Source organism: Artibeus jamaicensis, unplaced genomic scaffold, assembly GCF_021234435.1.
Source record: "Artibeus jamaicensis isolate MK-2021 breed Jamaican fruit bat unplaced genomic scaffold, CSHL_Jam_final contig_1832, whole genome shotgun sequence".
Classification (NCBI taxonomy): Eukaryota; Metazoa; Chordata; class Mammalia; order Chiroptera; family Phyllostomidae; genus Artibeus; species Artibeus jamaicensis.
Genome location: NW_026521362.1, coordinates 5468775 through 5612953, shown reverse-complemented (window position 1 = coordinate 5612953; position 144179 = coordinate 5468775). Strand labels below are relative to the sequence as shown.

Here is a 144179-nt window from a genome sequence, read left to right as displayed (position 1 = left end):
CACAATACAGAAAGAGCCCACGTGGCCTCTACCCAGTTCCCCTCAGTGGTAACATCTTGCAAAACTGTAGCTCAATATCACGGCCAGGACACTGACATGGGCACAGGTCCTTCACCACCAAGGTCCCTCATGTGGCCCACCTCCCTCTGCCTCCCCCAACTCCATCCCGCACCCCTGGCAACCACTGATCTCTTCCCCATTGTTATAATTCTGTCATTAAAGAATACTTTATAAATGAAATCATACATTATGTGAACTTTGAGATTAGCTTTATTCACTCAGCATAAATCCCTTGAGATTCGTGTATCAATAACTCATTCTTTTTCATTCTTATCTGTATTCCAAGGTGTCCTTTTTCAGATTTACGGATTTCAAAGTTTTCTCACAGCTTTTAGCTTGTCTTTTCAACCTGTTAACCAAATTTTTCACATAGCAAAGTTTTGTTTAATTTGTTTTTCATTCTGGTAAGGCCCAGTTTGTTCGGTTTTCCTTTATAAGCCGTGGCTTGGGGTCCAGTCTAAGCCCTACTCCATGAAGTCTTTGTCTGGTCCTAGTGCCAGACTTGCCCTTTTCTTTTCTAAAAGGATTGCTTTTACATCTCACCTTTAAGTACATTATTCATTTTGAGTTATTTTTAAATAAGACGTAAGGTTTAAGTCTTGTTTCATTTTTTTGTTTTATGAATGTCCAATTGTTCTGGCACCAGTTGTTGAAAGTCTATTTCTATTTTTCCTCCATTGAATTACTGTTTCGCATTTGTCAAAAAAAGTGCTCGGACATATTTTTGTGAGGCCAGTTCTGGCCTTTTAAATGCTGTTCTGTTGACCTGTGCGTCTTTTGCTCTGACAGCATCACATCGGCTTGATCGCTAGAGCTGCATGGTAGGCCTTCGTGTTGGGCAGAGGAATTCTTCCCGCTTCGTTTGTCTTTGTTGAGATTGGTTTAGCTGTTTCAGGACCTGTGCCTTTCCATATATATTCCAGAATATAATTGCCAAATACCCTAACCGTTAAATTAATTAACAGTATATAATTTAAAAGAGCTCTGTAGAAAAGGTTATTTTAGTGATTTCTTTGTCTTTTTAAATTACTCTGAGATATTTGGTACATATGAGAGTGATGCATGTGGCTGGCACTGGCTGATTCCTTGCCACTGAAATTTAAAAAGTTGAGTAAGCCGTTAGGCTTTTATATTGCTTAAAGTTGTGTTTAACCAGATTATGTAATACTATGTAGGTTTTTCAAAAATGAAGGCAATCTTTATGTATAAAATGAAAAGATTTCTAAGACATGTTGAAGAAATGAAAATGCATGTCATGGAGTAACATGTAAAGTCATAAATATGTAAAAATACAGATCTAGAAATACATGTAGAGATATGCAGGCATAAACAGGAAGAACAGAGACATCTAATTGCCGAGAGAGGTTATGTACAGGGAGGGAATGGGACTGGGGTGGATGAGGGGTGAGGATGATGAGAGGACAGGCGTTTCAGATTTCACTTTATATATTTTTATGGTTTGAAATTATTTTCACAATAAGCAGGTTTTGTGCATTTCTTTAGTACTTATAATATTTTAAGATACGCTATTCTGCATGTGCATTAGATGAGATTGCCACCAACATCAGGTGACTCCTGCCGCAAGTCAGACCAAACCTATCTGATGAAACTGAGTGTATAGGAGTGATCTGATAGTGACAGCAAAAATCTATTTAATTTCCCACCTAATTTATCAGACTCTTAGATTTGTGGTTTTCAGGGATGGCTTCCAAATATCACTATAAAATCCCCTTGGCATTTTAGACAAAGGCAGATCTGGCGCTAATTAGTGAGTCATTCCCTTTGGCTCCTGATAAAACAAGAGTGGGATTGAAGGGGCAACGAAGTGAGCGCTGACCTCATCCCAGACTGCACACAACCGAAGTAAAAAAGTCCGCCTTTGTTTTCCTAAGTGGGAGATACCGGTAAGCAATTCCTAATGGGGCAAGTATTTGAAATGTGATTTCTGATGACCTGTTGAATTTGTGTCCATCTATCCAAGCCTCCCCACCTCCTGTGGCACTTACAAATTGCCTTCCTATGGTTGTCATGCTGATCAGTGAAGGCTCCTGTTTACAAGCAACTAAAACATCGCTGGCTAACTTAAGCAGAAGAGAAATTTGTCAGAAGGTCACGAGAGCTGCCTGAATTGATGAGAGGCCAGATGGCAAGGCTTAAGAAAGCAGAGGAATCTCAGGGAGGACTGTATGACCAGGCTGAGCAACAGAAACCCCAGCAACAATCACTCAACAGGACAACAAGGCCTCTGACACCGTCTTAAATCTGGCTTCCATCTGTTCCCACAGCCGTGCACGATGAAGTACAGGACGGACTGTGCAACAGGAGGATCCCACGTCGTCTGTCCCTTGAATCTGCCAAGGCCAAAGTGGCTTCTATCTCACACTGAAAATATATGTGTTAGGAGATTTCTCGAATCCTATCAATGAGAGTACTGAAAAAAGATCATCATTTACATGGTGGCCATGTCCTAGGACCAAATTTTGCAGCCCAATTATGAACTTATTGTTGACTTGTTCAAGTGGTATTTCAACAGTGATGCCAGAGCACAGTTCTTGGGTCATTCTTGCTTTTTCACATGATCACTCTGTTTTATGTAAGAATAATATATCTTGCCAGCCTCACCAATTATAAAGCATTGTTTTTTCATTAGAAACCAATAAACAATTAAATATTGGAGAAAAGAATGCTTTAAAGTAGATAGAAAGCAAAAAATGGTCTGTTATGGATCTCTTTTTTTGTCCACGAGAAGTTATAATCAGCTTTAAAGAGGTGAGGGTGATGGATGTAACAAATGCATTAATGTTCTGTGCCACCTGAAGTCACAGTAAAACGGTACTAAATGGATATACAGTAGTCTCCTCTTATCCACGGTTTCACTTTCTGTGGTTTCAGTTACCCGTGGTAAGTGATAGTGTGAAAATATTAAATGGAAAATTCCAGAAGTGAACAATTTATGTTTTAAATCATGTGCTGTTCTGAGTAGCATGACGAAATCTCATGCTGTGCTACTCAGTCCTCTCTGAGACACGAGTCATCCCTTTGTCCACCACACCCTTGCGTGGGCCCTACCTGCCCGTTGATTACTCAGTAGCCATCTCAGTTATCAGACTGAGTGGGGTGGAAGCACAGTGTCTGTGTTCCAGTGAGCCTTCCTTCATTTAATAATGGCCCCAAAGCCACCCACATACCTTCTGTTAGAACATGTTATTATAATTGTTCTATCTTATTATTTGTTATTGTTGTTAATCACTTATAGTGCATAATTTATAAATTAAATGTTTTCACAGTTATGTATGTATAGAAAAAATATATAGTATATATAGGATTCAGTACTATCCATGGTTCTGGCTCTTGGAATATAACCCCCACAGGTAAGGGGGGGACTGCTGTATTTTAAAAGATCTTTATCTAACATGAAGATTTTGGAAGCTAGAAAGCAGATGGGAGAGTGGCAACTACGGTAGCAGGACAAGAAAACTAAATCTTACTCTGCTGGTGAGGGAATCTGAAAAGTAACTGCTACAATGTAGAGAAAAGGGAAAAGGCTCAGGAATCAACAGTGCCAGAGACTTGTAGCAGTGAGGAAATGTGAGGATTGGTTGAGAGTGTGTTGAGGAACCACTGTAACTCCTAGATCCATGCTGCAACTGTGGTCAGCTTAGCCACTGGTCTTCTTCTCCTTCTATGGAAGACTGAAGAATTTTCTCCTTTAGAGGAGTAAAATAGAGGATCTCTGGACAGGACAAAATCACTTATGGTAGAGAGTAGAAGTGGGTATCACAAACAATGGGATTAATTGGATATTCTCATAATGAATGATGAGGACCTGGCCTTGGTCCCCTACACAACTCCCATTCAGCAGCCCAGCTGTACCTTACAAGGGCCAAGAGCAGCCTGAGAGCTCAGAGCTCATGACACTAGCACTGAGGGTCTCCCAACAGAGCCACCCAATGAGGTCCCCCTGAAATGAAGGCCACAACAGGACTCACCCAAGCACTCAGGACTTCCATTCATTTTACTACTACTAATTTTTAAATATGAGGAAATGCTCAAGGGTCACCAGAAATTGGGAAAGCGTTTAACATGAAAAACAGTGATGAAAACCAATGAGCAAAAGGAACTTGGTGTAAACTGGCTAAGCAGGGAGAAGAAAACTTCAAAATCAAGTATAACTAATATCCTCATACAGTCAAAAAAAGATCTATCCATATAATATAAATATCTACTTCTAAATGGTTTATTCCAGGAGAATAAAAGTGATCTCGGAAACAAAAAAAGAAAAGTGATGGAAGAAATGAAGAAACTCAGCAGAAGTGTCGGAAGGTAGTGTTAGGTATCTCAGTAAACAAAAAAGACACAGAAGGGAAAAGGACAAGTGACAAGAACAGAAAAACTAGAGATCAGGACAAGAAGCTGTAATATCTAGTGCACAGTAATATGAATGCTAGAAAGAGACAACTTGTGAAACACAGAGAAGAAAATCAAAAGCAAAATAATCAAGAAAAATTCCCAATACTCTGGGGACATAAACTTGCAGATTCTAAGAACACACTGTGCTACATAACGGTGGGAAAAGTGTTTCAAAAAAAGCAGCTCGGTGAAGTTTCCCAACACCAGGGACAACAAGAAGATTTAACAGGATTCTGGGGGTGGGGAGACACAAACTCAGGAATCAAAATATCACACGACTTTTCAACAGCAACACTGGAAACTTGAAGCAATGAAGCAATGTCATTAACATTCTAAGGACAATTATAACTGAGAATTCTATAAATTACTAACCCAGCTTATCAGCCAGAATCCTGGCAGGAAAAAGATGGTGCACTCTGGGCAGCAATGGAGTAATGGAAGTGGTTTAATAAAGGAACTGGTTGTAAAGGTTTAGGTGGAGCACCACTGAGGCACAAAGGAAGAAATGAGTCACCAGCACCCAGAAGGCAGCTGAATGCAGAGTGCCCCAAGACAAGACCTGTGTTCTTCAGTAGAGCTGGTGAAAAGGAGGTCAGCAAACATTTCTTCCAACTCCCCTCCTCCTGCCCCCTTCCCATCTCCTGCCCACAGTTTCCAATGGCCAGACACTTTGAAGGCCAGATCACCAGCGATATTGTCTACAAACCTCTGCCTCCCAGGAAACCGAGTAAAGTGGCAACTGGTAGAGTAAGTTATAGACTAAATTTGTTAAAATGTATAAAGCCTTTAGAAAAATGGGACTTCTGGCCAAGATGGAGGCGTAGGTGGAAACACTGTGCCTCCTCACATGACCAAGTTTAAAGACAACAAAGTTTTAGTAACAAAAATGCGACCAAAATACAGAAAATTGAACTATACGGAAGTCCGACAACAATGAACCATTCAGCCAGACCGGTAAGAGGGGCGGAGCCACTGGCAGAGTGGGGTCGGGCAGAAAAGATCCATCCTGCCAACCCAGGTGCGCAGGCAGCCATGAGTGGATCCCAGGTGTGAAGTAGCAACAGGCGAACCCAGTGAGGGTGCAAGGAGGCAGGCTGACCAAGGTCACACATTCGCACGGGCGAAGGAGCGAACAGTGAGACAGACTGTGTAGGCCCCAGTGGCTTGCGGGAAGCAGCAGAGGGGACAGCTATTGCTGCTTTTTGACCCCACCCCCACATACAGCATCACAACCCAGCCACTGAGTTGCCCCACCCTGGTGAACACCTAGGGCTCTGCCCCTCAGACGTAACAGGCACGAACAGACCAAAACATTATGGCTCAAGAAAAACTCAAAGCCCCAGAGCCAATAATTTTAAGCAACCAAGAGATAGCCAACCTATCAGATGCACAGTTCAAAACACTGGTGATCAGGATGCTCACAGAACTGGTTGACTTTAGGCACAAATTAGAGGAACATATGAAGGCTAAACTAATTGAAATGAAGGGAAATGCACAGGAAACCAATAGTAACGGAAAGGAAACTGGGACTCAAATCAAGGGAGTAGACCAGAAGGAGGAAAAAAATGACCAAACAGAAAAGTATGAAGAAACAAGAATTCCAAAAAATGAGGAGAGGCTTAGGAACCTCCAGGACATCTTTAAACATTCCAACATTCGAATTATAGGGGTACCAGAAGGGCAAGAGAAAGAGCTACAAGTGGAAAACTTATTTGAACAAATAATAAAGGAGAACTTCCCCAATCTGGCAAAGGAAATAGACTTTCAGGAAATCCAGGAAGCTCAAAGAGTCCCAAAGAAGTTGGACCCAAGAAGGAACATACCAAGGCACATCACCATTACATTAGCCAAGATTAAAATGAAGGAGAGAATCCTAGAAGCAGCAAGAGATAAGGGGACAGTCACCTACAAAGGAGTTCTCATCAGACTGTCAGCTGATTTCTCAAAAGAGACCTTCCAGGCAAGAAGAGGCTGGAAAGAAGTAATCCAAGTCATGAAATCCAAAGACCTACAACCAAGATTGATCTATCCAGCAAAGTTTTCATTTAGAATGGAAGGACAGATAAAGTACTTCTCAGATAAGATCAAATTCAAGGAGTTCATCATCACCAAGCCCTTATTATATGAAATGTTAAAGGGACTTATCTAAGAAAAAGAAGATAAAAAAGATGAACAGTGAAGGGACAGCAAACTCACAGTTATTAACAACTGCACCTAAAACAAAAGCAAACTAAGAGGACAGCTAGATCAGGAGCAGCACCATAGAAATGAAGATCACATGGAGGGTTAGCAACAGTGGAGTGGGAGGAGGAGAAGGGGGGAGAAGGTACAAAGAATAAGTAGCATAGACTGTAGGTAGAAAATAGACAGGCGGCAGGGCAAGAATAGTATGGGAAATATAGAATCTAAAGAACTTGAGACACGTGGTCATAAACTAAAGGGGGGGAATGGTGAGGGAGGGGGTCTGCAGGGTGGAGGGGAATGAAGGGGGGAATAGGACAACTGTGATGGAATAATAAAATGTATTTTAAAAAAAGAAAAATGCCCATCACCTTTTAAACATTCAAAATATCTCAGCTATTCTTATTGTTAATTTTATCATCATTATTGTCATTAAGAGAGAACTATAAAAATTCACATGAAATTAAACACTGACAAACTTTCTAATCATTTTCTAAATCCTTTTCTTTTTCCTTTAATAACGTTCTTCAACACAAATGTATAAAATGTATTATAAAATTCTATTAATGTAAAAAACAACTTTCCACTAACTCCCAGGGAATTTTTTAATTTTCTCCAGATTTAATAGTGACACATCATTTGGAAGAAGTTTTTATTGGACTTACTGGTAGTGATGTGTAATTCAGAAGTACTGTGACTGGGTGGAGAAATGATTTTCCAAGAAAATGTTATGGCCTTAAGAGTATCTTCCCCTGAAGTAACTTAATCGTATTACCATTCTGTAAAACTTTGCAAAATGAACACCATTATGTCCAGAACTGCTGAGTAGGATGAGCTAAGAGGATGGGGTGGATGGGGCACATATCATAACATAAGAGAACTGAATCAATCTCAATATATGATTAGTTCAAAACACAAATAGCTATTACTATACAAAACATACAGTTCAATATTTTCTCCCAAAAGTAATCGGTGAGACATAAGCTTAAATAATAATGAGATGCTAATTTTGGTGGACCAAATTAGCAAAAATTTCTAGTTATGCTGTCCAGTGTTTGTTGGAGCAGAGAAAAATGGTGCTCATGCTAAAGGTGGAATGTACATTAGCACAGTCCTTTCAGAGGGCAAGCTGGTATCACAATCATGTCCATCACAGTCTAATGCAGGAGACAGATGCGGTAAAAGGTATCATCCTATGCATAGCGGAGATGTGTTCCATGTGTTATGGGAACACAGAGGCAGAAATAATTCAAGTGATTAATTGCTCGAGAGAAGCAAAGATGACTTCACAACTGATTGCATTTGGATAGATTTTGGAGAAGTGATAAAAATTCACCTAGCATAGAGGAGAATTTCAGGAGTAGCCACACTCCTCACCAATTACACAATCACTACGCAAAAGTACAGAGGCACGGCAAGGTCGGGCATTTCATCAACAGTGAAACTTTTGATGTGGCTAGAGAGGTGGGAGATAGGCTGTCCCACCTGTGGGCTGAGTTTCCTTTTTTCTTCTTTTCCTGATTTACAGTGATATTCTGTCTCCTCCCTCAAGAATCTCCCTTCCATCTCCCCATGTCCTGTCATTTGGGAAATCCCCAATAAGGAGGGTTTGTGCCACTAGTCAGAGTAGTGTCCTTCAGGACACCCCTGCCCCTCATATCCTGCTCTGTACATTCTCTCTGACACAGTGGGATGGACAGAAAACAAGAAGGGAAAGAAAAAAAAGGAAAATCCACTTGGAGAATCCTAAATGCATTACTATCTCAGGAATGCCTTCCTTCTTCTCCTTATTTTCTCAAGCAACCTGTGGGGTGTGTGTGTGTTTGTGTGTGTGTGTATGTGTGTGTGTGTGTGAGAGAGAGAGAGAGATGGGGAGAAGGAGGAGGGAGGGATGAAGAAGGAATTGAAAGTTTTTCAGTTGCCAATTGGTTTACAACCCTGCTGCCACCTCCACCCTGCTATTTTGGCAAAGGGGAAAAAGATAAGGAGAATTTCTAGCTATGGGTTTGCGTTCTTGTCTCCTGATATAAAAGAATTTAGACCTGGGATGCTGATAAAAGCCAAGGCAGATTTACTGAACGAAGCCCTGCAGAGGGTGAGAACAGTGACATAGGGCCCCAGGTTCTGTGTGCCAAGTGTGGGGCTTAGGGATTTTTATTACTTGGAAACAAAGATGTTCCTGGGGTTAACCAATCAGGGAACAGGCTTCTCCTTTTTTGGAACACTGATGTCTGGGTATATGTCAGTAAAGCGAAGCATTGTGGGATTGTGCAGCACTTATTACGAGATTCAGGAAGGAACTTTCCCAACCTGGTATTGAGTTTGTCTCTGGAATTTGTGGCTTGGATTTAGATCTGAAAAGCAAACTTAAAAGACGTCAGGATAGTTCCTGGACCATTGCTTTACAGCTATACCTATGGATAAGCGCCATAGTTCTGGCAGGGCTTGACTCAATGAGCAATTTGTTCTGGGAGGGCTTGACTCGATGGAGCAATTTGGGGAATCAAATTGCTCCATCAGCACTCACTATGTGGCTGTTGTATAATTATATCCGGTACAGGAAGGACTTAGCTCACTTTTTAGCTCACTTAAGTCTCACAAACCTTCTGTAATGCATGTGCAGGATGGAGCATAAGCAGGCTTATAGTTGTTCATATGGAAAATAATACAATAATCACTAAATAATAGTATAAGAATAAACTCTGTGTTCTGCGTACTCACACCTATAAACCTACTTTTGCCCTACCTACCTTTTATAGACAAATAAACTGAAGTTCAATGAGATTAAAATAACAGGTTCACACCCTGGCTGGTGTGGCTCCATGGGCTGAGCGCCAGCCTGTGAATCCGAAGGTCACCAGTTTGATTCAGGGTCCAGGAAGATGCCCGGTGGAGGGCCAGCAGGTCCTGAGTTGGGAGCACACGAGAGGCAACAGATCAATGTTTCTCTCACACATCGTGTTTCTATCCTTCTCTTACTCCCTCCCTTCCCCTCTTTCTGAAAATAAATAAAATCTTTTTTTAAAAAATGACAGCTTCAGGATCACAAAGCTAATTCATCTGACAAAAGATCTGTTCAAAAATTATCACTGTTATGATTGGTACACCTCTCAAGTGGAAAGTGTTATTTTTTCAAGCCACATCTATGAATTCAATGGAATAACTGCAACGTTTGTGGCAGGGCTTTTCCAAAACAGTGTTGTTTTCAAAGAATAAGTTTGTTCGTTCACTCAACAAATCTTATGTGTCATGATGTGTCCTGACTGCACTTTTGATTCAGAAAATACTGTTATCATAAGAATGAACTCTTTCTAAGAGTCTGAGAGAAATTCTTTCTACCTGGGAGGATAAAGGAAGATTTCAGGAGGGATAAGGAGCAAAATTTTACATAGTAAATAGATTTTTTCTGGTGAAAGGAATGGAAACATAGATGTATGCCGTATGCTTGGAGACAGCAAATAGCAATACCCCGGGGGGGGGTGGTTGGGGAGGCAAAAGTCACTTGAAAAGTAATGTGCAGGCCTCCGGTTCTGAAGTGGGCCCAATGGCAGGAAAAAATGAAACATGGAAATATGTCATTGTGAGACCTGAAATCCTTTTTGTGTTCCTAAGGTAGATTCTTGAGGGGTGACAATCCTAACCTTCATTTCCTCTTCCCCAGGCCAAAAAAAGATAAAGGGCCCACAGTTCTGGGGCCTCGGGATTGGAGTGATTCCACATTCTTACAGGAAGCAGAGATTACCAAACCTTAGAAGTGTTTCCACGATAACTACGAGAAACAGTAGAAAGCTCTGAGCTTGGCAACGTTGTGTCCTTGACCTTGGGCAAAGGTAACCTTAGATGATTTGCACAATGACTTGGGCAAGTGTGAGTTATCATTCTTGTCAATTCTTAAAGCCTGACTGGCTTTAGTGGTTCAACTTAACATAAGGTGGGGAAGGGTGGAGGGAAAAGGCAGAAAACTGTATCTGAGCAATAAAAAAAAAATTTAAAAAAAAGAAGTTTCAGGGCTAGAGATACAAATGATGGATAAACATAGGAGACTATCTTTAGCCTCGCTGTTGTAGATCTATCTAAATGCATATGAAAACTATGGGCCTATAAAGTGAGGACTCAACATTTCTCATAGTTTTCATATTTCTATCCTTTTTTTTAGGCCTTGACATAAACTCCTCTTTTAACTCCCCAGCTCTTAGTCTTCAGGTGCACGCATTCTGCTATTCAGCCCATTTACTCAGTTTTTGTTTTACTAATTATATTTTTCATTGCCATTACTGTTCATTATTCTCTTTCATAATATTCTGCTCTTGTTTCATGGTTATTAGGTGAGTTTGGTACTTTCCTTTCATGGTTGTGATTTTTCCTTTAATGTTGACAATATCTGGTTTTCATTTCATCTGTGTCATCTGTGTCTTTGAGATCCCATGGGTTTGTTTTTGGTTTTTTTTTTTTTAGAATTCCTTTTTTAAAAAGATTTTATTGATTCATTTTTAGAGAGAGGGGAAGAGAAGGAGAGATAGGAAGAAAAATGTCAATGCGTAGTTGCCTCCCCGTACTGGGGACCTGGCCCACAACCCAGGCGTGTGCCCTGACTGGGAATTGAACTGGCAACCCTTTGGTTTGTAGCCCAGTCCACTGAGCTATACCAGACATGGCAAGGTCCCATGTTTTCCTGCCTGAGAATTATGTTTCTGTTCCAGAGTCTGCAGTTGTTGGGAAGGGGTAGAATCAGATGCCTAATCTGATGTTGCAGTAGCTTATCCTTTCCCCTTCCCTTCTGAGGGTAAACGATCTCTCAAGGTATCGTCCCGCCTCTGGCCAAGTGCTCACCTCACTACTCTACCTTGGGGGGGAACAAATCCTGTTGTCTTCCTCCTACTGGGACAGGGCTGACCCCGTAGACCATTTCAGAAGTTTCCCCAGTCACGGGAATGATTGCTGGGGGCACCTTTTTTAACCCCTACACCTGGTGTTGTGTACTCAGAGCAACCTTGAACTTAACCCACCTTCAATAAAACTACTTTCTCTGTATATTCTCCTCTTCCTGACTAACCATGTCTGTTTCCCTTTGGAATTTTTCAGAATTTCTGCTTGATGATAGCATTTTTTCTAGTTCTTAGTCATTTTATGGATGTATTCTTTTTGAACTTTTTCTCAAATGTTAGTTCTGGTGTTGGGAACTGCCCTGCCTGGTTTCAGGAATTGTGGCTGCCTTCCATGGCTAAGACTGAGTGACCAACCTCCGGAATGCAAGACACTGAGGAGACAAAGCTTGTCTCTGGCAGCAAGTGCTGCTTCTGCTTCTTCCCCTGCCCCCAAAGCATGGTCGATGTCCAAGACTCCTCACACAGAGAGGGCAGCCTAAGCCAGATACAATCACTTGGGAGGCCATCATGGAAGGACTTTGGGGGGAGGTGACAAAGAGGGAGCTATAGACCCTCGTCCCCCAGCTATTCTGACATAGCCGGAGTCCCCGTTTCCGTCTGGGAGAAACGCTTCCTGGCTCTAATCCACTTAAGCTTAAAAACATATGATGGGAAAGGCGGTGCAGCCCTGTGCTGGCTAAAGCAGGTTCTGGGTGATCAAGCATAAGAAAGAATATGTAAAATCCTGTGAAACCTGCTTTGTTTAGAATGCTTTTATGTAAATGATAAGGGTCCAAGCAAGATGTTGATTCCTGAAAATTTTACCGCTCTTTAGCTATCTGACCCTGACTGAGAATAAGCCCTCATAGTTCTTTGAATGCTATCTATTGTTTGATCCTTGCCTGTATTGTGCAAATGAACCAAATAAAAGCCCATTGAGGAAGGGGCTCTTGGCCCTTCTCCTTTGAGGGATTGGCCACCTTTCCTCCACAAGCAAGTCATGTCTTGGCAGCATTACTTTCATCCGTGGCAGATGGGGGGGGGACTTTGTGGGAAAAGTTGCCCCCACACTCTGGAATTTCTATATAGGAGAGATTTAAGGACTAAGAAGGGGACTTTTCAATCCAATGGTATGCACTGGATGCTATTGAAGTGTAGGTAAATAAATAATTACTTAAAATATATATATATGTTTTTGCTTGATTGCATTTATTTATATTTATTTATTTATCCTCCCAACAGGGATGGCAAGGTACACCAATATACGGTAATATGCACACACCCACATACTTTTCCATTGGAGTAACAATTATCTTCCTTTAAAACATTGTAGTCCTTTGCCCAGGCCAGGTGGCTCAGTTGGTTAGAACATTGTCCCATACTCCAACTGATCGCAGGTTTGATCCCCAGTTAGGGCACATACCTAGACTGCAGATTTGATCCCCAGTAGGAGCATACATAGGAAGCAATCAATCAATGTTTATATTTCATATCAATGTCTCTCTCTCTCTGCTTCTCTGTCAAATCTCTCAAATAAATGTATAAAACTAATCCAAAGAGTCACAGGAGTTCATGAACAAGAAAGGACATTTGAAGGGTCTGGAAGGTTGAATTAATTAAGGAAAGAAACCTGTTGTAGATAGTTTCTTGACCCCTAAGAGGTGCCCGCTAACTTCCAGGATAAAATTAAACTCCTTAAGTCTTCAAAGACTTGACTGTGCTTCTGCTGTGCCCCGTTCCCCAGCTCTGCTGAAGAGCGTGCTGTCCTTCAGAGGAGTCAGCTGTTTAGTCTCCCAACCTCACCTCCCAAACACACCTCCCAAAGTGTGTTTCCCTTTGCTGGGAACTTTTTGGCCTGGCAAGTTTATGTCATCCAAATATTCACACTGTTTAAAGATAATTCTTTGTTTAAAGAATCCAATTGCTGGTGCATTTACTGAGATTAGCTACCACGTTTCATCCCCTTATACGCAGCATTATCTTCCTTCTCAAGGATGCCACGGCATGACTTATGCGCCAGCCTCCCCTCAGTCCCAAGGCCATCAACATCTCAGAGCCGAGCTGTGCAGGGATGGGGCATTAGATAGGGGTCAAGGCTTTCAGAACACACCCCACCTCCCCAGTCCAGGAGATAACATGTTGACTTTATTAATGATATGGGAACAAGATTCAACTGACTCTGGCCTTAGTCCAGACTCTTACCAATTTAACCTCGACGAGCTAAGACAGTTTATTTCTCTGGGCCTCTGCGTCTACACGGAGGGTGTGTCCTCTACATGAGGGTGTTAGAAAGAGGCTCACCAAGCTCTCTCCCAAGTTTCAAATTAGATAGCAGATCAAATAGTTTGTTTTTATTTTTTAGATTAATTTAATTACTCAGTAACTTCATTGTCATTTAAATACTCAAATAATACTGATTAAAAGATGTTCCTCTTGAACCTTGGAATTCTCCCTCCTAATCCTTTACACTGCCACAAGCCATTATTTATTTAATTATTCCTTTGTTGATCAACATCATGGTTGCTGCTAATTTGTATTATTATATACAGTGTTAAAGTGAATGTCCCAGTAACAATTTGTATATTTTCTAATGTATCTCTGCTTTAACTTAGAGCAAAAGTCTGTGTTCTGGGCTTTGTCCCCCAAATACAAATCAGCTAAGGAGAATTAAGGTCTCCAGCATATACAGATAAAAGTCCCTTGACATGGGAAGTAGAGAATAGTAACAAAGCATTTTCGGTTGATGCCAAAGGAAATCTAACAGCTGCAACCAGGAACTAAATGAACATCAGCTGTGGGCAGCGTTCCCTTGGAAAAAGATGTCAGGGCTGCCATGTAGGGTGCTGACTCCTTCAAGGTTTGGGCCAAGGCTGAGCAAAAAAAAGGGCTTAGAGTGGAGAGTAAGTCCTTAAGAGAACCCCAGAACCTCACAGCAAGGTGAGCCCCTTGGTTTGCTGAGTTACTAGAGCCATAAAGACTGCACACAGCAGGGCATCTCCTCTGTTTGCTCCTTATATATTACTGTGGGCCTTGTAATCACTAATCAGAGCAAGAAGGAAATTGGAAGTTTCACTTCTGCCAGTAGGAAAGTCGCTAAGGTCAGTGACCACCCTGACCTGAGGAACTGGCACTAATGAGAGAGAAGCTCTGGACAAGGGGAGGGCAGCACTGCAGAACAAAAATAGCTAAATAAATAAACAAACAAATAAATAAATCAGAAAACCAATCTTACCTGAAGTTTCAAACGGGCCAAAGAAAATTGGTAAACTGACTTCGAATGCAACAGGAACTCTACAGACCGAGCACTACTAAACGTCAGCATGACGCTAAGGGCTTCTGGAGTCAACGTCTCCTGTGGTCCTCACGAGTACTCTAAATGGGGTGTTTTTACGTATCCCCACTGGACATACGAAAACACGGACACTCAGAGAGGTACATTCTATCTCCCTCTCTCCACCCTTGCACCCTTCCATCCCTTCCTGCCCACCTGCTTCCACAAATATTTGTTCAGAGTCTGTGACGTAGCAGGTACTCTTCCTGGCACCGTGGATACAGAGGTAAACCAGGAGATAAGCCCCTGGTTTCGTCATCCTATGTTCTAGTAGGTGACAAATAATAAAACAAGTGAGTAAAAATACAAATAAACACACAAATAAGAAAGAATATTAGATTGCAATAAATTTAATGTGGAGATTCAAAATACGGTGAAGGAACTCCAATGCAGTGATGGAAATGCTCTACATCTTGGTTATGGTGGTTCCACAATCGCATGTAAATTATATCTCAAAAAATTTGATCTTTAAAAAATAGAATTCTACAATTAAAACTGATGGGAAGCTACTTTAGAGTGGGCAACAAAAGGTTCGTTGAGAGGGTGATAAATGAAGTTGAGATATAAGGACCAGAAAAAAATGAAGAGAAAGCTTATTCCAGAGAAAGGAAACAGTAATTGCAAAATCCTTACGATGGGAATGAGCTCGGTGGATAAAGTTGGAGATGTTGACAGGATCCAGAGAATGGTGGGTTTTACAGTCAAGATCAAAAGGTTGATACTATTTTTAGTGCCACAGGGAAACTTGGATTTTCAGCAGAGGACTCTGGCTTTTTTAAAAAAAGATTTTATTTATTTATCTTTAGAGGGGAGAGGAAGGAGTGAGGGAGAGAAATATCAATGTATGGTTGCATTCCCTGCTGGGAACTGGCCTGCAACCCAGGCATGTGCCCTGACTGGGAATCAAACCTCGATCCTTTAGTTCACAGGCCTGCACTCCATCCACTGAGCTACACCTGCCAGGGCAGGACTGTGGCTTTTGACTTACACTTTTAGAAGATCATTCAGGCTGCTATGCAAAGAATGAGTTGTAGGAAGCAAGAATAGAAGATGGGAAACAGGGGACTGCTATAACAGTCCAAACAAGAGACTGTGGTGTCATGAACAGGGGCGGAAGGATAAAGGTAGAAAGAGGCGGATGCTCTGCTGTCCCCCCTTATTCACAGGGCGTAAGTTCCCAGACGGCCGGTGGATGCCTAAGACCAAAGAGTACCAAATCCTATAGATACCGTGCTTTTTCCTACATACACATACATATAATAGTTTAATTTATAAATTATACACAGTGAGAGATTAACAATAATAACTAATAATAAGATAGAACAATTATGACAGTATGCTATAATAACAGTTAAGTGAATGTGGTCTCTCTCTGATAACTGATCTGGTAACCAAGACGGCTGGGAGTGACTAAGGGGAGGGCAGCACATTCGGCCCAGCTGCGCTGGACAAAGGGATGGTTCGCAGCCACAGCAGGATGGAGCAGGGCAGCGCGAGGCTTCAGCACATTACTCAGAATGGCATGCAACTTAAAACTTATGCATTATTTATTTCTAATTTTCCACTTAATATTTTCGGACAACAGTGACTGCAGGTAACTGAAACCTCAGAAAGTGAAACCGAGAATGGGAGGAGTCCTGTAATGCAATACGGTGGTATTAGGGTAACAAGTAAATCCCATTCTCGGTGGCTTAACGGAGTAGGATTTTATTTTGAGATTCCACGTGGTCTGCTTCTCCCTACCTGGTTACATGGAGAATGAATGAGATACCATCTACCTCTTGACTATATTCTCCTTTAAGGCCACAAAAGTCTTCCTCCTTCAGTCATCAGAGGGCAAAGAGATGGCCGCATGTGGGAGATTTCTAGGAACCTTGTCTGCAACTGTTAACCCACACTCTATTAACTAGGCACATACTATTTGCACCTAACTGCAAAGGAGGCAGAGAAAAGTAGTCTATGACTGTGTGCAGGTAGAAAGGGAACTTGGTTTGGTAATTATTAACAATCTCTGCCACCATTTTGTTTTGGAGGCAGAGCTCACAGAAGATGGAAATGGATTGGATGAAATCGCTGAGAGGAAGAGAGGATTCAAGAATGGAATGAAGCCTTGGGCCTGACCAGGTGGCTCAGTTGGCTACAGCATCATCCCCATGTGCCAAGGCTGCAGGTTTGATCTCCAGTCAGGGCACACACAAGAAACAACCCATGAATACATAAATAGGTGGAACGACAAAACTGATGTTTCTCTCACTCTCCTCCCTCTTCCTCTCGCTCCTTAAAAATCATTTAAAAAAAAAAAAGAATGAAGCTTTGGACTTTTCTCACTAGTGATGCTTGGTAGCAGTGGGGAAAGAGGATCTAGGAAACATGCTTGATTCCTCTCCTCCCTGTAGCTCCATCTGTTGTACTGAAAGAAGGGATGATGACTGGAAGGAGCGACAATGAATCTGAAGACTTAATCGGAGGTACAGGAAACAGCCTGACTGGAATGAATGCATATGGGGAAGTACAAATAAACAAACCAAGAAGGCAGCTCATAGACCACTTGAGGAGCTCTGTGTTGTAGGAGGTGGGATCGAGGAGAGAGGGGATATTAAGTATCAATCATTGTTTCCTTCTCTTTTTTTTCTCATCACCTCCTTTTCCTCTTTCTCCTCCTAGTAGTAACTTTCATATCTGAATGTCCCTAGACTCCCAACTTTCTGAAGTTGTCCTTTGCTTTAATGTCTGTATAAACTCACTTCTTCCTATAAATCAGAACAGATTAAATTTTGCTGACGGCCACCAACAACCCTGAAATATCAGTGACTTAAAACAATAAAGAGTTGTATTTTGTTCACGCTTCATGACATTAGAGATCAGGCAGAGATTCGGGTGATCAGGCAGCCACCATCTCAAACGTTACCCTCTATGCCAGGGAGAGAGAGTTCTGGAGCACCAGCAATCAAATGCTCATCTCAGAGATGACATGTCTAATTCCTGCTCACAATTTTTGGGCCGGAAATAACGACATGACCCCACCAAACCACACAGGACTTGGAAGTACAATCCTAATGAGCTGCCAGAAGGTGGAGAACCAGAAATGCGTAGTGGGCATTACGATGACTCTCATACCATATACCTACGGAAAGTTCAATTTCAGATCTCTTTCTGACCTATGTTTTCTCATTAACTTGAAAGCACATTATTCTATTTAGTGTTGTATTCACTTTGTTATGATGTAATATAGTTAAATGCTTCACTTTTCCATACACTCGCCATTGTTTTATATAGGCTCTCTCCTGTTTACTGGCCCTGGAAGGGCTTGCAGCCATGCTACTTCAAGATTCTTTGGTATTTATTGAATGAATGCGTGGGATGCCACCCATTTCATTTCTTTAACGTTATCCTATGCTACGCATTAGAATTTCTTTCCAATTGCATTAAATCATACCGAAAGAGAATGAGCTTTATTTTTTATTTTGCCTTTATTCCCATCCTAGTTCCTTTGGAGATCTTAAGGTGAGTGGGGCATTCCTGTATTGTAATTTCACGATCTTATTGACAGTGTTCTTGAAGATGTCCTCTACTGACATATTTTGTAATTCACAGAGCTCCACCCTTCTTTTTCCTTCTTCTCTTGCATTTTCTTTCCCTTTTCAACATTGCAAAATATAATCAATAAATGATATCATTTGTTTTAATTTTCCTACTATTTACCGAAGAACTGCAGTCTCCTGCAGTGTCTTGCTATTCAAATCCAGTTTTTTTTTCTTTTTAAAAACTCTTTTCTGCATACATTTCCCAGCAGAGACTGAGTGGTAAGTCAGAAGGAAAAGGACAAAACCTATATAATCTCACTCATATGTGGAATAGAAGATGAAAAGTAACAAAAGAACTAACAAAGGAGAACAAAACAAACTCACAGACACAGAGGACAGAATAGTGATTACCAGAGGGGGTGGATGGGGGACACTGGGTGAAGGAGGCCAAATACATGGTGTTTGGAAACTAGATGGAAAGGAGACTTTTGGAGGTAAACACACAATGGAACATATAGACATTAAATTATATCCGTAATTATATATGAAATAATTATATGTGTTGTGAACATGAAATTTGTTATAAACCAATATAACCTCAATAAAAACTAAATAATTTAATTTTTAGAAAAGGATTTAAAAGGCCTTATCTTCTTGCCTTCTGATGTTTGAAATTCTACTTTAGAGTCTCATTTTTTTAAGTGTTTGTGTGATAGTGATGTCAACAAACCACTGTGCCAATTTAGGAGATCTTAATCTTGTTCAGTATAGTCTCAACCCAAACCAGAATCGGACTTTCCCGGACCATGTCTGTAGGCATCTAGTAGATGCCTCACGGGCATCGGGCTTCTGGACATTGGAACACTGTGGGAAAGCAACCAAAAGGGGAGCTGCCTCTGCAAAAAGCAAACAAACAAGAAAACAGTCTTGCTGGGTTCTCAGCCAGTCACTGGCATGTGCAAAAGGAGCCAATGTACACCCTGCCCAATTCTAACTACAGCGGGGGTGGGGCGGGGAAGGCAAGTTGAGGGCGTGGTGGCATTTAACCATGAAGGCGGAGCATTTCACTGGTAATTTTCTAAACCCTTGACAGGAATTTTTATCCAGTGAATTTTCTCTCTGCTCCTCAGACACATCCTAGGTCACAGCACGTGTACTGGGAGTTGGGTGAGGGTGCCCACTTATCTTCGGCAACTTCCAGGGTAGGTTTGTAGGTAACACTCCTGCTTCACCCTCTTACTCTCCCCGGTTTGACACCTACACCCACTGCGTCTTTTCCACATAAAAATCTCATTCTCTTTTCTTCCCCAATAGAATTAAACACCCCCTTGTGGACAAAAAAGGGGACATGTGCTAAACCTGATAAATTCAGGGGAGGCCAGCATGCAGACCCTGCAAACTCAGAGACTGAAAATAACCACATAGGGTGGTTTGAACATAAAAAAAAAAAAAGTGGGTCATGAAAGGTATTCATGTCCTAGGCCTGTAGCTTCCTGGACAAAGGTCAATCTTTACCTGAAGTGAGCCTTTCTTGTTGTCTTTTTTCATAGAGGATAACATATCTTTGAATTGTCAGAGTAATCTCCTATTCCGGACCCCTCAAGGCACATATCCCAGAGCACGAGACCACAGAACACTTCGCTGTTACGTTGTTTACCATCTCTACGTGCTGTGAATGGTATTAACTATCCAGTACCTACTAGTGTAAAAGAATTATGTGTCTCTTTGTTTTACTTTTTATTTAATCACAGAGATTTCCCAGCTTTGCTTTCTCATGCCCCCTTAATCTATCACAGATGAATTCCTGTATCCTCCTTATGTTTCCACCTTTGATTCCAAAGTATAAAATAAGCTGCAAAACTGCCATTTTCTGGAACATTTTCTCAATTCATTGGGTTATTGCTTCTTGGCAAAATTGTGGTCAGTTTAGTTCAAATAAACTCATGAAAATTCTCTACAGGTTTGGACGTTTCTTAAGCCAACCGTCAAAGCCAGAGCCCACATCATTATGCAGTTTTTGTACTTGCTGGATGAGAGGAAGGACAGGGTTTCCAAACTTTGTAAGGAGAAATCCTCTTCTTCTGCACAGAGAGCTGGGAAAGGGGAAGAGAAATTCTCCACCCGGGACTGGGTTAATCCAGCAAAACAACCGTTAAATTCCATGTTAAAACAAGATGAACATTCACACCCTGCTGTACCTGGAGCTTCATTAAAATGCAAACAAATAAAGGATGTGTATCTGTTGTTAGTTATTTGACCTAAGTAAAGATTAATTTCTAACCCTTCCCTGAAAGTAATTTTTGATAAACAAGAACCAGGGATATTGGGTACTTTGAAGAGATACAAAAAGGGCATGGCTAGTGGCTGTAACCAGGCGAATAGGGAAGGCTGTGAGGGTTTTGCTGTATCCCTGTGCAAGGAAAGTTATATTTACCTCCTAAGCCACAAACTTAAAATACTCATGTAATTCTACTTTCCAAAGCAGTATCACATTTTATTCCTTCCAACTATCCATTCGTCCTTTCTTGATGACCACACTTAAACTTTCTAACCATATCAGTGAACTGGAATACAATTTTCTCATCTTTTATTTGCCGTGGGCCCCAAATAAAGATTTTGAAACCTCATAACCATATCCATGCCTCAGGGAGCATCCAATAAATTCTGTACCCTTAGCCTATATCCCACAACTGCTTTTCTGAGGAGAGATGAGACCAAGACAAGTCTTCGATATTCAATGCAGTGAGATCTAAGAGATTCAGGGCTAACTTCAGACCAGAGCATGTCCAGAAATTTGCTTTTTTCAAAGAATTCCAGTCACTGAAACAACTATGAAGGTGTTCAATATGAGAGAAACAAACATAATGGAAGCAAATGGGAAATAGTTCGGTGGCAAGAGTAGAGACACCAAGTAGCAAAGAACAACTTACAAGAAAAAGAAGCAAAAGCTGCCAAAAACTGGCTGTCGGTCAACAGGAAATACCACTAGCATCAGAACACTGGGGTTATCGCCAGACCTGTTACCAAAAAACCCTTCAGATAAGGAGAACAAAGTTTGGGATATTTAAGGCGTGTGACTTTACTACGATAATTATCACCTGCTCTTTTGATCATCTTCAAAGTTACAGTGTTGGGCAAGGTAGCATCATATTTTTATTAAGTATGACTATCTACCTACCCACATTTCCCCTGCAAATTTCAAGGATTTTTGCCTTGGGGAAATTTGTGTTAGAATGCTGCCAGAATGTCTTAAGGCTCTAAAACTGCACTACATTTCTGGGAGCTGATGTATTTACCTGCTAACCACAATAAACCAAGGATGCAACAGACCCTACACCAGGAGAAAAGCAGACAGAGGGTAAAGAAATTCTACATCCCTGGAGATGGTTTAGGATGTGCCAAATTGTGCACACTTTTTGTTTTAAATCACTGCTGACTCTGCATCAAGTTATACAAACTTCCCAATAGAAAAGTGTCTGTGACGGACAGCATTAATGAACCCCTTCTCATGTAAGTGAATTTTAGAATGTAGATGATCACTATATCCTCAGTTGCAGTTGCCAATGCAAATGAGTCTGAGGATTTGCTTCAGACACTGAGTTAATTGTGAAACTCTGCAGCGGGAAATGCCATTGGAGAATAGTTGCTGACCTCACAGTTGAAAAAACCATTTAAAAGATGTGGAAACCAGATGTTTCAGTCGCATTGCAGCCTCTGCTCTGAGAATTTATGCTGAGGAGCCCCTAACAGGCTATTACTTCTCTACGACCAAGATATGATCTTCTTAATTTACGTCTTTCTCTTGCTGTGGGAAGAGGCTCACGGATGGGGATACAAGAACGGGATATTTCACAACTCCATATGGCTCGGTAAGAAACTTCACTCATTGAGCTTCTTGTTGGAAATGTCACTTCTTTGAATTGATGGAGAAGTGAATCAAAGCCACAGTTTTTTCTGTTCTGTTGAAGCCTGATGTTTGCAAAGAAAATGCTTAGGAAAGAAAATGGTATATCTGGGAAAGATATACCATTTTTAAATAGTGTTCCTGCCTTCTAAAATTAAAAAAATGGCTTTTTATAAAGTAAATTGTTTGGGAAAAATAGAGGTTAATATTATATTCCATATGAAAATATATTTTAAATTTTTCAGAGCAGATGTGGTGGCATAGTGGGGCATGTTTCTTTAACAACAACAAATGCATTTGCAGTCAGATTTTATAGCAGGTAATAGTACCAGGACCATAACAGGTAAAATGGGATATACAATAACTTTATAATCATTCCTCCAGGTATTCTGACCTGCAGGACATAGCTTGCTTTTTTCAAACAACTTTTGACTAGTTTGATGAAGCCAGCTTATAATACAGAAAAAAAAAGTTAAAGCTTGTATTTCTGAATGCTTTCTTACCACTTTGATTCCTTTTTTTGAACTATCCATGTACATTTTTTTACCCCTTTTGGTAGACAAGAAAAGTTGCTTCTGTTGTTGGTCTTGTTAACTATAAGTGAGGAATGATGCGGGCCTAACTGTGAATATAAACAATAGACCAAAAAAGCCAAATCCTCAAAACCCAAAATACCCTGTATAGTATTCTGAACAATACTTTCATTTTCATGATACAAATTAATGGTGCTTTATGTCCATTACTGTATTTGATAGTGAAAATATTTTGAATTCTCGGGAAGAAAATTGAGGGATTCTTGTATAAAATAAGAAAATAAAGCGAAAGCAAAATTAACCTACATCTTGGTTTTGTGCTTGCTAAGCAGCACACAGTTATAGAATATTTCAGCCTGTTTCTCTCTGGTAATAATAACCACAGTCATGTGGATTTCATTAAAAAGCTTGATTTGCAATGCACAGCCTTGCCCCCTCTTTTTGCAGCTTGAGCCAGTGAGCTAGTCTCATGCAGAACAGTGAGATCCATTTGGCCAAGATGGGGTCTGAGATTTACTAGAGGAATGAACAAGTCTCTGTTTATTGTCACTGCACGCAATCATACTTGGAAATATGCACATATTTTTAGACATGAGAAAGATTGTCATGAAGCTAGTAACAATGAAACCCACATGGATGAACTGTGAAATGCTGTAAAACTTTCTGATGATCAAGTAATTTGGAGCTATTGTTGGTTTTCTTAAGAAGCAATTTTGTGTTTTACAAAAATATAAACCTGAATTATAGAAGTTCGGTCCTGGAGGTAGAGAGAGCAAGCCCGAATGTTTGTTAATAGTGTGCTGCAAATTTGAGGTTTGGGGTAATTGCACTTGCTTCAATCTGGGACAAATTATTGACCAGTCAACCTGGCACAAATTATTTACAGTTGGTTAGGTCAATATAGTATTAAAAACTATTTAAGGAGGAAAGGGAGTTGGCAAGAATCAGATAGCAACTATCAAGAAAAAGGCACTTTAAACCCTTGGTCTTGGTTCCACCCTGGTAAGATGAGAAAGCTGAAATAGAGGACCCCTAAGGTCGATTTTTAACTCTGGTATTGTAAATTGAACCATCATAAACAGGGACCATCTGTGCTTGCATTGCCCACAAGTGTCCAAGTTGCTTGGGCACAGGACTTGATCCATGGCACCTGGCAAAGTACCTCACAGAATATGCTCAAAACAACCAGATTGGAAACTAGTGAAAGTGCAGTGAAGTGAGGCTTTACCATAAAAAGGGGGTAATGACCTTGTGTTCTCTGATTTAGAAGTATCAGACTGATTAAGTTCTTCAGTAATGGGCCTTTACCATATAATATATAAAAGGATCCCCTGCAGTCCAGAAAAACAGGGAAAATGCCAAACAGTATCCCCTGTTCAACTGTGGCAATGTCTACTTCAGCCTGGGGAGGAGCAAGGAACAGTATTTCTAACAGAGCCCCCTCCATGTCACTGCCTGCCAGGATATATGTGTTCTCATTGAAAGTGGTCTTGATGGTAGCTGAATGAATGCACAGGACAGGCTGCAGGGACTGAACCATTGTGGCAGTCTATTTGGAACGGTTAGAGCTGTCCTATGATTACTGTCCTGGGAATCCTTCCACATTGTTTCCATGGTGAAATGCGCTCCCAACTCAAAACAATCAATTTAAATAGTGATCTACTGGGAGACAACTCACGTATGATTTAGCACCACTGAAAATATGTTGGGAACAAATATGAACTACAAGAAAACAAAACAGATAAAGAACTTAGGAACCAGTAGTTAGGTGTGCCCAGGTTTTTCTCTGCTGTGTTTGAATCTAGGGTTGTTTTTTTTAACTCTTTTGTTTATTGATTTGAGAGAGAGAGAAAAGAAGAGAAAGAGAGAAAAACAGCCATTTGTTGTTCCACTTACTGATGCATTCATTTGTTCATTCTTGTGTGTGCCCTGACTGGGGATTGAACCTGCAGCCTCGGCATATTGGGGACAATGCTCCAACAAACTGAGCTTACCTGGCCAGGGCAATTTTCTTTTTCCTAATGTAATATTTGTTTGCTTTAGATTCCTTCAAACTTTCCCTCAGTTTTTTATTTGTGTACTAAATTCTCAATTATATTGTTAGTCATTTCCCTCAAATGGATATGTGGGTTTATTTTTCTCCATAATTGTGAGCCTACAAATGGGTCAATTTTCATGGTTTCCTTTGCCTTCACCTCCCTTTTTCTTCTATGAGTTACCTTTCCAAGTTCTATGTGATTTAAAGCCAAAAAAAGTAAAAAACTTTTTCACCTTTGGTAGTGTAGAAATACAATGTGCTAAAACTCTTTCATGCTGTCCGTTCAGAAATATAACTTAGCCTTGAATTTCTGTCTATGCTACCAGATTTCCCGAAAATTCCCCCTCATCCATAATTTTCCCCAAAGCTTTCTAACAATGAAAAATGTAGTTACCCAAGGCAGCTGAACTAGGGAACCCTTTGGCAGGAACAATAGCTGATGTAATCTTCCAGCTGAGGTCACAAAATTTCCCTTGTTCCACAAGAATTATAGTAGTGCACTTATGACATTTTGTGAATTCACAGAACAAGCAGCAGGCGTGTACCACAGAGAAGCTCGGTCTGGCAAGTACAAGCTCAACTACACAGAAGCAAAGAAGGTGTGTGAATATGAAGGTGGCCGTCTCGCCACTTACAAGCAGCTAGAGGCAGCCAGAAAAATTGGTAAATGATTTGACAATGACTTTCTTTGTCGCCCTCGAGGGTGGGTGGGTGGGGGAATATTCCACCTTTCCTATAACCCTTCAGTTAAATCTTCTCTATTCTACCCTGCTAACTGTTCTCTAAGCCCCCTATGCCATCTCTGCTCTCGGCTTTTCCCATCTTCTCTGCCTAGCACTAGCTAGTGGAAAGTTCCTAGTACTAGCAACTTATTTGGGGACACAACCCATTGTGAGATAATAAATGAAAATTATAAGAAAACATGAAGACATTAACTCAATATCATTTAAATTCCTCATAAATTTAAAGCCATTACTATTCATCTTTAATACTGTTCCATCTCTTATTGACTTCTGAGTATGGGTTTCTCAGCAGTTGGATGAAGTTACTACATTGAATCTTACAAGGAAATTTACTTGGCAGGATAAAACATTGAATTTAGTGGCTTTTTCCTAAATTTTTAATGTTTTCTTTTTAACATTACATAGGAGAATGCATTTGTATTTCAGGATTAAAAACTATGAGGAAAAGGAGGATAAGCAAGTTATGAGATGGCAGGAGAAAGGAACTAGGAAAATGATGTCAGGAGACCTGTTGAAAACCCAATTATCAACAAGTGCTTTTTGTTTCTTTATTTTAAAAAATGGCCTGCTACCATCTCACTTGGGCTTTCAGGAGTTTGCAAAGGGCCACTCACATTTGGAACTCTTCTCCATTGAAGAAATGCCTTTGCTGATAGGAAAACAGCTGGCAAATGTTATGCTATTATTATACATTACCCAAGGTGAAAATACAGATGTTCTCTAAAATGCCCCAAAGTCTCCCCAGGTAACTGTTCATTCTGGTCCCACAGGACTGAGTGACACAGTAACTGGTATGATGGATACAGAGCCCTTATTAGCTGCCCTGGACTTGAAGTGGCAAATATTTGAACAGCCTCCAGAGGACTGAGACCTTGTTTGAAATTTATGAGTGCTTTTATCCCTCTTCAAATTTTTAAAAATATTAGCAATATTTTAATTGGTCCTAAAATAGAAATTAATTAAACTATCATCTGAAAAGTTTTTTCATGGTTGATAGTAATTTCAGAAATTACCTCATTGCACTAGATAGGTCATTGGTGAAAAGAAGGCAGAAGCCAGCTCTGAACGTGCATTGTTTTCATATTCATGGCATTATGATTTCTAGTTCATTTGCATCTTATTTTTCAAGATGTAATTTTTCTAGTTAAAGTCAGATGTTATATTTTAATAGGTGTTCCAATTTCCCCCCTTTTGCATGAAACTGTAACAACTGGAAGGGGCCATCATTGTAAAGATGAGCTTCTCTCAGCTTAGTTTACCAGTTAAGTATAAAACCCATTCATTCTCTTGCAGGATTTCATGTCTGTGCTGCTGGGTGGATGGCCAAGGGCAGAGTTGGATACCCCATTGTGAAACCAGGGCCCAACTGTGGATTTGGAAAAACTGGTATTATTGATTACGGAATCCGTCTCAATAGGAGTGAAAAATGGGATGCTTATTGCTACAACCCACATGGTTTGTTAAAAATAATAAATTTTATATTTTGCAAAAAGTTACATTACTGAGAGGTTGTTAAGACAAAATAACTTTTTTCCAGACACAAATCAATTTAGTGATGATGATTACTAATAACTACTACACATTGATTATGCTGTGTTAGACACCGACTTATGTTCCTTAATCTACTGTCACTCAGTGTTCACCACCCTGCATGGAAGTATTATTATACCCATTTAAAAATTTTTTAATGTTTATTGATTTGAGAGAGAGAGAGAAATACCAGTAGGTTGCCTCCCATCTCCATCCCCATCAAGATCAAACCTGTACACTAGGTGCCCATATTTTGGTGTGTATAATGTGCTGTGTATAATGTGCTCAAACTTTCAGGGGGAAAAAATCTCTCATTTGAACCTTTAATTAAATTATTTATTTATTTATATATAGATACTTGTTTTGTGTATTATAAATAAATTTTAACATTTATTTTTGAACACATTATGGTTCAAATATAAGAAATTTTATGTGCCAGTAACAAATTTATGGTATTTACACAACAGAGGAGGCCAAGAACTCTTCATCACTGTCAACATCAGAAGTATCGTCTTCTTCAATTTCTACATTACATTATAAATATAAGTAAAAGAATTAAAAACATTTATATAGATACAGAATTAGTACCACCCATGCATAATGTGCATCCTTATTTTTTCTCAAAAATTTGGGCAAAAATGTGCATATTATAGACAGCAAAATACAGTATATGCCCTGACTAGAAGTTGGACCTTCAACCTTTTGGTGTACAAGATAATGCTCCAACCAACTGAGCCACACTGGCAAGAGCTATACCGTTTTAGAAATCAGGAAAAGGATTTAAGAGCTTAAGTAATTGCCCTGGCTGAGTGCTCAGTTGGTTGGAATGTGGCCCCATACACCAAAAGGTTGCAGGATCGATCCTGGTTGGGGCACATATGGGAAGCAACCGATTGATGTTTCTCTCTCAAATCAGTGTTTTTCTCTTTGTCTCTCTCCTTCTCTGACTCTTTTCTCTCTCTCTAAAATCAATAAAAACTTATCCCCAGGTAAGGATTAAAATATAAATGAATAGTCCTGCCTGGTGTGGCACAGTGGGTTGAGCACTGCCTGAAAACAGAAAGGCCATTGGTTCCATTCCTAGTCAGGGCATGTGCCTGGTTGCAGGCCACAGTTCCCAGGTGGAAGTGGGCAAGAAGCAACCAATTGATTTTTTTTTCCTCTGGCACATTGATGTTTCTCTCCCTCTCTTTATTCCTTTCTTCCCTTCTCTCTAAAATACATACATAAATACATACATACATACATACATAAAATCTTATCAATCAATAAATAAATAGCTTAAGTAACTTATCCAAACTTAGGCTAGGTCCTCAGGGATCTAGTCAACTTTGTGAATCTATTATTTTCAAAATAAAAATATGAGGCAAAGACTACACGTAACATAAAATATCCAACAGAATAGATATAGCTAAACAGACAACCAAAATAGTTCAATATTTGAATGTTTATCCTAACCTAATAGTATACGACAAAGAAAAGATTTCACAGGACAGAGTGAGTCACTCCAAAAGCTGGCACTGTACAGATTTAAGTACGTATATAAACTATGCATTGTATACATTTTAATAATGTAATAAGAATAGCTTACATCTTCTATAACTTTCTTAAGTTATCGTCCCTATTTTATCCTCAGAGTAATCCTGTGGGAAGTGATAGGGGAGATGTGATTGTGCTTATTATCCCGGTGAAGAAACTGAGATGTGGGCGGTCACAGAGCACCCGTACTAGACCCCCGATCTGTGTCACTCCCCAACCTTTCTAAAACCCTCTTCTATCATGGACATAAGCTTCCTTAACATCTATGGCAGTAAAGATGCTATACTTTTCTTCAATAGTTACTTTAAAGAAGAATATTCTTGGCAGAAGCCTGAAATTGATAAAATGAAAAATATCGACTGCTACCAGAGTCAGCACTCCCCAGATTACTTTTGACTGTCCAGGTTTTATTTTATTTTTCAAGACACTAGACTCTTACTTGATATGGTATTAAAATTAATCAGGGACCACCCACAGCTTTCCCTCTGGGTCATACTACAAGTCATTTGTTCTGGCTGAGGTTGTTCTTATAACAGATTATGTGACCCAATATAAATCCATAAAATAAAATTTTTTAAAAAATGAGCCCTGGCTGTGTAGTTCAGTTGGTTAGAGCATTGATCTGTTATGCCAGGGTTATGGGTTCCATCCCCGGTCAGGGCACAAACAGGAATCAGCTGATGAATGCATAGATAAGTGGAACAACAAACTGACATCTGTCTTTCTCCATCTCAAATTTATAATTTTTTTTTTATTTTAAGAAAAATGACTTTAAAAAACAAACATAAATATATTGACCAAATTCTCAAATAAGACTAGGTGTTTATTTACATGAAAACCCATAAAAAGAGTACAAAAAGATTATAAATTACTCCTTGTAACTGGATTAGAGTGACCTTCAAGGTCTCTTGTAATCTTGAAATTCTATAATGATTTTCCAAACAGAATTTATTAGACTCTTTATTCTAAATATTCCAGTCCCTGAAGACACAGGGATGACACCACAGGACAAAAAATCCCTGCCGTCTTGACTGGGCTGTTGGTAGCATGAATATACATATTTGTCAAAGCATATGGATGTGTACTCATGAGATTTGTGCATTTTATGCTTAAATGGTAAAAAGAAGCAGAAAATGTAACCAGGAGCACAGTTAAATTACTTTTTTTATTGCTGCTTTATTTTATTTTTTTTTTTAAGATTTTGTTTATTTATCTTTAGAGGGGAAGGGAAGGAGAGAGGGAGAGAATATCAATGTTTGGTTGCCTCTTGTGGGTCCCCTGCTGGGAACTGGCCTGAAACTCAACCCAGGCATGTGCCCTGACTGGGAACCGAACCACGATCCTCTGGTTCACAGACCCGTGCTCAATCCACTGAGCTACACCAGCCAGGGCCTGCTGCTTTATTTTTTTTAAATTCACAAATGTCTGCTTATTTTAGAGTATTGAGCAATTATTGATGAAAAATTCATTTATTCTTTAGATGCAAGAATACACTATATAGTACAAGTGATGTATTTAAGCTATTTACTATTTCATAAAAAGTAATAAATAGATGAATACTATGATGCGAATATCATTTTAAAGTAGGAATAATTTTTTCTAATGCTTTCTTATCTTTTTTTCCCATTTCAGCAAAAGAATGTGGTGGTACCTTTACAGATCCAAAGAGAATTTTTAAATCTCCAGGCTTCCCAAATGAGTATGATGATAACCAGATCTGCTACTGGCATATTAGACTCCAGTATGGTCAGCGTATTCACCTGAGTTTCTTGAACTTTGACCTTGAAGATGACCCAGGTTGCCTGGCTGACTATTTTGAAATATATGACAGTTACGACGATATCCATGGCTTTGTGGGAAGGTATGTGTTGTTTCCCCATACATGAAGCTAAAGGAACATTCGAGACTGTGTTTAATGTTTCTTTAATTTCCCCTAACTGTCCCTACAATATTAATCTTCCAGTGTTTCTACACTCCTGCAACACCATATGCTTTTTAAACAGAGATTTTTCATAGCATGTTAAATCACCGTCAGCTGCTACTTATTTTTTAAAATAGTGATAGCCACCTTTTGATTATTGTTAAACTGTAACAATTAGTTTTATAGTCTATTTAGAAAGACCTCAGGATTAACTAACAACAGGAAAAAGAATGATGTGAGATGGGAAATTCATTGAAATTTTAAGTGTTCTAATTTCTTTCAACCTCTAAAAATAATGATAAATTCAGTAATTGGTACCTTTTTCTGGGTACAAAGCATTGTGCTAAGTATTATGGGTATAAAGCAAATAAGCAAATTATAGTTTCTTCTTTCACACAATTTAGCTAAACCTACAATAGGAATCTTCTTAAAAATAGCTTTCTTTGCCATAAAAAGCAACTGCTCTTTTCCTCAATATTTCTCCCTTGGTTTTCAACATGTGTGGTGAGACACAATATTTTTGTGTTTTTCCCCCCAAATTTAATATAGTTTAAATTTTGAAAGCCTCACAAAATATTGCAATTTAAAGAGTGAGCAATTAGGTGTTTTCTATATTCAGAAAACACCTATTTAATAATGTCCTTAGACTATCAGTTATCAATTATCCATTATCCATGACAGTTATTTAATAAAAGAATATGATATTGGGGACAATTAAAAATGACAGACTCAAGAATTTTTATGTAGACTTTGAAATGTGTAATTAAATACAAAGAAAACAAAGGCATTTCTTGCATAAATGAACAACTTTTTGGAGAGAAGTGTTTTTTGCTTTGTTTTGTTTTGTTCTTTGGCTGAGACTACTGCTATACAAAAAAAATACAAATAGTTTTTAAAGTAGTTTCAAAAAGACATGAAGTGGGTTGAAGGAATTAAGGACAAAATATTTTTTGAAAGAATGTACCTCCTTCCTTGGATTTAGGATGATGCTTTTATTCTAAACCTAGTTTCACAAATCAGTTATAGCCCTAGATTTAAAAAACAAGACCTTTACCATTTTTAAAGAATTTCAATAGGTTATAAATTTATATTGTGGAATTTACCTGTATAATAGACTTTCCACCCCTCTGAAATAAATTACACTTTTGGAAACTGACAGAGCCCTCAGCTTTTATATAATGTGCAAGGGAGTCCCTTTCAAGGTACAATTTTTATTAAAATCAAATTCTCTTACATCTATAAGTTCCAATGTAATTTTTCTATGTTTGAATCTGTATACTTTAGAATTTCAAAATATAATTATCACCAACTATATACTCATTGTCTTTCTACTGTGAAGAAAACTGTATGGGATTAATCAGAAACAAATTGTTAATTTTCCTGAAAGATTCCAATGGTCTGCTGCACAAATAGTTTTGTAGGTACAGAGAGTGGAAATGCCACAGATCCTTTCTTAGGAATCTCATTACTTCATTGAGAAGATTACTTCAAATAATGTTTTACCCTCTTCCTCCTTACAAAGTCAAATAAAAAACAATAAAATATTAGTAAAATGAGCCATTAGTTAGGGGAAATAAAGCACTTTAGTTATTGATAAGAGCTACTTGCAATAGCTATATAAGATTCATTCATGTGACCTCTCTTTTTTAAAAAATTCCTTTTCAGATACTGTGGGAATGAGCTTCCAGAAGACATCATTAGTACAGGTAATGGCTCTAAATTAAGGAACCCAAAACTATGATTTCTTTTCTCAGTGTCATTGAAAGTGAAAGACTCAGTAGTCATTACTATTTACTTTTTCAAGTTGAGAGAACTGTGGACAGATGTAGCTTGCTAGCTTGTGAAATTCGAAGTATTTTTTTTAAAGAAAGATTTATGCCAACTTCTTACACTGAAAATGTGTAGACTCTTGCTATCTGCAGAAAATTGCAGTCTGAGACAGTCTTGAATCTGCAAATTCATGAATACTGCTGTGGATTGTAATTTCCATAAAATATAATAAAAGGCCAAAATTTTTCATTGTTAACGAAGTAATTTATAAAGTACTTAAAAATACCTTCTGTTGCCCTGGCTGGGTGGCTAAGTTGGTTGGAGCATCATCCCATAGGCCAAAAGGTTGTGGTTTGACCTCTTGCCAGGGCACTCTTACATCCCTGGACTGGGGATGGTTGTGGACTCCATCCCCGGTCCCAGCAAATATGGGAGGCAACCAAATGATGTTTCTCACATGGATGTGTTTCTTTCTCTCTCTTTCCCTTCCCCTCTCTCTAAAATCAATAAACATGTCCTCAAGTGAGGACTGAAAAAAAGACCTTCTGCCACTGAAACAAATTTTACAACTTATTTATTACATTTTTAAATCTTAGTATAGCATTTCCTACAGAGAGTTGTAAAGAGCACAGTACCGTAAAAAGTTTTTAAACGGGTGCTACATGAGAAAAGGGCTCTAAAGTCAAATAAATTTGGGTAACATAGGGTTCAATAATGTTAAAAAGGTCTCTTTGTTGGAAGACAGCAGAGACCTTTTAATATGTTTATTATGCATAGTGCATCTCAAAAGGCTACCTATGGTAGGCAATGATTTCCAAATTGTTTCCCTCCTGCAAATTATTTTGTATGCCTTTGTTCCATGTAATGTAACCTCAAGAAATGTCCTTGCAGTAGCACAAACTTATCTCATTAAGCAATACCACTGCTATTAACCCAAACTATTTTCTGGCTAAGAACATTTATTTTCTTAGATGTCATTTTTCTTTTAATTTTCATCAACAGCATTAGTATTTGGCATTTTAGATGCTATATTTTTTCTTCAAACCATCAAATTATCACAATGCTTACGCAATTAAAAGCAACAGTCCTCAAGCTCAGATGCTACTAGCTACATTACTCACACACCCTAGCCTTGCCCACAATTCTCATTTACTCATCATTATCAGAAAAGATGGAACTACTTGTTCAATTTTTGGATGAATGATGCTTAAAACTTATTAATTCATTACTCTGTTACAATCTCCCAAGGAAAAACAAACTTTTAAAACCTTTTGTTCATCTGTTATTCTTGTCGTAAGGACATAGTTTGTTAACTGAATGTTAAAAGAAGACATCTTATGAGCTGTAGGAAGTAGATGGGGGATGAGAACCTTATTTTTAAAAAGAGAGGGAGGGAGAGTCAAAAAGGAGGCCCTGAAAGGACATCTTTGTCAGCCAAACTGAAGGAGACTAACACCTTTGTTCTTTTGCATCCTCTTCCTCCCCAGGAAATGTCATGACCTTAAAGTTTCTAAGTGATGCTTCCGTGACGGCAGGAGGTTTCCAAATCAAATACGTGGCAGTGGATCCTCCATCAAAATCCAGTCAAGGAAAAAATACAAGTACTATTGCTACTGGAAATAAAAACTTTTTACCTGGAAGATTTAGTCATTTATAAAACAAAAAAAAGGACATTTAGTATTTATGTTTGAATCTTTTGGAACCCCTTGGATCTCATTTTTATATTTTTATTATTGTTATTAGCATTTATTTATTACATTTCTAAATGTAAATGCAATACCTAATAATTTTGAGAAAATTGGAAAGTGTAACAGTGTGCAGATGATGTGTTGTAAAAAAATACAGAAAACTTTAAAGGAATAAAATCTCTCATAATCCCACTACATTGAAAATAACAGGTATTAACATTTACATATTTTTTCTTTTGGTCATTTTTTTATTTGTGGTATCTGTATATACGCATTTGTATTTGAAATTTTGGAATTCTGCTCTATATTTTATATCTTTTTAAACCTCGAAATACATAGCTTAAGCATTTCCCCATATAACTGAGTATTGTGTAAAATCATGATTTTGAACAGCTATAAAATATTCCATGGTATGAGTGTTCCTTACTTTATTTTAGCCTCTCTCTGTTATGGGGTTTTTAGATTGTTTTTCATAAATATTGCTTTAATAAACATTCTTGAACATATGCATTTGTACAGCTCTCTGATTATTTGTGGTAGGGTGCTAAAAGTAGCCTTACTGAGTCACAGATGAATTAAAATAGAATTTTCTTTTTTGGTGAGCAAAATAACATAACATTGTGGTTTGAATTTGCAATGGTTGATTTATATATTATTTGTCCAGTTTCATTTCTTTTGTGTTATTCTTTTTTACTTTTTTAGTATATTGTATTCATTATGTTATTACAGTTGTCCCACTTTATCAAGGAAGTTGCCCCCTTCCACCCAGTACTTCCCTCCAGCAATCCCCCCTTAGTTCATATCCATGGGTTATAATCCCATGGGTCCATATCCTTTGGCTTCTCCATTTCCTGTACTGTTCTTAACATCCCCCTGTCTATTTTGTACCCGCCAATTATGTTAATTATTCCTTGTACCTTTTCTCCCATTCTCCCACTTCCCCATCCCCACTGATAATCCTCTAAATAATCTCTATACCTATGACTCTGTTCCCTTTCTGGTTGTTGGGTTTCTTTGTTTTAGATTGAATTATTGATAGCTGTGAATTTGTTGCCTTTTTAATGTTCATAGTTTTGATCTTCTTTTTCTTAAATAAGTCCCTTTTACATTTCATATAATAGTGGCCTGGTGATGATGAACTCCTTTAGCTTTACTTTGTCTGGGAAGCACTTTATCTGTCCTATTCTAAATGATAGCTTCGCTGGATAGAGTAATCTTGGGTGTAGTGCCTTGCTTTTCATGACTTTGAACACTTCTTGCCAGTTCCTTCTTGCCTGCATAGTTTCTTTTGAGAAATCAGTTAATGGTCTGTTTTAAAAATATATTTTACTGATTATGCTATTACACTCGTCCCATTTTTTTCTCCCTTTTGTTCCCCTCCACCCTGTACCCCTCTCCCAACAGCATTCTACCTGCCCTTAGTTTATGTCCATGAGTCTTACATATGAGTTCAATTTCCCCCCTCCCCCATCTATTTTGTGCCTACCAATTATGCTTCTTATTTTTTGTACCTTTTCCCCCATTCTCTCCACTCTCCCTCCCCACTGACCACCTTCCATGTAGTCTCCATTTCTGTGATTCTGTTCCTGTTCTAGTTGTTTGCATAGTTTGTTCTTTTTTTTTTTTTTAGGTTCAGTTGATAGTTTGTAGTTTGCCATCATTTTACTCTTCATAGTTTTGATCATCTTTTTCTTAGATAAGTACCTTGACATTTCATATAATAAGAGCTTGGTGATGATGAACTCCTTTAACTTGACCTAATCTGGGAAGCACTTTATCTGTCCTTCCATTGTAAATGATAGCTCTGCTGGATAGAGTAATCTTGGACACAGGTCCTTGCCTTTCATGACTTGGAATAGTTCTTTTCAGCTCCTTCTTACCTGCAAGGCTTCTTTTGAGAAATTAGCTGAGAGTCTTATGGGAAGTCCTTTGTAGATAATTGTCTCCTTTCTTCTTGCTGCTTTTAAGATTCTCTCCTTGCCTTTAATCTTGCATAATGTAATTATGATATGCCTTGATGTGTACTTCCTTGGGTCCAACTTCTTTGGGACTTTCTGAGTTTCCTGGACTTCCTGGACTTTCTGGAAGTGTATTTCATTTGACAGACTGGGGAAGTTCTCCTTCATCATTTTTTCAGATAAGTTTTCCATTTCTTGCTCTTCCTCTTCTCCTTCTGGCACTATGATTCAGATGTTGGAACATTTAAGGTTGTCCTGGAGGTTCCTAAGCCTCTCCTCATTTTTTTGCATTCTTGTTTCTTCATTCTGTTCTGGCTGAAAATTTATTTCTTCCTTCTGCTCCAAATCATTGATCTGAGTCCTGGTTTCCCTCCCTTCACTGTTGGTTTCCTGTGTATTTTTTTTATTTCACTTTGCATAGCCTTAACTTCTTCCTCTGTTTTGTGACCATACTCAGCCACCTCTGTGAGCATCCTAATTACCAGTATTTGGAACTGTGTGTCTTTTGGTTGGCTATCCCTTCATTACTGAGTTCTATTTTTGGAGCTGTGATCTGTTCTTTCATTAGGGCCATACTTTTTGTCTGGACACACCCCTTACATTGCAAGAGGCATAGCCTTAGGTATTTGCCAGCATGGGCCAACCCAGGTCAATGAGTTGTGGCGCTATATGTGGGGAAGAATCCAAGAGGGAACAACGCTGTTTGTTCAGCTCTTGCCCCACTTTCAGTTACTTCCCTCATTATCTGCAAGCAAATTGGGCCCTTCTGATGCTGATCCTTGCATGAGTGGGTTTGTGTATATCTAGGACCCTGTGGGTCTCTCAAACAAACTATCCTGTGAAGTTGGGAGTTCCTTGTGCAGCTGCAACCCCCACAGGTTTTAACAGTCAGAAGTTTTGACACTATATTTCACCATGCTGGAACCCTGGGTTGCATGGTCTGTCTCATTCTCCAGTTGTTTCTCCCAATTTATCCACACACAGATGTGGGACCAACCACTCTGCCAGCCACCTTATTGCCCCATGTCTTCTCTGCCTGGGCTGCATACCTCAACCTCTCCTACCTGTCTGAATGGTATAGGAGTTCCATACAGATCAATTTTCTGACAGTTCAGGGTGGTATTTGTTTTGAGATTTAGTTATAATTCCTTTTTGTGGTTGTGCAAGGAGGCAAAGTGTGTCTACTTTTGTTTCCTTCTTGACGGGACTCTTTTGTGAATTATTATTCTGTCTTTTACCCATTTTTTAACCTGTGTCATAATTTCTCTTACTGATTTATAAGAAATTATTATATATTATGATATAATTTCATGTCTGTCATACAAGTTGCAGTTTAATTTTGTTTCAAATTTGATTATCCTATGAGGTTTTTAATGTACTAAGATTAATTTTATTTGCTGTCATACCTATTGCTGCGATCCTTTGTATTTATATTTATGATAAATATTCCCATTACAAATTGTTGAATGAAAGCCAAAAGGGTCAAGACGCTTTGCTAGAAAACAAAGACAAACACTAATTCAAGAATCAGAGTTTGCAAACTGGAAACACAGCTAAGCAAAACCTATATGTTTTCTTTTTTTTAATTTTAATTTTAATTTTTAAAAAATTTTATTTAGTCATTTTTCAAGTACAGTTTTTTGTCTATTTCTCCCATCCCAGCCCCCTCCCTGCCCCGTCCTCCCATTTCCACCCCCCTTAGTTCTCGTCCCTGTGTCCTTCATATTTGTTCCTCCAAATCCCTCCCCTTTTTTCCCCTTAAATTCCCTTCCCTCTCCCCTCTGGTCACTGTCCCCTGTTCTCTATTTCAGTGTCTTTGTTTTTATTCTGCTTGCTTGTTTGTCTTGTTGTTTAGCTTCCTGTTAAAGGTGAGATCATATGGTATTGTCTTTCAACCCCTGGCCTATTTCACTCAGCATAATGCTTTCCAGTTCCATCCATGTTGTTGCAAAGGGTAGTAGCTCCTTCTTTCTCTCTGCTGAAGGAGAAAGAAAAGCTGAGGGTTGGTTCTTATGGAAAAAAAGAATACATTCTTGAGAAGAATCAGTCCTGCATTCTTAGTGTCAGGATTTGTCCAAGATAGTGTGAATGAAAAAGTGGCCAAATACTAAACCTGACAAGCTCAGGGGAGGTCTGCATGGCAGGCCCTACAAACTCAGAATCCAAAAGCAATCACAAAAGATGGTTTGAATATAAAAATTCTTTTCTTTTTAAAATATTTTATTTATTTATTTTTAGAGAGAGGGGTAAGGGAGGGAGAAAGAGAGAGAAACATCAATGTGTGGTTGCCTCTCTTGTGGCCCCCACTAAGGACATGGCCCACAACCCAGGCACATGCCCTGACTGGGAATCAAACTGGCGACCCTTTGATTCGCAGCCCATGCTCAATCCACTGAGCTACACCAGCCAGGGCTGAACATAAAAATTCTTAAATAAAAGCAAGTTATGTCCCTTGCCAGTGTGGCTCAGTTTGTTGGAGCCTCATCCCATATAACAAAAGGTTAAGGGTTTGATTCCTAGTCAGGGCACATATGTAGAATGTGGGTTCACGCTCTGGTTGGGGCACATATAGGAAGCAACCAATTAACATTTCTCTGTCTCCCTTTTTCTCTCTTTAAAGTCAATAAACATATTTTTTAACTTTAAGACATTTAATTCATGATGGGTAATCACATCATGTGACTAGGCATGTAACTTCCTTGACAAAGGTCAATCTTTACCTCAAGTGAGACTGTCCGTTGTCTTATTGCATTTAAGATAACATACCCTAGGAATGTCAGAGTAATCCCGTTTTTTTCAGGCGCCTCAGGGTAAACCTACTGCACCACAGCAGGAGACTACAGAACCCCTCATTATTATCTTGTTCTCTACGTACCATCTCCATGTGCTGTCCTAAACCCACCAATGTAAAAGAAGTATGTATCTCTTGATTTTGCTCTTTAACCTCAGGGATTTCTCCTGCCCCTTAATCTACCAGCAATGGATTTCATGTAACTCTGCTTATGTTTCCTCCTTTGATTCTAATGGATAAAATAAGCTGCAGCCCTGACTAGTGTGGCTCAGCTGGTTGGGCATCATTTCCTAAGCAGCAGGTTCGATCCCTGGTTGGGTGTATATGAAAAGCAACAGACTGATGTTTTTCTCCCACATTGACATTCCTCTCCCTCTCTCCCTCCCTTCCTCTCTCTTTAAAAATAAAATAAATAAAAATCTTAAAAATAAATAAATATATTTCAAAACTGACATTCTCCAGAACATTTTCTCAATTCATTGAGATTTGCTTCCTAGCAATTGTCAGTTTGGTTCAAAAACCTTGTAAAAATTTTCTAAAGGCCTGGCTGTTTCTTGCATTGACAATGATAATCTTCATATGTCCAGTAGTCTGTACAATGAAACAATTTCTTCTTGAGGTCACTCAGATGGTCATCTGAGAGTTTGATGTATATCCAGGCATTCAGGTACTGACACATGACTGGAAAGTTCATAAATTAAGTCCCCAGCATATGTAAGGCAAAAATAGAATTGTATCCTCATGCCTCAGCCTACTTTATTATAATAATTTAGCATCTTGACCATAGTGCCTCCATTTTATAACTTCCCTCTATTCCTCAAAGTTTAGATTCATTCATTTATATTTTATTCCTGTTACTTTATGGCTTTGTTTTTTTAGAAAGAAATAGTCATAGTTGTTACTCTGTATATGGGAGATAATAGTCACTATCCACTTCAATTTAACAAAAAAATTTTTTCTAGCAACTGTTCTGGACACTTGAGGAATACCCAAGATGCAAATGAACAAAAAACCCTAGGCTTGGAGAGCTTATGTTCTGGTAGGGGTGAGAGATTCAATATTTAACAAATATGATAAATCAGTACACTACATGTTAGAAATGGAGTATTGCTTACTAAGTTACTAATGGAATTAGTATATATATTTTTAAAGGCTGAGAACTAAACCCTGGAAGAGGAAGATCAGCAGAGAAAACTGAGAAGCAGAAGGTGAATTAGGAGGAAAATCCTTTGGGGTTCTGGAAGCAAAGTGGAAAATATATCAAGTTGAGAGAATAATCAACTGTGTTAAATACCGCCAGTAGATCTACAAATGAGTATTGAGAATGCCCATTGGATTTAGCAACATGACGACTATTGGTGACTTTGATGAGTGATTTCAGTGGGGGGAGGCAAAAGACCAGTTGGAGTTTATTGAGGACTGCTCTAGAGGAGAGAATTGGAGACAGTGAGTTTGGCTATCAAGGAAGTGGTAGCTGACAGATGAACCAGGTTGAAAGGCTTTCTTGATGGGAATAAACTTAGAGAAGGGAAAGATGCTGGGGTTATTTCCTTGAGTCAATGTAGTACTCAGGGAGTAGATGGCACACTCAAAGTGACAGAATGAAGATATTATTACAGAGATATGGGTTGACTTATGGGACACTTTCAAGAGATGGTGCCTCACTGAGTGTTGACCAGAAATGGAGGTCCCCTGAGGAGGAAAAGCAGGGGCCATTATCTGAATCCAGAGAAGAATCTTCAGTACTAGGAAAGGGTTGTAAACAGAAGTTGGAACAGAACTTATACCAATCCAAGGCTGTGGAAGGGTTTCTGGGTGAATTCCCCAACTCCTCCCTCCTGCCACCTTTCTATGCCCTGATGCTCCCTCCCCTTGCCTGAGTCCAAGCAGAAGAAATCAGAATACAAGGAAACCTGGTTGATGCTGTCCACAGAAGTCAGCTCCAGGGCCCAGAGCAAGGAGGAGAAGGGAGAATGAAGATCTTGGGGAGCAAAAGGAGGACACCTTGCACAGTGGGTGAGAGAAGGCAGGATCTAGTGCACAAGTAGAGAGACTGGCTTTAGATAGGAGCACACACAGTCCCTTTACAGAAGGGGCTTTTAATGTTTTGTGTGTGTGTGCCATGAACTCTTTAATAATGAAACCTATGGACAATTCTTCGTATAATGTTTTTAAATGCATAAAATACACTGGGGTACCAAAAAAACTAATTCCATTGAAACAATAATCAAATCATTTAAAAATTGAATCTGTAGTATCCTAACACATGTGCATCTTTATTAATGCTAAAAATAATATCTAGTAGTGGGCCTAATAACTACCATAATTTCAAAGTAGGGATATGTGCATACAATATTGTGAGATATCTGAAAAAAAACTGTTTTACAATATAAATATATGTATTTATGAAGTCTACTGGTGACAAAAGCATAGGTATTGTTAATGCTATTGTGGTTCACTGTGGTTTGCTACCTACATCATAACTGAAGGAACTGCTAGATTTAAGAGTAAATGGAAGTAAAGATGCATTTTTACATGCAAGATCATGAATGTCAGGGTTCAGTCCACAGACCCATCAGGAGGAAGACAGAGTATAAGGACAAAGAAGCTGATCTGTGGAGAGTTACAAGGGAATCTGCAGAGCCTTCTTCTGCATACTTTGCATTTCTCAGTGAAGAAAGAGTCAACTCATGAACCAAGGGGGAGGATGAAGAAGTAGATGTAAAAAGTTTAACAAGACAGAAGGCAAGAAATAGTCTTCTAGGAAAGTAGGAAAACAAACAGACAAGGAAAATATCATGCCAATCAGCATTAAGGACCCATTTGAAATTGGTAGAAGACTGGTCAGCAAGACTATGTTTTCTTTTTTTTAACATTTTTTAATTGATTATGCCATTACATTTGTTCTATTCCCCCCCTCCATTCCCCTCCACCCTGCACACCTCCTCCCCCACCATTCCCCCCATTTAGTTCATAAACACATGTCTCAAGTTCTTTAGATTCTGTATTTCCCCTACTATTCTTACCCTCCCCCCTATCTATTTTCTATCTACTGTCTATGCTACTTATTTTCTGTACCTTCTCCCCCCTTCTCCTTCTCCCACTCCCCTGTTGCTAATCCTCCATGTGATCTTCATTTCTATGGTTCACTCCTGATCTAGCTGTCCTTTTAGTTTGCTTTTGTTTTAGGTGTGGTTGTTGATAACTGTGAGTTTGCTGTCCTTTCACTGTTCATATTTTTTATCTTCTTTTTCTTAGGTAAGTCCCTTTAACATTTCATATAATAAGGGCTTGGTGATGATGAACTCCTTGAATTTGGTCTTATCTGAGAAGCACTTTATCTGTCCTTCCATTCTAAATGAAAACTTTGCTGGATAGAGCAATCTTGGTTGTAGGTCTTTGGTTTTCATGACTTGGAATACCTCTTTCCAGCCCCTTCTTGCCTGTAAGGTCTCTTTTGAGAAATCCACTGACAGTCTGATTGGAACTCCTTTGTAGGTGACTGTCCCCTTATCTCTTGCTGCTTCTAGGATTCTCTCCTTCATTTTAATCTTGGCTAATGTAATGATGTTGTGCCTTGCTGTGTTTCTTCTTGGGCCCAACTTCTTTGGGACCCTCTGAGCTTCCTGGATTTCCTGGAAGTCTATTTCCTCTGCCGGAACAGGGAAGTTCTCTTTTATTATTTGTTCAAATAAGGTTTCCACTCATGACTGTTCCTCTTCCCCTTCTGGTACCCCTATAATTCGAATGTTGGAACGTTTAAAGATGTCCTGGAGGTTCCTAAGCCTCGCCTCATTTTTTGAATTCTTGTTTCTTCATTCTTTTCTGTTTGGTCATTTTTTCCTTCCTCTGGTCTACTCCCTTGATTTGAGTCCCAGTTTCCTTTCCATTACTATTGGTTTCCTGTGCATTACCATTCATTTCAATTAGTTTAGCTTTCATATGTTTCTCTAATTTGTGACTAAAATCAGCCAGTTCTGTGAGGATCCTGATCACCAGTGTTTTGAACTGTGCATCTGAAAGTTTGGCTATCTCTTGGTTGCTTAGAATTATTGGCTCTGGGGCTCTGAGTTGTTCTTGAGCCATTTTTGGTCTGTTTGCGCCATTAAGTATGAAAAGCAGAGCCTTAGTTGTTTACCAGGGTGGGGCCACCCAGGTCGCTGGTTTGTGACGCTATATGTGGGGGCGGGGTCAGAGAGGGAGCAATGGCTGTCCTCTCCGCTAGCCCAGTCCATCCCACCACTCGCCCCAGCCTGTTTATCTGAGTGGAATTGTGAGAGCCTGCTGCCCTGCGCCATGCAGTCTTAATGCTCGCCTCTTCACTGGTTTATCTGTGTGCAAATGCGTGACCTTCTGCAGACAGCCAGCCGCGCCTCTTCCCTGTGTCCGCCCATAGCTAGCCTGCACCTGTGATCCGTGCCTTCGGCTGCTTGCGCACCACCGGGTCAGGGATCTTTTTGGTCAACCTGCTCCGCTGCTGGCTTCGGCCCTCTTACCAGTTTAGCTGAGCATTTCGTTGTTTTCAGACTCCGTATTGTAGATTTTCTGTGTGGTTTGGTTGTGTTTATTATTGTTAAAAACTTACTGTTTTTAGATTTGCTTGTGCACGGACGCAAGGTGTTTCCACCTATGCCTCCATCTTGGCAGAAGTCCAAGACTATGTTTTCTTCCAGCCATTTTTAGCTAGATGAGGACAAGGAGATTAGGGAGAAAACTGGAGTCACCAAAGTTTGGGTTCTGCCAAGTGACTGTGACTGTGACTAAACAGGCCAAGGGAGTGGAGGCTGTACATAAGAAGGGAATGTCATGATAACCCATGGAATTTAGTTTGATAAGAAGGGGGAAAAGATATTAAAGAAATGAGGGACAGTGAAAAAAGTGGTAGGCTTGATGAAGTGTTGGTCCCACAGGGGCTCAAAGGTTATAGAATCAGAGTATGAGAGGCAGGAATTAGTGATCGAAGAATGAGATGTTAAACATAGCCTTTTGTGGTAGGCAGACTAATGTCCCCCCACCTTGCCTTAACATGTCTACATAGTAATCCCCCCAAATTTGTGTGTTACCTTACGTGACAAAAGGGATTTTACACGTGTAAGTGAAGAACCTTAAAATGGGATATCCTGGAGTATCCCAAGGGGCCCAATGTGATCACAAGGGACCCTCAAAGTGAATGAGGTCGGCATTAAAAAAAGAATCAAAGAAAAAGATGTGATAAAAGAGGGAGGATCAAAGAGATGCAATTTTGATGGCTTTGGAAAGATGAAGGAAAGGGGCCATGAGCTAAGAAATGGGGGTGGCCTCTGGAAGCTGGGGAAGGCAAGGAAGGAGATTCTTCCCTAGAGTTTCTGGAGGGAATGCATCCCTGCTGACACCTTGATTCTACCCCTGGTGAGACCCAAGTCAGACTTCTGAACTACAGACCTCTGAGATAAATTCTTATTGTTTTTAAGCCACTAACTGTATTATACTTTTATTACAGTGATAAAAAATGAATGCACCTCTTAATCAGTTTCATGCAGGCATGGACATTGAGGAATTAAAGTATAATTCTAGATGACAGAGCATAAACAAGAAGTACTACACTGTAGATAGCTATTTTTCCAAACTTGCAGAAATTAAATTAGGTGAATAATATTTAAGGCTAGTATAACATCTCTGTCTTTATATGTTCTCCAGCCTACATCTAATACTTTTTTACTTCCTTGCTCATAAATTTTTTTCCACTCTTCTTTACTCTTTTCCTCACCTCCCTAGGCTGCTTGGTCTTTATCAGAATTCACATTTTGGGGGAGTCTTGATGAATGGTATTTAAATAGGAAATGGCAGAATGAGTGTAAATTTGAAAAGTATCATGCATTCTAGGATATAAGGTATTATTATTCATAATGGTAATAAATATAAATCCTCTAAGATTTTCCTGAGAACATTCAGAGGTGTGAAATATTTAGACCAATATTGAATGCCATCTATTACCACTGACCTATATTCCCCTATATCTCCATAGTGTAGTGAAAGTAGCATATACAGGGTCAGATACGGGTTGTAATGACTTCCAGAGATTTGGCTGCATCATTTCCAAACCTTCCCAATGAGCTTTGGGATTATGATTTATCCTAAGACCTATAGAAGTAGTTGGAAAGGAAAAGTTATGATACACATAGATGATTTTTTTAGTAAATTGCTAAGTGACCTTGTAGAATATTTTCTAAAATTTGGTTTTCTTTATTCACTTTAATACACTTTTGTATGTCTACTTTAGTATTCTTTACATTCTACTAATTCCATTTTATTCGAAATTTTCAGTTTAAGACCTCAGATGTAGTTATAAAATATTTTTCTCTTTGTCTTGTTTATGTATGGGTTTGGGAGTTTCTGGTTTTTAAGTTTTTCTTACTTTCAACTTAAGTGATCTTCATATCAGTATCATTTCTGAAAATATAGTAAATGTATGGATGTTGTTATATGTATATATATTCAGTGTCATATTTAATATGATACTCAAGTTTAGCCCTGGCTGATGTGGCTCAGTGGATTGAGCACCAGCCCACAATCAAAGGGTCGCCAGTTGGATTTCCAGTCAGGGCATATGTCTGGGCGAAAAGCAACCACACATTGATGGGGGTGTGGGAAAAGCAACCACACATTGATGTTTCTCTTCCTCTCTTTTTCCCTCCCTTCCCCCCTCTCTAAAAATAAATAAATAAAATATTTTAAAAGATATGATATTCAAGTTCAGATTTTATGGGAGAACATTTTGAAAAGGAAGTTGGGTTTTTTTTTGTTTTTTTTTTAGAAATATGCTTTACACCACTGTAATCAAAACAGCCTGGTACTGGCATAAAAACAGGCACATAGACCAATGGAACAGAACAGAGAGCCCAGAAATCAACCCAACCCTCTACAGTCAATTAATATTTGACAAAGGGGGCAGTAACATAAAATGGAGTAAAGATAGCCTCTTCAGCAAATGGTGTTGGGAGAACTGGACAGCTACGCGCAAAAAAATGAAACTTGAGCACCAACTTACACCATACACAAAAATAAATTCAAGGTGGATAAAAGACTTAAATATAAGCCATGACACCATTAAAGTCCTAGAGGAGAACATTGGCAAGAAAATCTCAGATATTCCACGCAGCAACATTTTTACGGATATGTGCCCTAGAGCAAGGAATATAAAGGAAAGAATAAACAAATGGGATCTCATCAAAATAAAAAGCTTCTGCATGGCTAAAGAAAACAGTATTAAATTAAAAAAAAAGACAACCAACTGTATGGGAAAACATATTTGCCAATGATACCTCAGACAAAGGTTTAATCTCCAAAATATACAAAGAACTTACATGACTCCACTCTAGGAAGACATCGAACCCAATTAAAAAATGGGAAAAGGACTTAAACAGACACTTCTCTAAAGAGGACATACAGAATATCCAGAGACACATGAAGAGATGCTCAATATCGTTAGCTATCAGAGAGATGCAAATTAAAACCACAATGAGATACCACTTTACACCAGTCAGGATGGCTATAATAGACAAAGCAACAAACAACAAATGTTGGAGAGGGTGTGGGGAAAAGGGGACCTTAGTTCACTGTTGGTGGGATTGTAGACTGGTACAACCATTATGGAAAACAGTATGGAATTTTCTCAGAAAAATAAAAATTGACCTGCCTTTTGACCCAGCAATTCCACTGCTAGGATTATACCCCAAGAATCCTAAAACATCAATTTCAAAGAACCTATGCACCACAATGTTCATAGCAGCACAATTTACAATAGCCAAGAGTTGGAAGCAACCTAGGTGCCCATCAGTAAATGAATGGATCCAAAAATTGTGGTACATATACACCATGGAATTTTATGCAGCAGAGAGAAAGAAGGAGCTACTACCTTTTGCAACAACATGGATGGAACTGGAAAGCATTATGCTGAGTGAAATAGGCCAGGCATTGAAGGACAAATACCATATGATCTCACCTTTGACAGGAAGCTAAAGAATAAAACAAACAAGCAAACAGAATAAAAACAAAGACGCTGAAATAGAGAACAAGTGGGCAGCGACCAGAGGGGAGAGGGAAGGGAACTTAAGGGGAAAAAGGGGGGAGGGATTTTGAGGAACAAGTATGAAAGACACAGAGATGAGGACTGGGGGGGGGGGGAATGGGAGGGAGGGGGGAGACCGGGCGGGGGGGGGGGGGGAAGAGAAAAAAAATGTACTTGAAAAGTAACTAAATAAAATTTAATATTTTTAAATAAATAAATAAATAAAAGAAAAGAAATATGCTTTACAATTCATCTCCCTCAAAAAAAAAGTTTTCTGGGCTCTGTTATTGTGAAGCCAAGTTGTTTACATTCTTGCAATTTTTTTTAAAGACTTCTAAAATATGTATCCATAGCTGTTTAATTTCCTTCTGAACCAGTGGCTAGCAAAGAAAACCACAAGAACTCACATTCCACAAAACCTAAATGCATAAAGGTAAACTCTTTAATAGCACAGGCTCCACTGGAGGAGCCACACTCTTAAGAGCATTTATAAAATACGGAACAGTTTTTGAGCATTTATTTGACTATCAAACAATTATAAATAGGACTTCCTAACTATTAACAGCTTCACAGTGATTCTCATGTCAAAGGAAAAGTTACATGATATTAGATTTAATTGCATCAAGACATTTATTTAAAATAAACATATACAAAATACAGCATAAAAACTAATTTTCACATTGCTTTCTGAAATTCTATCCTTGCTAGAGTGAATGGGGATCACTTACAAAACAATCTTAAAAGGGTTATTTTTGTTTTTCTATTCTAAAATACCAAATATTTTAGTAATCAATATTTTTCAAGCACAAATAATTGCACTTAAAATAATAGTGCATCAGTGATGATGATGGTAATAGCCTCCTGTCTCACTCAGAAAAAAAAAAAAAAGCCAATGATTCCTGTGACCTAGAACTGTGACCATGATCTGGCCCCTCCTCTAAACTCTCTGGTCTCATCTCTCATCTCTCCCTGACTCCCTCCTCTACCATTATCTCCACCAGCCACACAAGTCCTCCCTGTACTTTCAGAGGTTAGCACACTTCCATCTCAGGGCCTTTATAGATGCTGTTCCACTGCCTGGGATATTCTTCCCCAGTTAGCCACTTGGCTCACTTACTGCCTTCAGATTTTTACTTAAATTCCCATTTTCTCTCTCGCTAGGTCCTTTATTTTAACCATTATCTGTAATCTTATATCTCCTTCCCTACTTTATCCTAAGAGCTTATCACTATTTAGTGTGATAAACAGAAACCTCCTTTAGAGCTGGGAGAGGCTATAGGGGTAGCTCTCAAACCCTGCCACTCACTATCCATTAGCCCAAACAGAAGGAGGGTGACTTTTCATCTCCCACAGAAAGATGCTTTATGTCTGAAAGGTTTTCTTAGGCTCTGCCAAGGAAGAAATGCCAATCAGCCACAAAATCAGGCAGTATAGAGCTTTATTGGGGTTTGCGCACCCAGACAAAGTTCTCCAGTACACAAAGAGCAGGCCAAAGAAGTCGCCACCCAAACAGGGAATGTGGTGGGGTTTTATTGTTGTTGGCTCTCCGTGGGAGCTGGGGATTGGTCCCTGTTGAACAAAGTGGCAATATGGCATTCCTCGGGCTTGGGTTGCCCTGCGGAAATCCGTTTTGGCAAAGCCCGTGGCTTTGGCTTCCCGGTTTGACGTCAGGCCTCTCCTCCGGGTTGTAGTTCAGCCGCCATTTTGTCCTACCCAGCCCATCCTGACAGTCTCCTCTCCTACCCCAGCAGGAACAAGGAGGGTCTTCTCCCCACCCAGCAACCAGTCAGCGAATGGAAGACGATTACAACTCTAGTAATGATAAGCCACTAAACTTCAAACTTTTACTGCCCTCCTATAGGCACGTCAGTTACTACAGCCCCTCTGAACTTCCCCTTTCCTCAGTAAATAAATGTCCCTTTCCTTTGTGCCCCGGACCTGTGCTGCAGTTCACCATTAAATCATTGCATGTCCTGAACTGCAATTCTTTGTTGCTTTCAAATAAACGAACTCATCTTGCCAGAGAATTATCTGGCTATTTATTTGAGGTCAAAATTAGCATACTTCATATTTTAATTCTTTACCTTGGTTTGTTTCCCCACTAGAATCTAAGTTCCACACAAACAGTAATTTTTGCTATCATTTTCCCCACCGTTGTATCCACAAGCCCTGCTACAGAGCCAGCACATTGAAGATCCTCAATTAAATGAAGGAACAGATTATTATTAGCCTTTTCTTAAGAATAAAATATGGTAATAAAATATAACTACCTTAAAAATGATAAAGCCAAGTGGGAAAACTGTTAAGGTATGAGCTATCATAAACATTCTTACTGCTTGCCAAAAGCTAATTAATAGAAAAATGCATGCCTTACATCTGCATCAGGTAGGGTCCAGTCAGGAGAAAAACCACGCAATAACTTGAACAGAGAAAGTTTATGTAAAGAATTATTAACTATTACAGGGGAGTGGAGCAACAATAGATTTACTGGTGGAAAGTAAACATAAAGAGACACAAAGCGTGCGTATATATAGTGCAGCCATGACCCCTAGGGCAGAGAGAGAGAACCCTAGAAAGAGCACCAGCCCAGGACTGAGATCTAGACCTTGCTGGGGAGGACAAGAGTGCCTCCTAGGTGACAGAGAAGTTGCTGGAAAGTATTCTGCCAGGGAAAGCTATTCATAGAGAGGTAGGTATCTCACAGAAGACCCTTCATTACCAAAGCCAACCGAGGTGGGTGCCTGGGGAAGCTGGGTGTTGCTGTCCAGATGTCACTGCAGGAGCTGGGTACTGAAGAGACCACATGTGTTGCAGGAACTTGCTGTGCAAGCACGCTGAAACCACAAAAAGCCTTCCTCTCCCTCTCATCTCTCCAGTGCCCTCTACTGACAAAGTTTAACATTGTCTAACATGAAGGAAATAAAATTAAAGGGCCTATCTCCATTTTCACAAGGCAGGAACAATAAAGTTGATACTGGCACAATATCTATGTCCAAAAACTATTAGAGTAAATACTGTACTATATTACATAATCTTGAGTATTTGGAAAAATGTTTATCTCCTACTCTAAACCTGTATTTTTAGAGAACTTCACGGTACATAGATCAATACTTTCTTCCATGGAAGTACCATCTGAAATATATAGGCATTCAGAGTAGCGGGACGTCCTAAATTGAAAATGCCAACTGTGCTCAGCGTCTTCTGTATAAACTCATTCAAGTTTTATAAGTGGTAACTACATTAATAAGTTAATAAGCTGTTCAGGAATGGTAAAAGTGTGAAAGGATAAAAGGAAGACTTTAAAACCGGAAACATTTAATGTTAACTGCAGCAATTACAAAATGTCTTCTATGTTGTCATTTTTGGTGTATTCTATTTGAATACTATTTGAATTACAGTAATACAAATTTGCTTAAAATATTGTGGTAAATTTTGAACAAAAGCCTAAGAAATGTTAATTCTAAGAAAACCTGAGTCCATTATAGTAACAACAGGCAAGAAAATCGTCTCTTTTCTACTAACTTAAGTTTTTATTTGTTATGTTTCTTTTTAATCCAAAATGACCAGAATGTTCTTGGACAAGGCTGCTAAACATTCTCTCTCAAGGGCTTTCAGTCACAGTTATACTCTAAACATTTTCCAGTAAAATCCCACAGTTTCTTCTTTATATGAGTTCACTCAATATATATTAAATATAGCTGCTGCCCCAAGGCCAATCTGAAAATATAAGATAACATAGGGCTTTTAAATGTCACAAAAATCAGATGTTGGAAGAGTGCTCACTGAGGAGTCATTGACAAAACCCAGCAGGCTGAGTCTGGAAGGTTTGTTGCATTTGAAATCAACTTTCCCCACATCACTAATACATTTATACACCAGATTAGTGTACCTCATCAACAGTTTAGTCACACATTTTAGGCCGGAGTAGAAAAAACCGCCCCAGCACATGTGTTATTTCTTACAAAACCAGAACAGTAAGCTTATGTGGAGGTGACTTTTCCCACAAGTCCCCCAGTCTGCCACGGATGAAAGTAAACACTTCCAAGACCTGATCTGCTTGAGGAGGAGACGTGGCCAACCCTCAAAGGGGGAGGGCCATGAGCCCCTTCCTCCAGGGGCTTTTACTGGATTGTAGTATTCAGTAAAAGGCGAAAGATTTATACAATCTGAAGAGAAACCAGAGTATGGATTGTAATATTCAGGAGTACAGGGCAGCAAGGATCAAACAATGGATAACATCTCAAAGAAATCTGAGGGCTTAGTCTGAGTCAGAGTGTCAGAAAGGGAGTTTTACAGAAACTTTAGGGTTTCCTGCTCAAACCCTTAACATATGAATGAAAGCACTCTTAGCAGAACAGGTTTCACAGGTTTTCAGGAATCCTTTGTGATGCCAGATCCCCCCCACCCACCCATTCCCTCTGGCAAGGCAAGGAGCTGCACCCCTCCCCATCAGTTATTCAGGCTTAAGTGCATTAGAGCCAGGAAGTGCTTCTCCCACAGGACAGGAGGATTTGGGCTGTGTCACATAGCCACAGGGCAAGGGTCTATTGCTCGCTTTTTGTTGCAGCCCCCCCAACCCGCCCCGAGTCCTTCCATTATGGTCTCCCAAGTGATCATGTCTGGCTCAAGTTGCCCCTCCTCTGAGCGTACTTACCCATCAACAACACAGACCATGCTTTGGGGTCAGGAGAGGAAACTGAGGCAGCATTTGCTACCAGAGATAAGATAAGCTTTGTCTCCTGTGGCTCACATTCCAGAGGTTGCTCACTCATCCTTAGCTGCAGGGGGTAATTACAATTCCTGAAACCAGGCAGAGCAGTCCACAACAAGCTTAGAAGGTAAAGATGATTCTAGAGCTGTGATGAGCTTTTTCTTTAAAAAAAATTTTAAATGGCAGTTTATATTTAATGTTATATTGTATTAGTTTCAGGGGTACAGCATGGTGGTTAGACAATCATATACTTTATAAAGTGTTTCCCCTGATATTTCCAGTACCCAACTAGCACCATAGATAGTTATTAAAATATTATTGACTATTTTCCCTATGCTGTATCTTATGTTCCTATGACTATTTTGTAATTACCAATTTGTACTTCTCAATCCCTTCACCTGTTTGACCCAGTCTCGCAATGTCCTAATGTTGGGTTTCTTTCCAACTTAAAAGTTATGGGTGGTCAAGTTTAAAACTGCTGTAGAAAATGATGCAGTGCTAGCCAAATATTAGAGTTCTGTGTAAAGTTTAATGCCTTGGGGACAAAGCAACATATGTTTTCTGCTTAAATAGAACAATCTTTAGCATGTTTATATACCTGTTTACCTAATCAACTAAGATTTCTTTCTTTCAATTTAATTTAATTTAGGGGTAGTTCATATGATTACATTTACAGAACTCAGAACTTACAGATGAGGTATTAGGAATAGTCTTCCTTCCATCCCAGTCTCCATTTCTACTGCTCAGGAGCTATTATTTCCAGTGTCTTGATGTCCTTCAAAAGACAGTCTACTTAAATGCATAGGTATATTATCTTTTCTCCCTTCCCCACTCCAGTTTTTTGATATCATATTATACTCAGTTCTATCTATCTCAATTAATTTTATTGATGTCCATCTGCTATATTGTACATAAAATACAATTCCACCAAATGTATAAGTCAATGAGCTTTAACAGATGTATACACTCATATAACCATCACCATAAGTATGATGTAGATCATTTCCTCAAATTGTGACTTTCTGCCTCTGCAGTCAGTCTTTTCCTGCCATCTGTGGTGCCTGACAATCACTGAAATTTTCTTTTAAAAAAATAACTATTGTTTTATCTTCCCTAGAATTTCATATCAATGGAATCATAGAGTATGTACTCTCTTGTGACTGGCTTCTTTCCTTTAGCACAGTTCTTTTGAGATTCACATGCTGTTGCTTGTATCCTTCCTTACTATTGCTGAGTACTATTTCATTGCACACCACAATTTGCTAATATTTGTCAGCTGATACATATATGCTTTTTCCAGTTTTTGAGTACTGTGAATAAAACTGTTATGGACATTCTTGTACAAGTTTTTGTGTTGACAGATATTCTCACTTCTCCTAGAAAAACACTTAGGACTGAATTTACAGGGTTGTATAGTGAATTTATATTTAACTTTTAAAGAATTTCCCTGCTATTCTTTAAGAGCCTGCCATTTTGTATTCCTGCCAACAATGCATAAAAATGCTAGCTAGTCATATCCTCATCAAAACTTGGTGTGGTAAATTTTTTTTTCAATTTTGCTATTTAGTAGATGAGTAGATTAAAAAATTATGGTACATTTACACAACAGAATACAATGCAACAGAAAAATGAACGAAGTCGTACCTTTTTTGACAGCATGGGTGGAACTGGAGATTATTATGCTAAGTGAAATAAGCCAGTCAGTGAAAGACAAATACCACATGACCTCACTTATAACTATAATCTAATGAACAAAATAAGCTTATGAGAAAAATGGAAACAGAGACACAGGATCATGGACTGATAGCTATAGGAGGGGAGGAGAATGATGGAAGGAAGAGGAAGGGACAAGCCAAAGAACATGCAAGAACGACACGAGGGTATGAACAATGGAAAGGGGGTTGACTTCTGGTTAAATGGTGGGCTTGGTGGAATGGGACAAAAGGGAAAAAATTAGAATAACTCTAATAGAGAATAAGCAATAAAAATTGCCACTCAAGCAAATATCTAGTGGTATTAATTTACAATTTCTTAATGACTAAAGATGTTGAGCCTCTTTTCATGTGCTTACTTGCCATTTTTATATCTTTTTTTAGTGAAGTGTCTGTTCAAACCTTTGCCCATTTAAAAATGTTGTCTATTTATTATTCAATTCTAAGAGTTCTTTGTTCTGGATACAAAGCCTTAGGTACATAGATGTCTTGCAAATATTTCTATCAGTCTATTCGTTCGTTCTCCTAACAGTGTTTTTTGAAGAGCAAAAGTTTTAAGCTCTTTAAATAAATTTTTATTTTTAAATTAGAGTTGGTGTACAATATTACATTAGTTTCAGGTATACAACATAATAATTAGATATTTATACAACTTACAAAGTGATTCCTCCAACAATCTATTACCCATCTGATACATATATAGTTATTACAATATTATTGGTGATATTCCCTATGCTGTATTTTACATCCACATGACTATTTTGTAATGATAAATTTGTACTTCTTAATCCCTTCCTCTTTGCATCCATCCTCCTAACCCTCCTCCCATCGGTATCTGTCAAAATGTTCTTTGTATTTACGAGTCTGTTTCTGTTTCGCTTGTCTGTTTATTTTGTTTTTTAGATTCCACATGTAAGTGCAGTCATGTGGCATTTGTCTTCCTCTGACTTATTTCACTCAGCACAACACTAAGTCCATCTGTCATTGCAAATGGTAAGACTCCATTTTTTTTAATGGTTGAATCACATTTTATTGTATATATGCACCACTTCTTTATCCACTCACCTGTTGATGGATGTTTAGGTTGCTTCCATCTCTTGGTTATAGTAAATAATGCAGCAATAAACATATATAGATGCAGATGTCTTTTTAATTTAGTATTTTAGGTTTCTTCAGATAAATACTCAGAAGTAAAATGCTGGATTCTTCTTTGTCTCTTGTTATAGTCTGTGTTTTAGTCTATTTTGTCTGGTATAAGTATTGCTACCCTGCTTTTTTTTTTTTTCATTTCCACTTTCATAAAATATCTTTTTCTATCCCTTTATGTTCAGTCGGTGTATGTCTTTTATTGGAAGTGAGTTTCTTATAGACAACATATATAAGTGTTTTGTCTTATTCAGCTACCTATATCTTATGATTGAAGCATTTAATACTCTGCATTTAAAGTAATTTTTTATTTAAAAAGTTCAGAATGTTGATATTACAACTTTTGTTTTTAAGAAAGAAGACTGAATTACTTTTTAAAGATTTATTTTTATTTTTTAAGCAGGTATAATTTATACGAAATGCATAGACTTTATATGCCCCATTCAATGAGTTTTTAAATTTTTTATCTATTCTTCTTTTCCTTCTATTCCCCCTCTCCTTTTTCTTCTCTTCCTCCTCCTCCACCTTCTAATCGTCCCGCAAGGAAATGTTTATTGATATTAGAGAGAGAGGAAGGGGGCAGAGAGAGAAACACTGATGTGACAGAGAAACATCAATTGGTTGCCTTCCATACATGCCCTGACTGAGGATCAAACCCACAACCTAGGTGTGTTTCCTGATGGGGGATCAAACCCAAAACATGTTGGTGTACAGGACGATGATCCAACAAGTTGAGCCACCTGGCCAGTTTTCAATGTGGCTTCTTCTTCTTCTATTCTTATTTACAGGACTTCTGTTCAGTTAGACTTCAGGTGGTCTCATTGATGATTGTTCTATAATTTAGTTGCAATTTTGATGTGGTAATTGGAGAATGTGAGTATTGCATTTACTTACTCTGCCATCTTTACTAGAAACCTATATTAAAAACTTGCAAGTTTATGGCTATGAAAAAAGTATTTGTCTACTCCAAAGTTGCTAAGATTTTCTCCTATGTTTTCCTCCAAAAAACTTATAGGCTTGATTTTGACATTTAAGTCCATTAGTGAGAATTAATTTTCTGTATGTTATAACTCTCAAACTTCTTTTTCCTTTTTTTCTTTTCTTTTTTTTTTTGCATATAGATATTCAGTTGTTCTAGCATCCTTTTTTAAAAAATTGTCCCTTTTCCCACTGCATAAGCATGCATAAGCATCTTTGAGGAAATTCAGTTGACCATGTGGGTCTATTTCTATACTCTGATCTGTTCTATTGACCTACAGGTCCACCTTTATACCAATACCACATTTTCTTGATTACTGTAGCTTTATAACAACTTTTGAAATAGAAAAATTTGCAAATTTCTGCTTATTTTTCAAAATTGTTTTAGCTACTCTCTTGTTTTTCTTGTTATGTTGTACCTGTGATTTGGCCACATTTTCCTATTTCTTTGTATGACTTGTGCCCATTTATTGAGATTTAGGCATTTGAAAAGCTAGTCAGCTTGTCTAGAGATTCTGGAACTATTCAAATCTTTTCTGGCAATTTGTGTTCTCAGGGTTTGTGGATTTAATTTCACAGATAAGGAGATTTGGCTCTGTGTCATCTCAAGAGCCTATCATTTCCCTCCCCCCTCCCCCTTACTAGTGTCTGTCGGCAGTACTGTGGTCTCTCTGGAGCTGTAACAAGCTATGGCGCTGGTCATTGTTCTCGGCTACCCCCAGCTAGCATCCAAAGTACACTTCCCTTCCTATCAGTAATCTGAGTCAGGCAAGAAAGACACCAACCCTTACAGCTGCCCACTGAAAAGCCAGAACATTAGATTCACATTCCATCTTTTCTTTCCTTCCCCAGGGAGAAACTGGGAGTTAGGGGTTTTCTTTTGATAGCTAGCAGGGTACTATGCTTGGGAGGGTAAGGGCTAGGACAGACAAATGGGAAAAACTTTCCTACCTGATTACACAGGTCTCTTCTTGCCTTTGCACTCACCTGAGGTGCTGCAACCTGTTAACTGCTTTGTGGAGTTCTCACTAAGGTAATTTGTCACATATAAGTGTTGTTTGTTAAGTCAGCTTCTCCATAGCAGAACAAGGGCCTGGAACTTCCTATTCTGCCATCTTGCCTATGTCACCATTCGCGTTTACGGTTTTTAATTTTGAAAAATATTTTAAATTTACAGGAAAGTAATCTATAACAGGAAAGTTATAGATTACTATAGTAAACTGTCACCTAGATTTACTAACAAAATATTAATATTTTTCCACATTTGCTTTATTTCTCTTTCATATAAATGAACTTTTCTGAGCCATCTAAAGTTACAGACACTTCATGTTTTACTCTCAATATTTCACATGCATCCATCCTTTAAGAACAGTCATATTTTTCATATGATAATAAGACCAACACTCAATATCTGACATACAAATATGTTGAATTCATTGTTTACCACATAAAAGGATTTTTTAAGTGATTTTATTTATTTATTTTTAAAGAGAGGGGAAGGGAGGGAGGAAGAGGAGAGAAACATAGAGAGGAAGAGAGAGTGGGCTGCCTCTCAATCACCCCCAACAGGGGACCTGCAACCCAGACTTGTGCCTCAATCGGGAATTGAACCTACAACCTTTTGGTTTGTGGCCAGTGTTCAATCACTGGGCCACACCAGCCAGGGCAGAAAAAGATTTTCATAAGACTTTTAGGATTGGCAGATTTTCAGAGGTGCAGGTGGATTAATGCCATCAGTAGAAGTGTGGTTAGTCGGGTGACACTGCTGTTGACTGCTTGGCATTCCAAGGCGTGTTTACTGCTGAGTTCGTATCTCACTGTCAGACTTTCAAAGTGATGTGCCGATGCTGCTTAGCTGACTTTTAAAATTGTGTTCACTGAGGTGAATTGTCAATCAATTCAATAGGTTTAAGACTAGTTCTAATGGTTACCTGTTATGATAGCTTCTGAACAAGCAGTTTTGTCTTACATTCGTGGGGACACTTTTATTCCCAGTCCTCTCTTTTGGTCCTCATTTAGCCAAAGCTGAAACAGAGGCCATAAGTCCAGATCTTCACCACTGCTTTTGTTGTTGTTGTTAGAAACTTTTTTATTATTTATTAAGCACCAGCTTACTACTACAGTAAATGTCAAATGACTCTTTGTGAACTTATTTTCCCCTCCCCCCAAATTCTTGATAATGAACTTTCAAGTAATCATGTTCTTTTCTCTCTTCTGTATAAAACTTGATGAAATAAAGGCAAAGAATAGTGTACATCTTGCTATAAAATGCTGCTCACAGCCATGAAGACAGTGTCTGCCCAGGCTCCCTTTACAGTGCAGGTTCTAAGAGACTCTTGTCCATGAATTATCTTTTCACAAAGCAAATCCACTCCCTGCTAGGTTTATCATTCCAAAGGTCAAAAACTTTCCCACAAAGTCTCCATCCAGTCTCTTGCCTTAGATTCTATAAATAGGCCCTCATCCCTTTGTCTTCCTGTTCTTTGCAGGTTTAGCATAAACTGTGTTAAGTAGAAAACCAGGCTCTCCAGGAATGGGAAAATTAGTGAAATTAATGATTCCCAGTATATACAATACTTTTGTTTCTTGCCTTGGCTTTTGGAATTGCACTTTTGGAGTTTCTGGAAACACTCAGAAATTTAGAGAGTTATACATATCAAGGTTTTATCAACTTCATAATTTCATAATTTTTGAAGAAGACATTGGAGTAATAGATGTAATAGATGGCTTGAAGTAATAGATGGCTTCATCCACAATAACCATAGGTTTTGTCTCTCTGGGGGCAGATCCTTTGTCCTGACTCTCTGATAGGCAACAGTGCCATGTTTCCAATGAGTTTTGTGTCGGGGTCCATGAGAGAAGAGTGCTAAGCAGGCATCTTCGTGGCCCTCTAGTTTCAACCAGCTGAGGATGACCTGGTGAGAACCTGGACCTGGGTCTGGCAACTCAGGAGGGGTAGGCCAAAGTGAGCTGGATGGGGGGAGGGAGGGCAGAACAAGGGCTTCTGGCCTTGCTGTTCACCACTGGCTGCTGCTTCACAACTGTGGTTGATTGATTGTCCTTGAATGTGAGGTTTCCTTTGTGGAGACGGGATTTTCAATTTGCACATTGATTATTGTGATTTTTATCTTGATTTTGCCTTTGAATCATTTGCTGGATCACTGTTAGCACAGCCCCTATGCAGAAACATCTACTATTATGGACAACAGACATTAAACAACAGTGAGACAAACAGGTAAACTAGAAGTAGCTGTCATTTTAAACAGGGAAGGAAGATACTTCACAACATGAACTAAGATTCCACAGGTCTGATGTATAAAACAAGGCTTACTGACTGCCTGACTCTTAAGTCAGTTTGTGTTTTGTTTTAGCTACATATAAATTGTCTTTGTCTCACCTAACATGTTATGTGCCCTGTGCAAGAAGAAGTTGTAGACATGGCACAGACTCATTGCTAGCGGGCCAGAAAAAAACCTTACAGTATTCTATTCTCAGCCAGTGTGAAGGATTACCACCTTAAGCTGTGCTTCTGGATGGTGGGAAACCACCCTTGGGAAACTTTTCCCAGAAAGGACTTTATCTTTCAGACTCTTTTTTTTTTTTTAAGATTTATGTTTCATTGAGAGTTTTGGGAATTATACTCATGGACTGTCCTGTAGATCGGTTAACCCTGGTTCTGGGTCAGCATTGAAGAGATGCATAGGAGAAAATATCCAGGAGGTGCCTAGAGATATGTTTAATTTTACTGAAGTTGTAGAAATACTGTTTCTCGGTGTGGTTATAAGAAACAGTTACTGCTACGGCTGAAGAATAATTTTATCCTCTTCTAGCAGAACATTTTTCTTCATTATTGTAAACAATAATAATGTAATTTTATATAATGTATTTTAGTATATTGTTAACTAATATATGGTATATTGTATTAATACAATTATTAATATATGTGTTATAATATATCTTATTATAATACAAGTTATTATATTTTTATTACATAACATACCTTCATATTATTTTTCAAATTGGTTGTACTACCAAAGCTTAATACCTAAAATTATAAAATTATGAAAGTGATTGTTTTTATTTTTAATTTTTCAACATTAAAATGTTATTTATTTATTATTTACTTCTGTTTTTATTAGAGAGAGGTAGTGATTTTTCAGTAAAGCTTGTGTCTGAGTACATGATTATTAATGGTTAGGGAAGCATGATATATAGAGTCAGAGTATACAACTTTAAATTAGTACAGAAAGAAGTATGAAGAAATAAACATGTTTAAGCAAGTATGACACAAGAATGTAAAAGTACAGCATAGGGAATATATCAATAATATTGTAATAACTAAGTGTGTTGACAGATGAATACTCAGCTTATTAGGAGATCACCTTGTAAGTTATATAAATGTCTAATCACTATGCTGTGCACCTGAAACTAATACAATATTAAATGCGAACTGTAACTGAGAAAGAAGAATAAACATACAAAAGAACATTGTTCTGGTAGTTCTGGGCAGACACATTCTACAGTGTGTAGCTGCCAGCTTATTCCTAAGATCTTGAATCAGCAGTCGACTTTCAGGAACCATCAACTTCTGGAGGTTCTCTGGAGAATCTCAATTTAAAATTGAGAATAGAATTTAGAATCACATCTCTGGTTAATGTCATTCCAGATGGGACATGAACTGGCTAAATCCTCTGCCCTAGAAGGTGTCCCATAAAAGTTGGATTCTGTGGACAATTTGTTCCTACCATGGATGGGTTATTTCATGAAAGGTTTCTGCAAGCATTCATTTGGGGATTGATGGGTGCTATCAAGTGGCCATTCTGGACTTGCCAGATTTCATCTTCATGGATCTTATAACCTGATCATCCTCAATGATTACTTCAGAATTTGAGTGTCCAGATTTTATGAATCTATGATAGAATCTTTGAACCTCTACATGGATTTATTGTTAACATTTTTGTTGTTTTATATGATGTCCTGTACAAGGGCTTTAATCAGAGAAGTCTGTTTACCATGAAGATCTGTTAATGCATTTCTATAATATAGATAAAGTTTTAGTAATTGTAGTATAGTATATTAATTTCTATAATAACTTTTCTGTGAATCTGTAGATTTATGAAGCAATTATTTTAGCATGATGATGTTAAGTAATTGATATATTTGTTATTTCAATTTTAAAGAAGTCTGTGTATTTATGTCTTTTTTTAAAGAGTCAATTATTGCCCTGGTCAGCATGGCTCAGTTGGTTGGGCATCATCCCATGAAGCAAAAGTTCTCCAGTTTGATCCCCGGTTCAATTCCTGGTCAGGGCACAGGCCTGGGGTGGGGGACTGATCCCCAGTTGGGACGCATGCTAGAGGCAACCAATCATTGTTTCTCTCTTGTACTGATGTTTCCCTCCATCTCTCCCTTCCTTCCCCTGTCTCTAAAAAATAAATAAATAAAAATATTTTTAAAAAGTAAATTACTCTAAAAGCTTACCAATATTAATCTATATATACATATTTTTAGATATAGACACACATACATTTATGTGTGTATACATATATACACATACACATAGTTTTTTTATAATGACAATCTAATATGCCCTAGAAAGGATCATCATTCACTCAGTTGAATAATTTTTGGCTTTTGGTAAGAAGTTGGGCTTTATAAGAGACAAGGCTACCTTTTATACATTAAGCCTGATATTTTTCATAATTTTAATATAAAATCTATCTAATAATATTGAGTTGGGATTTGGTACTAGAGTGTCAGAAGTTCTTTTTTGATCATCAGCATCTTAAACTACAGAAGCACAAGTATGGGATTCTCTTTCATAGGGTTATGGAGTTACTGGATTAAGCAGGCTACACTACTATTTCATTTCATGAGAAGAGAATGAGAATTAATATATTAAAAATATTGAGTGGTTTCTGCTAGCAATACTGATTTAGTTCATGTACCAACATTAGGTTAAAAGTTCTAGTAGGAGATCTCAGGCTATTTTGACTTCTTATTTGAGAACTGCAATTGCTCTGACACAAAAAGGCTTATTTTTTTTCTTATTTAAGGGATACATTTTACAGATAATGTTTTTTAGTAGTTAAAATACCTAGACTGTGGTCTAATATTTTCATATTAGACCACGGGTTAAGCCTGTCACATTTTGCTGTATATATTCAAATTTGTCTTTTCTTTTTTTCAAACAATCTGACACTATTATTTTGGCTGTAATACAAAAGCTTTTCTTGTTTTCTTTCTAGTGCAAAGCTAATTTGTCTTTCCTCTTGGTTTTTTAGACAACTTAAGTTTTTACTCTGATATAGAGATGGAACTAATAGTAGACAAGTGACACCTATATAAACAAGAAAGCTGTTTTGTTCCTCTTGGGAAATTAAAAAAAAGAAGAATTGGCAATTGCTGGGTGCTGTTGTCTACATTGTGGTTGTATCACTGGATAGATTTTTCAATAACTGTCCCGTTTTTTAGCCAGTGTGGTAAGTAGTTTCTTTAATGGCCCTTCTGCTTGCTATATTTACAAATATCCTTTCATATAGCTTCCTACATCTTAGGGAACAAAGGCATTTTGGGGTATTTCATCTACAGAGCCATTAAATATACTGATCTCTATCTTGCTTATTTTTTAAAGCTATCTAGAACTATTAAGACACATATTAGATATTTTCTAAACTGCAATTTCACATTTTAAATTAAATCTCCTAAGTCAGATTTGAACCCCTGTATAAAAAGAGAAGATAAAGCTCCTTTTTCTTCAGATACTGAATGTAACCCAGACTACTGTTTAGAAGTTTCCTGAAGCCTATCTTGTAATTTTATTTATGTTAACAATTTTGAATCTTTGTCTACCTTCTAAAGAAAAGTTTATATATAATTGCTTTATATGGCATATTTTTCTTTCTTATTTAAAAATATTTCACAGATAAATTATTAAAATCTCTTTCATGCCTTGGTGACCTTAGCAATTTTTCTTCTCGGAAGGGCTCACAATTTAATTAAATTAGTTGGTATAGATCTGTAGTCCAGGGCAACAACTATCACTAAGAGTCCTGCTTCTATAGCTAAAATTTCTCTCTCTAAAGATTAGCAAATTCTTTACTTATAGCCCTTAATTTGACTCTAGACCAAGATTAATTTTTTTTTCAATTTCGGTGAACATTCAATATTATTTTATGTTAGTTTCAGGTGTCAGCATAGTGGTTAGACATTATAGTTTACAAAGTAATCCTCCCATAAGTCTAGTACCCACCTGACACCATACACAAGTACTACAATAATACTGACTATATTCCCTATGCTATTCTTTATATCCCTATGATTATTCCATAATGATAAGTTTGTACTTTTTAATCATTTCACCTTTTTCACTCAGCTCCCCCCAAACCTTCTTTCATCTGGAAACCATCAGTTTGTTCTCTATATCTATGAGTCTGTTTCTGTTTTGTTTGTTCATTTATTTTTTTCTTTAGATTCCACATATAGTGAATTCATAGTATTTGTCTCTGATTTATTTCACTTAGCATAATACCCTCTGGGTCCACCCATGTTGTTGCAAATGATAAAATTTCATCCTTTTTTGTGGCTGAGTACTATTTCATTGTATATATGGACCATGGCTTCTTTTTCCAGTCATCCATTGATCAGCACTTAGGTTGCTTCTATATCGTGGTTATTGCAAATAATTCTGCAGTGAAAATAGGGGTGACATACCCTTTCAAATTAGTGTTTTGGATTTCTTCAGGTTTCTATCTAGAGTCTCTTATAGACAGCATGTATATGGGCCTTATTTTCTTATCCTTTTAGCTATTGTATGTCTTTTAATTGGAGCACTCGATCCACTTATATTTCAAGTAATTATTAATGGGTACATAGTTATTGCCATTTTATCATTTATATGTCTTCTTCTTCCTCTTTAGCATATTTGTATCATATTATTACAGTTGTCACACATTTTCTCCCTATGCCCCCCTCAGCCTGGTACCACCCTTTCCTTCAGCAATGCCCCCGCCACCCTCTGCCAACTTAGTTCATGTGCACAGGTTGTACATATAAGTTCCTCGGCTTCTCCATTTCCTATGCTGTTCTTAACATCCCCCTGTTTTGTACCTAACAATTATGCTTTGTAATCACTGCACCTTTTTCCCCTTTTCTACCTTCTGCCTCCCAGCTAATAACTCTCCAAATAATCTCCATACCTGTGACCCTGTCTCTGTTTTGGTTGTTTGCTTAGTTTTTTTCTTTTTTTTGAATTCATTTGCTGATAGTTGTGAATTTGTTGCCTTCTTAATGTTCATAGTTTTGATCTTCTTTTTCTTAAGTCCCTTTTACATTTCATGCAATAATGGCCTGATGATGATAAACTCCTTTAGCTTTACCTTGTCTGGAAGCACTGTATCTGTCCTTCCATTCTAAGTGATAGCTTTGCTGTATAGAGTAATCTGGGTTGTAGGCCTTTGCTTTCCATCATTTGGAATACCTCTTGCCAGTCCTTTCTTGCCTGCAAAATTTCTTTTGAGAAATCAGCTGATGGTCTTATGGCAGCTTCTTTGTAAGTAACTCTCTCTTTTTCTCTTATTGCTTTTAAGATTCTCTCTTTATCTTTTACCTTTGTTATTTTAATTATGATATGTCTTGGTGTGGTCTTCTTTGGATCTAACTTGTTTGGGATTCTCTTTGTTTCCTAGACTTGTATGTCTATTTCCTTCACCAAATTAGACAAGTATTCTTTCATTATTTTTTCAAGTATGTTTTCAGTTTCTTCCTCATCCTCTTCTCCTTCTAGCATCCCTATAATTAAGATGTTGGCATGTTTGGAGATGTCTCAGAGTCTTCTTATACTATCTTTGCTTTTTTGAATTCTAGTTTCTTTTTTCTGTCTAGTTGAATATTATTTCTTCCTTATGTTCCAAATCATTGATATGAATTCCAACTTCTTTCCTCCACTGTTGGCTCCATGTAGATTTTTCTTTATTTCATCTAGTGTAACCTTCATTTCTTCCTTTGTGTTGTTGATGTACTCAGTAAGTTCTTTGAGCATCCTGATAACCAGTGTTTTGAACTCAGTGTCTGATAGGTTGGGTATCTCCATTTCATTTAGTTCTTTTTGGGGGATTGTTCTGTTTTCATTTCGGCCATGTACCAGTATCTTTGTCTCCTCAATTTGGCAGCCTCCCTGTGTTTGTTTCAGTGTATTAGGTAGAGTTGCTTGACTCTGTAAAAGGCATCTTTAAATTGTGTAGGTACAGAGCCTTGGGTAATAACCAAGGTTACCTGGCCTCTGGGGGTTTGTGCAGCACTCGCCCTGTTTCCAGTCACTTCACCCTCTCCCTGTATGTGACTGCTGCCCTTCCATCTGGTGCCCTGGTGTTGAATCTCAGAATGAATAGGTTTGCATACATTTTAAGACCATACGAGTCCTTTAAACAAAGCTTTCTGAAAATCTGGCAGTTTCTTCCATCACCCCAATGCCCACTGGTTTTTAAGGCCAGAAGTTATGGGGATTTATCTTCCTGTTGCTGGAACCCTGGGCTGTGCAGTCTGGCCTGGGGCTGGGATTACTCACTCTCAAGGTGTCCCTCCTGATTTTTATCCACTACACATAAATGTGGGGCGACCCATGTGTAGTCCACCACCAGCATCACCTCTCCACACCACACCACATTTCCTTTCCTTTTCAACCCATGTTCACATCTCTGCCCCTCTAACCCATCTGGATGAATGTGGCTTCTTTAAATCCTTGATTGTTGGACTTCTATACAGTTCGATTTCCTGACAGTTCTGGGTGTTATTTGTACCTTGAACAGAGTGGCTAGATTGGTCAGGTCCCAAGGGAAGGTGACAGGGGATTGAGAAATAAAGAGACAGAGTCAAAGCGGGGTCAGGTGGAGTCCCTTCTCTGGGATGCAGAGGAGGTAACTGTTTATTGGTGAAGCCAGGGTGTGTATATTGAGTAAGCTTTGAAACAGAGCGTGAGAAAGACAAACTACAAGGCTAGGTACATTGTATTTTTTAAGAACATTTGCTGCTCTTTCTTGGTACAGTGACATAGCAAGCAGCCAAGTCATTCTTTTCTTACAACAATCTGTCAGGTAGTCTTCCATGACCTGGGGCAGCTGTGTTGAATCCAAGGCCTGCTTCCAGCTCCCTTGGCATGCATTATCCTGCTTGGCTCTCCACAATTTGTTCTGAGATCTAGGTGTAATTCCTTTTTGTAGTTGTGCAAGGAGGTGAAGCATGTCTACTTACAGTGAGACTGGAAGCCCTTCCTCTTCTTCTTAAAGAAGTCCCTTTAGCATTTCTTACAATGCTGCTTTGGTGGCAATGAAATCCTTTAGCTTTTCCTTGTCTAGGAAACTCTTTATCTGTCCTTGGATTCTAAATAACAGTTTGCTGGTTGGCATAATCTGTTTGTATTTCCTTGCTTTTTCAGCACCTTGAATATTTCATGACAGTCCCTTTTGGCCTAACAAATTTTCTGTTGACAAGTCATCTAACAGTCTTATGGGAGCTCACTTTTAGGTAACTATCTGCTTTTCTGTTGACGCTTTTAAGATTCTCGCTTTGTCTTTAACCTTTTGCATTTTAATTATGATGTGCCTTAGTGTGGACCTCTTTGGTCATCTTGTTTGGGATTCTCTGCTCTTGCTGGGCTTGTATATCTATTTTCTTTGCTGAGTTAGGAAGATTTTCAATCATTATTTCTTCAAGTAGATTCTCAATCCCTTGATCTCTCTCTTCTCCTTCTGGTACACCTATGATGTTAATTTTGGTTTGCTTGATGTTGTCCCAGATGGCCCTTAAACTATCCTAATTTTTTTCTTTTTCTTTTTGCTGTTTTGATTGGGTGTTTTCTGCTACCTGTCTTCCAAATTGTTCATTGAATTCCATTCTTTGTCTAATTTGCTATTGATTCCTCCTAGGATATTCTTTATTTCAGGGTTGTTTTTTTCTCAATCCGACTGGTTCTTTTTTATGATTTCTATGTCCTTTCTTATGCTTACTATCTCTTTGTTGAAGTTTAAGTTCCTTGGGCATCCTTATAACCAGTGTTTTGAACTCTGTATCTGGCAGATGTTTGCCTCCATTTTATTTAGTAGTTGTTGTTTTTTTCCCCTATTCTTTCATTTGGGACATGTTTCTTTGCCTCTCATTTTGGTTGCCTCCCTGTATTTACTTCTATGTATTAGATAGAGCTGTTATGTCTCCCAGTCTTGGTAGAGTGGCCTTATATAGTAGATGTCTTGTGGGACCCAGTGGCACAGTCTCCCTGTTCACCTGAGTTAGGTGCTCTAGGAGTGTCCCTAGTGTGGTCTGTGTTCACCATCCTTTTGTAGTTGAGCCTTAATTGCTGTTGGCACATTATTAGGCAGGGTTGGGCCTCAGGCTGACTCACTGTGAAGACTGGCCATGACCACAGCATACGAGCTGCTGTGCAGGAGATGACCCGATGTGGCAAGATTTGCCCCAGTGTGGTCTGGTGCCTGCCAAGGCCACTCTTTGGGTTTGTTGCTTGTAGAGCTAATCAGGTGGTCTTTGGTTATGGTCTGAAGCCAACTACCAAGTTTATTTGTTCTGGGGCCTCTTGGAAAGGGCTCTGGAGCAGGCCAAGTTCAGCTGTCTCTGCCTGGCCCAGAGCTACGTGGTAGGAGCTACAAAGTGATCTGCGGTTGATAGTTTGCCTATACTGGGCCTCGAGGTATGTGGGAGAGGCCATGTTGTTAGTGAAGGCCAGCTTCCACCATTGTTGGGCCTGAGACCACTCAAGCTGGGTTTCTGTAAGGGTCAGCCCCTTAAAGAGCTTCAGGCTATACATGAGTTGGGTAAGGCAGTATTGAGAGAGTCAACAGGGTGGGGTGAGTCGTGTTCACCAGGTAAATGTTGATTCAGATTTGGCCTTGTCGGGGAGAACTCATCACAGGAACAATGCCCATGCTGTGCGCCTCCCTACCCCACCAGCTATGTGGGAGGAGGGCTCAGTACAGGGATAACATTGGCTGTCCCTCCAGCCCTATCCCTGATGCTACATAACTCAGTCTCTCCCTATGTCTCAGATCCCTCCTGAGCTCCCGTTCCTCTGCCAAAGACCAGAGTAAGTGCCTGTGAGTAAGTGAGGCTGTGTATGGGCCCTTCAAAAGTATGCCTTGGTTTTCAGCAGCCTTCTCCTACACCACGCCAAATAAATCCCTGCTGATTTTCACAGCCAGATGTTGCAATTTTAATGTAGTCATGGGTGGAGGTGAGCCCAGCGTATACCTACTCTGTCATTTTGATCAGAACTCTAGACCAGAATTTTAAAAAAATTGAGGTATAATTCATAGGCCAGGATTTTTATTCAACTTCAAATGTCCACCAATTGATAAATAGAAAAACAAAATGTGGTTTATCTATTCAATGAAATATTATTTGGCCATAAAAAGAAATGAAGTAAATTCTACAACATGGATGAACCTAGAGAACAAAATGCTAGGTCAGAGACAGTCATAAAAGGTCACATGTCATATGATTACATTTGTAAAAAATGTCCATAATAGGCAAATTTATAGAAACAGTAGATTAGTGGTTGCTTGGGCTGAGGTGAGGGGAGTATTGGGTAGAGAAGGGAGTGATAGTTAAAAAGTACAGGTTATTTTTTCAGGTGACAAAAATGCCCTAAAATGTATTTTAGTGATGGTTTTACAAACCTGAGACTAAATTAAGCACCATTGAATGATACATTGTTTTAAAAAATCCTCACCTGAGGATTGATTTTAGAGAAAGACAAACAATGATGTGAGAAAGAAACATCAATTGGTTACCTACTGCCCCCTACCATGTGCCCTGACCAGGGATCAAACATGCAACTTCGGTATGTGCCCTGACCAGGACTTGAAACTGCAACCTTTTGGTACATAGGACAATGCTCAAGCCAAATGAGCCACCTGGCCAGGGTGAACTATATACTTTAAATGAGTAACTTGTATGGAATGTGAAATATAGTGCTGTTAGAAACAAAGGGAGGAATGAAAGACATGACATTTATTTCACATAAGAGAATAAATATGAAGAGCTATTCAAATTTATTAACAGGGAAATGAAGAGCAACATCACAGTAAGCTACTTTTCATACCATGTGAATGGATTCCCATTGAAATTATCAATAGTGTTAGACAAAGTGTGGATCAATGAAATCTATAAAATCGCTTGTGGAATTGTAAATTGGGAATACCACTTTGAAAAAATAAGTTGTCATAGCCTTATAAAGTTAAATGTTCTCGTATCCTAGGATTCAGAAATTCCACGCTAACTATATATCAGTGGAAAGACCTTTCTGATGAGATTGGTTGTGATGTTAACAAATGTGGTATTTGGTAATGTACAATAAGCTGTGTCAACATTTGAAAGAGCCACATAACTCGATAACAATATTTTGCAAATGACCAATGTATATTCATACAAAATCATGTATGGATAAAGACCCATTCAAAATTCATTGATTGACCAATATATTTAATGTAACAGAATACGAAAAGTTCATTGATATAACTTCAGATTCCACAATGCAATTAATCTTTAAGAAAATATTGCTTCTCAAGTTTTGGTGTTATATTAAAGAATATCTACAATGATCTGAAAATGCTATTAAAATATTGCTCACTTTTCTAACTACATACCTGACCCAGTACAGAAAGAAAGCCAGACTGGGTTTTCTTCCTCTTCTTCAATAAAACAATATAGCACAGTAAATTAAAAACAGGAGCCTTTTTGAGAACTTAGCTGTCTTCTACTAACACAGACAAGAAAATAAAAGCCATGCCTCTGAGTTTTTCATGAAATCTTGTCATTAAAATATAATATTTGTTAATATGTAATGCATTCATTATTGTTCTTAAATGAATTTTTAATAAATATTTGTAAATTTCTAAAAACAAAACAAAACAAAAACCAAAGCAGGAAAATAAACAAGTTAATGGCAAATGTTTAGACCTCCAAAGCAAAAGGATAATAACCTTATTAAACCCGATCAGGGCAAGTCCCAAATGGTGCTATTCCAAACAAAAAGGTCTAGTTACTTAGAGGAAAGAACAAAACCTAATGATCTTAAGCAAAGATTTACTTGGCTACACATCCTAGGATAAAACAATAAATGCAGTATTGAGAATACAATAAAATAGAGCTCAGGTCGTTCTTGAGACTGAAACCTCTCGTAGCTGACCTAAGTAACAAAGTTTGGACACAAAGGACCCAATAAGTGCATCTGTTTGGCCAAAGGTTACCTGGAATGATGCCAAGCAAGTTTTCAAAACGACCTTGGTGGAATCACCAGAATTACCAAAGGATAATGTAGCTATCAATCAATATCTGACATAAAAAGACAAAGTTGAATTTACTTCTTACTATAGAAGTGGAGGTTATGCTAGTCAGTCATAGTCTTAGAAAAGCAGTCTGCTGGACTCATCGGAAAGCGTGGAGCTCAGGATGGGTGGGCTTTCAGAGAAATAAGTGGTTTGGCATGATCCTTAGAAGCTGGGTTACCCAAGTGACTATTTTGTTAAAAAGCCAGCCTTCCTTCCTTCCTTCCTTCCTTCCTTCCTTCCTTCCTTCCTTCCTTCCTTCCTTCCTTCCTTCCTTCCTTCCTTCCTTTTTACGGAAAGGGGAAGGGAGGATGAGAAAACATCAGTGCATGAGAGAAGCATGCAACCCAGGTATGTGCCTTGACCAGGAATCGAACCAGAGACATTTTGGTCTGCAGGACAATGACCAACCCACTGAGCCATACCAGTCAGGACTGAAGTGACTGTTGTTGATTGGTTGGTACTATGAGGCATCTTTTTTGGAGTAACTTCGTCTGTGATCAGCTGGCTTGAACAAGTGAGAGGCTGATACTAATTGGTTGACTTGCAAAAGCATTTTTCCTGAAGTGATGTTGTATTTATCAAATGAATGTGTTTAAAAATGGTTCTGGATGTAACTTGGTTTGATGTCTACAGATCAATCTTTTCCTTCATTTGGGAGAATTTCTTATTTTGATTTTCTTATATGACCACAGTAGTTATCGAATGTAGAAAACTTAGTCTTTGTTCAAATTTCCTTATTCTTTTAAAGCCAAATGTATTATTTACAAGATTTATTGATCCGTGATCACACATTGCATTTAGTTGTCATGTGTCTTTTTTCTTTATTTTCAAACAGTTTATCTGCTTTCCTTTGTTTCTCATGACATTGCCATCGGAAGAATATAAGCCAACTTTTTGTTTGATTTTTTTTGTCTTTTGGTTTGGTTTTGTTTTGTTTCATTAAAACATCCTTCAATATGGATTTTTCTGACTCTTTCCTCATGGATAGATTTAGGCTCTGAATTTTTGGCCAGCATACCATAAGAAGTGATATTGTTTCTCCAGTGAATCATATTACAGAATCTCAGTGATACCAGTTTGCACCTGTTTTGGTGATTTTCATATGTGTCTCCACTGTAAAGTTACTATTTATCTCTGTTGTTGATAAGCATCTTATGGGGAGGGACATATTATGAGACTGTGCTCCCCATCAGATTTTCATTCAATGGTTTTTGCACCTACTGATTTAGCACCTATTGATTTCTTGAATCACTTATTACTACCACCGGTACAAAATGGTGACTTCCTAACATTGTCATTCCTTTTCCTCCTCTTAGTCATTTATATTTTAGTACCAATACGGGCTCATGGATTCTTCCTCTAATCAATGATTCATAATCCATTGTTCCAGTTTCATCAGTGAAAGCCCATCTAGTGAGCTCCTGAGTCCCTTTAACATGTTCCCACCATTTTTAAGCACTTTTTAATTTTCTGACACAAAAAGATATTCCAGGCTTTTCTTATACTTTCTCAGCCTCAGCCCTGGAATTGGCCATTTCTCAAAGGAAATCAGTTCCTTTTAATAAAATAAAAATTTCCCAGTTTGAATATCATTCTATATTATTTCATATGCACAGTATTACACAGTATAGATATCCCATAATCTGTTTAACAATACTTGTTTATCATCTTATTTTTTACAAACAATTCTACTAAAAATAAAAGTCTTGTTAAAAGAATACAAATGTAACCACTTTAAAATGGAGCTGCCAGAGGAATTGGCCTGCATATCTCATGTCTCAAAGTTCTGGAATAAGTAACCCTTTGGACTGGGCCTAGGGCAAGATTGTATCCTAAAGAACTGTTTCCAAAGATAACAAGAAAGCAGTTATGACTGGTGGACAAATGACCCTCAGACTAAAATTAAAAATATCTTTTAGAATTAGTGTCACTGTATTATGGTATCTGCACCAATAGAAATGTCTTCCTTCTATTGATGTAATTGTTCCCCTCCCCTTTCTCATAAACACCCTTTGCCTTTGTCTCCTAATGGAGCACTGCATGGGCTTCTGCCTGAACTAATGAGTCCCGAATAGCTATTCCTACTGATCTCAAATAAATGCTTGTTTGTCTCTCACTTTGAAAGGACTTTGTATTTTTCAGTTAACAGTCTTCATACTTTACTTTTCACATGAATGAGTATATTTATAGAATAATCATATAGAAGGGAAATTTTTGCATCACAGACTTTGAGAATTTTTAATTTTGATAAATACTGCAAAATGTCCTTCTTAGAGGCTGTACCGGTTTATATTTCCACCAGTATCATATGAAAAGCAGACTATGAAGCTTGCAAACTTTGGTCAAAATTCCGTTGTATCCACAGTACATTTAGAGGATTTAAAATTTTCCAATTACATTAGTTTACTACAAGAGGAACTTTAGAAAGACACAGGGATGAGGACTGGGGGAGGGGAAATTGGAGGGAGGGGGGAGACAGGGTGGGGGGGTGGGATGGGAGAAATAGATAAAAAAAATGTACTTGAAAAGTAACTAAATAAAATTTATTATAAAAAAAAGACATAATAAAGTGTAAACTCAAAGGAAAATAAAAAAACAACAACAAAAAAACAAGAGGAACTTTAATTTTTTTTTTCTTAACTCATTGATCAAGAAAAATAGGGCACTTAATCCTGCCCTGAGTAGGCCTGGTGAATTCAAATTGAACTAATTTTCTAAATTTGTGATTACATTCTTTTTCCACAAAGTCCTGAAGCACAACAATGAATCACTTTCTCTTTTGGCATCTCAAGGTTGTCAGTTTAAATTATGTTTCTACCTCTTGAGCTTCTAAGACTATTGCTTTCTCTCCATACATTTTGAGATATAGATAAAAGGTTTCTGCATACACAGGTGGGTTATTTCAAAAGTAGAAGTTTATATCCCAATTATGAATACAATTAATAGTAAAGAGCTATTTTTTAATGTTAAAGAAAATTGTACCTTGAGCACTTGTACGATTCTCAGACTTTGGAACTGAAAAGAATCACTCAGGGCACACACTAAATTTTCAGATCACCGGGTTTGCCCTGGAACTTCTGGTTCAGTAGGTCTGACAGATATGGCCCAAATATTTGTATATAATCCCTTGTGATCCTGATGCAAAGACCCTGGAACTGAACTTTGAGAAATAAAATACTAAATTATTGCTGATTGGCTATAGTGGCATATTTGCAATGTGAGCTAGGCAATCCATGACAATGAAAAAGTGTTTGTTTTTTTAAACATTCATGGTTTTATATACTATATGCTGTTTTTCTTGAACCTGAGAAACTAGTGTTTCTATGGCTAATATTTTCTAAATATTTATATCATGTACCCACTCACTGTTTTACTAATTTCCATGTATTGAGTTAGATATACCTCACAAGCCTATGAGGTAAACACAGTTATTTCCATTTTACTGAAAAGGAAACTGAGGCATAAGAGGTTGCATAATTTGCCAGAGTCACACAGCTAAGCAGTCTGTAGACAGGCCCTACTGGTGTGGCTGAGGGGGAGGGGCGGTATCCTGTAAATGGAGGTCGCAGGTTGATTTCTGGTCAGGGCACATGCCTGGGTTGAGTCAGGTCTCACACATTAATGTTCTCTCCTTCTCTTTCTCCCTCCCCTTCCCTCTCTCTAAAAATAAATAAATAAAATCTAAAAAAAAAAGAAGTTCGTAGACAAGATTTAAACCTTATTATTCAGGCTCCATGTTTAGCCATTATACGGCTCTGTCTCTGTTTTTTCATGTGAACTTGAAGGGGTTCAATTTTCTCACCTAAAAATGATTTGGTTTGGTCATTACGGTAGAAACTCTCTGCATAGCTCAGTGGGAAAAGTAAAAGTATTTGTCCAGATAAGACTTTTACTCTCTTAAAGAATTAAATGATCTCTTCTTTGATACACGTTGATAATATTGTGGAGTAGGTCTGAAGGCAAGGGTAGCAGATTTCATGTTAGTCATGGGGCATGTGTATGTTTAGTGATGGGATGAAATCATCTTTAAAAAAGTTTTCCATCTATTAATTATTGAAAAGTTTGTCATGGGATCTTTTAATAATATAGAATTAAAAAGCTAAAATGATCTCAAAGCATGGTTCTTTTTAAATAGTTATCTTGTGGGGTAATGTTACAAATGTTCCTTAGAATGCTTACACTCCACAATGTCTAAGAGACAAACATTAAACTAATTTATATATTTAAAAACATTTTCAATTAACATAATTTATCCATTTCCTGTAATAAACGTTTTTAAAATACCCACTGTGTGTCAGGATTTGAGCTAGGTACTGGGTAGTAATAATTACCATTTACTGAATTTTGGTGTTGGTATATTTCTTCTCATTTTATTAATGAAGACATGGTGAAACTAAGCATTTTTCTGGAAGATCTCAAGTTTTGCACAGTGGCAGAGCCAGTATTTGAATCCTCATCTGACTCCAAAACTGGGCTCATTATATTAACATCAGTAATTTGGACTACAGAAGAATATTTTATTTTACTAAATGATGTATTATAGGGGTCTTTTAAGTAGTGAGCTTCCAAAGGACTCTTTATGTTGAATTTTCTTACAATGTTCAAGAATAAATCTACCATGAAAACTATACCATCACAGTGCTTTATGTAGAGCTCATTAAGTGTTGATAAATAATATAGCTTCAACAGATTAGTTTTGGAGTTCTCCTTAAGCTTCAAATGCTTATATGTATATGAGGGAAAAGTGCTTTTTCATCTTGAGCAATTACTGAGAAATAAAGGAGATAAGTATATAAAGCATCTACCACTCAACAAAAAGTAGTTTTAAAACGTTATAATCCTGAAATGATATGTTTAGGCCATAAATTGGGATTCTAGGTAGATCCTGGGTGGACAGATTCAAGAATTATTAGGTAGGAAGAATCATTAGGACCATTCAGGGCAAGTAGGAGAAAGAAGCCATCGACAGGCATAAGATTATACACTTGATATTTGCTGTGTGATATTTGCTGTGTGGTTAAAGACAAGAATGGAGAGGTTAGAAAGGAGTATTGGTTTGAGAATGTAAGGCATTAGTCCTCAAGAGACAGTCTGAAGAGAAAAAATACAAGATTTGGAAAGGCAAAGAAGATAACTTAATACATAAACAAATTAATTCAAAATCTATTTGAGTGTCAAATACCATGGAATTATTGCAGTGTGAGCAGATCCATGGTGGTGGCTCCAGAATTTCTATAAAAATGAAGCTTGGGAGAAGCAATCTGGTTGGGAGAGTGTGTGGAGAAGAGTCAGGGTAAGGAAGGGGATTTGTCTTGACCTTGCAATTTCTTAGAACTTTAGATCAGATTCAGAAAATACAAACAACAGGGAGGGGCACTGATTAAGATTGTGTCTGGAACTAATTCTGTCCAGCTAAGTCTCAACTCTGTCACAACAGTGTTTTGTAGTCAAACAGTAGCAAGTTAACGAGATACTTGTTTTAAAGGATCTCTGTACAAAGAGCTACCTCAAGTGGTGGTAGAAGCATTTATTCTCCATTGGGGGACAGTAGAGGGAAGTATTTCATTAAAAGGTGTGAATTTATTTGACTCTATTTCTCACTTGAGAAATTGAATTCATGTTCTAAGCAAACAAACGAGGGAACAACATAGTCCTTCCAAGACACAGAAAAGTTTCTGATAGACTGTTCAAGGCAGGAAAGAGGGTTGACCATGTGTAGGCTTCCTCATTCCAAACACACACCTTAAGTGCTGCAGCACCACCCATGGAACGTTCACAGGTCGGCTTACAAGAAGTTGGACGCCGACTATGAGGTCTCCTTCCGTCTCCCTTCATTTTTTTTCGTGTAAGAAACATGTTTATGTATCCAGTGCCTGTTTGGCAGACCCTTTGCTAGGTGCAGATAATACAGAGAAAAACAAAACATAGCCCAGAACTATGGAGCTGATAGTTGTATTGCAGGGGGTGGGGGTGGGGGGTGGTTAAGCCCTACGCCTGGAACCCGTGAGGCCAGAGTGCAAGGCTGCTGGCTGGGCCTTAAGGTGATGTGGGAAGGGCTCAGAGGCCTATGAAAAGGGGGGGGGGGCAACATATTGATAATAAGAACTGACTTTCGTTAAAGGTTTACAGCAGCTTCTCCAGTTTGAAGTATAGACCAAGGCGCCACCCTTGGACACCTAGGGCTTAATAGAATGCAGATCCCCGGGGGGCCACCTAAATCTACTGAATCACAATGTCCAAGGGCGGGGCTCAGAAATCAGCAATTTAATCAGGAATAGCTCAGGACATTGTTATGTGCAGCTAAAATTTGAGAACCTTGGCCTCTCACCTTTTCTTCTTTTTTACCCAAATTAGGTACTATTATCACCCCTACTTTACGGAGAAGTAAATCGAGGCATAGAAAGGTTGATGAACTTGCTAAATTCACATTGAACAAGGAATGGAATCTAGAGCCATCTGGACGCAGGTCTTAGTCTTAAACATCACGGTAAATGACTTGTTGCTAATACTTCAACAAGCGTTAAACTCGGAGTTTGAAAACAGTCTGAAAGTCCGTTAAATTCAGTCTGGTGAATTTGGGAGATTCAGTAACATTTGGAATTTCAAGGCCGTCTCTGATTAAGTTCAGGCTGAAATACCTCCCAGCGCTATGTGTGACTCGAAAGGCAGGGTGAGACGCCAGGCGAGTCAGGGAGCGATCGATGATTTCGGCGCGCCGCGACCTGGTGGGTCTGATCGGGCCTCTCCCGCCAGGCCTGCCTACTCTCGCGCGCTCCCGCCCCGCCCCTCCCGCCATCTTGGTCTAGGAAGGAGCGGGCTGCACGCGTGAGTAAACAGTCCGAGACGTGAAAGCCTAGGCTTGCCGGCCTCCGCGAGGGTGCGGGACGGAGGCAGAGAGGGTGCAGTTCTCATCGTCCTACGTGGGGTAAATTATAGGGATCAGAGTGCTACGCCGCGCGGAACCCTCAGTTGGGCGCCACCTCCGCCCCCTCCCGGTGAGACGCCTCTCTCACACGGCTTCTCCCGCCCCACGCCGGTCTCCTCCCCCTGTTGAAAGCTGCCCGGGAAAGTGGTGGCGGGAGAGGGCCTGGGCCCGAGCGCCGTGGGCCTGGATGCGGGTCGTGAGGCACAGGAGGTTAGGGTCTAGGGTTAGTGCGCCCGGGGCCAGGGGTGTGGGACGTGGTCGGTGGGACTGTGAGGCCCAGGGTGAGCGCGTGGGTCTGGGGCCCGGAATCACGCTCGGCCGGCGCGGGGCTGTTTTGGTCGGTCGCTGGATTTTTTCCTTTTCTGGTCTGTGCTTCAGGGTGGCCAAAATGACGGCCCCGGATGGGAGCCCCCTCGCGCCGCTCTTGGAGACTTTGGAAGATCACTCCGCCTCCTATGGAGAGCAGACTGACGCGTACCTTACTCTGACAAGGTGAGGCCCGTTGGGAGCGGGGCTGGGTGTTCTGGTGGTTCTTGGGGAGAATGTAGTTGTGGGGGGGCACGCGAAACGAGTTTGTGTATCCTGAAAGTTTGGCGGCGATGAGGAAGCCGGGGTCGCGGGCGAACGCCGCGGGTGGGAAGGTGCGTGGTAGGCGGTGTTCTGCGCGGATGCGTTAACTAAGGTGTGCGGAATCAGGAAGTCCGCTCCGGCGTCCTGCAATCGAAGAATTAAAGTTGGGTTGGAAGTGGGCAGGGTGGAGGAGGGGTTTCACTGTAAGTGGCTTATGTGTTGGGACAGTGGCAATTCAGAATTGTTTTTTCAATCGAGAGCAGTAACCCGAGTTTTATTTTAATTGCAAATGCTCATAATATTTTTCCCCTTGCAAAACATTAGAGTTTTTTGTAGTGACTGGGAATTGCGTGGAGAGGATAACAGTTGGCACCGAACGATAAAGATTTAGTAAGTTTGTAATTGGGGAAGGTTTCTCTGTCCAAACTGTCGCTGCAAAAGTAATTCTGAGGACTTTTTTCCTTCGGCTGTATATTTTATTCTGTACTTAAGTAGTTTAACTTCTAGGTCAAGTGAATTTGCTAGCATTCTAACATAAATGTTGAAAAGATTACACAGATATTTTAGGGAGTGTTTTTTTGCTCCTGCTATCTGCATAAACTTGTGTTACTTTCTGCTTTTAAGTCGTATTACTGGAGAAGATGGAAAAGAAGTCATTGTAGAAATTGAGAACAAACTTCCTCGGCTATACGAAGTTTTAAAGGTGTGTGTGTTGATTATTAAATATTTTTTATTTGTGGTGGAAAAGTTTTGCCAGTTTACTCATAAAAACTAATATAAATAAAGCAGATTATAGTACTATTTGAGATATACAGTGTATCAACTGCTCAATTATCTTACAGTTTTCTCTCACTTAATTAACTCCCAGTCTCAGTCAGGTTACTCTTTAATCCCCACTTTGCAGGAGAGATTGTTTAATTTGCCTAAAGTTGCCCAAGGGCATTTGAATCCAAAACCGTTTTCATTTCTTCATTCATCAGAGATGATTTTATCTTTTTTAACTCTTTTGGTAGGAATGTACTCCTAAGTAAATGATTTTGTCGATTTATTTGTTGGTATATTTTTATCTTCTCACATGCTTAGTTTTTGCTGCTCTTGCTTGATTAGACACGAGTAGTAAGATTATCTTTATTGCTCGATTATTGGAAGCTGGTATAATTTAACCACAAACTGAGGACCTATGTTCTTGTCCTCATTTGACTACACTGTGGCTTTGTGACCTTCCTAACACTGAACTTTCAATTTTCTTTAGAATTAAGAGGTGGAACTCAATCTCCTTTGAGTTCTTATTTTTATGATCCTGTTTTATGCTTTTAAATGGAAGTATTCTATCAAGATATTCGTTGTATATTTTAGTATGATTTCTGAGTTGAGGCATTTGAGGTATCTCCTACCTCTTCACCTGAGTGATTGGTGCTGTTCACCTAAGCCAGAACTTTATTGGAGTAATTAGTTTCACATTAAGTATTAGATTAGATTAATAGTATCAGTGGTATTTATTACTACAGTTTTCTTCATTGTCATTTACCACATTCTAGCAGTATAATCGTGCTCTGCATAATGATATTTTGGTCAACAACTTGCACAAAATATACAACATGGTCCCATAAGATTATAATGGAGCTGAAGAAATCCTATTGCTTTCTATTACCTAGTGACATTGTAGACTACATGATGTTACAGCTGAATGTGTTCTTCTCATGTTGTAAACAATTCTGTGCTGCCTGTTGTATAAAAGTATAGTGCATACAATTATGTAGAGTGTATATTACTTGATAATGACTATGTTACTGATATGTGTATTTACTATACTTTTTACTGTTATTTTAAGGTGTAATATTTCTGCTTAATTAAAAAAAAGTTTGGTGTAAAACAGTATGCTGTGTTATCCTGGCAGCAGCCTCATACATCTTCTACTAACCATGTCTCTTGATTGCATTTTTTTCTTTTGTGCTTGATTTAATCTTGTTTTCTACAGTAACATACTGTACAGGCTTAAAGCCTAGCAGCAGTAGGCTATACCATATAGCCTAGGCATGTAGTGCAAGTGTACTCTATGATGTTCGCACAATGACAAAGTTGCCTAACAATGCATATGACTCACTTCACAGAACATATCCCTGTTGTTAAGCAGCACGAGACAGTGTATTTTCTATGAAAACAAGTGTTTTCATATATTTGGTATTTGACAGTATATGGGGTCAGGAACTGAATTTTTAGTCAAATGGCAGTGTTTGTAAATTTTATAGCTAAAGTGTTTGATGAATAATTACAATTGACTCGAACAACATAGGGGTTAGAGGCACCAACCCCCTTCCCCCTGCAGTCAAAAATCTGTGTGTAACTTCTGACTCCCCTAAAATTTAACTCTGTTTAGAAGTACATGGGTAATTAGTGATAGGAAAATCAAGAGGTTTGTATGTGAATTACTAAGCACTAAAAGGATATTTGAATTTCTTCAGAATAGGAATCATACTAGGTGGAATGTGCTATTTAGAATTTTGCTAGTATTGTTTCAATGAACCCACAACGTTCTTGAAGATGAGACATAACTCTTTCAGGCAATATGTATTTAAGAAAAATTTATTACAGACACATGCTAGCTATTATCCAAGGGATGTAGAAGTAGTTCTCAAAGTCTTAGATATATAAGGCTTTGTGTATTTGTAGTTGTCTGAATAGATTTCTTTAATATCCCTTATGCCCCAGCCTATAATATGGCTTGGACTTTGAATTCCAGGTGAACATGGATTCAAATTCTGACTTTAACATAGGGGTTTTTTTTTGAAGATTGAGATGCTTAAATCTCATTGCCATAAATGCTACATTTCAACACCCCCCTCCCCCACTCCACTTAATGCTAGGATTTCAGCTTTTGTGCTTGAGACTTTTGCTTTCTCTTTGCAGAAAGAAGAGCTCCTATTTATTTCCTGTCTAGTGTTAGCATTTTCCATTTCTTGGATTTTTCTTGGTTTCGGGTGTGTGGAGGTGTTCTTTATTTTTTAAGAAAAATGTTCTTTATTTAGTTGATCTTTTATCCAGTTTCCCTCTTTGCTATACTGTATATATACATGACCTGCTGATCTTATTTCATCTACTTTCAAAGATTTGTTGATTGATTACAATGAAACGTAATTTTGCTTTTCAATCAAACTTTGCTCTCTAGACATTGATTCACAATTGCACTTGTAACAAGTGTGATTTTGTTTGTTTTGTTTTTATAGATTCATATTTCTAGTCAAAACTCAGAGCTCAGTTGTGCTGCTCTACAAGCCTTGGGATTTTGCTTATATAATCCCAAAATTACCTCAGGATTATCAGGTAGTTAAATTTATTATGACTTAATATTTTGAAGTTTATAAGTATATACTTTTGATACTGTTAAAAGTATTGTTACCTCTGTTAGATTATAACTTACAGTTTAGGATTTGCTTTTGAGAAATGTTTAGATTATCATTGGAAGGTGTCTTTCTTAGATATATAGCCTTTTGGTAATGGTAAAATTTGCTCTAAAAGAAAATAATCCTATTAATAATAATAATTGCTATGGAAATTGAACTCCTTTGTACAACACTTACTTGCTTTGGAAGTTAATAATTTAAAAATCTTTAGAAAAGTTTTTATTTATTTTTAGAGAGGGGGAGGGAGAGAGAAAGAGAGGGAGAGAAATATGGATGTGGGAGAGAAACATCCATTGTTTGCCTCTGGGATATGCCCTGACCAGGAATCAAACCAGCCTTTCGGTTTGCAGGCCAATGCTCAGCCAGGGTGGAAGTTAGTAATTTAGACAGTCATTTATTTTCTATACACATGTACACAGGAATATGCTGAATTGAAATGTTTTTACATAGTGTTAAGTGGGATGATTTAGAACTAAAAGTGATATTGAAAAAGAAGACTGACCTGATGCTTTCTAAGTTATCAACTTCATCTTAGTCGTTGCTCTAAAGTTAGTAGTTTGCCATGGTAAAGGGAACCTAGGAGATGATCTTTAGAGAGGGGAAATCAGGAGTAGGAAATAAAGATGTTAGAAAGGTATAACCATCTTTTTTCTGAGAGAAAAGTTTCTGCCCTTTTTTATATACAGGTTGGGGTAAAAGTAGGTGAACAGTTTGTTAAGAAAAATAATGAAATAATAAATAGAAGAATAAACTTGCATACTCATAACTATAAATCTAATTTTGGCCCATGCTGTGTAGAAATGTTTGCAATCTAAAGTAGGAGTTGTTCATTTTGGAGCATAGATATAGAGTTTATAACATCTTGTCAAAATTTATCTTGTATATCCAAACCTAGTGATACAATAATCTGACTTAGAGTCTACTGTTTTCTCTAACTATACCCTCCCATCTTACCTGTTTTTGTGTTTTGGGAAGATTAGTTTGTTGTCAGCATTGGTTCTCTGGTCCTTTTCTTTGGATATGCATTTAATTAATTTTGACAGTGAAGAATATATTTTTCTTTTTATATTTGACATTTTAAAGGATGGAAACTTGCACATAATCAAAGCTGCTTGTTTTTCAGAGAAAAAAATTCAAGAACTGCTTTCAAAATTGAATGATATTGTTAAGAGTTCAGACAAAAATGTATGTACTAGGGCTCTTTGGGTGATATCCAAGCAGACATTTCCCACTGAAGTTGTTGGCAAAGTAGTGAGTATAGTTTTTATATGTCTTCTTAACTAAATGCCATTTTAAAAATTCAGGCTTATTTGATTTGTATTTGTTTTGTTATATCTTTTAGGTGTCCAGTATAATTGATTCATTAGAAGAAGTATTTAGTAGAGGAGAGATGCATTCTGCTGTTGTTGATTATGAAGCATTAAATGTCATCATAAGGTATGAATTTGGATTCACTGCAAATTGGAAGAATTGTTTCAGGAAATTTAGAATTTACTTTTAAGGAGTTAACTTTTGGGACTTGAATTTGGGTTAGACATTGAAAGAAGGAAATAACTTAGAGATAAAAGTATCAAGAAAAAAGCTAACCGGAAGAAGGAAGTAAAACTGCTTATTAAAAGTTAGTAGGTTTCTTTGTTTTTACTGAGATAGTCTTAAAAATGAAGTATGGTTAGGCTGCTGCTGATAACATAATTCTGGGTTTAAAAATCATTCTGTTAAAGCTTTTGCAAGTTTAAAAAATAACGTACACTCCCAAGTGAGGTGTAGGGGGCATTTAGGATGTTTTAACAGTATCTAGCTGGAGATGGGAGAACCAGAAAATCCTTTACTTTCTTCTACCCATCCCTGCTCTTTGTGATGGATATGTTATCAGCACAGACTCTTGATAAGCTTTATCTTATCTCTTTTTTAAAGTTTTCTTCCATAGTTGAGCTATTTAACTACTTAATGTTCTGGTGCCCTGATGGATGCTCACATTATATCACAGTTCTCTGGCTGTCCTATAAAAAAGTTGAATTTAACTATATAAAAATAATTAGTATTTAGCAATTTTCAAAATAAGATAAAGTATGTTCTTACTTTAAAGATGCAGTGGGGAGAAGGGTTTTCAGGAACTGCTATAAAGGATACAAGGGGGAAGGTAGAAGCAAGGGAGGGAGGTGGGTTTGGAGGGGGTAGGGAGAAAATGCAGACAACTAATTGAACAACAATAAAATAATTTCCTTTTTAAAGAAAAAAGGAAATAGACGTTAGAAAAAAGTAATACTGAAGTCTAAAAATTAGCATATAAATATTAGATTTTTTGTGTGTATGTGTATACATATATGTACATATTCTAAAAGTAATGGACTATATACTATGCATATTTCTGTGTGCCACTTACTTTCCTGTTAGTTTAGATGTAAAAGTTGAGCTCAAACTAAATTATTTGTTGATTTCTCCATTATAGGCTAATTGAGCAAGCCCCAGTTCAAATGGTAGAAGAGTCAGTTAGGTGGGCAAAACTGGTCATACCTTTAGTTGTTCATTCAGCCCAAAAGGTACACTTGCGGGGAGCCACTGCTTTAGAGATGGGAATGCCCTTGTTGCTTCAGAAACAACAAGAAATAGCATCTATCACAGAGCAGCTTATGACTACTGTAAGTATTATTTTATGTAAGGATTATTTGAATAGTGCATTGTAAGTTCTGCACCAAGCTTAGGGCTCATGTTGGTGTAATTGTACTATGATCTAAGAAATTCCTCTTTGAATTAAAACAGCAGTGCTTGAGTTGTAGACAGACTAATCCTGCATTACAACGAGGGCAGCTGCCTATTCAGTATTACTGTGATTTGGTCATTTTACTCCATCCTCAGTGAATGGTTATTGGAAGGGATTGCATTTTGGGAGAAGGGGAAGTATTAACTAATTCAGTGCTATTTGGGTTGTTTTAGCATAATCCCAACAGATAAAAGTTTGGTACACATGAGTGCATCTACTATGTATAATTCCCTAAAGCAGTTATTTGCCTCTGGCTTTAGGTTTTTAAATTCTTTTTCTTGTAACAAATAGTTATTGAGCACCTATTATATGCTGAGTGTTGTAGGCACTGAATATACTAGTGAACAAAAGGAACTTGGGGAGCTTATTTTTCTTTTTTAAGTTTTTAAAAAATATTTTTTTATTTATTTTTCAAGAGAGGGGAAGGGAAGGAGAAAGAGTGGGAGAGAAATATCAGTGTATGGTTGCCTCTTATGCGTCCCCTGCTGAGAACTGGCCTGCAACCCAGGCATGTGCCCTGACTGGGAATTGAACCGCGATACTCTGGTTCACAGGCCCGCGCTCAATCCACTGAGCTACGCCAGCCAGGGCAGGGAGCTTATTTTTCTACTGGTAGAGATAATAAAATATATAGTAAACTAAGTAAAGAACATTATGGAGATTGGGAGGGATGGAGAGAATGTCATTGAAGAGGAAGGGTAGGGTGGTCAGGGAAGAGAAATAATGAGATATTTGAAGGTGATGGAGGAGTTAGCTCTTGGGAGGAGCCATGAGAGCAAAAGGCCCTGCTCCGATGGTTGTATTCAGTGAACACTGGGCAGTATGATAGCGGAGATCATTAAGAGAGGAATAGGAGATGATTTTAGAGAAACGGCCATAGAACGTTTAGAGAAATTGCATAGATATTTGGGGGTCATTGTAAGATTCTGGGCTCTCCTGAAAACCATATTTGAAGGTTTTGAGTCTAGGAATATTGTATGTACTGACTTGGGTGTTAAAGGGATCCCTCTGCCTGTGTTGAAAGTAGACTCTAAAGGGGAATGAATAGGAGTGGAGGAAACTTAGACATACTGCAGTAGGAGTGGGCCTTCCCCTCACATCCAGACAGTGAGGGGGACTTCCAGTCTAAATTCTGGGGTTTTGTTTGTTCATTTTTTAAAATTGCTTCATGGTAATGTTTGGAGTCTGATAAAGTATCACTTATCTTTGCAAGTTTTTTTTTAAATTCTAATAAGTTTGATATTTTTAGTTTATGTTAAAGTCTTTATGTATTTGAACTAAAATTTTCTCAGATGTCCATTATCCATGAAGCTATTAATGTATTTTTAAAGTTATCAGTGAGAAGTTAAAACATTGTCCTTTTAACTTTAATTAATGGTATGCATGCTGAAGTTGTTAGGGGAAAGAATATTGGTAGAAAAAAATGAAGCTGGATTAATGGATGCAAGAATGGCCAGATCGTGATAAGAAAAGCGTAGTAAAATGTTAATGGTTATTTATATTTGGACATTTATTATAAAACTCTCAGCTTTGCCTTATGTATGAAAGTTTTCCTGATAAAACATTGGGTAAAGTTATTTAGCTGTGACAATCAGCTGATTTGATAGTGCATGTTTTGTTCTTTCCAAGAGTCCTTTTGGTAAATATTTTTTCTTTTATTTGCAGAAGTTACTTTCAGAACTCCAAAAGCTATTTATGAGTAAAAATGAGACTTATGTTTTAAAATTATGGCCTTTGTTTGTCAAGCTTCTTGGGAAGGTAAGTCGACATTTAAAGAACAGTTCAGTTTTACATGCCAAACACTTTTCATTTCTTAGCTTTATTTATGTAATATAGTCGATCCTCATTATCATACCAATATATCTGTTCACTAAAATTTGTTTGGAAACACAGTATCAGTACTTGGGCTGTATAATTCCCTAAAGTTATTACCTATTTGTATAATAGACCTGCAGAGTGGCAAACAAATTTGTATTGAGCTCACCAGTGCATTTGTTCCTAGCTGACCTTGAATAAGGAAGGTTATGCTTTGCCTTTTTGTCTAAGCTCTCTATATCATTTAAATGTCCTTTTTGTTATCCATTTAGTTGCACGTTTTTTCACATTCTGTGCTTTTTTTTTGATGATTGCATTTTTTTGTCCTCACCTGAGGACATGCTTATTGATTTTAGAAAGAGGGAAAGTGAGGGAGGGGAGAGAGAAACAACTTCTGTTTGGTTCCTTCTTGCGTGGGTTACCTCTTGGCACATGTCTTGACTAGGGATTAAACCTGCAACCTAGGTATGTGCCCTGACTGGGAATCAAACCCAAGACCTTTTAGTGTATAGGACAGTACTCCAACCAACTGAGCCACTCACCAAAGGGCAATGATGGCCCCCAAGTATAGTGTTGAAGGGCTACAGTTCCTAAGTATAGGAACACTGCTGTGCCTAATGGAGAAAATAGGGTGTTAGATAAGCTTTATTTAGACATCAGTTATAGTGCTCCTGGCCAGGAGTTCATTGTTAGTGAAATAGTGATGTATGGTTGTGAACTGCATTAACAATGTTGAGGTCAGCAGTGGATTGCATATACGATGGTGGTCCCATAAGATTGTAATGAAGTTGAGAATTCCTGTTGCCTAGTGACATCATGTGGTTGTGGTGGTGTTGGTGTCCACAAATTGCGTTACCAGTCACATAAAAGTATATCACATATAATTATGTATGGTACATAATACTTGATACTGATAATAAATGACGGTTACTGGTTTAAGTATTATACTAACCATTATTTTGGAATATACTCTTTCTACTTTAAAAAATTTTGCTATAAAATAGTAAGCTGTGTTACCCTGGCAGCAACCTCATACATCTTGGGCTTACCTCATCTCTTGATCTCATCATTTTCGCTTGTGTTTGATTTATTCTCATGTCTTATGCAGTAGCATGCTGTGTACAGGTCTCTAGCCAAGACATTTGACTGTACCACAGAGCCTAGGTATGTAGCAGGCTGTACCATCTAGGTTTGTGTGCATGCACTCTATAATGTTCACACAATGACAAAATTGCCTGATGAATTTGTTGAAACAGATCCCTGTTAAGCATTGCATGGCTATGTGTTTAGTAAGTTGTTTTTTAAAAAATAAACATAAAACAAGGTTGTGTATTGATTCATTGAAACAAAGGTGACCAGAGGCTCTCAGGAACCTAATTGCATTATTCCTAGGAGTGATGGATCAGTATTCCTTAATACAGTGTTCAAGATGACTTACTAAAACATAACTATCTTGAATAATGAGAATTGACTGTATGTTCTGTCTGTAAGCCAGGTTTCCTTGACAGGAGGGTATATGTTTTTCTTTATTGTGTGTGGTAAATACAATACTTGTAACCATCCTAAGTGTACAGTTCAGTGGCATTAAATACATTCATAAGTTGTGTAATATTATACCACTATTTAAACCTAGAGCTTTTTCATTATCCCCAACAAAGACTCTTACTACATTAAGCAATTATTCCCTCTGTTCCTTTCCTTACATCCCCTGGTAACTTGTATTTTCTGTCTATGGATTTGCTAATTCTAGATACTTTTTAAAAAATATATTTTATTGATTATGCCATTACAGTTCTATTTCCCCCCTTCATTCCCCTCCACCCTGCACACCCCCTCCCCCACCATTCCCCCCTTTCGTTTATGACCATGTGTCTCAAGTTCTTTAGATTCTATATTTCCCATACTATTCTTGCCCTCCCCCTATCTACTTTCTACCTACCATCTGTGCTACTTATTTTCTGTACCTTCTCCCCTCTTCTCCTTCTCCCACTCCCCTGTTGCTAATCCTCCATGTGATCTTCATTTCTATGGTTCTGCTCCTGATCTAGCTGTCCTCCTAGTTTGCTTTCGTTTTAGGTGTGGTTAATAACTGAGTTTGCTGTCCTTTCACTGTTCATCTTTTTTATCTTCTTTTTCTTAGGTAAGTCCCTTTAACATTTCATATAATAAGGGCTTGGTGATGATGAACTCCTTGAATTTGATCTTATCTGAGAAGCACTTTATCTGTCCTTCCATTCTAAATGAAAGCTTTGCTGGATAGAGCAGTCTTGGTTGTAGGTCTTTGGATTTCATGACTTGGAATACTTCTTTCCAGCCCCTTCTTGCCTGTAAGGTCTCTTTTGGGAAATCAGTTGACAGTCTGATGGGAACTCCTTTGTAGGTGACTGTCCCCTTATCTCTTGCTGCTTCTAGGATTGTCTCCATTTTAATCTTGGCTAATGTAATTCTGATGCGCCTTGGTGTGCTCCTTCTTGGGTCCAACTTCTTTGGGACTTAATGAGCTTCCTGGATTTCCTGGAAGTCTATTTCCTTTGCCAGATTGGGGAAATTCTCCTTTATTATTTATTCAAATAAGTTTTCCACCTGTGGCTGTTCTTCCCCTTCTGGTACCCCTATAATTTGGATGTTGGAACGTTTAAAGATGTTCTGGAGGTTCCTAAGCCTCTCCTCATGTTTTTGAATTCTTGTTTCTTCATCCTTTTCTGTTTGGTCATTTTTTTTTCTCTTTCTGGTCCACTCCTTTGATTTGAGTCCCAGTTTTCTTTCCATTACTATTGGTTTCCTGTGCATTTCCCTTCATTTCAGTTAGTTTAGCCTTCATATGTTCCCCTAATTTGTGACTAAAATCAACCAGTTCTGTGAGGATCCTGATCAGCAGTGTTTTGAACTGTGCATCTGATAGGTTGGCTATCTCTTGGTTGCTTAGAATTATTGGCTCTGGGGCTTTGAGTTCTTCTTGAGCCATGTTTTGATCTTTTCGAGCCTGTTAAGTATGAGGAGCGGAGCCTTAGATGTTCACCAGGGTGGGGCCCCCCAGGTTGCTGGTTTGTGACTCTGTATGTGGGGGTGGGGCCAAAAAGGGACAATGGTGGTCCCCTCTGCCACTTCCCGCCACTGGGGCCTGCATGGTCTGTCTCACTGCTTGCTCCTTCACTGGTTTATCTGCGCGCAAATGTGTGACTGTGGTCAGCCCTCAGTGGGTCTGCCCGCTACACCACACCTGGGATCCTCCTACAGCTGCTGGTGCAACTGGGTTTCGCGCTCGGGTGGGTCCAGTGGATCTTTCCTGCCTGACCCCGCTCTGCTGCTGGCTCTGCCCCTGGCTCTGTCCCTCTTACCAGATTGGCTGAAGGGTTCGTTGTTGTCAGACTTCCATGTAGTTCAATTTTCTGTGGTTTGGCTGCGTTTTTGTTGCTAAAACTTTGTTTTTAAACTTGGTTGTGTGAGAAGGCACAGTGCTTCTACCTATGCCTCCATCTTGGTAGAAGTCCCCCTAGATACTCGATATAAGTGCAATTCTATAATATTTGCCCTTCTGTGTATTATTTCACTAAGCATAATTTTTTAATGGTCCAGACATGTAGCACATTAAAATTTCCTTCTTAAGGCAGAATAATATTTTATGTGTATGTACCTCATTTTGTTTATCCATGCATTTGTAAGTGGATTTTGGCTTGTTTTCACCCTTTGGTAATTATGAGTAATGCTGCTGTGAATGTTGGTGTACAGATAGATACCTGTTGGATGCTCTGCTTTCAGCAGTCTTGGGTATGTATGTAAGATTGGATGCTGGGTCATGATACTTCTGTGTTGAACTTTTCGAGAAACCTCCAAACTCCTCAGTGGCCACACCATTGTGCACTCCTACCAGTAATGCACAAGGGTTCAAATTTCTCCACATCCTTATCAAAACTTGTTATTTTCCTGCTTTTGGATAATAGCTTTTTTTTTAAATTGGACTATTTTATTGTTTTTTGTTTTTTTTTTTACAATATGATAAATAGTTCTCTTGATGATTGTGGACACAATATGATAAATAGTCCTCTTGATGATTGTGGACATATAAGACTGTTGGGTAGGTTTCAGAAACCTCGTAATAGTGCTTTTTCTTACTGGTTTGTAATCTTCAATAATTATAAGGAGTCTCTTGTGTGAAACAGCTGTCAAGCCAGTGTAATTTGCATTTACATATCCATCATTTTTCAGGATTGTTATTTGGGGCATATTTCCCCCAAATGACTTTGCTTCCTTGTATCATCACAAGGTCCAAATTGCCCACTTTCACCTTAGTACTTGTGGTAGGAATACCCTAAGTTATATACAGTAGGGATGAGGAATTTTTCTGCACATTCTGTATTGACAAGCAAAAGGTGACACTTCACTAATGTATTATGTGGGCCTTGCTGAAACATAAATCCATTGGCTTAAGGAATCTTATATTTAGGTGGTTTTTACATATAACCATTTTTACCAGCAGAATTTAATAACTAACCTACATGTTTTCCTTTCTCTTTCCTGTTTCAATAACTTAGTATTTCTGTTTCTCCATGGATGTGAACCTTAGGCAGAGGGATTTTTCCGCTTTCTCTTTTTTATTTAAAGTGCTCAAAATAAGCTTAGGACTGTCCCTTTGTATCCAGCAGGATGGCAGGTACTGTTTTCTATGGAATTTTTTCATCATTGTTTTGTTTGGTGTTTCTATTTTCACACATCTTAAACATGCATCTTAATAGTCTTTTATTTTCTTATGGTGCTATTCATAGTAGCTCTTAGCCTTCAGACTCGGTATGTCTGACCTCTTGGAACACTTATCAACCTCTCAATTTTTCTTATTTCTCTTTTTCTCATGATAATTTAAGTAATATATATATATATATATATAGGTTTACGGTGGTAGCTCAGTATGTTCATTTTGTGGCATAGTGATGGCAGCCCATATGCTTGGTAAAGAAGGCTTAAGGTTTTGGATCTCAGATGCAAGAGCCAACTGCATACAACTCATGACAGGAAAACCTTTGTCTGTTTTTATTTATATTCTTAAATTTCTTTTTTAAGATTTTATTTATCTTTAGAGGGGAAGGGAAGGAGAGAGGAAGAGAAACATCAATGTATGGTTGCCTCTCATGGGTCCCCTCCTGGGAACTGGCCTGCAAGCTAGGCATGTGCCCTGACTGGGAATCAAAGCACATTTTTTTTGGTTAACAGGCCGGTACTCAATCCACTGAGCTACACCAGCCAGGGCTGTATTTTTAAATTTTTTATTTTATCTAGGTTTTCCTGTGAAATTTGTGGGGTTTTTTAGTTTTATTAGTCAATTATAGTTTATTTTACATTGAGTATCTTATATTAGTTTCAGGTATACAGTATAGTTGTTACCAACCATATACCTTACAAAGTGGTCTACCCCCCCCCCCCTTCTTGCTACCTGGCATCACCATACATACTTATTACAAGGTGACTGACTGTATTCCCTGTGGTGTACTTTACATGCCCAGCCTTTGCCCACTTTTAAATGGGGTGGTTTGGTTTATGTTAAGATGTACTTCTTTTTCTGGATATTAATTCTTTATCAGATATCATTTGCAAATATTTTTCCCATTCTGTAGGTTGTCTTTACTTTCTTGGTAGTACCCTTTGATACATAAAAGTTAAATTTGATGAAGTGCATATAAATTAGATAATAGGTAACTGTTATCTGTGCATTCTGTATTATATCCATGAAGTTGTTTCCAAATCTAGTACATTAATCTTTTCTCCTATGTTTTCTTATAGGAGCTTTATGGTTTTAATTTGTATGTTTTGATCTTTGATCCATTTTGAATTTATTTGTGTATATAAAGCAAGGGTCTAGGTCCAGTGAGGATATTTAATTTTCCCAGACCATTTGTTGAACAGATTTTTTGTTATTGAAGGGCTAGGTACACTTGTAAAACCAGTTGACAATATATGGAAGGGTTTATTTGTTCTTGTGCTACTACCATAATTCTTTTTTTTTTCTTTTTATTGAATTGAGAGAGACATCTCTGTTTATGGTCTCACTGATTTGTGCATTCATTAGTTGCTTCCTGAAAGTGCCCTGACCAGGGATGAAACCTGCAGCCTTGGTGTATTGGGACAATCTTCTAACCAGCTGAGCTATCCTAGCTCACTACCATATGTTTTAATTACTATAGTTTTGTTGTAAGTTTAGAAGTCAACTCTCTTTTACTTTAAGAGATTTTATAGAAAGAGGGGAAGGGAAGGAGACAGAGAAACATTGATTTGTGAGCTAAACACTGATCTGTTGCTCCTCACACACCCCCAACTGGGGACCTGGCCTGTAACCCAGGCATGTGTCCTGACTGGGAATCAAACCAACAACCTCTTGGTTTACAGGCTAGTGCTCAGTCCACTGAGCCACACCATCCAGAGCTCCAACTTTGTTTTCTACTTATTTAAGTCTCTTCAGATTTCTTTCAGCAATGCTTTTTGTAGCTTTTAGGGTATAAGTCATACACCAATTGATTAGGTTTATTAGTAATTCTTTTTAAGTGCCATTGTAGATAGAATTGCTTTCTTTCCTAACTTCCTCTTCAGATTGTTGCAGATACATAAAAATACAACTGATTTTCAGATGCTGATCTACTCTGAATCATTGTTGAAATAATTTTATCAGCTCTAGGAGCTTTCTTCTGAATTCGTTGTGATTGTCTAAGCCAGGTTTTTTCTGTTATTGTTCATATTTTATTAAGATTATATGTGGTTATGTCTACTTGTGGTTGTTAATATTTTATCTTTTTTTTTTTTTTAATCCTCACTCAAGGACATGTTTATTGATTTTAGGAAAGGGAGGGAGAAAGATGGGGAGAGAAGCATCAGTTGGTTACCTTTTGTAGGCGCCCAAGCCAGGCACCCAACCTGCAGTTTAGGCATGTGCCCTGATTAGGATCTAATCCGCCATCCTTTAGTTTGTGGGATGATGCCCAACCAACTGAGCTACGCTGGCCAGGGCAATATTTTGTCCTTTTTTGTATTTTCTCTCAGGATACATGTTTACTTGTCCTTTTTCACTTAACCATTTTTCCTGCCTAGTTTACTGTGTTTGAAAAGACAGTTTTTATTAGTTTCAGGGTTTAACATTTCTTAGTTTTTTATACTGATACTATTTTTTCATATAAATATTCTCTTTTTGGTATTAATGTTGGTGAAATTGGTATTTCCCTAATTTTCTCTTAATAGTTTAGAATTGCTTTGTGTTATATATTATCTGCTTTGTGGAGCTTTATATTTTGTGATCTTGAATTTTGAAAGTACATACAGAACTTGATACTTTATAAAATTGAAATTTCTGAGACTTTTACATAGTTGAAACTGATTGAAATAGACCAGTGAATGATATTAGTGCTTTATGTATTGTTTTAGGCAGGTAAATAACTTTTTAATGATTTTTCCTTCTTAGACCTTGCATCGAAGTGGGAGTTTTATTAATGCCCTGTTACAGCTGGAAGAACTGGGATTTCGTAGTGGAGCACCAATAATTAAAAAAATAGCTTTTATTGCTTGGAAGAGTTTAATAGATAATTTTGCATTAAATCCAGGTAAATAATATTTAAAAATTCTGAATATTTATGTTCAAAAAGTGAACAAAGTGACAAGGACCATTGTGGCTTCTTAGTGTACATGCCCACATTTTAGTTGACCACTTTACCTATCTCTCATTTAATTAATCATCACAATAGACCTGAGATAGTAAATATTGTTACTATTTTGGAGATACTAAGTTAATTTACCAAAGGTCACATGGTCAATAGATAGGAAAAAATTGTGATTATTCTGGAACAAACGTATCAATGACTGATCAACTTAATAGGGGTTAGCATTAATATATATAAGTGATTCCTTTTAATTTACCTTTAGCCTCTATCATCCATTGAAGGTGGTTGATATATATGAGTAAGAATATTTAGCCCAGAAATAGGTATTAGTACCTACTTTACTGGGTAACTTAATCTTAGGTGTAATTTATACTGTATATATACCAGATCTGCTAAGTAATGTTGACTCCATTCTGTATTTTCTTTTCTACCAAAGACCATTAATTTTTTTTTCCTTTTTAAATGTGTTTTATAAGGTGATTGTTTGTATTAACCATAATTGCTTTTCTTGAAAATACTGATAAAAACTCATTTCCAGGGACCAGTTTTAATTTGAAATGTTACTTTTTGTTGTTTATGAACTATCACCATGAGATGATGTTCAGGACTAAATATATTAAGTGTTGTAGTATAAAATAGGGGCTTAAAGAAGATAAAATAAGCCCAGAGCTAGAAAGTCTGTGACTAGTATTATGGACGCAGAAAGTCATTAAGGAATCAGATGCTAACCTCCCGTTCTGTAATCTTCAATATACCTTAGTTGTACTCTATAGGAAGGAGGGGAGGCAGAGCTGAAATGAACTTCTCAGCTGAGGCAGCTATATATAATATGCATTCTAGAAATTCTGTATACATTGCCACTTAAGTCTCACTGAATAGAATGGCTAAATAGGAGACTAGATAAAGATGTCAAAATTGGGTACTCATCACTGTCATGAGTGAAAGCAGGCCGGCCTTATAACTAAAAGAGAATGCATGGGTTATTGTATGACAATTTGCAATCATACTATAGGGGTTTTATCATGGAGCTCCTCATAAATAGTTAAAGGATTAGAGCATTTTTTCTCACAGTGCTCTGACTTTTTATTTTCTTACGGAAAGGTTAATTAAAACTGAATGGCAAAAGAGTTGTAAGAAAACATTAATGAATATCATCTCACCAAATGCATGGCTTTACACTATTTCTAACTTAAGTCTTTTTAATAAGTTACTTGAGCACAGACTGTCTTTATGTATTTCCAGTTACACTTACATATTCACATACTTCTGACAAATACTTTAAAGAATTAGATTTAACTTTAACTTTTATGCTGAATTTTAATCTGATTATTGTTAATGCAGAGTACATCTGAATCTAGATAAATCTATTTAGGTTTCCAAAATGTAATGGCAACAACAGGTATAATGCATGGTAAAATAAATTACTAGTAAAGTTTAAAAATAACCATTTTTGACAGGGCGTAAGACATGTGCCTTTATTTTTTACCTGTTAAATAGGGATAATGAAAATACTAGAGCAGCTTGGACAGTTTCTCAATGTTTGGCATATTGGGCTAGGCAGTTTGTTGTGGGGGACTACTTGTTATGTTTAGTAGTATCCCCTGGATACTGCCCACTCTAGATGCCAGTAGCATTCTTCTTACCCTTGCATGTCGAGTTGTTACAACCAAAAATATGGTAAACACTGTCAAATGCCCCTTGATTGCAAAATCACCCCTTGTATCCAGTATTTAATAAATAGTACTTACTCCTTTTTTTGCTCTTGCCTTCTTAAGTGTTGTTTTCTAGTCTTACTGGAATGTGTCAGGTGAAATTTTTAGGTGAAAAGGGTAACAACAGCTCACGGTTGATTTTTAAAAATTACTTTTAAATTTACTCTCTATGGTAAAAGGAGATTATTGCATATTCATTCTTACAATTTAATCTTTAGCTCTTAATGTTGTTTTACCTGGGTGCTTATTTCATTCTCTTTCAAGAAATACTATGTAGTGCGAAAAGATTGAAGTTGTTAATGCAGCCTTTGAGTTCCATCCATGTGAGAACAGAAGCTTTAGCACTAACAAAACTAGAAGTCTGGTGGCATTTGCTAATGAGACTTGGACCTCATCTTCCTGCTAATTTTGAACAGGTAACCTTACGAGTGTTGACTGTAATACTTTGTGGGTTTTTAAAAAATAAATGTGTTCTTTAATCTTTCAGTGTTATTTTTACTATGCGTTAGTAGACCATAATATATGATATCTGTTTTCTTAACACAAACTTGAGTTCCTTGTCCTCAAAGGATATTCCCTATTTTTTAGGGACATTATGAAGATTTTTTTAAAGGAATTCCATTGGGCTTAGAATATAATTGAGTAGATTCAGTGTTTTTGAACTAGAAATCAAGGGCTACACTGGGTTGATAAAATTGGATTCTTATTTCTTTTATCTCCTTTTTCTAGGCCACATAGTAACAATGAACTATTTAAATTCTATTATAGCTTTCCAATATTGTTGGAAATGATTTTATAGATTCCTTTAGATTTTGGACACACTTACCTTATATATATCTATTTTTGTAATTCTATCCTTCATTTTCGAATTTTTTTAAGTGGAATTAAAAAGGACATGTCTGAGCCCTGGCTGATGTAGCTCAGTGGATTGAGCGCGGGCCTGCGAACCACACAATCACAGTTCTATTCCCAGTCAGGGCACTGCCTGGGTTGCAGGCTGGTTCCCTGCAGGCCAGTTCCCAGCAGGGGATGCACAAAAGGCAACCATACATTGATGTTTCTCTCCCTCTCTCCTTCCCCCCCTTCCCCTAAAGATAAATAAATAAAATCTTTAAAAAAAAAAAAAAAATGGCTCTGAATTTCTAGTTGGATTCTAGAAACCATTCTCAAAAAAAAAAAAAGGACATGTCTGATAATTTTTAAAAATTTCTTTATTGATTATCTTTGATTTTCAAGGAAATTTTACTTTTGGATCTGTAGCCCTTGCCTTGTAGTCTATGTAAATAACATAAGCAGGGAGTGTATTCTTGGAAAGGGGAACTTTAAATGTACTTGAAATTTTTAGCAAATGTAAAAGTTTCTTAATATATTAAGGATTTTAAATTTGGTAGAAGATGAGCTAATTAAAATTGGACATTGATAGTAATATGTAATTGGGATCATAATTTTTTCAGATTCTACCATTGGAGGGTTCTTTTTAAGCTAACCTTACCCAGTTGTTCCTCACATTCATTGACATAATTCATTGGCTGGATTTGGCTGGTACTGGAATGATTTTAGGAATGAGCTTGAATTTGTCTTAATTGTATTTTTAGCATGTGTTTTTAAAAAGGTTAAAGTGAGTCTCTGTCAATTGCACTAAAAATCAGGTATATGTTAATTTGCAAAAACTATTTGTGTGTAACTTGAAATTTATAACAAATTTACAGATAGTATGCATTTGGGGTAATACAGTTAAATAAAAATGCCTACTTTTCCAAATTTCAGTTTTAAGCTTGTTCATTGAAACAACCCATAAAATCCAACATAATAAAAGAATTTAGACTGCTTCTTAAAGAAATTAACTGTATTATACAGGGCTTTTTAAAAATATGAAGATTACGCAGTTTACAGATAATCATCTCTTTATCACTGTTACTCCAATAGGTTTGTGTGCCCCTGATTCAGAGCACAATATGCATTGATACTACTCCTTCACCTCATTCATCTCGTGTAGCTACTTCTCCAGTCCTAAATCCTATGACCCCTCAACATAAAGGTAAGAGAAATAGACATACTTGTTTTCTTTCTTCTTTAAAAATTGTTTTGACTGAAGGTTTTGTTGAGTGTTGTTCACATAATATGAAACACCTCATAATTTTGGCCCCCCATCGCAAAGTCCATTACATATTCTTCATTGTTTTATGTATGTGTTAAATGTTTTCTGCAATAATCGCATTGTTGTAGTTGGAATTATCAAACTTTTCTTAGCACATGTGAAATGCATTACAGACTACTGTGTTTGTTTCAGAACCAGAATCTTTATGGTTATTTTTTAAAAACAATAGATCTTAATACATATAAGAAATGTGGCTGAGAATGAATACCATTGAAAGATAATTATTGCTATTATTTTCTATTAGCTATTCTGATCCTAAGTTTTATATTTAAGTTTAAGGAATGTCTGAATTTTAGTAATTCAGGATGTGGATTAATGCCAGTAAGAATTATATTTATTTAAATGGTGTGTAACACTAATTAATGTTCTTAACCTAGTAAGATGATTTAATTGGAATACTGTTGTGGGTTTTAACAAAAACATTCAACTTTTATTAGCAAAACATGCTATTTACATGTAGTAGTACATTTTACTTAAAGGGAATAAACAAAATATATTCATTTTAGTAGATACTTTAAGCTTATGTAACTTTTTTTGTTTTAAAGGTGCTTCCCCATATGGAGCCTCTGTGACCCCCCGGATGAACTTGAGTTCAAATTTTGGTGCAATGGCCACAATCCCCTCTATTCAGCTTTTAGGACTTGAAATGTTGCTTCATTTTTTTTTGGGTCCAGAAGTCTTGAGTTTTGCTAAGCAAAACAAACTTGTACTGAGCTTAGGTATTGTTTTTAAAATAATTTCATTTATTAAAACAGGTCAGAACACAGTGAACTAGGGGATTTGACTGGTACTGGAATGATTTTAGAAATGAGCTTGAAGATTTCTTAATTTTTTTTTTATTCTTAAAGATTTTATTTGTTTTCAGAGAGATGGGAAGGGAGAGAAAAAGAGAGGGAGACAAACATTAACATGTGGGAGAAACATTGATTGTTTGCCCCTCAAATGACCCCAGCTGGGGACCTGCCCCCCAACCCAGCCATGTGCCCTGACTGGGAATCAAACTGATGACCTTGTGGTTCTCAGGATGGTGCTCAATGCACTGAGCCATGCAAGGCAGGGCTTAATATGGTTTTTTAAAGCTTAGAATGATTCTACAAATTATTAAAACTCAGGTAATGTTATTTGCAAAAATTCTTTTTGTATATAACTTGGAATGTAGAACTAAAATTTCTAGATAGTGATAGTTTGCATTTAGGGCAAATACTGTTTAATAAAAATACTTTATAATTCTATATGAAACAAGTTTTTAATATAAAAACATGCCAGACCACCTAATATTTATATTGAGAAGTTTATTTTGTAAAACTGGCTTTACATAATTGTTTCTTTTTCTCTTCTAGAGCCACTCGAACATCCGTTAATCAGCAACTCTTCTTTTTTTTCCAAATATGCAAATACACTTATCACTGCTGTTCATGATAGCTTTGTTGCAGTTGGAAAAGATGCTTCTGGTAAGTATTTAAGAGATGTTTTTAAGATTGTTCAAAAAATAAATATAGTGTCACCTGTTGGCTAGATTGTGCTGTAAGAGCAATTTATAATTAATTTAACCCTTATGGTAACCTTTTGTGTTAGTTAGTTTTACAGATGAGGAAATTTTATTATTCTGAGAAGTAAATAACTTTTGCAGTCACATAGTAAGTGGTAGAGCCATGATTCAAACAAACCCAGGCTCTGTTAATGTGAACACCTGTGTTCAAAAGCTTATCAAATAAACAGAAGACCCTGGCTGGCATAGCTCAGTGGATTGAGCATGGGCCTGTCAACCAGAGGATCACGGTTTGATTCCCAGTCAGGGCACGTGCCTGGGTTGTGGGCCAGTTCCCAGCAGGCAACTCATGAGAGGCAACCATACCTTGATAATTCTCTCCCCCTCTCCTTCCCTTCCCTTCTAAAGATAAATAAATAAAAAATTTAAAAAATTAAAGAGAAGAAATATCATAAGTAAAATAGTTTGCTTTTTAATTGGCTTGGGAAACTTTTATCTTTTGGCTTTCAAGTATCTTGATCTTTGTTTTTCCTTGTCTCAAAGTTAAATATGTTCTATATAGAAAAAACAGATGCTTAAAAAAAGAAAATAATTAAACATAGTTCAATGACCTAGTATTAGTATGTTACAGTCCTTTTAAAAAAAAACACACACACGTTTCTTCCTAAGTAAAAACAAGGTGATATTGTTTTATAAACAATACAAAATTCAATGAGGAGAATCATTCTTAATTAATTATTGCTTAATTTATTTTAGTTTGAGGATGAAAAGGGGTGCCATTGTAGTAATCTTTGCTCTGAAGTACTTTACAATTTGTTTTGACAGATGCAGTTGTCAGTGCTATTTGGAAGGAGCTAATTAACTTAGTGAAGTCAGTTATTGAATCAGGTAAGCACTGCAGTACTGATGAAATGAATTTTATAGCACTCAGTGAGTTATTTGACTTTTATATAAATTTATTTTAAAATAATTTTTTGAAGTAGAGCTTTCAGAATTTTAGCAAAACACTTTGACTTAATAAGAAAAAAACACAATCAATTCTCAGTCCTTTAAATGTATATTTTTACTCCTAAAAATACTTGTATGTTTAGATTGCTTATTGATACGTAACAACTCTTGCCTTCCTTTTGCTTGTTGATAGGTAACAAAAGAGAGAGACCAGGTTCTGAGGTTTTGACCCTCTTATTAAAATCTTTGGAAACCATAGTGAGATCGGAAGTATTTCCTGTATCAAAAACACTGGTAAGTACAGTACCTATATGCTGGAATTTAAAAAACCACATTGAATTTTATATCGAAGATACTTGCACAGATCATGATTTAGGAAAACATATCAGGTATTCATCAAGAGTTTGGCCCTGTAATGAGTACTGTTCCTTTGACTTTTGAGTAATTTAAAACTAATGAAGCAAATGGCTGTATTGGCAGCTATAAAAATTTTCCAATTGTGATAAGAAAAAGGATAAGCTACCCAAGGTAAATATGGTAAAGGATATTAAACTTGAACTGAAGACACTCCCATGGACACTAATTTTATGACAAAACTGGTAAACTCCACTAGTTGTTACTTTGTATATTTTAAAAAGTATCTGCAAATAATAATCTTGTGCCGCTTTCATGCTTTAAATGCACTCTCTTTAACTAGCATAATGATGTTGGCATTCAACGTCTCTTTTATCCTATATAGTAGAGAAGGAAAAAGCTAATTAGATACACTTTTTATAAGAGTGAACCTCTAAAAATAAACTGTAGATGGAGCAAATGATACCCTTACATAAATTCTGAGTTTGTTTCCTTTATGTATTGTTTCAGTATCTACAATGGCAGTAGAGCAACAGCTTTGGAGCTGACCTGGTTGAATCTCAGCCTATTTATTAGCTGAGTAAAGTTGTGCAATTTATCTACCCTCTTGCCTCTATAAAGAGAGAATTCAGTGTTCTGCCTAAATGGATTGATAAATGCAGAAGACTATGGGCCAGGAACAAAATAAATGAGTTAACAAATGCTGTTTATTATTTTCATCAATATCTGCTTCAAATGACTATATGTGAAGCATATTCTACCAGCATAAGCCTTTTTTGTTATATATGTCACTTTAGTTAAATAGTTTAGGTTAAGTAATATTTTGAGACAGCACTTTGCTAGGCTCTGTCACATTTAAGAGGTGTGTCTTCAGTTCAGCATTTAGCAGTCTTTAGAAATATTAGCTTTTGGCCCTGATTGATGTGGCTCAGTTGGGCATCATCCTACAAAGTGAAAGGTCATGGATTGAATTTCTGATCCAGGCTCATGCCTGGGTTGGAGGTTTGGTCCCTGGATGGGGTGTTTATTAGAAATAACCAATCGATGTTTCTCTCTTACACTGATGTTTCTGTCCTGGACTGTCTCCCTCCCTTCCTCCCTTCCCTTCTCTATAAATAAGTAAAAAAAAATTTTTAAATATTTGTTTCTGGTACTGCTAGTGAGTACATTATTCACTGAAGAATTTTTATTCTAATAATAAAAGATAGAAATAGCTTCAAGCCATTAAGAGAAAAATGTTTGCATAAATTAGGCACATTTCTATAGCATGTGTGCATATAGTGATGTGAAAAAAACAGATGAAGAAGGTGAGTTTCATAGTATTTCATAGTATGTCAGTAGTGGCATGAAAATATGACAGGCACACCTTGGAAGATTGTTTCTTTTCTTTTTTAAAGATTTTATTTATTTTTAGAGACAGGAAGGGAGGGAGAGAGAAACATTGTGTGGTTGCCTTTTAAGTGCCCCTTACCGGGGGACCCAGCCTGCAACCCAGGCATGTGCCCTGATTGGGAATCATACCGGTGACCCTGTGGTTTGCAGGCTGGCGCTCAATCCTCTGAGCCACACCAGCCTAGGGGCAAAATTATGGTTTTTAGTATAATTACATATATGGAAATAAAAATGGTCTAGAAAAATAAACTCTAAACTTGTATTATTCATCCCTGGAAATAAGGACTTTGTTGTTTTGGTGTTTTTTTTTCTGTTACTTGAAGTTTTTAAATTAATGTAAATATATTCACATTGATATACAAACGTTATTCAACTAATAATATATTTAATGAAAATATAACAAAATGATGAATTAAAAATATAGTTAACACTACTAGATTTGTACTATGTACTTATTTTTATGAATGACTTAACAACAAACCTTTTGTCTTTCTTAGGTGCTCATGGAAATTACAATTAAAGGACTTCCTCAGAAAGTGTTAGGTTCACCAGCATATCAGGTTGCTAATATGGACATTCTTAATGCAAGTATCTTAAATATAATTATTAAAATGAGCAAGAATAAAAGTTAAATGATTTCTTTTTCTTAAAATAGTGAGACTTAGATTGTAAAATTTTTGAGAAAATTGAATTTGCTGATTATGTTAAAAAGTTGATAGGCAACGAAATTAATGTAAATAAGTATAGCACTATTAATGGAACTATTTTCTGGTATTAAAAAAGGATTTCAGAAGGAAAGTTTTCCATTTGCTTATATATAGTAATAGTGCTGGTTACTGTTATAAATTTTGGAAGTTTTTAGTGACATGGGTTAAATTGTGAAACATCTTGATATCTGAAGGCTGTGGGTGTTACTGGTCGAGCAAGTTTTAAGTTAACATTCTTTTTCCCATTTGGAATATCACCATTTTTCAGTGTAGATGGAACACCTATGGTAAAAATACAAAGAGCTTGGGTAGTTTACTCAAGTTGTCATCTTTATTTTGTCACATCCTAAGTATTATGAAAAGTTAAATTTCAACCTTAACAGTATCATGTTTTACATAATTGATTGTAGAAAACAAGTATAACAGGATTGACTGCAATCTCCCATCTTTCTTCAGGGAACTCCTGCTTTGTTCTTAATTCAGTTAATTTTCAACAATAATCTTTTGGGATATGGTGTAGAAGATGAAAGGTAATTTAAACGGAAAATATTCTTGTTTTTAATTTGGCATTTTGCGGTTGTTGGTTTTTTGTTTGTTTGTTTAAAGAGAGAAAAGGAGGAGAGAGAAAGAGAAACATCTGTTTGTTGTTCCACTTATTTATACATTCATTGGTTGATTCTTGCGTGTGCCCCGACTGGGAAATTGAACCTGCACCCTTGGCATATCTGGACAGTGCTCACCAACTGAGCAATGGGGCCAGGGCTAAAACTACTCTTTATGTTTATCTTGGAAAGGTGCTTATGTGATGAATCAGATGCCTTTGAGTTAAGACACTCTCAAATATTTTAAAAAATCAAAAGTAAGATTTGAAATTTATTTCTTATTTATCAGTTATTTTTAGGAATTTGTTGCAGTGTACTTAATGTATTTTGGCAAAAAGTATAGGTTAACTCGTGGTTCAAAATTTTTTCAGGTTTTTTCTTAATCTGGAAATACTTGTAGGTTGTGTTCTTTCTGGTCCAACTTCACCACTAGCTTTCAGTGATTCTGTTTTAAGTGTTATTGATCAAAATGCAAAGCAGTTGGAGAACAAGGAACATCTCTGGAGAATGTGGAGTATTATAGTCACCCCATTAACTGAATTGATTAATCAGGTATGATTTAAATCTACATATTTATTTCCCCAAAAATGTAAGGAATTTTTTTTTTAGTAAGAGCATATGGAAATGCATAGAAGCTTGACTTTGAATAGAAGGTATTACATAGTTTTTTCCTGTGGGATTGGTTAACTTCCTACTCTTTGAAATAGTTGATTTCTTTTCACTGCATTTCTGCTTTATTGTTCAAGAACGTATAATTTAAGGGCAACTAATCAGGTCTATTTTCTCCAGTAGAGGTTATGAAGCCAGAAAACTCACATACATACAAATTTTCATATTTGTATCTTGGATTCTTTTAATGTTTGTATTATGGGGAATAATAATGGCCATCTTGACTAGACTATATTAGGATTCCCATGATCAAGCCATGTTGGTGAAGCCATATAGTAGTACCTAAATCAATAATTTGTAGAGAGTTGATTAACCATTGTATTTATTTAAATATGTGGCAATACTGGGAGGGTGTGGAGCTCAAGTTCTATCATTTCTGTTGGTTTGTCAATATTTCATTGACTATCAATATTTAAGCTTTATCAATATTTAAAAGGAAGTATTCTTTGGGAAATATTTCAGCATAACTTTCAAGTTAAGTAACAACTTCATAGAATTTATTATGTGATAGTGCAGTAGCCTTTATTTCGGCTACTGAAGGCAGCCCATCAGTAAACAATAGTCTTCTGAAAGAGGGTAGTTTGCATTCTTAGTATCCCACTCTTTAAGGAATAGCCATGCTCTTTTTTTTTTTTTAAGTACTTGCCTTGAATGCTCCCTTCAGTGTGTAGTTAAAAAGTCTATGGAGCCATCTCTGGGATTCTTTTTTAGGACTTGAAACACAGTGCATTCTTTCCCAGTGTTGCTATAACAAATTTCCACAATCTGGTGGCTTAAGACAAAATGAATTTGTTCTCTTAAATCTCTAAAGGCCAGAAATTCAAAATAAAGGTGTTGGCACAGTTGTTCTGGATCTTTGACGGAGAATCTTTTCATGTCTCTTTCTCAGTTTCTGTTGGTCAGGTCACTGGCAATTCTTGGTGTTTCCTGGCTTGTATAATCATTGCTCCAATCTTCAGACTTCATCTTCACGTGGCATTCTTATATCTTCTCTATCTAAAATTCCCCTTTTCTTATAAGTATACCAGTTATTAGATAAAGTGTTAGTGTTTACCATCTCTTGAACATCTCAACCTTGGGGGACACAATTCTATTACTTAAGACACTGGAATTAGATGATAAATTTGTCTAACTTTATAATTTTTCTTGTTTCAGACCAATGAAGTAAATCAAGGTGATGCCTTAGAACATAATTTTAGTGCCATCTATGGTGCATTGACTTTACCGATAAATCATATTTTTTCAGTACAGAAATTTCCAGTGGTAAGGCGGTGTCAAATTTTTACTTACGGAATTTGCACTTTTCTGAAAACATTATTTCACCCACTATAATGAACTTCTCCAGTAAATTTTCCCAAGATGAGACTTTCTCGTGACAATATAAGGAAGGGGTGCCAAACTCATTTTCACTGGGGGCCACATCAGCCTCGAGGTTGCCTTAGAGGACTGAATGTAATTTTAGGACTGTATAAATGTAACTGCTCCTTAACAAGTTATCTAGAGTTTCGCACTGTCATGGGGTAGAAACAAGGTGCCGGGCCAGTTAAAACAAGGTGGAGGGTTGGATTTGGCCTGCAGGCCTGGTGCTTGCCACCTGTGATAAGGGAAAGGAAAATGGTAAAGAGAGTTCCATTTAACCCTTAATAACTGCTAGTATTGTGGCATTATTACAATTCTTCTAGTAGAACACTGCTGTGGGGGTGGGGGACAAACATTACCGTATGTTAGCTTCTTTCATGACACATTGTTACAGTGTTTTTAAAAATGTTCATGATCTATTCTATTAGGTGTTTGACATGTAAATAATACATTTAATTTTGTTTTACTATTATTGTTAGGCCACCATGAAAACCTTACTTAGAGCTTGGTCGGAATTATATAGAGCATTTGCCCGTTGTGCTGCTTTGGTGGCAACTGCAGAAGAGAATTTGTGCTGTGAGGAGCTTTCTTCCAAGATAATGACCTGTTTGGAAGATGAAGACTCTTCAGTGAGTTTATCCTGATACTGACCTTTTTTTGTATTTAAAGTATTATTTTCAAGTAAATGGAGATAACATTTGTGAGCTGTCATTCACTAATGCTTTTCATTTACAAGTGACTGAAGTAATGCATAAAACAAGTAATAGCTTTGGGGAAAAAATTTTGCCTTTGGACTCAAACGTCCATGTTTCAGGACCATTAACAGTGATGCACTTTTACTACTCTGATGTATACCTACTTGTGCCATTCTACATTATTAATATAAGGACCTTGCTGTCCCAGACCTTACTTTCTCATATCTGTTAGAGTGTTAAAGTCAGTCCTTTGGAAGTAGACTTACATAGGTTCCTGTTCACTTCTTTCTCTTAATAAAAAAGGACAGTTGCCGTCAACAGTTTGGTATTTATCATTCTAGAATAGACTTCTTTCTTTGTATTTAAAAATATAATCTACATGCTTACTCACATGATTACATAAATGTATTAATTGCTGGTTGTGTTTATTGCTGTTGAAGCATGCTTTTTCATCTGAAAAGATGGATTTCTAGCCCTTGATAGTGGTTTCCACTGGTGAGAAGAGTAGAAGTATCTACCAAGAGCTAAAAATCTTATCTTTCCAGATTTTAAAATGTACTTACAATATCTTCCTTTAAAAAAATACTGTCACAATTCTTATTATTGTGTTTCAATATGATAGAATTTGGTAGTGAATTTAATCTTATTACTTTTGTTAAAATACTTGCAGTAAAATATAAACTGATTTGGAGTAAAATATAAACTGATTACAACTATTCATGAGACTTTCACCTTTAAGGGATCTAATTTAATTAGTTTATTAATTTCCATTATAGTAGTTTATTATCTGCCTGTCGGCACTTCTCTTAGTCATTTGTATACTTTATGTGTTACTTCACTCACACACACTCCGTGAGGTTAGGGACATTTGTCTTGTTGATGTGTATCCCTGGCTTTTATCAGGTGCATGGACAGTGATTTTGTTAAATGCTTTTATAGCTATTAGGGAAAAGTTGACCCTCAGTTTTCACTTTTTAAATATTGTCTTGCTTAGGTTTAATCTTTGTTTCCTTTTGGAACTAATTTATAATTTATAAAGTTTTATAAAATACCCTGACAAGATTTTACTTGGCATTTGGTTGGTTACATTGAATTCTAAGATTAATTTGTAAAATAACTTACATCTTTATAATGTTGAGTCTTTCATCCAGAAATATTTGTATCCATGTATTTCATCCTTCTAAAATTAACTTAAGTTCCTTTATTTTTGGTAGTTTTAAAGCTATTTTTCAGCTATTTTAAATGGTACCCACACTTATATATCCCCCACTGCCAATACTGAAGTGTAGTCATGTAGCACATAACATTTCGTTCAACAATGGACTACGTACATGACTGTGGTATACTGTGTAGTTCAAGTGTGTAATAGGCTGTGTCATAATTTGTGTAAGTTCATTCTGATATTTTGCAGTGATGAAATAACTTAATGATGCCTTTCTCAGAATGTATCCCTGTCATTAAGCGATGTGTGACTGTATACAAAAGCTGTCCCTGTTGTACGTTTTCTTATATTGAACCAATCTTGTGTTCTTGGGTACCCTTTTTGGTCACGTTGAAATTCTTTTAAAACATTGCAGATTAGTATTTTAGGACTTTTATAAATATCTTTATTTTTGTGGAGTTCCCCATTATCAAATTGTTTTATTATGGAGGTACAAAGTTCTTGAATGATATAGAAAGTTGGAACTTCTCTGCATTCACCATTTGAAATAGTGTAAGAAGAATGCCACATCTATAGTTATATTGTTCTTTTTGTTCTTAAGCTTTATTCCTGTTTTCTTGGTTAGAATTGAAGGCTTACCTATATTCAAGTCTTAAAAAAAACTAGTAGGTAGTTTTATTTTAATGATCGTCACTAAATTTAAAAATAACTGACAAGTTCTATCACATCAAAGTATAATTATAAATATACTGATATTTTAATAGAGTATTATAAATGCATTAAAATTAGAAAAAATGAATTTCTAATTTTTAAATTTTGTCATATACTGAATGGTTTTGTTTCCATTTTCTGGGTAGTTTTTCTAGCTTAAGTCTGAAAGCTTTTTCATCTTTTTCAATGTAGGCATCTATGGCTGTTACTACTATAGTAATTATAGAATATAAATTTTGATGTCTTAGAACAGTTATTTACAAGGGTGCTTTTTTCATTCAAGAGAATAGTGTGTGGATGTATGGCTACTTTATCATTAATTTCTGGTTTTGTTATTTTGTGATCAGAAGATTGTCTGTATAACTTCTAATTTTGCCTATATGACTTTTAATTTTGAACTGTGTTCATCTACATTATATCTCTGGGTTTTTGTTGTTGTTGTTTTTTAAGATTTTATTTTAGAGGGGAAGGGAGGGAGAAAGAGGTAGAGAAACAAATGTGCGGCTGCCTCTTGTGCGCCCCCTGCTGGGGACCTGGCCTGCAATCCAGGCATGTGCCCTGACTGGAAATTGAACTGGCAACCCTTTGGTTTGCAGGCCACAACTCAGTCCAGTGAGCTACATCAGCCAGGGCAGGCCTTGTTTCTTATACCCCATATATTTTTTCATTGCTTTGCTTTATTGTATTTATTATTAAAAAGGACTAATTGCAAACTTACCTGTATATGACTGATATCTTTTCATCCAAAGTGCAACCAATTGCTAAGTTATCATTTTTAGGTCTCAGAAAAATTTTATCAGAATTTTGAAGTCAAATTGTTGTTCATTTGTTACAGCTACTGTAGCAAATACATAGTTGGACATAAGTTTGTTTTTCTTCTTAGCCTCCTTTTTCTGTTTTGCAAAGTTTTAGGATTTTTTCTTGTCTTTGGAATTAAGACAATTCACCAGGGTGTGGTGTGGAGCATGTCTTTACATTGTTTTTAATACTTAACGGATGCTTTCAATCTTTTTAAATTAAAAAAAATTTTTAAATGACCTTTTAGTCTTACACCTTCCTGCTCCCAGCAGTCACCACACTGTTGTCCATGAGTCCTTTTTCCTTAGGGTCATTCCCTTTGCACCTAACTCTCCCCCTTCCCCCGCCACTAGCTGTCATCCTGTTCTCCATCTATGAGTCTGTCCCTCCTTTCTTTGTTAGTTCAGTTTGTTTATTGGATTCTACATATGAGTGATATCATATGGTATTTATTTTTCTCTGACTGGCTTATGTTACTTAGCATGTTTTCCAGGTACATCTGTACTGTTGGAAAGGGTAAAATTTTCTTTTTTGTGGCCAAGTAGTAGTATTCCGTTATGTAAATGACCAGTGGTTGTGTTTTCTACATATCCATTGATACACACTGGGTTGCTTCCATATCTTGGTGACTGTAAATGACACTGCAGTGAAATAGGAGTGGTTATTATGCTCTTTTAGAATAGTGTTAGGGGTTCCTTTGGATATATTCCCAGAAGTGGGATTGCAGAGTCAAATGGCAGGTCCATTTTTAATTTTTTGAGGTATCCCCACACTGCTTTTCACAATGGCTACACTAGTCTGCATTCCCACCAACAGTGCAAGAGGGTTCCCCTTTCTCCACATCATTTCCAGCACTTGTTTGTTGATTTATTGGTGCTAGCCATTCTGACATAGTTAAGGTGGTATCATTGTGGTTTTAATTTGCGTCTCTGATGGCTAGTGATGTTGAGCACCTTTTCATATGTCTCTTGTCCATCTGTGTGTCCTCTTTAGAGAAGTGTCTATTCAAGACCTTTGCCAATTTTTAAATTGGGTTGCTTGTTTTTTTGGTGTTGAGTTTTGTCAAGTACTTTATATAAATTTTGTATAGTAACTCCTTATCCGATGTATCAGCAAATAAGTTTTCCCATTGTGTGGATTGTCTTCTTATTTTGTTGATGATTTCATTTGCTGTACAAAAACTTTAGTTTGATGTAATCCCATTTGTTTGTTTATTTTTTTCCCTTGCCTGGGGAGATACATCTATTAAAAATTTTCCACACATCTGATAAAAATTGTCTGAGCTTTTGTTGCCTATGTTTTCTTTTAGGATTTTTATGGTTTCTGGTCTAACATTTAAGTCTTTGATCCATATTTAATTTATTCTTGCATGTGGGGTAAGAAAGTAGTCAAGTTTCATTTTTCTGCACTTGTTTCTATGGTTTTACAACATCATTTATTGAGTAAACTATCTTTACCCCTTTGTATGTGCTTGCTTCCTCTGCCAAATACTGACTATAAAAGTGTGGGTTTATTCTGGACTCTCTATTCTGTTCCATTGATCTATGAGTCTGTTTTTATGCCAGTGCTGTTCTGTTTTGATTACTTGGCCTTACAGTACATTTGGTTATTAGGTAGCATGATTTCTCCCACTTTGTTGGTCCTTCTCAGGATCACCGTTGCTAGTCCCATATAAACTTCTGAAATATTTGTTTAAGTTCTGTGAAATATGTCATTGGAATCTTGATAGGAATTGCATAGTAGACATTTTAATGATGTTAATTTCTTCCTATCCATGAACCTAGTTGTGCATCCACTATTTGTATCTTCTTTAATTTTTCTTCAGTGTCTTGTAATTTCCTGTGTATAGGTCTTTTACATCCTTGGTTAGGTTTATTCCTAGATGTTTTATTCTTTTTGAAGCAACCGTATATGGCATTGTTTTCTTGATTTCCCTTTCTGTTCATTATTGGCGTATAAAAGTGCACCTGATTTCTAGATATTTTATATTCTATTTTGCTGAATTTATTTATCAGTTCTAGTAACTGTCTTGGTGGTATCTTTGGGGTTCTCTATGTACAGAGTCATGTCATCTGTGAATGAAGACAGTTTTATCTACTTCCTTTATAGTTTGGATGCCTTTTATTTCTTGTCTGATTCTGTGGCTAGGACTTCAAGTACTGTGTTGAATAAGAGGTGAAAGCAAACATCACAATCTTGTTCCCAATCTTAATGGGAGTATTTGTAGTTTCTTCCCATTGAGTGCTTGTGGTGGGTTAGTCATATATGGCCTTTATTATGTTTAGGGATGTTCTCTCTCATCCTGCTGTGCTGAGAGTTTTTATCATAAATGGGTGCTGGATTTTATCAAATGCTTTTTCTGCATCTGTTGCTGTGATCATTTGGTTTTTATCCATTTTATTCATGTGGTTAATCACACTTACTGATTTGTGAAGGTTGTACCAGCCTTGCATTCCTGGAATAAATCCCACTTGATAATGGTTTATGATCTTTTCGATACATTGGTGTTTTTGATTTGCTGATACTTTGTTGAGGATTTTAGCATCTATACTCATCAAGGATATTGGCCTATAAACTTTCTTTGTTTAGTTTAGTTTTGGAAATAGGATAATGCTGGCCTCATAAAATTAGCTTGGGAGCCTTCCTTCCTCTGGAATTTTATGAAATAGTTTGAGAAGCAGAGATATTAGTTCTTCTCTTAATGTTTGTTAAAATTCCCCTGTGAAGCCATCTGGCCCCGGCTTTTGTTTGTTGGGAGTTTATGATTTCTGGTTCTGTTTGTCTGAGTATATGTAATCTGTTTATTCAGATTCTCTGGTTTCGTTTCATCCAGGCTGCCCAGTTTGTTGGCATATTTTTCTTTACAATCCTTTGTATTTCTTTGGTGTTGTTTGTTATTCTTCCTCTTCCATTTCTGATTTTATTTATTTGGATTCTTTTTCTTTTTTCCTTGAAGAGTCTAGTTTAAAGGTTTGTCAATCATCTTTTCAAAGAACCAGCTCTTGTATTCATTGAATTTTTATTTTATTTTTATTTTTATTTTTTTGGTATTACTTTTTTAGTCTCTTTCATTTGTTTCTGCTCTGATCTTTTATTTCCTTCACTTCTGCCTACTTTGGGCTTTTGTTGCTTTTCAAGTTCCTTTAAGTGTGAAATTGGATGGTTTATTTGAGATTTTTCTTATTTTTTTGAGATAGGCCTGTAATGCTATACATTTCCCTCTTAGGATTGCTTTCCCAGTGTCCCACAGATTTGGATCCTGTGTTTTCTTATTTGTTATGAGATATCTTTACTGATTTCTTTCTTGATCTTGTTGGTCCATTCTTTAATAACATGTTATTTAGCTTCCATGTCCTTGCATGTTTTTCAGTGTTCTTGTGATTGATTTCTAATCTAACATTGTAGTCAGAAGATGCTTGATATGATTTCAGTCTGTAAATTTATTGAGATTTGTTCTGTGTCCTAATGTGTTGTGTCTGTCCTAGAAAATGTTCACGTGCACTTAAAAACTGTATATTCTGTTGCTTTGGGGTGAAATCCTCTGAAGATATCAATTATACCATTTGATGTAGTATGTTTTCTAGGGCCACTGTCTCTTTGTTGATTTTCAGCATCGGAGATATATCCATTGAAGTCAGTGGGATGTTAAAAGTCCTCAACTATGTGTTTTTGTTGATCTCTTTTTTATGTCCATCAAAATTTGCTTTATATATCTAGGTGTTCCTATGTTGAGTATGTAAATGTTTATTAGATTTTTATACTCCTGTTGGATTGTTCCCTTTATCACTATGTAGTATCCTTCTTTGACTCTTATATCATTTTAATGTCTATTTTATTGTCTATAAGTACTATACCCCAGCTTTTTTTTTCCCATTTGCATGAACTATCTTTTTCTGTCCCTTTAGTTTTAGTCAATATCTTTTGATCTTGTGTGTTGGAGGCAGCATAAACATGGGTCTTGTTTCCTTATCTATTCAGCTACCCTATCTTTTGCATTTAAGCCATTTACCTTTAAAGTGATTACTGATACATATGAATGTAGTGCCATTTTATTGTTACACTGTTTTCCTCTGATTTTTTTCTTCTTTTTTTCTTCTTAAAGCAAGCCATTTAACACAGGAGTGTCCCTCCCATGTCTTGTGGGCTGCATGTGGATCCGGATGGCTATGAATGTGGCCCAACACTAAATCGTAAATTAGCTTAAATCATTACTTAGTTTTTTACTAAGTTTTATTAGTTATGTACATTTTCTGTATTAGTGATCACAAACTTGGGACCTGCTTGATGATATTAAAAATTATAAAGGCAGCTGCATAAATAGGGTTATTATATCAGGACTTTTTTGCTTATCTGTGGTGGCAGATAAAATTACAAAATCACAAAAATTATACACAGACCTTTTTTATGCCCATCAGTTTTTGCTAATATTTGTGTATTTAATGTGTGGCTCAAGACAGCTCCTCTTTCAGTGTGACCCAGAGATGCCAAAAGGTTGGACACCTCTGCTTTAACACTTGTTGCAGTACTTGTTTGTTGTTAACCTAACACCAAACTACTTTAGCTTTTTCTTGACTAGGAACCTGCTTATTTTTCCTTTGATTTTAAAACAGCCTTGCTGGGTAAAGGATTATTGGTTGTGGGTCCTTGGTTTTCATCACCTTGAATATTTTACACTACTCCCTTTTGGCCTGAAATGTTTCTCTTGAGTAACCAGATGGCATTCTACTCAGTGCTTCCTTGTAGTAACTCTGCTTTTCTCGTGCGGCTTGTAAGATTCTGTGTGTGTCTTTAAGCCTTGTCATTTTAATTATGATGTGTCTCAGTGGAGGCCTTTTTGGATCCAACTTGTTTAGAACTCTCTCAGCTTCCTGGACTTGTGTGTCTTTTTCCTTCACCAGATTAGGAAACTTTCTGGTCGTTATTTCTTCAGATAGCTTCTGGATCCCTTGGGTACTCTCTCCTCTCCCTAGTATATTCACATGATGCAGATGTTGTTATGCTTCATGATATCCCACATGTTTCTTGAGCTCTTCTCCTTTTTTTCTTCTTGTTTCATTTGGCTTCTCTGCCTGGGTGTTTTTTCTACTTTGTCTTCTAAATCAGTGATGCGATCCTCCGCCTCATCTAAACTACTGTTTATCCCTTCTAGTGCATTATTTATTTCAGATATTGTATTATTTATCTTTGACTGGCCCTTTTTTATGGTTTCTGTGGGGGGATATGCTTTTGCATATTCTTATAATCATTACTCTAAATCTGATAAATTGCTTGCCTTCCTATCATCTAGCACTTCTTCTAAAGGATTCTCTTGTTTTTTCATTTGGGGTCTGTTTTTTTTTTTCTTCCCATTTTAGCTACAGCTTTGTGTTTTCTGCCTTAGCTGTTGAACTAATCGCCATTTAAACCAATCAGTCACTAAACTAATCAAGCTGTACTCAGCATCCCAGTTTAAGCTCCACGGGGTACAGCAGAGTAATTCCTATGGGCGGAGCTATTGCTTTCCCTGTGGTTGAATCACTTGGAGGGGAGTGCTCTGCCTGCAAGAGATGGCTCCTCCAGGATAGGAACGCTGGTGGATGTTCCTTCAGTTCTCTCCCCAGAGCCACCATCCTCAAGAGTCTCCTCATGTTTGTCTAATCCACCCTGTCCTTCCTGTGTCCAAGGGTAGTGGCTGTAAAAATTTTGTGTATTGGCCCTTTAAGAGGCTCTCTGAATCTCCAGCTGTCTCGCCTTGGCAGACAGAAACCCTGTTGCTTTTCATAGCTCAATGTTAGATTTATTTCTGCCTCTGGTGTTGTAGCCTGGGGAGTCTAGCTTTGAGTTTAGACCACACACTTCTCAGGGGAATCCCCCAGATGTGAAAATACCCCTTTCATCTTTAGCTGGTGCCCATGGGAGCCCAGCCCAATCCTTCATGTCTCTACCAGTCATCTTGTGGTGAAGTGGTTTCTTCCGTCTGTGTGTGGTTATAAAGCTTCTCTCCAGCTGGTGTTCACTTGGTTATTCTGGATGGTTTCTATACAGTTTTGGTTGTAGTTACAAATTCATCCTAGGAGGAGGTTAGTGTAGCTTCCACTTACTTTTCTGCCATCTTGGGTCTTTTGACCCTTTCTATCTTAAGACCTGTGTTGTCCTCTCAGGAAAGTTGCCTTGCTTTACTGGTACTCCTCTGTTCTTTTTTTGAGTACCATTTTACATGGTTTTTAGACCTTTGGTGTTAGTCTTGCATCCCTTTTCTTCCTCTACGTGTGTTTGCGTTTTGCTTTTGGTACTGCTTTCTGGTAGCTTGATATTTCTGCAGTCCTTCCTTTGCAGTTAAAATGTCGAGATACTTGATGAAGTTTTTGTTTACATTTAATGTTAAGTAGGTAGGATTCCCTCTGACTTTGGGGAATAGTATTAGTTTCTACTTATTAGCTCTTTTCTTCATGGTTAATTCTATTGGTATTTTGCATTTCTTACAATACTGTTTGTCATGATTTTGCATATTTGTCAACAGGAATATTAATATTGAATAATAGTAGTTGCAGTGTTTTCTAATCCAAGAGAGAGCTTCTGTTTTCTGGCTTTGTTAGCAAATTATAGCTATAGTCATCTTTTACCTTGTCATTGTACATGAGAAGAAAGCACCTTTTTTATATGAGCATGTAAGTTGTCATCTGGACTGACATTCCACATAGTTTTACAGGGTAGTCGGGCACTGCCTTCCTCCTCCTGTCCCTTAGCAACCATGGGGGGGAGGCTGTCTTTGAAAGCAGACATGTGAATTAGTCCAGTGAAGTGGACTAGAGTAAGGTAATGGAGAATTAAAGGAAGAATAGACTGACTGTTTTATAGATTTTAAATTTCTGTAGTTTCTTAATTAACTGTTTGTGTTTTGTTTTTTTTGTGGGGTTTTTTGTTTGTTTTTTATTCTTCACCTGAGGATATATTTGTTGATTTTACAGATAGAGAAAGGGGGAGAAAGAAACATTGATATGAGAGTGAATCATTGATCAGTTGGTTGTCTCTTGTCCATGTCCCAATGGCGGATCAAACCCTCAACATAGCCCTGGCTGGTGTGGCTCAGTGGATTGAGCACTGGCCTGGGAACCAAAGGGTCACCTGTTCAATTCCCAGTCAGGGCATATGCCTGAGTTGCAGGCCAGGTCCCCAGTGAGGGGCACTCAATAGTTGACCACATATTGATGTTTCTGTCTGTCTCTCTCTCTCTCTCTTCCTTTCCCTCTCTAAAAATAAATAAATAATGATCTTAGAAAAGCCCACAACAACAACAACAAAAAAACAGTAACTTTAATATATGCCCTGACTGGGGATTGACCTCGCAATTTTTTAGTTGTTCAGCATGATGCTCCAGCCAGCTGAGTCACCCATTCAGGGCAACCATTTGTGTTTTTAATAACCATCAGATTTTTTTCACAGAACCCTCAAGGTGTCTTTCATTATTTAGGTTCTCCTAAGAAAGCTGTCTTTGACTTGTAGTGCTGGGATTTCCTTCTGTTTTTAGCCTTCCTCAAAAACCTGTCCCTACATTCCCACTTGACCCTTGTCTTTAAATAAATTTTCACAAAATTTTCTGATATTTTTATGGGTTTATTTTTAATTCATTTGAATTAGTGGAGGAGGGAAGGGTGTGCGGAAGGGGTATGCAGAAGCTTAACAACCTTTTGAAATTTTTTTGTTTTTCCTGGGTTTGATGAAGAGAGTTTTCTAAAGGAATTTGATAAAGCATCTAATTATGAACCTAGCTCTTCCATTCTCAATTTATTGGTTTGCATGACTCAGTTTTATGGGCATCTTAAAGCTAAACTATTTTCTCTACATGTTGAGAAACAAAAGTATAGTACTTGGCATACAAAAATTAACTTTGAAATATTCGTACTGATAATCTTAAAGTAGGTTATATGGTAGAAGCCATGTCTTGTATGTTATTAAATATTATATATGGAAGGACAAGTTTTAAAATATATTTTTGTTGCTGCTTACTATTTTTGAAAACTATGCCAATAATTGAAAGGTTCTAATGTAATACTTTCAAATATTCTTCCCTAGAATCTATTATTTTTGGATAGAACCATTAATATTATTACGGTAATGGTTGATTGCATCGACTTCTCACCATATGATATTAAAATTCAATCCAGAGTTAAATGTAAGTATTTTCTTTACCTTTATTTGTTCACCAAATATTTTGTAAACATGGCTGCCTGAACTGTTACAGCAAGTCCTCATAGTTTTTTCCCACCTCATTTATCTGCTTTTGACATTTATAAAACCATGTCAGTTACTATGCTAGGAGCTAAAAGGTGCACTCATGATTTCACACACACACAAAATGTATTTATTCTTTTTTTCACTTAGAAAGATAAGCATTATACTGTTTAGACACCTAATAATACAAGTGATTTTACTTAACTGCATTGCATAAAGGGGGCTTTCTGGGCAAGAAACTTTAATGTTTGTTAAAATGTTCTTACGTGGTAGCTTGATTTGAAGTAATTATTGAGCTACTATTAAATTGAGTAGAAAAGCATGCAGTGGTTTAATTAGTTATGATTTGTGGAAAACTTAAAATGATCCTAAAAATTTAGCTTAGTTTTTCAGTTAAAATTGGACAATTGACATAGTAAGTGGTATGCTTTTTAAAACTGCAAGCCTTGGTTAATTCTAACTTATGTTGTAATAAATACTGAGCTGCTTTAATGTAACTGATTCTCTGAAATTAAATGTTTCCACCACTCCATATGTGTATACTATATAGAAAATAACTTTCCAGCAGTATGTAAAGATACTGCTTTTCTTGAATAAAGATTAGGAACATAATTTTTTTAAATAAGATCTCTACTGATGAATTGATGTGACTATTTCTAGAACATAGAATATTTTTAGAGGGTTTTTTTTTTTTTGATGTTTCAGTTTTTACTAAATGGTAATACAGAGAAACAGGTTAAGTGTCTAAAGTTTCTTAAAAGTCAGCATCTCAACCTGAGTGCCACAGAAATAGGTTATAGATACTCAAATTTTTTGCCTCAGCACTACTCTTGGGCTGAGCAGGACCTAATCTGATAACCTCAGTATGTTACAAAAATAAAGTTATTTCTAAATGCCATAACTATAAAAAGGTTTATAACAAATATATGACATTATTTTGTAAGCCACTTGAAGCTTAATAAGGCCATGATGGTAATCGCCATGTGGACACAGTTTTAACCTATTTTGTTAATTCTGAAAAGTTAGAATTAAGTCCACAAGTATAAATTTGTCTTTCACTGATCTTAGAAGAGGTGTTCTTGCTATTTAAATATGGAAACTGGAGGTAATCTCTAAATAATCTGCCTGCAGAGGAGAGGTGGGGAAATTAGAAGTAGTAGAAACAATATTCATGGATATGTACCAGGATCACTTGGGGGTTTTGATAACTTACTTGTTTTATACAAAAATTACAAGAATTATACACTGGCGCTTTACATTCTGTAGACTTCTTAGTTAACAGTTGATTGCACGTTTCTTACTATTTACCCCATATATACATTTTAGTCATTCTTCCCCCACCCCTCGGACCATTTCAGAGTAGTTGTAGACAAGTTCTCAATGTGAAACAGTTCGTGAGTCTTGTCTTTGATGACTTTGAAAAGTGAAGAGCATAGGCTATTTACTTTTTGAATATCCTTCAGTCTGGGCTTGTCAATATTTTTTTAAGATTAGATTCAGTTTTCATTCATTTCTTCATGGATACTACTGAAGTGTAATGCTGCAGGTTTTTTCCAGTGCAATATGGCAGGCACACACACTGCCGATTTGTCCCATTATTGTTAATACTTGCTATTTGGTTAAGATGACATCTGCCAGGTTTTCCACTGTAAAGTAAATTAGTAAATAAATGTTTGTGGCAGATGCTTTAAGATATGTAAATATCCTGTTCCTCAGCAAACTTAACAGCCATCAGTTTATCATTCATTGATACCTTTTGTGTGGAACACTATAATTCCCAAAGTGAGAGTTTATATTTACAAGGGACATGGTTTGTTTTAGCTGAGAATGACGTTTAGAAGCTCTAAGATTTGTTCATTGCTACTAAAGTTCACTACTTCTGGATCCTCTCAGTGGACAGAAGTAGAAGAAATAGGTGTGTTTGTGAACTGTTTCTCTTGATACACTTTCAGTTACCATCTAGTATTGAATGGTTTATTTGAGTCTTACCCTTTTTAGCATTTACCTATCTTCTCTAATAGTGAGAATCTTGGCCCCCACCACCCTCGGTATATTTACTGTTTAATGAGTTTCTTGTATGTAACCAGTCTCCTGACCCATGGGCTTTCTGAGGCTCATTGTCTGTCCAAGAATTTTTGGACAGCCTTTCAAATTTATATTTATGTCTGGGAGGCAGTTTTTGGGGAAGAATATTGCTTGACTTCCTTTTAATAGCAGCACTTGTTTTTCATGATATTTTAATTAATAAACACTGAATTAGAGTTTTCTCCTGAATCTCTAACATATCTTACCTTTAAAAAAATGGATTCTTTGAGGGGAAACAGAGGTAATTTTGGAATGGGTATAGTTTTCTTCACAAGGCAAATATGGGTTTATCCCCTACAGTTAGGTATGTTAAGAAAGATGTAGTCTCAGAAAGGTATGAAGGAAAGTTGGATGGTGCTTTTAAGATAACATTTTTTTCTTTAAATCTAGGCCTTCTGTTTTGTTTTGTTTTGTTTTGTTTTATTCTTTTGAGAATTTGGATCTCTGACTTGTTCAGTGTTACTGGATTCAGTGTGTACTCTATAGGTAAGCCAGGAAGCAGTAGTTTCTAAGGAAAGTTTTTAAGATAACTCTTCAAATTTAGTTTTGGAACCTATCATATAATTTAATGCTTTCTTATAAATTAGTTGTTGAAATTTCGAGGCTATAAATTGAAATTCGAAATGGATTTTGTAATTTCTTAGAGAAAAAAACAATTTTTTTTTCAGAATTCTTCTTATAGACCTGCCCAGTTTTTTTTAATCTCTAATTTTGTTTTAAAAGTACTGTTGTAGTAATATTTATCCATTAATGGTATGTATATAATTTAAAGATTTGTGGGTATTACTACAGAAGCAGCTGTATTAGGTATATCTGTCATTTAAATGTTCAGTGTAAAGAGGGACAGTGACACTTTCCAAAATACTTCAGTTTTTAACAAATTCAATTTTATCTTAGCACTGAAGAGACCTTCAGATTGGTCCAAAAAGAAGAAGGAGCCTCTGGGGAAATTGGCTTCTTTAATTAAACTTATTGTGAGAGTCATCTATTCTTTTCACACTCTGAGCCTCAAGGAAGTACATTCTGATACTCTCCTCGCTATTGGCAACTCAATCACCAGTATTCTTTCCAATGTACTTGGACATATTTCTTTGCCTTCCATGATTCGAAAAATATTTGCAACTTTAACAAGACCTCTGGCACTATTTTACAAAAACTCAAAGTAAGTATTTTGGCATTATTAATGTCTTTGAAGTATATATATATATATCATTCAGATCTAAGTAGCCAGCTTGTTTCCCTATGAACCTTGTTACAGGTAGTAATTTGTGGTTTTGTGGAGAGGGTAATATGTTAAACCATTCTTTTTGTTAAAAAGATAATTGAAATCATACATAGATATAAGGCAGGGATTAGTAGTACTTTTATTTTACGTGCTAGTCCAACCCCCTTTTCAATTTAGTGCATAGCTTTTTAGATTTGTTAGTACAAACAAGCATACCGATTAAATGTATGATGGATATATTTGACATACTGTTTGCAGTTAAGTATATGGTGTGTACTCAGTATATTTTTATACGTCTTGCCTGCATCATACACCTAAGAATCTCATTCTTTTTAATGTCTCCTGCGTAGGGTTTTATGAGACTTACCCATGTACCTGTTGGTGGACATACTTGTTTTCTAGCCTTTTCTTAACTAACAGTATTGCAGTTGAACATATTTGTACATAAAACATTTGCCAATATTTCTGCAGAACTATGTTGTACAAGTGAAATTGGTTCAAAGAGCCAATCACATTTAAGTTTCTGATTTACTTCCCGAATTTTGTATTAATTTACATTGCATTAAAACAGGTAATGCCTTTAAACTCAGAAAGTTTTAAGAAATGATAAAGTATAAAATAGAACTTCAAATTTATTAGCTTTTTGGGAATCTTATAGTTCTTAAGCTTCATCAGAAATAATTTATACTTTTTTTTTAAGGTACAGAAAACAAGTAACTGGTATTAATACTTTTGAGGTTTATTCCAGATTATTTTCTGTGATTTGTTTTTTACAGATATGTCGGTATCATACTTAATGTTTGGCAGTTTGATGTTTCTTTAAAGTGTTGGGGCTCCTTTTTATATCACTATACAGGCATGTCTCATTTTTATGGCTGCATTTTTATACTTTTAGGTTTAGCCTTATATAATATAAATGGTATTGCATGTTTTCTTCACAGGCTTGGTGAAGTTCCTAAAGTGTATGGTTGTATGAACAATAAGGTAAAAATCAGCAATTATCCACAAACTTGCTTTCATGCTGAGAAAAGCGTCAGGGTTTAAATGATTGTCTTCCTTAAATATAATCCTGCTTATTTTAAAAGGGATTCTTATTACACTTCAACTTTAATGCACATGTAATAACATGACATAGAAATAATCAAAGGATAGTTAGTTTTGTAATGCTACTTTCATAGAGTTTGAAAATGAAGAACCTGGGCCTGCCAGAATTAATTGAGGCTCTCTGGACTTTTTCCCAGTTCTAAAATCCATATGCTTTATCCCAGTGGACTCCAAATTTGCACCTGCTCCAGAATTATATGGAAGTCTTGTTAAAACACAAATTCTAGGCTTTAGCCTTGGAGTTTCTTGGTGCCTGAGAATTTGTGTTACAAATTCCCGGGTGATGACTGATGCTACTGGTTCAAGGCCCATAGTTTGAGAAGCACTGAGCAATAGCCTCTCAACCACTTTTTCTTAGTCTGCTTCCTAACAAAGTTTTTACTTTCTTCAAAGGATAGTGTTTTTAAAGAAGGATTTCATAATGTTGCTTTACATTCATATAACTCATCCACTCCTATCTCATCTCTTTATGTGTAGGTAATTGGTTTCAGTGTTTTACATTTGTATCTATACACTATTAATCTATTGATATGAAAACCTAATTTCTGTTAATAAAAAACAAGCTTGAAATAAGGTTATGATACTAATCAAACTCAAATGATAATTTATCAGGGTATAATGAGTAGGTATATTTAAGGCGATGGATGGGAATTTTTAAAAAGCCATTCGAATTTTAAAAATGGAGATAGTCACATGTTCTGTGAGTTTTTAAATTTAGTATGCTTTATGGGTGGGGGTTCTGCTTTAAAAGTAACATTTCCCAGTGTTGCCCTAATAAACTTTTTTTTTTTTTCCTAGTTAGAAAAGCTACTAGGAGAAATGATTACTTGTCTACACTTCAGCTATACTGGAACTTATGACAGTGAACTTCTTGAACAGCTCTCTCCATTATTATGCATAATGTTTTTGCACAAGAATAAACACATTCGAAAACAGAGTGCTCAGTTCTGGAATGCCACATTTGCTAAAGTGACGATGTTGGTTTATCCTGAAGAGTTAAAGTATGCTTAACCACAACTCTTATTTAGTTACTGTATTGTGGTCATGTAATTTGGGGGTTTAAACATAACTTTTTTATGAGGAATTACTGCAGGAGATTCCTTAGTCAAAATACTGTTATGTGGAGTACATGGTAATTATTAAACATTATTTGGTTGGTTTTTAGAGTCATATCCTGTTGGTTCTAGGAACACAGAAACCAATTTGAAATTAACTTAATAAAAGACACACAAAGGGCAAGAAATTGATAAGCATTAAATCTGTGTACACGGGTACCTAATGTGTAATAGTCTACATTTGTTTGAAATTTCCACAACAAAAATTTGGAAAATTTGAGAAGTTTTTTTAAAGAGAAAATTTGGAAACTGAAGTATTTTAGCAAATACTTTTTTAGCAAAAAATTTAAATACTGCTAGTAATTTCTCCTAGTTTGGTGTATGTAGAGTAAGAAATAGTCTTTAAGAGATGTAATTTGCCACTTTAAAGTTATAATTAAAGTGCTCTTGTTAACATAATCAATACTCAGCTGTACTACTTGATTCAAGGTATATATATTTATGGGGTTTTTGTTTTTGCTTTTTTTTTTTTAAGACCAGTTCTGAGAGAAGCCAAACAAAAAATTTTGCTTCTGTTGCCTGGTTTTGAAAACGTTGACATTTTGGAGGAATCCAGTGGACCATATTCCGATGCAGTAAGTTTAGATGTTTGTTTGTTTGTTTGTTTCTTTCTTTCAATTTTGAATGATGTTTGATTAGTTTATTGGGTTTCAAGTAACTTTTAAAATTATATTTAACCATTTGTGCTACTACATTTTCCTAGTTTTTCCTCCTTTGTACCCCTACACCAAATCCCCCTACTGTTGTCCATGTCCCTGAGTCATACCTATGTGCTCTTTAGCTACTACATTCCCTGTTCTGTACTTCACATCCCATGACTATTCTGTAACTGCCAATTTGTGCTTACTAATCTTCACCTTTTTCACCCATCCACTGGTCCCCCTCCCATCTGGCAACCATCGAAACTCTCTGTATTTATAATTCTGTTTTTGTTTTACTTATTTATTTTGTTTTGACAAATGTGTATTGCCATTTTGTTGTTCATGTTTTTGGTCTTCTTAGATAAGACCCTTTAGTATTTCCTATAATAGTAGTTTGGTGATAATGAACTCTTTTAGCTTTTTCTTGTCTGGGAAGCTCTTTATCTGTCCTAAATGATAGCTTTGCTGGTAGAGTAATCTAGGTTGTAGGTGCTTGCTTTTCGTCACTTTGAATATTTCTTGCCAGTCCTTTTTCATGTGCAAAGTTTCTTTTGAGAGGTCAGCCATTGCCTGTTTTCTGTCTGGGATCACCCAACATAAGCTAAAAAGCAGTCTGCGTATATAGCAGCTACTTGTGCTAGGCTTGGAAGAGCCCACAGAGGACCTCTTCTGGTCCAGAAGAGGCCAAGCTGTGTACCAAGGTCAGCTGCTAGTAGAGCTGGGTCTGCGGTAACTCAGCCAGAGGAGGTAGGAGGCTTGTTGAAGCCACGTGCTGCTTGTTTGAGGGAATTTAGGAAATTTTGAAGCATGGGTCAAGACAGGCCATTTGTATGGGAAAAATTTGGATGGGCCTGAAAGTTGGTTGGGGCAGAGCCTCAGGTAATCATCAGGGTGGGGCAAACAGTGTGAGCCAGGTTGATAGAGTCTCATATAAAGTTTCCCCTGCTGGTTCTGAGTTTCTGTTGGGGACAGGCTCAGAAAAGGAACAATGGCCTCTGTAGCACTTTTGTCTGGGAGAAAGCTGCCCTCCAGGTTTTGCCATGATGCCGGACAGTTCATTTCCTTCCTATATATTTCTGATGCCTTTGAAACTGCTACCCTGACACAGGAGCTTAAGATGGAGTGAGTTTGAGTAAGTCTGTGCATGGGCCCTTCAAGAGGAACTGTCTGGGATTCCATCAGTTTTTGTCTTATACAGCCTCAATTCCTGCTGGTTTTTACAGCCGGAAGTTATGGATACCTACCTTCCTGGCACTGGAACCCTGGGCTATGGACCCTGATGTGGGGCTGGGGCCCTCATTCGTGAGATAACCATCTTGATTTTTCTCTACCCCACATGGGTACAGGACCAGCACATTCTGCATCTCTGTCCCTCCCGCCCATCTCAATGTGGTTTTCCTCTTTAATTTTGTAGTTTGTGAGCTTTCTTTCACCTAAGTCTCTGACAGTTCTGAATGACACTTGTTCTATAGTTTAGTTGTAGTTTTGATGTGGTTGCGCAAGAGGGCGAGCCATGTTTATCTACACTGCCATCTGACTGGTAGTCCTTCAGTGTGCATCATGATTTCCCTCATGCGAGCATGTGTCACAGCCTGCCATTAAAATCCTCAGTGCAATTTTTAAAAGGACAAAAACCTAGATAGAATGTCTGGTTGAAGTGGTAAGCAAGTACAACCAGAATATAGATGCTTTATAATACAGTATTTTTTCCATAAACTCAAATTGGCTGGCTTGAGAGACTGCAATTAATCCAGGGCAAGTACATTTCACCATAGGTTCCTGTGTAAATAATCTCTGGTAGTTGTTCATTAATGATCTCTTGGACTGCGCCATCTCATGGATACTGTTTTGCAAAGGCTATAGTTATTAAAATACATGCTTAAATATTGCTTTAGATAAACTAGGAGTAATAGTTAACTTGTCCACATCTAAGCAAGAGCTACCTTTTATTTTCTCATTTCTTTCCATTGAATCATTTCTTCTGTCAGAAAAATACCGCTTTGCTTTTATCTGTTTGGACCAGAGTTACTTTGGCTAATGATACTTGATTGCTATAAGAAGATTAAGGAGTGAAGGCATGGATACAGTGTACCATGTGAGGTAGAACATCCTTAGACAGTTTTTTTCTTCAGTAAGTGTAGTCTGGTTCTTTGTTTAGAACCTGTAAAAGAAAAAAGTGGTATAGCTAAGCTGAGTACTCTATTTAGTTTTGGTTTTGGGCTAAAATTTAAAGTGACTATTAAGATTTGAGAATTGCTCACTGTAACTGGGCCTGAGAAACCCATACAGTCTGTTGGGAAGAACATTATGGTTAATATTATCATGTATGCTTTATTGTTGAATGTTTAAACTTTTATAGCTTTAAATTTTTTAGAACTATTTCCAGCAGTAGGAGGGGTATTTGAGTCTAGTAATTTGATTTATTTTTATAATATTTAATATGGTGTATCTTATTTTCAGAATTCATAAAAATTAATGTGCTGAAACACAGCTGTAGTATATAATGGAGATACCAAACCTCTGTGCTGTTACTGAATTAGTGCCTTTCTTTGACGTGATTTTAGTAGGGTTGAATAATTTCAAAAGAAATTTGAAATGAATATTTATCACAATGGAATTTTTAAAACATGAAAATGAGAAATAAAATAGAACAGTTCTAACTTAACGAAATGTGGGGTTTTGTTTGTTTGCTTTTGGTCATCAAACAGACAGAAAATTCACAATTAAGTATGAAGATAAGTGGCATGGACAGAAAGTCAAGTGGAAAAAGAGATGCTTTTCTGACACAGCCAAAGGGTACAAAAGAAAAGATGAAATCACCAGTCAACGTATGTTTTTCCAGAGTTTATTTCATAGATCTTTTAAAGTATGTGATAGCTTGAAAACACACAACTTCTAATTGGAAGAAAATGCTATTAAAGACTAAGAAAAGATGAGATTGCAGGAGAATATGAATTTGGTCCAGAAAGACTATGTTAGGAGTGCAAGATAATCTAGAGGCTTTGGGAAATGATTTCTTTGTAAAGTTAAGTCTGCATAGTACTTAGCACCCGCTATGTATCAGCCTCTTTGAGATGGAATTAAACTAGATAGGAGTAGCTATAAAACATAATTAGTATAAGAGGAAAAATATTTTTAGAACTTCTCTTACTGACTAGGAGTAAAATGCCTAGGTAAGAAATTTATTTTAACCTCAAATCTAAAACTAAATATCTTGCTAGTTGCCATTTAACCAATTTTGAGGCAATAATTCTCTTTTCCATGACCATGACCTCTTAATAAAGGATATTCTAGAACCTTGAGGTCATGGTCCTGGTAAAAGTGGAAGTTATTTTTAAAGAAAATTCCAATGTAGTCTTGTGGCAGTGATGAAGTAGAATGAAAACAATAACCATGCTTAAAATTTGTGAAGATAACATTATAGTACCAATGTCACTGGTATGTAGGGCATATTATTTTGGCAAGTGAAACTTCACTAGTTCGTGGTTCACCTTGAGAGCCACAGATACACTCTTCCTGCCAAACATCTTGATTTCTGTGCGTTGCCCTGAAAAACATTTGCCCATGCTGTATTGGTAAGCACACACTTGGCTGCTTTTTAAAGTGGTGTGATAATTTTTATTTTCTGAGTGTTAGAGACAGTGAAAGGTAGGGATAGTGTACTAATTGTTATTAATCAGGAATTATAGTATGGATTTAAACTAGAAACTTCTTTCTCACTATCAAAAACCTTACGAAGTTTTGGAAGAGAGATTTATTGGAAGTATTAGAAAAATAAGTTGGCAACTCAAATGTACATTTACTTTTTTAACATTTGCAGTTGAAACTAGAATCTTCGTCCCCCAAAACAAAGAGTGAAATGCCTTTGGAAGAAGAAAAGTCTATTGAGTTTGTGTTTATACCTCCAGAAGGAAAAGAAGCAAAGGAAAGAATACTAACTGAACATCAGAAAGAAGTACTCAAAACAAAGAGGTTTGTAGTGCTGTTATCTTGAATTGGGTATTTTGTGATCGCACTTGGATTTCATGCCACAGACTATAACTTAGTCTTTAGAACTAAGATACTATGTTTACTATATTTTAATGCTGAGAAGATATACCATACATAACTACACTTAATTATGTATAAAGTCTTCTTAGTAATGTGCCTAATGTTTCTAAACTGAATTCCTTTATTGAGGTAATGTGGGAGCGTAAGTTTATGTAGATAGTTTCATGGAAAATAAGCATCTAAACCTTAATTTCATATTGTTCTTGAACGAGAACTAGATATAGAACTGTGGTTTTAATTTTTAATTGTAAGAATGGCAAATTTTGAACTTACAAAATCTTTTTCAGGTGTGATATTCCTGCCATGTATAATAATTTGGATGTTTCACAAGATGCATTATTTTCTCAGTATACTCAGGAAGAGTCTATGTAAGTATGGAAGCCACTGAAGTAACCGTTTTTTAAAGTTTTTAAAAACTATTCTAATTCATATTTATTTCAGGGAAATTCCTGGTTTACCTGAAAAATCAAAGGAAGATTCCAAGATAATACTTAAGGTATATTTGGCATTTTATATTTCAGGATTTTTCGAGTAACTCTTCTTCCATTATGGCCTCTCATACTCATTTTAAGAATTGTTTAAAATCTTAACTCCCACTAGCAGATGTTAGCATAGTTATAGTCATTGGTTGGGTGAGCATGGGGGTGGTTTTTAAATGTATTTGGATTTATTGAATATTTACGGTTAGAAGCAAATTAATGGGCATCTACCAGCACCTTTAGAATATCTGCAAAATTTTGAAAGTGTATGATTGCATTTTAGATTACTGATTTCACACTAAAATTTTTTCCAATAAGGCAGACTTGTTTGCAGGTTAATCTTCATGTATGTACATTTCTGTGCAGGAGGAACAAATGAAGAGTGACATTGCCATTACTCAAGATGTTACCGAAAACTGTGGTATGGAAGAACATCTTGAAAAGACTTCCCTTTCAAATAATGAATGTGGTTCTGTTGAAGAGATCAGTCTAGGAATACTGAGCAATAATGATGATGCCAGGAAAAAGGCTTTAATTTCATCAAAGAAAATGTCGACTGAATGTGCATCCAGTGCAGAAAACACTTCTGTTGCCAGCAGTAGTAGCTCAGTTTCTAAGGCTACCATTTCTGGAACACTACTACAGCCTACAAGTCGAAGGCAAAACTTCATTACTTTGGAGAAGTTTGATAGTTCAGAAAACAGACCTTTTAGTCTGTCCCCCTTGAATAATGTGACATCAACTGTTACAGTGAAAAATAACCAAGAAGGCATGACTAAAACAGACATTCCACTAAAAGCAAAGAAAAGAGAAGTGGCTCTTTCAAGATCTGATTCTGAAAAAATAGTGCACGGGAATAAGCGAACAGGCCTAAGGTCCAGTAAAGCTGAACAAACAGGGAATAAAAGATCTAGGCTGTTAATGAGATCTGATCAGGAGAAAAATACACAGGAATCAATTGAAGACGTGGTAACCTTAGAAAATAACACAACTGGTTTGCTTAATCAAACAGAATGTGTGTTAGATAATCAGGGTTACCTCTCTGAACCTGCAGTGGAACGTGAAGATGCAATGCTTAAACCAACAATAGAAAATGCTTTATCAGAAAATAGTACTGTAGAGGAGAAAACCTTTGGAAGTAATTTGGAATCCAAAGAAAATACACCCCCAGCCATAATACCATCGGATCAAATAGTAAATGAAGATAGTCATGTTCAGATAACTCCTAATCAGAAGACCCTTAGACGATCTTTAAGGAGACGTTCAGATATATCAGAGGCTACCGCTGATAGCCAAGATAAAGAAAATAATCACCAAAAAAAGGAAAAACGTAAGGAAGAAGAAAAGACTCCCCAGAAGAGTCCATTACATGTAAAAGATGATGTGTTACCTAAGCCAAAAGTGACTCCTGAACAAAGTGTACAGGAAAATTTAACTGAGAAAGATAATTTACATCAGAAGACTTTTGGGGAAACTAGCACTAATGTTGAAATTGACAAAAATAGAAGAAAACTAGACCTTGAAAATATTAAGTCTGAGGGAGATACTACTACCCAGGACAATACAGATAAGTCCTTTGAGAAACCAGTAAGGGGACGAACACGATATCAAACAAGAAGAGCATCCCAGGGTTTACTTTCCAGCATCGAAAACTCTGAATCTGATAGTTCTGAGGCAAGGGAAGAAGGTTCTAGAAAGAAGAGATCTGGAAAATGGAAAAACAAAAACAGTGACAATGTTGACATTGACGATAAAGAAGAGAAAATAGAAAAACAAGAATGTGTAAAAATTGAAAATCAGACACATGATTATAAAGCAAGTTCTGAGGTGGACATAAAATCTCAGATTTGTGAAAAAGATGAAAGTAATACTGTAGCTCTTAAAGATTCTGTTCTACCTTCAGATGTATTGCAAGCTTGTGATCTATCAAATACTTACGAAGGAAAAAATAAGATGAACAAATGTGAAGAACTTTCCTTTTCAAATTCTTCTGTATCAGAGTTAAATCTAAGGACTAGAAATGCCAATAAGAGATTACATAAGCAAGATTCCATAGAAAATAACAATGTGGAAGAATGCTCAAAACTAGGGGTGTTGGACATTTCTTTGGCTTCTGAAAAAAGTTTTCAAGCACCTGAGTGCCGACACAAGAGAAGTAGGAGGGTTAGAAGATCTAAAGGTTGTGATTGCTGTGGAGAAAAATCACAACCTCAAGAAAAGTCACCCCTTGGGTTAACTAATAGAGAAAATTACAATGTAAAGGTCAGTGAAACCACAAAGATAGATGTGCACATGCCTCTGACTGTGTCAGAGACTTCTAAAGCTGATATCTACTCTGAGGTTAAACTTTTAGATGAGCATCAAAGTGTGAATTTTTATTTGGGTCTCAAAGAGGAGAATGATACTGTTAGTGATTCATTAATTGTACCTGAAACTGAGTTGGAAGAAAATAATCAGTACTCTCTTCCTTCTGAAATAATAAATTTCAAAGAAGAAGCTTGTGATACGGATTCTAAGAAAGCAGTAGCTATTGAACGCCAAGAGCCATCCAATAAAAAATGTAAAACTGTTGACCCATGTTTAGGTGACTCCAAAGATGATAATTCACTAGAAGGTTCTACTTTGGAGATGAAAGGAGAGCCAGAGGCTACCCTGAAAAAGGACATAAGTACAGAGAACATTGTTAATGTTGAAGCAGATGCATGTAAAGTAAAAGCAGAACTCAATCCAGAAGAGGCGGAAGCTGTGGAATTGGATGTGGAATGTGGTGATAAATCAGAAGTTAACTTCTCCGAACAAAAGAATGCCAATGCTGGTATTTTTAAGGAAGAGGGAACAGAGGAAAAGAGGAAAAGAAGTGATGAATCTGAAGTAAGTGTAGCTGAAGTACTGAATGGTGAAGAAATAGTAAGTGAGGAATTTAATTCAGCCATTGGTCATCCTGATAATACCACACCTGTAAAAGTAGGAGCTCACATAGAGGTTACTGAACAAACAGCAGTTGGGGGACTAGATGGCAGAAACAGTGAACCTGATACAGGCTCATCTGAAATGGAAAATTGTGAAGAAAGATCAGTTGGTGAGGTGAATGCAGAAACTGACCATATTAGTAAAATGGAGACCAGGAACTTGACTACAGAAGCATCAAAGCCTGTAGAAGCGGAAACAAACAAAATGAATATAGAAATTGACAATTTTGTTCCTAACACCCTTGAGACAATCACTGAAGAAGGAAAGGTTAATTCTAATAACACTGAAGCAGACATTGTACTTAATAAACCAGAAGAAATAAAATTAGATGACAGTCAAGTGAAAGTGGAAAATGATGGTGAAGTTTTACCGGAAGTTCACCGTAGTTCAGAGAAAGTGAAGGAAACATCACAATCGCTGACATCTGAAAGAGCAATCTCTGGACTGATAACAGAAGACAATAATACATCTCCTCAAAAATTAAACGAATTTGATCCTTTCCTTTTGTCAGCAACTGACAGTCCTAGCAGTATGCAGGCACGCTGTTTCTGGTCTCCTTCAGCTTCTCCGTCCAGCAGCATTTTAAAGAGAGGACTAAAAAGACCCCAAGAAGATGAGGTCTCATCACCTATGCCCAAGGTAAGGGTTTGAGGCTCAATATTATGTTTAATTAGAATATTTTGGCCAAATGGTGACACCTGGTGAATGACAGAATATAGACTACTGTGACCACTTGCTTTGAATGTAATGTATACCATGATGTCTAAGAAAAAGGGCAGGTAGAAAGACAAGTGTTCAAAAAAGGATACTTAAGTCCTTAGGTACTCAGGTATTCCTGGACACTAAAAACCTTTATACAACTATGAACATTGTTTACCATTTTCAAAATGGATGAGAATTTCTTATTTCTTTGTGGTTTTTATAACATATTGAAAAGTAAATTTAGAATCTGATAAAGCAGCTTTTAATTAGCCCTTGTGTGTACTAGAAGATTATGCTATTTCAACATTCAGGTGTTTGTGTAAACTCTTTATTTCCAGACCTTGTCTAAATAAAAATATTTCTTAGGCTGTGCCCTCATCAAGCTCTGGATGTAATTTCATTTATAATTATTTTTTCTTCATTAAACCATTAATACTAGCCTTGGTGTGGCTGCTTTATTCTTAGGTGTAGGACTTCCATTCAGCTAGATTTTGGGGGGGGTGGCTCTGTAACGTAGTTGTATTTTTGGTGTGGTCATACGAGTACTGCAGTTATGAAGACCACCATCTTAAATTGATTGTACTATTTACAGTAGAGGAAATTGTTCATATATACAAACATGTGTAAAGATACAATGATCCTAACAATTTTGCTTTTAGCAAGCATATTGTGAAGATTTTCTGGATATACCAAAAATTTTTATACTAAGAATTCAGAGATCAGTCCGTGGAAAGACATCACCTGTTTTGAGTTTTTTGTTTCTTTCTTTTGGTTTGGTAGCTTTTCCTTTTTTTTTTTTTTATAAGTATTTTATGTTTTAATTACTTAGGCCATAGGAGTAGTTCTTGAAAAGTTTATGAAGATACAGTGCATTGACAGTTAATGTCTTCATTATACTTTTATTTTATTCCCTATACCTTCTCCAAGCTTGGCCCACTGGCCTTTTTCATCAGTTCTATTAAGTACCCAGCATTCTTTCTTTATTCACATTAAAATAAAAATGTTTCTTTTTCATCCACCCCCCCTTTGGCAATCATTAGTTTGTTCTCTGTAACTATGGGTCTGTCTTTTTAGGTATCACAGCTAAGTAAAATCAGGTGGTGATTGTCTTTCTCTGTCTGACTTAGCATAAATACCCTCAGGGTCCATCCATGTTGTTGCAGGCAAGATTTCTTTTTTTTTTTGCTGAGTAATACTCCATTATGTATATGTCACATCTTTACCCATTCATCTATTGATGGGCACCTAGGTGTTGGCTGTTATAAATAATGCTTCAGTAAACATGATGTGTGTATCTTTTCAATAAATGTTTTTGTTTTCTTTAGGAAATAACCCAGAGGTGGACTTTGCTGAGTTATATGACAGCTCTGTTTTAATTTTTTTAGGAATCTCCATACTGTTATCTATAGTGCCTGTACCAATTTACAATCTCACCAACAATGTTATCAGGGTTCCCTTTTCTCCACATCCCTCTCCTCTCCTTCCCCACCCCAGAAGTTATTTGTTAGATTTGTTTGTGGTAGTCATTCTGACAGGTGTGATGTGGTACCACATTGTGGTTTTGATTTGCATTTCTCTAGTAATTAGTGATGTTGAGTGTCTTACAAGTCTGTTGGCCATCTGTATGCCTTCTGGAGAAATCTCTGTTAAGGTCCTCTGCCCATTTTTTAATTGGATTATTTTTCTGGTATTAAAATTGTATGAGTTCCTTTATATAATATGTATGTAGACCTCCTTATCAGATATATTATTTGCAACTATCTTCTCCCATTCCATAGGCTGTCTTTTTGTTTTGTTGGTGGATGTCTTCGCTATGCAGAAACTTTTTAGTTTAATGTAGTCCTGTTTAATTAGTTTTGCCTTTGTTGCATTTACCAGAGGAGGTATAACCAAAAATATATTCCTAAGACTGATGTCAGAGAGTTTACTGCATGTAGTTTGTTCTTGAAATTTTTAGTTTCAGGTCTTACATCTTTAATCCATCTTAAGTTTATTTTTGTATGTGGTGAAAAAGAAAGTGGTCCAGTATTGTGTGTGCGCGCGCGTGCATGTTCTCTCTCAACACGATTGAAGAATCTGTCTTTACCTCATCATATATTCTTACCTCCTTTGTCGTAGATTGACTATAAGTGAGGATTTATTTCCAGGTCCTTGGTATGTTTTAGATTGTTAATATAAATTAGTTGTGTCTGATTTGATTGTATCATATTTAATTTTTATTTAGGCAACAGTATAATATTGTTTTCTATAGTAGACACATACAGAATCTGCGAACTGTTTTGGAAATCAAGACTAGGAAACATTTATGTACATATTTAACGATGTAAGTGCTGTTGTATGTTTATATTAAATAATGAACATACTGTAAGAGTTAGAAGAGATTAAAATAACTTCAAGCTGGAGTTAAGAAACAAAAATTGCCGCCCAATTGCTCCGAGTCTGGTGCACTGAAGAGTTTTAGAACAGAGATTAGGAAGATACACCAGTGGCCACTTAGTACTGTGTCTACCTTTTTACCTGTTCTTTATAGTCATTGTAGTTAATAGTTGAGCCCATAAAGTTAGTAGAATTGGATTATACTGTTTTAGCTGTCACGTGCACTTTCATTAAGTTTCTGCACCTGTCCCTGTTTCACTCTTCATTGTTCTAGAACATAGGTTATTGGAATGACCTGTGTAGAGAATTACAGCTTTGTGCAGTTGGTTTCTAGTCAAATAAATTGAGGTTCTAAACCTACATTTTATTTTGTGGTAACCTTGTAATAGAATTTGTGATGTTCTCTTTAAAAGCTTTAGTTTTGTTGAGTAAAAACATGACCTGTGTTTTTTAGGTTCGCCGAGTCTCATTTGCAGATCCAATATATCAAGCAGGATTGGCAGATGACATTGATCGGCGGTGTTCTGTTGTTAGGGCGCATTCTTCAAATAGTTCTCCCACAGTAAAAACTGCTAAAACTTCACCTACTGCACAGTCTAAGGTAAGCTGTATATGTATGCATAGAATAGTGTTGCTTAATTTGTCTTGAAATTAACTAAGAAAATTCGTTTGGATATATTCTTCTTTTGTCTACTTGATAAGCAGACAAAAGGAGGTAGGAGACATTGATGACCCTGCAAGTAATTATGTACTTTATTACATTTTAGATCTTCTGAAAATATTAAATTATTGCAGTCTAAGTTGTGGAAATAAAGTTGTAAAATTGTAGTTATCTAGGGTTCTGAGTTTGTTTTCTCTCCTTCTATCTAGCATAATACTACTTCAAGCAAAGGATTTCTGTTCCCAGGATCACGTAGCCCTAAATTTAAGAGCTCAAAGAAGTGTTTAGTAAGAAATGCTTTAGTTTTTATGCAATTTATTCCATGTTTAAGTAAGGTTATCTCTCTTTAATGGATTTGAAATTTATTCTAAGATTACAGAAATGGCTAAAGAATCCATACCATGCCCAACAGAAAGTATTTACCCAGCTTTAGTGAACTGTATGGCACCAGTTGACATCATTTTACCTCAGATTACATCAAACATGTGGTAAGTGGTTATTTAGGCTCTAGCTTATTCTTAAAGATGTACCCTATTTAAGAAAGCTATTTAAATGATCAAGGTTCTCATATTTAGGATTGACTTACATGTATCTTTACAAAACATTTTAGAAATAAAATTTCAGGTGAGAAGATGGGCCAGATAGAACAGTAAATCATAATGGCTAACATAAATTGTGTACTTATTTGCCAGGTGCTGTGCTGACCTCTTTGTGTACATTATCTTATTTAATCGTATAAACCCTGTAAGAGTATTAGTGTTTCCACTCTATAGTAATATTTCCACACCTAAAGCAAATTTGGAAGAAATCTAAAACTCCTTTGAAATGTATGTGTGTTTTGCCTACTTTTAAAAAATAAGCTGTATGTAATTAAAACATTTATGAATTTGGAAGATGAAGTTTACGAAGGTTAATCTACCAAAGTGAAGCAGTCATAATGTTAGTGAAACGTTAGGCACACACTAGGTTTAGTTTGATTTTGGTGCTATTGCTTAAACCAGGCATATATGTCAGATTAAAATTTTTAGTTTTAACTTAAATGTACCTGTGCTTGTCCCCACAGGACGTTAGGTAGGCCTATATAAATTGATTTATGATTGAACTTACACCAGGAAACTCAACTAGATAAGCCCTCACAAACAGAATAAATATAAAACTACAATGACCTTCTACCTTTTTTTTCATTGTCTGTTCAGGGCAAGAGGACTGGGACAACTCATTAGAGCCAAGAATATAAGAACAATTGGTGATTTGAGTACTCTTACAGCATCTGAAATAAAAACTCTTCCTATCCGTTCTCCAAAAGTGTCCAATGTAAAAAAGGCTCTCAGAGTGTATCATGAGCAGCAGGTAAAAGCTTTCACATCCCCCCCCAAAAAAAACCTTTTACGTTAGCTATAAATCATGTATGAATATTATGAATAACCTTGTGCCACCCTAATGCTGTTGTTGTTGACAGTAGCCTGCACAGTGATGTCCCATAAGATTATAATGGAACTGAAAAGTTCCTGTCACCTACTGACATCGTGGTGCAAATGCATTACATGTTTGTGATGATGTTTGTGGGAACAAACCCACTGCACCACCAACCATACAAAAATGTAGCACATGCTGTTATGTACAGTGTGTAGTACTTGATCATAAATGACCAGTTACTGGTTTATGTATTTACTTCACTAAACTTTGTTGTTATTTCAGACTGCTCTTTTCACTTATACGAAAATATAGTTTGCTCTGAAAAAGTCTTCCAGGTTACTTGACTATATCTCTTGGTCGCATTATTTTGCTTATGCTTGATTTAATTTTACTGGTTTCTGTAGGAGCATGCTCTATAGGCTTGTAGCCTAGGAGCAATAGAGCAATACAGCGAACTTATGTAGTAGGCTATTCTGTCTAGGTTAGATGAGTATACTTTGTGATATCACATAAACAAAATTGTCAAGCACATTCCTCAGAATGTATCCCCGTTGTTAACTAGTACATGACTATAAATGATCTAGCAATACAATTATATAAATTTGTTCTTAAACTATACATGCTTAAAAAGCCCATTTAATGGCACCTTTTATTCCCTGTCCTTGTAGTCAAGAGTAACTTACAAGGTCACTTTATAATTCCACAGAGAAATCTTGGTCATTTATTTTGAACTGGTCTCACGCAGTGCACCTCTCAACTCTGAATTCTGTTCTGTCACCTTCTCTCATTCATTTATACAAAATCGGCAATTGGTTTCATGGTTGCTGTTCTTAAAACCCTGGTGTTAAAATAGAAACATTTACAAAAATTTTGCTGATTTGTAATTAATAGTATCTTGATTTTGATACCCAACACAGTTATGACTTTTTTCTTTACACTTGTTCTTTCTGTGACTTTTTTGCACATAAACATTTTGGGTCATGCATGTTTTCAGAGTTTCTGATGAAAACCAAGATTCTTCCCCTTAAAAAAGTATATATGGAGCCCTGGCTGGTGTTGGCTCAGTTGTCGCTGGTTGGATTCCCAGTCATGGCACATGCCTGGATTGCAGGCCAGGTCCCCAGTAGGGGGCGCTTGAGAGGCAACCACACATTGATATTTCTCCCTCCCTTTCCCTCTCTAAAAATAAATTTAAATAAATATATATATATAGAGAGAGAGAGAGAAAATATGTCATTTCAGAAGGGTTCACAGACTGCTGGAACCAGAGGTCTTTTATGTATCTATTAACATGCAAAATTGTTATGAGGTCTATTAAAGGTGAAAACCAGCATTGTATATTAGAATTTTTGAGACTGGAGTTTGCTAACTTCTGAAGACTTGAAAGTCCCATACTTAATCACAAATTACTTTGTGATTTAAAAAAAACCTCTGTTAGCTTTTTAAAACCCCCAAAACTGTATTACTAATTTTCAGTCTCATAGATCAAGAATTTAGTTTGTGAAGTATATTCTGTGATCCGTGGGCTCGGCGAATTGTCTCTAAAAATTAAATAATTTTTTAAAAGCTGCTTTATTGAGACATCCACATACTGTAAAATTCATTGCTGCCACCCCCTCCCCCCCAACACACAATTAAGTGCTCTTTTTTAAAGAATGTTTACAAAGTTATACAACCACCACTTGTGGTCTGATTTTAGAACATTTTTATCACTCCAGGAAGAAACCTTTACAGCTATTAGCATCCTTATTTCCAACCCCCTAGGCAGTCATTCATCTTTTACCTCTGTAGCTTTGCCTTTTGCAGGTGTTTTGTAAAAATGGGGTCATATAAACTGTGGCCTGTTATGACTTCCTTTCACTGAGCATAATGTTTTAAAGAATCACATGTAGTTGTTTGTGTGTTTTAAGTAGAACATAGTTTCTTAGCAGTATTTGCTAATCTAATAATAACTTGATGGGCTATCATATTCTATTCTGGTGTTAGTACTATTGTTAGCCCTATTAAAAATAACTGAATTTGTTGGTTTTGGTTTTGTTTTTACTGGTCTGAATGTATAATCAAGGTGAAGTCTCGTGGATTAGAAGAGATTCCAGTTTTTGATATTTCTGAGAAAAATGTAAATGGAACTGAAAATAAACCTCTCTCTTCTGATGAAGAAAGACTTGCTTCAGGTATATTTTAGCAAAGTGACATTATTTTATTTACAAGAGCAGCTGACTTTCTTGAATTTATTATGCTTTTAGTTTTAATATTATGCCTTTTGAATTATACAAGTTTTTCTTTTTTGCACTAGTTGCCAAGTACTTAACTCATTTTACTTCAAGTAAAGTCTAGTTGCTATTTTCTAATTGTCAACTCTACTTCACTGAGGTCTAAAGTAAGTATATGAACTAAGTATTATGTTATGGTCATACTTTTAATAAAAATGAAGTAGTCTGGCAATTTCTTGAATGGTACAGAATAAGCTGTCATAGATTTTCCTGATGTCTGATTTCTTGAGGAACCGGGTACATACTTTAGCCTGAAGTTTCCGTTTGAATCTTAGGCACATAAACTTATTAACTTGGAAGGGAGATATATACAATTTAAGTTTTATCTGAAATAGATCTAATTGTGCCTTTTTTTTCTCTTTTAGATTTAATTGATCCTATTGCTTTAGAGACTCCATTATGTAAAAATCTTGTGGCACAGGTTAGTGCACTTGCTCTTCAGCTGGATTCAGAGGATCTTCATAATTACTCAGGAAGCCAGTTGTTCGAAATGCACGAGAAACTTGGTAGCATGGCAAACTCCATAATAAAAAATCTGCAGTCACGTTGGAGGTCACCAGCCCATGATAATGCTGTTTAGTATTTTAAGAGAAAATTTAAGGTTCTTTTTTAATATCACTGAGTTTCTTGATTCATAAAAATTTTTTAAATGTAGCATAATTTCAGACTGAACATTTGCAAAGTTGGTAACATTTTAGAACCTGAAGGGAGATGGCTCATGTTTATTATGTAAGGTCATTTTTTTCTGTAGTATGTATTTTCTTGGCTGCTATGCATACTTTTTCAAACGTTTAAATATCTTATTGAAATGTGAAGGCAAAACTAGAAACAAGAATACATTTATTGCATTTAAACTCATGCATGTTCTGATGACACATTTTATGTAAACCTTATTTGAAGTAAAATTGGAAATTATTTGGGTTTTTCCCCCTCAACTGATAAAAGGTGTTTATACTTGATTTTTTTATTTATATTTGTTGTGCCTGCGGTTTAAGAGATTTGTTCTTGGTAAAACATCTTATGTCCTATGTAAAAGAATTAGAATGCTTTCACAGATGTCAACTTTGGACAACTTTCAAGAAAAATACCAAAAGTTTCAGCTTCTGGGTTAAAGTATTAGAGCAGAATTTATTTACTAAGATACTCATTTATTTGCATTAGCAAATATTTGTGCAGCATCATTTGCCTGTGAAAATGTACTCATGAGACATAGTATTCATTTTAAAGTGCATGACTACTTGTACATTCTGTATAAATTACAGTGTTTTTAATTTATAAATTTCAACTTTCATTAATTGTGTGACTTTCTGTAACTTCTTGTGAATACCTTTGTTTTGTTTCATAGAGACATATTTTGTATATATTCAGTACTGATATATCAGTATGGGCTATGGAAGTGCTTCATGGACTTGCTGCAGGTGTTTGTAGGATTCTGTATTCCCAAATAAAACAGCAAATAGTTTTCTACTTAGTAAATACTCTTAGTTAAAACATGAGTTTATTTTCTAAAGTAACCAGAACCGACTCAAGTGATACAAATATGAGAATGTTCCGTGACAAGTTTGCTACTTGTATATATACTTTGTATCCTTTTGGTTTGGAAGAGGGTGTCAGCCACTAGAAAGCATGCCTCTTTACATTTCTTTTTAATGGAGAGTTAGGATATTTTCATTAGAACTTGGATTATAAGAAATGTCGAATTTATCTACTCTTTTCATCCATACCTAAAGCAAACTTGGAAGAAATCTAAAACTCCTTTGAAATATGTATGTTTTGCCTACTTTTAAAAAATAAGCTGTATGTAATTAAAAATTCATAAATTTTACTGACTAGATTAGTGCCTGACTTCCCATATTTGTTTTGACTTTTAAAATAATGACAATATCTCTAATTTATTCTCTGAGTAGAATGAATGAGCAATCTCATTTTCATACTGGATTCAGAGCTAGCCCCTACTTGAAAATGCACACAGTATTCAAGTTATAGAAGGTTTAATCCTTGTGTCTCATTTAGCTCCTATATTCAGAAGGGGACCATCATCCATCCACAATAAAGGTTAGCGTTTTTTGTCATCGTAAATCCATTATCATTACAAATATTTTGGAATCTAACTTTGATAATTACATACCAAGGATGGGTTTAAAAGCAATTCTAGGACCATTGAACTGAGGATTGTAACTTGAAGAAGTAACTAATGAAAAATGAGAATATTTTTAACAATTATAATTGCAGCTTATATTGTCTGTTATTGCACAAATAATGTATGACAGTAAAGAGGCATATAAGTTTTTAGTGGACAAGTGTATATGTGTGTTTGGAGGAGTCAGTTATTTCATGACTGCATATTTTAATATTTGTGTGAACCTGACTTACTTGGTGTTAGAATGAAGGTCTTGGGAAATGAACAGTATAGCAGAAAACTGTACCAAAATGATTAACATTTATCATTTATTATTTAGATCATTGAATTTGATACAGTCACAGATATTAATTGAAAAACATTGTCATTCAACAAGGATATATTTTAAAATACTTGAGGGCAAAAACTGTTAGCTAAGTCTTTATCATTGATATAAATGTATCTTTGAGGAACTTTATTTTCAATATTCCTGCCTTAAAATTTTCTGCAAATTTTTCCCTGGGTGATTTCTGGATAGCAAAATGCACTAATGTTCCTTGATTAGCTCCATTGTGTTGTTTCACTATTAAAGTGAAATCAGCTTTTTCAAATATTTTCTAATGGTTAATAAAACAAACGACAAATATTCATAACACTCAGATGTGATCTCTTATTATGCATTTATGAAAAGAATCTAATTGCATGCAGAAGCATAGTATAATTTTTTATGTTCCAAAGTAGATTTCGTAGTAGATTTAAATTTTCACTATTTTAATGAGCCTATCAAAAATTCCCTGCTATTTGAACAAGTTTGAAAAGCCATTGTTGAACAGTGTGTGGCTTTTGCTATTCGATACAGTAAGGGATTAGTCAGGTTAAGTAATCATGCTTTGGATAATACTACAAAAAATAAGATTTAAATCTGAACACTAAGAGAGCATGGGAATTCATGACGTTGCCCATGGATTTATTTTTATTTTTATTTTTATTTTTATTTTTATTTTTGTACAGCTTGAAGATAGTTGGGGAATTCTGTATATTAAAGAATCATGACTGCTAAGAAAGTTAGCTTGTATATTGCTTAAAATTAAAATGGCAGAGCAGAAAACAAAATTAGGGGAAAATAGGTGTACAAAGTATACAAGTAGAATTTTTTTTTTAAGGTAAAGGAAAGACTAAAACTGTAAGTGCTGTTTAAAAAGCTGGGTTAGTGAAAATTTAACAGAAGAGGAGTGGGTCATGTTTTCCTTCAATGCCATGTCTTCCAATTTTGACTTGGTAGTCTAGTAAGAAAGGCCTAGGTTCCATTTCATATTCTTCATTATCAACTTTTTAGGGAGATCAGTTGTAAATGTTATTAGGTTAAGACTTGAGTACGAGGGAAGGAGCTATTTGCTCATTTATACAACGCATGTCCTATTTATTCTCAAGCCTTTAGAAACGTCTTGTGTTTTTTATACAAACAGAAGTTTTTACTTTTAACACAGTGCTTCTCAAACTTGCATTAATGTGTGAAAATGGTGATTCTGATTCAGTAGGTCTGTGGTGGAGCCTGATGATTCATTTCAAAAAACCTAACATGACCCATACAAAATACTGATGTCTACAGATTATACTTGTAGGTAGACTGAAGAAGCATTCAGCTGTGAGTTCGGTTTTGATAGCCCAAGCACATTTAAGTTCTTAGAATTATTGCCACAAAAAATAAAAGCTAGTCCTTTTTTTTTAAAAAAAAACTTTTTCAAATTTATGAATTGGAGACGGAGAAGACTGGTCTTGAATACTTCAGTTTAAAGTTCAGATTGTAAAGAAAAAAGTAGAATTTGGCCTCATTTGGAGCCTTTTTAGTATGGAAGATTGATGTTTTTAAGTAGGCAAGTAGTGAAGTATTTGATGTTTCAAGGAGTCTTACTAAGCATTTTGGACAATGAGTCCTACGGTTATGTGTGGATTGTGTTGTATTTTCATATATATATAAAGGTAAATTTTAAAATATTCAAGATGACATTTTGTCTCTAAATGAGTCTTCTAAGTCATGGGACTTCATTATTTTATTCATAAACACTGATAACAGACCACCCCTGAGATTAATTTGGCAGTAAAAGCTAGCAATGCCAAAATAAGTGTTATGTGGTTGAAATTCCCATTGTAAAGTGCAGTTACAAAGACGGTTGACCAATGGTATTCTCTAAAAAATGAGTTTTTCTTGGCATTTTGTTAAAACATTGTATTACCCTCACATTTAAATACTTTTTTTTTTTTTTGTAAGAGCTCCCCTCATCCAAAGCACTTAAAATGTTATCAAAATATAGTCAGCAGTTAAGTAATGTATTAATCAAAATTTATTGACTGCTTGGTCTGTAAAACAAATCTGGCTTTGGTGGTTTCTGGTGACCTGATTAATACATATGTTACATGCCAGGCTTTGTGTGTTGCTTTTTGAAAGTATCCATTAAAATCTGAGTTCATGTGAATTTGAAGATGTATAGATACTTAGTGGAACAGCAGTCTCACAGAATTATGAGTGTTTATTCAGTTCTTAGAATAGAATGTTAGATTTTTCCAGTGTGATCTTAACCATTTTCTCCTTCATATACCAAGCCTTTCACCAAGAACAGTTCAAACATGAAGTGCCAAGCCGTAAACCCTCACTCCCCTGAAATACACTGTTAGAATACAAGAAAATCTTTTTTTACCTGAGAGTACAAAAAAATTGAAGACAGTATTTAAATTGATGTCACAGTGAAGAAAAACCTACCTAGTTTTTGTCCTTAACACAGAGTAAACATTATCTTTAGGCCACGGCATACTGTTTTTCACTCGTGGGTTAAAACAACTTACTAGACAACAGGTTTATATGCTGGTAAAGATTAATGTGCTGATAAATGATAAATTTTTCAACAAAAGGCAGCATTCGTTTTTAAATGGATAAAATGCACATAAGGTGAAAGTTTACCTTCAAAGTAGTGTTGTGGAATATAGTGTAAGTTACTATGATGCTTAATTGAACATTAAAAGTATTTTTATAGAATGGGAACTTTGAAATAGAAAAATGGAATTAGGAACAGTCACTTTTAAATATAAAAGCAAAGATAGCAGTCTTATCTAGTATAGTTTTATAGAGCAGAAGATGGTAAATTACATCATGATACCTTTTTAAAAATATACTATGAGCTAAGCATGGTTTCTACATTTTCTAAATGGCTGAAAAATATTTGTGGCACATGAAAATGTGAAGTTAAAATTTCAGTGTCTGTAAATAAGGTTTTATGGGGATACAGCTGTGGTTTTTGCATTGATTATCTTTGTTGGCTTTCCTGCTACACTGAGTTTAGTAGTCTGACTGGTCTGTATTACCTAACATTTACTGTCTGGCCATTATATAAAGTTGGCCAATTCCTGTTGCAAAGGATAGTTTTGTTCACACATGGCATGTTGTCAGTTTGGTTATGTGCTTCTAGCTGGCAGAAGGGGGTCTTCCTTCATTTCTGTTGCTGTTATTCAAATTTTACTTTATAAAATGGATTGGATTCCCCTGATTTCATTTGTGTCTCACTATTGCTCAAATACACAATATTCTAAGAGATGCTAATACTTTTTAGGAGCACTTTTTCTTTTCCTTAAACTATAATATATATAATCAATGTGTTTGCCATGGCTATTAATGGACCTTGATGTGCCAGAGGACAGCATCTGGCACTAACTGGTTAAGCCACAGTTTGCTTTCTGTGTTGGTGAGTAATTGGATTAGTTTTAATCTAAACACTACCTCCTGTGGATAGACTTGACTAATACGCACTTACAAGAAGATGAGAGAAGCCAAATCATGTATAAAAATATTACATGAATTAGCCCTGTAATATTTTTCTTCTCATGACTTGATAAACTTCCTAAGAGAGCTTAGTTTTGCATTCAGAAAGTATTTATATTTGGTAAGTCAAATAATTTAAGTTGAAACTTAACAGAAGTACTTGTTCATTCCTCAGTTAACTGAGCTAGTATTTTTGAAATAAGGGTGTTGTCAGTTTTATGTGTAATGCTTCATACAGTGTTTGTAGCAGATGGCCCTTTTCTAATACAGCATTTCAGGTTCATTATGAATGAATGGGTTGGGAGGAATCTTAACGATTCACAATAAAACTTTCCATGAACTATTGAGAATTGACTGTTATCACTTGCTAATTGAAACTGGATGTTGAAGTATTTTAAAGAAATGCACTTTAATCTGAAATAAAACTAAAAACTAAACCATTCTGGTATGTGTTTGCTTGATTCGAAGTTTAATTTTTTTTTTTAACTGAGACCTGAAGTTAGAAAGAATAGCATAATCCAAATACCAACTTACTGTTCTGTTTTATAGGTTCCACACATTTAAATCCATATTTTTAAATGGGGTGGGGGGGTAGACTTGGTGCTGTTGACAAGATACCATATTAGTTTATTATTGCTGGACTGAGTGGTTTAAACAACAATTACTATCTCGGTTCTGGAGGCTAGAACTCAGATAAGTTAAAGCTGTGAAGAATACTAACATGAATCTCCCCTAGCTTTTGGTGGTTTGCTGGCAATTTGGCCTTGGCATATAAAACCATCACCCCAAGCTCTGCCTTCGTCTTCACATGATCTGTTTGTCCGATTTTCCCTGTTTTATAAAGGCACCAGTTCAATTAGATTGGAGGCTACCCTTATGACCTCATCTTAATAACTTACGCAATTACCCTCTTGACAAGGTCCCATTCTGAGGCAGTGGGGGTTGGGACTCCATGAATTTGGCAGAGGGGGGCGGGTGCGTACAAGAGTGACAATTGAGTAGTACTGGGAGCATTGGCCTTGGAGGGAGCCGGGTTTGAGTTCTGGCTTGAGTATAGAACTCACTTTTATAACCTCTTGAAGGTAACTCGAGACACTGGTCCTGTGCAGCCTGAGGTGAAACCAGTGTGGTGGGGATAATCAGGTAAAGGACTTACTGGTGTCCACACCAACAAAAACGGGCTCAGACAGATAGTGACTGGAGAGTTGAGCAAAAGGGAGAACTTGGAACACCAGATATTGACAGGTTTCCGTGCTCTGGAGGAAGGTAAACAATGGGTGAGCTCGTGATGCTGGCTGCGTGGAGCATGTGTGGCCTGAGAAGGTCACAAGATGTGTGGCCAGAAGACAACCTGTCTGGGGGC

The 144179-nt window shown here is 36.8% G+C and overlaps 2 protein-coding genes and 1 pseudogene across 8 annotated transcripts; 2 read left to right on the top strand and 1 right to left on the bottom strand.

The window, feature by feature from the left end:
• Nucleotides 1-22069: 22069 nt before the first annotated feature.
• On the top strand, nucleotides 22070-34525 carry TNFAIP6 (TNF alpha induced protein 6). Its single transcript, XM_037141160.2, has 6 exons — nucleotides 22070-22240; nucleotides 25372-25509; nucleotides 26883-27044; nucleotides 30291-30519; nucleotides 32245-32285; nucleotides 33837-34525. The coding sequence occupies exons 1-6, from the start codon at nucleotides 22147-22149 to the stop codon at nucleotides 34004-34006; spliced, it is 834 nt and encodes a 277-aa protein (XP_036997055.2). The 5' UTR covers nucleotides 22070-22146; the 3' UTR covers nucleotides 34007-34525.
• Nucleotides 34526-57691: 23166 nt separating this feature from the next.
• Nucleotides 57692-58258, bottom strand: LOC119038774 (actin-related protein 2/3 complex subunit 3-like; annotated as a pseudogene).
• Nucleotides 58259-76497: 18239 nt separating this feature from the next.
• Nucleotides 76498-140801, top strand: RIF1 (replication timing regulatory factor 1). Of its 7 annotated transcripts, none has more exons than XM_037131317.2 (36): nucleotides 76498-76541; nucleotides 77020-77133; nucleotides 77836-77914; nucleotides 80436-80532; nucleotides 81736-81863; nucleotides 81955-82049; nucleotides 83062-83251; nucleotides 85039-85131; nucleotides 92627-92765; nucleotides 94799-94950; nucleotides 96461-96572; nucleotides 97238-97411; nucleotides 98033-98143; nucleotides 99007-99069; nucleotides 99323-99423; nucleotides 101373-101459; nucleotides 102039-102112; nucleotides 102556-102736; nucleotides 104009-104116; nucleotides 104692-104841; nucleotides 115631-115730; nucleotides 118772-119036; nucleotides 120041-120083; nucleotides 121002-121204; nucleotides 121794-121893; nucleotides 124668-124787; nucleotides 125780-125931; nucleotides 126297-126377; nucleotides 126451-126505; nucleotides 126855-130097; nucleotides 132991-133137; nucleotides 133407-133484; nucleotides 133570-133685; nucleotides 134394-134547; nucleotides 136679-136787; nucleotides 137252-140801. In XM_037131317.2, the coding sequence occupies exons 2-36, from the start codon at nucleotides 77030-77032 to the stop codon at nucleotides 137464-137466; spliced, it is 7419 nt and encodes a 2472-aa protein (XP_036987212.2). In that variant the 5' UTR covers nucleotides 76498-76541; nucleotides 77020-77029; the 3' UTR covers nucleotides 137467-140801. The 7 variants fall into 7 exon arrangements, with proteins under 7 accessions (XP_036987212.2, XP_036987211.2, XP_036987213.2 ...); XM_037131316.2 differs by lacking the exon at nucleotides 76498-76541 and adding an exon at nucleotides 76549-76641; XM_037131318.2 differs by lacking the exon at nucleotides 76498-76541 and adding an exon at nucleotides 76623-76711.
• The last annotated feature ends 3378 nt before the right edge of the window (nucleotides 140802-144179 follow it).

Excerpts from the sequence above, each read along its gene's own strand:
- TNFAIP6 (XM_037141160.2), top strand. The coding sequence starts at position 22,147 with ATGATCTTCTTAATTTACGTCTTTCTCTTGCTGTGGGAAGAGGCTCAC. Across the intron at positions 30,520-32,244 it reads ATCCATGGCTTTGTGGGAAG|ATACTGTGGGAATGAGCTTC; the intron begins GTATGTGTTGTT and ends ATTCCTTTTCAG. Across the intron at positions 32,286-33,836 it reads AGAAGACATCATTAGTACAG|GAAATGTCATGACCTTAAAG; the intron begins GTAATGGCTCTA and ends CTTCCTCCCCAG.
- RIF1 (XM_037131315.2), top strand. The coding sequence starts at position 76,829 with ATGCGGGTCGTGAGGCACAGGAG. Across the intron at positions 99,424-101,372 it reads TTCCTGTATCAAAAACACTG|GTGCTCATGGAAATTACAAT; the intron begins GTAAGTACAGTA and ends TGTCTTTCTTAG. Across the intron at positions 130,098-132,990 it reads TCTCATCACCTATGCCCAAG|GTTCGCCGAGTCTCATTTGC; the intron begins GTAAGGGTTTGA and ends TGTGTTTTTTAG.